At 37.7% G+C, this 144,179-nt stretch overlaps 5 protein-coding genes across 8 annotated transcripts; 3 read left to right on the top strand and 2 right to left on the bottom strand.

The window, feature by feature from the left end:
- Window positions 1-8,631: 8,631 nt before the first annotated feature.
- Window positions 8,632-33,546, top strand: neurl4 (neuralized E3 ubiquitin protein ligase 4). The gene is made up of 29 exons (XM_079398407.1): window positions 8,632-8,845; window positions 14,821-15,337; window positions 16,502-16,567; window positions 16,677-17,086; window positions 17,474-17,585; window positions 17,724-17,812; window positions 17,935-18,007; window positions 18,093-18,366; window positions 18,471-18,652; window positions 18,810-18,895; window positions 23,683-23,845; window positions 23,943-24,153; window positions 24,265-24,341; window positions 25,909-25,987; window positions 26,072-26,241; window positions 26,355-26,483; window positions 26,629-26,774; window positions 27,428-27,646; window positions 28,317-28,415; window positions 28,490-28,642; window positions 28,735-28,899; window positions 28,975-29,133; window positions 29,349-29,528; window positions 29,620-29,713; window positions 29,798-29,905; window positions 30,072-30,216; window positions 30,325-30,437; window positions 31,289-31,448; window positions 31,555-33,546. The coding sequence occupies exons 1-29, from the start codon at window positions 8,681-8,683 to the stop codon at window positions 31,757-31,759; spliced, it is 4,749 nt and encodes a 1,582-aa protein (XP_079254533.1). The 5' UTR covers window positions 8,632-8,680; the 3' UTR covers window positions 31,760-33,546.
- A 565-nt stretch (window positions 33,547-34,111) lies between these two features.
- Window positions 34,112-55,292, bottom strand: LOC306857977 (vigilin-like). 2 transcript variants are annotated; one of them, XM_079398296.1, is made up of 28 exons: window positions 55,210-55,292; window positions 54,190-54,269; window positions 53,027-53,125; window positions 51,338-51,486; window positions 51,008-51,223; window positions 50,720-50,926; window positions 50,418-50,633; window positions 47,931-48,137; window positions 47,736-47,843; window positions 46,787-46,891; window positions 46,498-46,576; window positions 45,974-46,113; window positions 45,759-45,863; window positions 45,537-45,650; window positions 45,171-45,257; window positions 44,719-44,850; window positions 44,397-44,615; window positions 44,048-44,269; window positions 43,746-43,964; window positions 42,622-42,760; window positions 42,400-42,515; window positions 42,199-42,303; window positions 41,287-41,421; window positions 38,714-38,857; window positions 38,379-38,558; window positions 36,679-36,795; window positions 36,437-36,586; window positions 34,112-36,336 (listed from the first exon to the last, which is right to left on the bottom strand). In XM_079398296.1, the coding sequence occupies exons 3-28, from the start codon at window positions 53,100-53,102 to the stop codon at window positions 36,244-36,246; spliced, it is 3,780 nt and encodes a 1,259-aa protein (XP_079254422.1). In that variant the 5' UTR covers window positions 53,103-53,125; window positions 54,190-54,269; window positions 55,210-55,292; the 3' UTR covers window positions 34,112-36,243. The 2 variants fall into 2 exon arrangements, with proteins under 2 accessions (XP_079254422.1, XP_079254423.1); XM_079398297.1 differs by having other exon boundaries at window positions 54,190-55,287.
- A 971-nt stretch (window positions 55,293-56,263) lies between these two features.
- On the top strand, window positions 56,264-73,230 carry arhgef15b (Rho guanine nucleotide exchange factor 15b). 2 transcript variants are annotated; one of them, XM_079398534.1, is made up of 16 exons: window positions 56,264-56,634; window positions 58,637-59,125; window positions 61,979-62,728; window positions 63,790-63,841; window positions 63,962-64,029; window positions 65,531-65,784; window positions 66,850-67,010; window positions 67,346-67,498; window positions 67,601-67,730; window positions 68,762-68,836; window positions 69,250-69,342; window positions 69,649-69,803; window positions 70,025-70,189; window positions 70,524-70,609; window positions 70,752-70,853; window positions 70,960-73,230. In XM_079398534.1, the coding sequence occupies exons 2-16, from the start codon at window positions 58,723-58,725 to the stop codon at window positions 71,121-71,123; spliced, it is 2,811 nt and encodes a 936-aa protein (XP_079254660.1). In that variant the 5' UTR covers window positions 56,264-56,634; window positions 58,637-58,722; the 3' UTR covers window positions 71,124-73,230. The 2 variants fall into 2 exon arrangements, with proteins under 2 accessions (XP_079254660.1, XP_079254659.1); XM_079398533.1 differs by having other exon boundaries at window positions 63,787-63,841.
- A 1,892-nt stretch (window positions 73,231-75,122) lies between these two features.
- On the top strand, window positions 75,123-108,425 carry LOC306857510 (vesicle-fusing ATPase-like). 2 transcript variants are annotated; one of them, XM_079397487.1, is made up of 22 exons: window positions 75,123-75,221; window positions 77,587-77,672; window positions 77,771-77,880; window positions 78,399-78,438; window positions 87,009-87,175; window positions 87,259-87,366; window positions 87,447-87,522; window positions 89,388-89,543; window positions 92,185-92,384; window positions 94,137-94,302; window positions 94,409-94,483; window positions 94,565-94,752; window positions 95,280-95,375; window positions 95,694-95,850; window positions 97,155-97,288; window positions 97,425-97,491; window positions 97,712-97,791; window positions 102,426-102,560; window positions 103,817-103,930; window positions 106,037-106,092; window positions 106,185-106,250; window positions 107,786-108,425. In XM_079397487.1, the coding sequence occupies exons 5-21, from the start codon at window positions 87,119-87,121 to the stop codon at window positions 106,225-106,227; spliced, it is 1,908 nt and encodes a 635-aa protein (XP_079253613.1). In that variant the 5' UTR covers window positions 75,123-75,221; window positions 77,587-77,672; window positions 77,771-77,880; window positions 78,399-78,438; window positions 87,009-87,118; the 3' UTR covers window positions 106,228-106,250; window positions 107,786-108,425. The 2 variants fall into 2 exon arrangements, with proteins under 2 accessions (XP_079253613.1, XP_079253612.1); XM_079397486.1 differs by having other exon boundaries at window positions 75,126-75,221; window positions 77,771-77,870.
- A 3,057-nt stretch (window positions 108,426-111,482) lies between these two features.
- LOC306858009 (proto-oncogene Wnt-3) lies at window positions 111,483-141,276 on the bottom strand (the record flags this gene model as incomplete). Its single annotated transcript, XM_079398346.1, has 4 exons — window positions 111,483-113,774; window positions 115,672-115,937; window positions 122,668-122,909; window positions 141,197-141,276. The coding sequence occupies 4 exons, from the start codon at window positions 141,274-141,276 to the stop codon at window positions 113,295-113,297; spliced, it is 1,068 nt and encodes a 355-aa protein (XP_079254472.1). The 3' UTR covers window positions 111,483-113,294.
- Window positions 141,277-144,179: the final 2,903 nt, after the last annotated feature.

Here is a 144,179-nt window from a genome sequence, read left to right as displayed (position 1 = left end):
AGCTCTGTAAGTGGTCGGACGATGATGGAGTAGTTCTTTATAAACCTACGGTAGTAGCCGCAGAATCCCAGGAATGACTGCAGAGAAGGAAGGTCGGTTGGCTGCTTCCACTGCGTCACTGCTCCAACTTTGTCTGGGTCTGTGGCGATACCCCGCTCAGAGACGATGTGCCCGACATAGGTGACTTGCGAGCGACAGAACTGGCACTTGTCTAGTGACAACTTGAGTCCAGCTTCTTCAAGACGAGCGATGACTTTGAGGAGTCTTTGCTCATGCTCCCCCAGAGTCTTGCTGAAAACAATGAGGTCATCAAGATAGACAATGACTTCAAGCATGTGCATGTCGCCGACTGCCTTTTCCATGAGTCGTTGAAATGTTGCAGGGGCCCCTGTGATCCCCTGCGGCATCCGCTCAAATTGGAAAAATCCCAGAGGACAGATAAAAGCGGTTTTCTCTTTGTCCTCCTCAGCCATTGGGATTTGATAGTAGCCACTGCGCAGATCCAACACTGAAAACCACTTACTGCCAGACAAGCAATCGAGAGCGTCGTCGATACGTGGTACAGTGTACTGATCTGGGATAGTTCTCCGGTTCAGGGTGCGGTAGTCGACACACATACGAAGTTGACCATTCTTTTTACGTGCAAGGACAATCGGGGAAGCATATGGACTTCTTGATTCTTTTATGATCCCAGTCGCCAACAAACCTTGCAGGTGACGCCGAAGATCATCCAAATCAGCGGGGGCAATACGTCGAGATCTCTCCCTAAAAGGAGTGTTATCGTTCAAACGGATGTGATGTTCTACCCATTTAGCCAAACCGACATCCCACTCTTCTATAGAGAACACATGGGAGTGTTTGGCAAGCTTTTGACTCAGCCTCTCTTTCCACTCTTTGCTGATGGGGGACTCACTGAAGTCAAACAGAGAAGGATCCATAGCTGGAACAGATTCGGTTTTTTTAGGGTTTGGTGCCTCTGTCACAATGTCAGCGACGTGAAGGTGGGCAATCACGGTGCCCATTGGAATGGCAGTTTGCTTTAGAGACTCATTACGCAGGAGCACCAGGAAGTTGTTTGGATCTAGCATCTTGGAGAACAACACTGTTGGCTGGACAAACACACTTGGAGGAAGAGCAGGTGAGTGGGCTCGTTCAATGATGAGTATGCTGTCTCCGATGTCTTGTTTCTCTTTAACTTTGCAGCTAGCAACGTATTCAGTGCCAGGAGGGATGCTGAGAGGACCAGGCCCAGACCACCTAACTTCAGCCACTGGCAAGTCTTTGTTGCCTTCTATGAACATCCCTGCAGGAACGGGTAAGTGCTTTTTCTCTTGAACTTGGATCTTGACTGAGTTGACGTTCTCCAGATCTTCTTTCTTTTTTATGGACTTGAAGGGCTGAACCCCCCTGACGTTTGTGCCGATCAGGACCGGTATACTCTCGGAGCAACGTGGATCAGGGCACACCAAGGCCAGGACAGTAACAGGCTTGACTTTGTTGGACTTAGATTTTGGTGGCAGCTCCAACTCAACCTGGAGGTAACCTTTGTACGGGTAACTGCTCTCTGACTCACTTAGGCCCCATATGGCTAGACCGGTCACAGAGTTTAACGGGAGGTGTGACAGGTGTTTGGCATACCAGCTGTCGAAGATGATGGTAACTTGGGATCCACTGTCCATCAGCGCGGTGCAGGGGTTGCCATTGATCCTGACCTGAGCAGTGGAGGGCGGTCCCACGAGTCCCTCGGGCAAACGGTTGGACTGTACATTGACCGAGCTTCTCTTGACACTTGCATTTGTGGTCTTGGTTCTTGTGTCGTTATCAGATGTGCGGTTCTGCTTGGATTTTCTTTGAGCTTGCAGCAGTTTCTGAATAACTTTGGGATAGTTCTCTGGAGAGGCACACTTGTTGGCAAAATGCCCGTCTTCACCACAGCGATAGCAGAAAAAATCACTTGGGTCTCTGGCTGTAGAAGGTCTTGGCTGCCAGGGTCTTGACTGGGTCTCTTGGGGGCAAGGCTCGGTAGCAGGACTATACTTCGGCTTGACTGACATGACAGAGATTTGCTTTCGAAGCTTGACCACTTCTTTCTTTAAAGCTTGAACGTTCCTGTCTTCTGAGTTCTCTGCCGCCGGAGTGACTGAAAGCAGTGTGCTCGTCGAAAGATGACTTGACATGGCGTCGGGGGCAGAGAGTTCACTTACTTGTGCTCGGAGTTGGTGTATTTCGGCTTTTATATCTTTTAACTCTGTGTCAGAAGTTACAGTAGCACTTTTGGCGAAGACAGCTTTGGGTGGATGGAGTCTGCGACGTGAAGCTTCATGCTCCTCCTCCAGGCGTATCTCATTCAGCAGCTCGAGAAAAGTGGGAGGTCTGTCTCTGCGATCTCTCAATCCGAGATTTAGTATCATAATGTCAGACCGGATGGCCCCTTTAATGAGTTGGTCAAGACGTGCTTTGTCTGCCGCCGATGACTGGAGTCCACCCTTTTGGACAACTTTATTTAGGACTCTCTCAAGGCGTCTCAGGAACTCAGAGAGTTTCTCGTTGGGATGTTGACACAACATTCTGAAGGCAAAGTAAAGCTCTTCACCGCTCTCGGGCTTGCCAAAGGTGGTCTCGAGAATGTCAATGTAGTCCATAGAGGTTGCAGATGGGTTGTTGAAACGGACAGCTTGAAGAATTTCGAGTGCAGGACCCTTTACACTTTCCATTATTCTCATTTTCTTTTCTCTTTCAGGGCGATCATATTCTTCAATCATAAGTCTGGCCTGTTCAACCCAGTTTTCCAACTGTTCTTCTCCTGGGGGTGTGGGCATGACCCCTGAAAAAGTGCGCAGTCTTCTGTAAAGATTGTTGTCACTGTTTGTGGGCTTGCTTGTCATTTGCAGGACATCACCAACTGCTCGAATGATAGCCTCAGCAGTAGACGCTTGCAGTGGGGAAAAAAAACTGGATTCTGGCAGCGGCACATTTTGACCATCACCGGCTGCCTGGGCTTGGGGTTCTTCCTCCTGCTCAGAAGGTCCAAATATTCTCCAGGTCATAGCCAACCCCTCAGGAACAACATCAAGAGGAATGGCGCGTGTATTCACGTTCTCCCTGCACTCACATAGCACGGTTAAACTTTGAGACTGTGGGTCATACATTCTTCCTCTCACCTTGACTCTCCCGAGTGCTTTGACAGTCTGCAGCGTTTCTTCAATTAACCCAACTTCCGTTTCCGGAGGTACATCTTTAACCAGCAAGGCTTTCACCGGGTCTATGCCTTCTCCAATACACCAGTTCTTTAACTGAGCCATCCCCAGGGTTGTGCGCTTACAGTGATCACTTGTCAGAACTAAATTTGGTAAGTTTTAGTTGTATGTTAACACAGATAAAACTTAATTTGCGTTTTCTTGACTTAGGATGCTTAGTAGAACTCTACTTTTGCAGTTTTAAAGTTTTCACAATAGGTAATCGTTAATATGGTTTTACATGTAGGTTAACAGCTAGCCAGCTTTTGGTTCTAAACTAGGCCTACTTTTTTTTTTAAAAAGTATTTAAATCTCTGGGTCAAACTAAAGTTAGAGCTGATGTAAAACTACTTTTGAACTAAATTAGATCCCAGCGGTGCCTCCATTTTATTTATGTAGCACCCGTACAACCACTCTGTGAGTTACTTACATAAGAGTGGGGGGTGCTTGGGTTCGGTGTAGGTCAGGTGGATACCACGAAGGTGCACCTAATAAGTGTCTGAGTTGTAAAAACCTTTTGACAATAAAATATAAAAAAATAAGGAGACCCAGAGATGGTTTTTAGTTTAGAAAAACAATAGGGTAACGCCCTTGTTTAATTGAATAAGAGAATTTGGCAAATAGAATATAAAAGCTTTCCCCAAAACTCAACACTAACGAATATACAAAAATAAATAACCAAAAGATTCCCCAAACACTTAAATAATAGCCCCTTTAAATGTAGCTAGAAACCCCAATAGTTTCAATCACACTTGTTACAACAGAATAAGTGGTCCCAAAAAATCCCCTCCCTTAGCTCTTTCCTAACAATCGAAAATACACAGTAAACTTTACAATAAACAACAACAAAAAAAACCCCGCGCAAAGTGTCCTGAAACGAGTCTTAGCAAATGCAGTGGTGGGCCCACTCACACACACACATTCATATACGTTCCAGTTTACTCACGGTAACGTTTTGAACAAAGAAAAAACACGTTGCAGGCCTGTTTTGGTCTTGCAAAACATTGAGTGCGCTGAACGGACACTTGCAATAAATTGAGAGCGTGGAAAGACTTTGGTCCAGATGATCAGGTGCGGTGCGATTAACCGACAATTCCGCCCAGCATACGCCCACCGTGGCTCGCTATCTCAGGTACCTCAGATCACCGTCTCCGCTCCTTCTCTCCCGCTCAGTTTCTCATTCAGTCTCTCCGCTCACAAAAATCCTGAGTCTGCGGTCCTCTTTTCTGAGCCTCTCGCTCAGTTTCATCAGCTTTACTCGCACTTTCTAGCATCTTTTTCTTTTTTCTCAAACGTGTCAGTGTTCCGTGCTCCACACGGACCCAGCGGGAAGCGGAAAAAAAACATCCCGCACTTTCTCCCGCGTCTCTCTTCCAGGTCACGTGTATCAACCCGTGCCACCTGCAGCCAAACACTATTGACTATACAGCGTGAATACCCGATTGACCAATAAGAATAATAACATAAAAACAGGAAGAATAAAGTAATAAAAGGATAACTGCATAACCTCTGGCAATATTATTCAGCTAAATAATATAAACTTTAAACTTTAGTTCTAATTACGGTCATGAAATAAAGTCACCAAATATTGATCTCCTTTTAATTATGTAAAATAAATTGATACTTCCTTATTTAGAAATCAAGTGTCCTCTATTATTTATTTAAAGTAAAAAACATTCACTTTTTTCTCTTTTATAAATAGACATGAGATGCTGTTTTGAGAGTAAGAGAGATTAATCATAACCCACCCTATTCCCATTACTCTATAATACCCAAGTTTACCACTGGGCTACATAAAGATGTGTTGTTCCACTCATCATCAATTGTTAACATTTGAATGATAGGATTGACAGTTCTCCACATGCAGTAGTCTGCACACACATACGCTAAATAGAGATTGCTTGCTTTGATGGATTATAATAAGTAACATGGCATTGATATTCAGGCCTTGTTCATCAATAAAACTTCATATGAAGTGTGTCCAGGTCCTCCACATATTTAAAGATGAATAAACAGACATGCCTTGCTTTATTAGGTATTTTTATATTTATAATTTTACAGAAATAGTTAAATTTAAAATTTTACAAAAATATATATGTTCTATAAGAGATAAGTTCCAACTATTATAAATGAACAGCTGAATGATCAGATAAACGGTTCTTGAAATGCAGTACACATACATACATAAGCTACATAGAGAGATTCCTTGCCTTGTTAGATTATTCACAGAAACATGGCATGGACTTTCAAGCCTTGTTGAGCAAGAAAATTTGATATGAATGAGTCCAGCTCCTCTGGATACTCAAACAATCAGAATATTGTATTGTACAGATGTGCTATATACAAATTATGCAAGGGAATGTGGATAGATGTATGATATATTAAATCAAAAACATATGTATAATAAATATAAGTATGGATAGTTTGGTATTGCACATGTTTTATTGCACAGTGGGGAGAACATTTAACTGTTTGTGAGGTAGATATGGCCTGAGGGAAGAAACTGTTCCTGTGTCTGGCCGTTCTGGTGCTCAGAGCTCTGTAGCGTCGACCAGACGGTAACAGTTCAAAGAGGGAGTGTGCTGGATGTGAGGGGTCCAGAGTGATTTTACCAGCCCTTTTGCTCACTCTGGATAAGTACAGTTCTTGGAGAGTGGGGAGGGTTGTACCAATGATTCGCTCAGCATTCCGGACTACCCTCTGTAGTCTTCTGAGGTCAGATTTGGTAGCTGAGCTGAAACAGACAGTTATTGAAGTGCAGAGGACGGATTCAATGACGGCGGAGTAGAACTGTTTCAGCAGCTCCTGTGGCAGATTGAACTTCCTCAGCTGGCGAAGGAAGTACAACCTCTGCTGGGCCTTTTTCACAATAGAGTCAATGTGATTGTCCCACTTCAGGTCCTGAGAGATGAATAAAAAGACATCTCTTGCTTCATCCGATTCGACCCCAGGTAGTCTTTGATGGCATTTTGTTGATTTTACTGTCCATCTGGAGTAAAGCAGGCCCTTTCACCTCCCCACAGAATAACTCACGGTGACTCTGTATCCAGCACAACACTGGGACAATGTCTCTTACAAACTTCCACTTTATGTCCTCTTGGCACTCCTGTTAAAAATACAGAATATGGGTGTGTTGGTCAACTAAATATTTGTCATTCTAAATAGTATTTACCTCATCATTTTGCATACAAGAATATTTATGATTTTAAACCACAAAAATCAATCACTACAGTATCTAGAGAAATGCTCCCACCATTCCTCCATACCTTTCTTTACTGTTGAAACAGCAGCAGGCACCCCTCATCCCAGCAGAACTGCTCTGCATCAGGCTTGGACCAAAAATGCGTAGAATGCTGTAAAACATGACAAACAAACATTGACAATCATTATGTGATCTTTCCATTAATATAGAATAATACAAAGATAATTTGTCACAAACACAGAGTTATCCAGCAATTCATAATGAAGTACAAGGGTACTGTGATCAGTGTATATCATTAAAAATATCATATGAATGTGAGTGACTGTTTTGTGTATGAGTCGGTGAGATAAGTGTTATAAAAAAAAATTGCACATTAAGTCAACATTCATTATATGTTGTAAGAATCAGTGCACTAATAAATATAAAGTGCGCTGATTTTTATGACATAAAATGAACTCTAACTGAATGTGGAATTTTTTAATAACCCTTTTTTTTATATAATAGCTACATAACACTCTTACCTACTCATATACACACTCTATCCCTCTCACATATGTATTTACCTCTCTCCACACACATGATATTTTTAATGACACTGATCACAGAACTCTTGCACAGTATCTTGGTTGAGGAACCACATCATTTCACTTGCTGGATAACACACACACACACACACACACACACACACACGTTGGTTTTTGTGGTTTATGGGGACTCTTCATAGGCGTAATGGTTTTTATACTGAACAAACTGTGTGTGCTATTGCCCTACACCAACCCGACACCTAAACTTAGCCCTCACAGGAGACTTTGTGCATTTTTAGAGTTTCAAAAAAACACCATTTAGTATGTTTTTTAAGCCTTTTGAATTACGGGGACATAGGCAGTGTCCTCATAAACCACCTTCATATTGTAATACCTCTGTCATACCCATGTCATTAAACAAATTTGTGTCCTCATAAACCACATAAACATGCACACACACGCATACATATAAATATGTTATTGATATTTAAGTAATAAAAGCCAAAGCTGATAAAGTAAACCAGAATATTCCACTGCGTTCCTGGATACACAATTTGCATAGCTGTAATTCATAGGCGGGGATTATGCTAATTGTGAATGAGCATGCACGAGCACGACTGATTGGAATTCATTAACATTTTAATGTTTAACTATCAAATCGGAAGTTTACGAAGCGTTTGTGAATCCGGAGGAGAGTTATCGGGAAGGTCCGTTTTTCGCGCAGATTACTCAGAATTTACTCCTATATTTACGCAAGTTTCATGCATGAGGCAATGACTGTATTATTTTGAGATCCATCTTTTCACATTGAGGACAACTGAGGGACTCATATGCAACTATCCCAGAAGGGTTAAACGTTCACTGATGCTCCAGAAGAGCCGGGGGGTGAAAACTTTTGATATTTGAAGATCAGGGTAAATTTAACTTATTTAGTCTTCTGGGAGACATGTAACTATCTTCTGTAGCCTCTGAAGGGCAGTGCTAAATGAAAAATATATAATATTTAGTCAAAATAAGAAAAATGTACACATCTCCATTCTGTTCAAAAGTTTTCACCTTTGTAAACTTTTGACCTCAACTGTATATATATCAATAAATCATCCCCTGGAACAATTTTATTTATTGATTTATTTTAAAAAAGACATTTTAAACGTAATTCATGCTAAATAAATAAATAAACACACCCCTAGAACACAAAAAGTTCTAGGGATGTCTAGGGGTGTGTCATAAACACCCACCACATGAGCATATTTTATTATTGTTATGCAGGTTTATCTGTAATCCACTGCCATCTAGAGGACAGTATACACTTCCCCACAAATTTAAAATTGGGTTATTTTTTTAATATCAATAATAGACTCATCAGTTTTCTGTTTAAATTTCCTCGGTTTTAAGCAATTCCCAAGTACAGGTCTTGATAGAGTTGTTAAGTCATTATATAATTTAATTCTTCGTGTGAGAGGGTTGTTTAATTCATCTCTAACTTCATTTGTGAGGCGTTTGAGTATTTATTTGTCTGTATACTCACATATTACCTACCTCCAGCACATTTATCCAGTTTTATCGCGTTTGCTGTATTCTATTTACACACTCAAGTCAATGCACTGATATTTATTTATGCCCAGAGCAGAGCCAATGGCGAGTTGCCCACAAGCGACTCTCCACTGTCGCAAAACGACGCTCGGTGTCGTGCACCGCACCTCGCCGCCCGTGCGAAGATGGCGGCTGAGCTGCATCCGCGCAGCGGAAAACTGATCGGTTTGTCGAACTCCAACCGTACCGCTCAACGGAATCAGCCGGTACAGGAATTCAACCACGGCCTGGTCCTCAGTCGGGAGCCGCTGCGGGACCGCGATGTCTTCACTGTCCGCATCGACAAGAAGGTAAACAAGCATGTCCCACCAGAGAGGGAGAGAGAAATCGAGAAAAGGGTGGGAGTGTGTGTCAGATCGGCTGCAGTGGTTCACTGTCAGAGCTTATTCATAGGTCATGCGTGGTGTTTAGGTGTGTGGATGGTTTTTGCAGTCATCTGTCAGGGTTTGTCAGTGCTGCTGTTGATGTTTGGATGCTGGTCTGCTTAGCTATTCCATCACTATCAGATTAATCTCATCTGACCACAACAGTCTGCATATACACAGAATATTTTTTGTGAAATCCTACAATATTGGAAGTCCATATAAACATGTATACACATCGTGTGTTGTGTCCTTAGCTGCTGGTTTTGATTCATTCCAGTGAATCGATTCTTTTGAATTCACTGATGAGTTCAGTGACCCTTTCTGCAGGTGATATCAAGTGACTGTGTCGTGAGTCATTTAATCATTCAGTCAGGCGATTCGTTCAAAAACAAGATGACCAAAGCAAGCATAGCATGGTCCGAGAGAATAACTGGGAAGGTTGTTTCCAGTGACCAGAGTGAGGCCTGCTCATTTGAGACTGTGGGAGAAGGGAGCCACGCAAAAAAAATTTCTCAGTTTTCATGAATTGTAGTAGTGGTCCTGAAATTATTATGTTTGCAAATCTATGAATAGAGGGATTGCATAAGCATCAAACACATCTTCCCTACAAATTATAATAAAATTAATATTTTCATTTTTCTTCTTTTTGACAATTCACAAAATCAAAGACATCAGCTCCCTAGATACATAGTATTTATTATTTACATAATAATAATGCCTTTTTCAGCTTGTGCGTGATCAACTGGTATCTCAATTGTCTTAACAGCACGTGTTTGTCAAAAAAACGGCTTCAAAATTCACATTTGAGGTGTCCGTAATGTTGTGGAATGAGAAGTTGTTGCCTGTATCCAGATGCTCATTGTCATAAGATACTGCCTGTTAGCCTCACATCAACCTTGAAGCCATTAAAGAGTTTAAATCAAACTGTAATATCTTACAAGTCACACATAATGATGAAAAGTGTATTCTTTGACATTCTCAGATTCTAGTCATTCAGTTTCTTTTCACGCATTTGAAGGCTGATTCATGTCAGAATGAGACAGTCAGCTGATTCATGTAAACAGGTTTGACCTTTCTTACCTACGAAATTGTACTTTTATCTTTTATATTTAAAGGGGTCATCGGATGCTCATTTTACACAAGTTGATATGATTCTTTAGGGTCTTAATGAAAAGTCTATAACATACTTTGGTTAAAATTTCGCAATGGTAGCGTAAAAAACACCTTCTTTACCCAGCTCTGTCTTCAGCACGCTGATCTAGTCCATGTTGCTTTAAATGCTAATGAGCTCTGCTGACTCCGCCCCTCTCTTCCGTGGAGTGACCAGCAGACCATAGATATGTGTAGGTTCCCTATTCAGCCACTCCAGATACGTTGATGCGTCAGCCATCTCGCATTCACCATAATAATCAATGAATATTCAAAGATATACAAGTGTATAACTTGCTGTTGTAGACGCACACAGTCAATGCACTCAAAGATTCGCAGACTGTTCCAAAAATGGCGGATGGCTTGCGTATCACGGCCCATAGAAACAGTCGATATGAGGCATCTAGGTATATATACATCTATGGAGCATACTAAACTTCAGCTGTGAAACTGGCTAACTAGCACATTATTAGGAAAGGCGATTTGCAAAGATTCATAAAAACCCTTATACTCACTTCTTCTGTAGATTAAAGCTGGATCACGAATGATTGTGGGTTGATTTTTATCATTATAGGATGGATGTGTACACACATTTCCAACACACATTTATGTTCAAACAACTTGTAAAGTGAATTTTGCATCCGATGACCCCTTTAATGCATTTCAGTAGATAGCTGAGCAGCATTTAGTTCATATCGGTAGTCTGTACTGTTGTCTATGGATTTTTAATCAAGAGTGACCTTGCGGTCAACTCGCGTACCATATGGCTTTACAGCAGGGCATCTCTCACACTGCCACTTCCATTTGCTTTTTTCAGTGTATAAGTTGTGACTGTTAATAGTGAATATAATAATGCCATGGGTGTTTTAATGATTATTCAAGGGCATAAGAAGGCAACCAATTAGCTATCACTTCATCTGAGGTAAGATGAACCACTGGTAATGGTTTTGACCACCAAAATCAGGATAATGTTGTTATATATTAAAACCCTGTGTTTTTTCAAAGTGTGTCAGTGTATGATAATTGAATTTATCGTGTCACTGTGAACAAACAAGAGTGCATTTCAAAAAAAGAAGTTCTAGCTAATATTAATAATGCAACACAATGGGTCTCATTCACTAAATGTCTTTAGACTCAAATTTGTGCGTGAAAATGAGCGTACAAGCAAATCATGATTCACAGAAAAAATATAGGAACAACCGAAACCACACTTAAGCAAAAAGCACATTGGAAATCCCATTCTTTAGTAGGTAATTAGTTTGTGACTTTAAAAGAGTTTGTTCTGTATAGTATGAATTTAATACAGATATTGTCATGTGACAGTTGCATTGCTTCACTGCTGTTCACAGATCCTCTCCCATGGCTTCATGGGATAGTACAGTGTCCATGGAATGCGCACTTCAGAAGCTCACCCAAACTAGTCGGTTATCTTAGAAATATTTGCCTACTGCTTTATAAATACTGTAAATTTGGACATACTACTCTTTTCATGTACTGTTTTTCACTTTCTTCTATGTTGTCTGGAAGTATGCAATTTTGGATGCTGCCATATTCAGGGGGTTTTAGAATCATGTTAGGATGAAATTTTATACATGGGTATTTCATCTTTAATAATATATTTAATCATTTACAGTGAAAAGTAAGGAAAGCTTGCATTGTCGTTTGAGCTGTGAAAATGAAAGGTCTGTAAGCTGTTAGAACTGCTTTTGAGGATGGCACGCTTGGCATTGCTTAAGGATCTTGCTGCGCATGCTGTTAGGCAAGAGCGTTTTTAGAGAGTGTCATATGTTTGCTGACTCTGAGAGTGAATAAAGGGAACATCATTGCTCATGTAGAATACTCCAAAAATGTATTCAAATTAAAACAAGGTTAAGAACAAAGTCATGTGTTGTAATTTTAGTGAGACGTGCATACAAATGCAAAATAATCCATGCAATTACTTGTAATTGTGACACACTAATCTAACGTTTATTCAAATCATGATACTGACATAGTACATTTATAAGTTTTTGATTTGATTCTGTATATTTTTATTATGTTTTTGACATCATCTTGCATCCAGTCAGCTACACAAAATGTTTTCAGGAGAGAATATGTTTTAGTCAGATTTGGTCAAATAAAATGCAGCCTAAACAATTTTATGATAGTCTGCGCCTAATGTTTAAAATAAATGACTTTCAGTTTTTGAAGCTTGAGAAAGGAAGCGCAAAGCAAAACAATATTATTCCTATTGTTCCTTGATATTATTCCAGTTTCCTGTATTTTTTTCCGTCTTACTGTTTCCTCACTTCTAGACAGAGGGGGAAAGACAATGGATAGATTACTGGTCACTTATGTAACCAGATTAGAGAAATAACTTTATCACATTCAGTGCCACCTGCCCCTCTCCTCAGCCTGCCTTAACCCAGATACACAGAGTCCTGCTGCACTGACAGCCTATATACCATCCACATAAAGACATTTGAGGAATGCAGTGATAATGCAAAAGCTAGAGACAGCAGTTCAGTGTGTGAGAGAGAGATCTGTTTAACTGAATATTCTGGGTTTAGCTCAGTTAATGGCACGATGTTAATTACCAATGAAAATAATTTCAATTCGGCCCTCGAGGAATGGTCGTATGAATGGCTTACATTTACATTTACATTTAGTCATTTGGCAGACGCTTTTATCCAAAGCGACTTACAATTGGGGAATACAAAAAGCGATTCATCTTGAAGAGGCAGTCAGACAGAGGAAGTGTTCGTAACACCAAGTCTCAGTCATTGTTCAAATAAGTACAAGCTAGCAGGTGGAGAGAAAGATAGAGGGAAAGTTTTTTTTTTTTTTTTTTTTTTTTTTTTTGAGTTTAGGATGAAGTCAAGTACTGCCGAAAGAGATGAGTTTTCAGTTGTTGCTTGAAGGTTGCCAGGGATCCGGCGTTCCGGATAGGGGTGGGAAGATTATTCCACCAGCCAGGAATGGTGAACGAGAATGTTCTGGAGAGTGATTTTGAGCCTCTCTGTGATGGTACCACAAGGCGTCGCTCACTAGCAGATCTCAGACTTCTGGAGGGGATGTAGTTTGTAATAGTGAGTGGAAGTAGGAGGGTGCAGAGCCTGTGGTAGATCTGTACGCAAGCATCAGTGACTTGAACTTGATGCGAGCTGCCACTGGTAGCCAGTGCAAGGAGATGAAGAGAGGTGTAACATGCGCTCTTTTGGGCTTGTTGAAGATCAGTCGTGCCGCTGCATTCTGAATCATTTGTAGAGGTTTGATTGCGTTTGATGGCAGACCAGCCAGAAGAGCATTGCAGTAGTCCAGTCTAGAAACAACAAGGGCCTGGACAAGAAGTTGCGCAGCATGCTCTGTCAGAAAGGGCCTGATCTTTCTGATGTTGTGTAGTGCAAACCTGCAGGAACGAGCAGTCTTTGCAATGTGCTCTTTGAAGGTCAGCTGGTCATCAAAGATTACACCAAGATTTCTGACCGAAGTTGATGGGGTAATCATTGATGAGCCGAACTGAATCGTGAAGTCATGCCGTAGAGTCGGAGTGGCAGGGAAGACCAGGCTTGCACTTGCAATGGAAGTCTGTTGGACAGAACTTGAGTAAACATTAAAATATTGTTTTGAATGTATAGCAAGTAGCTAAAGGACTCTCCTGGGTTGACTCTGAAATGCTCATATGTGCGAGAGTATACCAGAAAGGGAAGTACCTAATCTACAAATTACTGTTTACATGGGAGCTAACTCCACATGCAGGAAGTTCATTGGTGGATGGATAACAAAGTTTGTCCAACTTGAACAGTCCCACAACTAAAAGGTTGTTTTAGACAGCTTACCTCCTGTAATACAATTTTGAAGAGAATTAATATGATTAATATATAACTGATATCATTGTAATTAATATTAATTTATAATTTTCATGTGTTCTCTGTAGACTTCAATTTTGGATTACTGTACATGTGATTTTTCTTTTTTACCCCCCCCCCCCCCCCTTAAAATCTTTATCTGTATTAACGCCCCCCCCCCCCCCTTTAAAATCTCTTTAAATGCTCACCAAGGCTGCATTAATTTGATTAAAGATGCAGTAATAGCATTATTTTTTCAAATGCAATTTATTCCAGTGATGGCAAAGCTGAATTTTCAGTTTTAATCATTCAGAAATCATTCAGAAATCATTCTAATAATCTTTTGTAACATTATACATGTATTGGCTGTCACTTGATAAATGAATCCTTGCTAAATATAAATAAATATTACAAAAAAATGACCAAATCCAAACATTGAGTATGTATGTATATATATATATGTATGTATATATATATATATATATATATATATATATATATATATATATATATATATACATTAAAGGTCATAGGCATAATACTTAAATAAGTTTAAAATTATTTGTATTAGACACAGAAAGTTATTGAGAAAGACCATAATATGTTGCAGGCCTGGCTCACCATGTACCATGGTTCTGAGACTTCTGAGATTATCATGGGGGGGTGGTGATGGCGCAGTGGATAAGACACATGCCTTTGGTGTGAGAGACCCGGGTTCGAATCCACTGTGAGACACCAATGTGTCCCTGAGCAAGACACTTAACCCCCTAGTTGCTCCAGAGGCGTGCGACCTCTGACATATATAGCAATTGTAAGTCGCTTTGGATAAAAGCGTCAGCTAAATGAGTAAATGTAAATGTAAATCTATAAAGAGTCATAAAGGGATTCACTAACTGACTAACGTGTCTATTCCCGTTGGTCCAGGTGAACTCGTGGAGTGGTTCTATAGAGATCGGAGTGACTGCGCTGGACCCAGCCGGCCTGGAATTTCCCAGCAGTGCCACAGGGCTGAAGGGGGGCTCGTGGATTGTGTCCGGCTGCTCTGTGCTAAAGGACGGCCGCTCAGTCCTGGAGGAGTACGGTCGCGACCTGGACCAGCTAGGGGAAGGGGACCGTGTGGGGATCCAGCGGAATGGGAAAGGAGAGCTGCATCTGTGGGTGAACGGGCAGGACTGTGGCACGGCGGCAAGTGGACTTCCTTCCCGTTTATGGGCCGTAGTAGACCTCTATGGGAAGTGTACCCAAGTGACTGTGGTAAGCTGTGAACCCCCACCTGAAATGGATGGGGAAGAGGATGAAGAGGTGGAGGATGAGATTGTGTCGACGCAAGCGGTGTCCATAATAGCAGATGCTTGCCGTAGCCACGATGATAGGGCTGAAGCTATCGTGCTGTCTGCTGCTGATGCTACAACAGCCATGATGAATGGATCAGCAGAGGAAGGTAAAACTAGACCACATAGTACAGAGTGATGCAAAGGATTTCAAGTAGTTGGGTCAATAACATGCTGCTCGTTTCTATTATTTATTTAACAAAACTTTAAAAGAAGACCTTATTAAGTAGTTTGGTATAATTGTCCATTATTATTTCTTATATATGTTAATAAACTGCTTATTGATATTTGAAAAACTTTTCTCCCCAAAAATTTAAGTCATGTGGTCTTTGAAACAAGCAGAAATATGCATTCTGATTCCCGAAAAGATTAATAATTTATTATTATTATTATTATAAATGATAAATTATTATTATTATAAATTATTTATTTTTATTATGAATTGATAAATTATTATAATTATATTGTTATTATAAATTATTATTATTATATATTATTTATTATTATCAATTGTGACCATGGTCCACAAAACCAGTCATAAGGGCCAATTTGTTTGAAATTGAGATTTGAAAGATGAATAAATAATCTTTCCATTGATGTATGGTTTGTTAGGATCAGACATTATTTGGCTGATATACAACTATTTGAAAATCTGGAATCTGAAAGTGGCAAAAAAAAATCTAAATATTGAGAAAATCGCCTTAAAGTTGTCCAAATGAAATTCTTAGCAATGCATACTAATCAAATTAAGTTTTGATATTTACGGTGGGAAATTTACAAAATCCTAATGATTTTTGGCATAATAGAAAGTTAACTATTGCTACAAATATAACCACGCTACTTATGACTGGTTTTGTGGTCCAGGGTTACAATTAATAATTCATGACCCTTTTTTTTAAAAATATATTTAAAAAAATATATATTTAAACTTTTTTTTTTTTTTTTTAAGAATAATTAAAAACTTTTTGAAAATAATTAAGATTACATTTCCATTTAAGTGAACATTTGCATGTTTTCAAAGTGTAAAGAAAATGTTATTACAGTTTACTTCATAACTATACCACATGATATTTTTATCATTCATTCGATTGAAAATTTCTCAAAAATGCTTAGAAAACCATGAATACAAACAGTACATTTCTAAGAATTTTGTTGGGTTTTACTTTTTAACTAGATTTTATAAAGATTTTTTCTTTTCTTTATCCTGGACACTCTTAATAAATATTTGGCCCAATTGTAATGAACGAATGTTTATGGTTTTGTTTTCTCTTCAGTGCCTGAGGTGTCAAAGGCGCACAGTCGACCCGACAAATTTCCAAACAACTTTGAGCCTGATAGTGGTACGTCACTTTTAAAACCAACCTCGGTTATTTATCATTGTAAATCTGGAATGTCATTGTTGTTTTCTTTATCTTTTGCTGTTTTTCTTCTTTTTTTTTTCCCTCGCAGTTTTGACTGAGCACCAGTTATTTGATGTGTTCAACAATGCCATTGTCTCTCTGTATCGTTCGGAGGATGAGGGTGGAGAGGACTTGGGGGTGGGAGGAGGAGGTTCTGACTCCTCGAGGGGCGGCACAGGAAGTAGCGGTGGAGGCCGAGGAACAGGAAGTGACAGTGGCATTGGTGTCGGAGGGACAGGTGGAGGCAGTAGCAGCAATAGCAGCCCAGCGGGGAGTTCTGGTGGGGTGGCCACTAGCAGCATGACAACCAATGATGCTCTGCTGTTCCATGAGAAGTGTGGCACACTGATCAAACTAAGCAACAACAATAAGACCGCAGAAAGGAGGAGACCGCTGGATGAGTTCAATAACGGAGTCGTCATGACCAATCGACCACTCAGACACAACGAAATGTTTGAGGTATATAGTTTAAGAAATTAATACTCTTATTTAGCAGGGATAGATTAAATTGATCAAAAGAGATCTCACAAAATATTTGTTTGAAATAAATGCTGTTCTTTGCAACTTTATATTCATCGAAGAATTCTGAGGAAAAAAAAAAAGTATCACGTTGATGCCACCGTTGCACTTGGGGCGTCCTGAGATCGAGTTCTGGCTTGCAGACCTTTCCCGATCCCATCCCCCCTCTCTCTCTCCCACTTGGCTTCCTGTTTAAATACTGTCCTATCACAATAAAGGCAAAAACGACAAAAATAAATGTAAAAAAAGTACCACATTTTCCACAAAAAAACAGCTTTTTCATGTACTTTACACCTCTGATTATATTGCTGCACTTGTCTGTTTCAGATTCGCATTGACAAACTGGTGGATAAATGGTCTGGTTCCATTGAGATTGGAGTGACAACCCACAACCCAAATAATCTTGATTACCCTGCAACAATGACCAATTTACGTTCAGGTACCGTCTTTATTATTCTGTTGTATCATAAATAATAAATCCTCATTTCTCACAGAATCATTACAATATACATAACAGGCACATACTTATTTGATATAACTAAATCATAGTGTTCATTACATTCTTCTTGTTCTTAAGGCACGATCATGATGAGTGGCTGTGGGATTTTAACCAATGGGAAGGGGACTCGTCGGGAATACTGTGAATTCAGCCTGGATGAACTCCAGGTAAATTGGCAGCATCTGTGAGATTTATGATTATCTCATGTAGTCTAATACTCAAGGTGATTCCCTTTGTTTATTTATACACAACATGCTCATAAAACTCTTTATGCTTTTGTTATTTATAGGAGGGAGATCACATAGGGCTGATGAGGAAAGCCAGTGGAGCTCTGCACTTCTACATTAATGGCATTGACCAGGGTGAGAGTAATTTCTGATCTCAGTGATAAGAAATTCACACACTATTCAGATTATTGTATAATACTTTTCCGAAATGATGTCATAGGGGTTGCAGCCAATCAGACCCCTGGCGTAGTGTATGGAGTGGTGGATCTCTATGGCATGGCAGTAAAGGTCACCATTGTCCACAACCATAACCACAGTGAACGTTTACGCCGCAACAATGCCATCATGAGGGCACTGTCACCTGACGTGGGCCGGCCTCGGCCTGCTCTCTCATTGACCCCTGAGCCTGATGTCCCAGACCGCTTGCTCTTCCATCCAAACTGTGGGCAGAAGGCTGCAATCATCAGCGATGGCCGCACTGCTTTACGGCCTCAGTGAGTTCATTTAATCCAAAATTAACTAACTGATCTCTTCCAACTGCATTAATAGGGCTACTGCATCATGGGGCAGTTCAATGAAATCTTATTCTCTGGCACAGTGCGACGGATGACTTCAACCATGGCGTTGTGCTTAGCAATCGTCCGCTGCACTCCAATGAGGTTTTCCAGGTGCGCATCGATAAAATGGTGGACAAATGGGCAGGCTCTATAGAGATTGGTGTTACGACTCATAATCCCACCTATCTTCAGCTACCATCAACCATGACCAACCTGCGCTCAGGTAAAATTCTGCCACACAGTTACACCCAAAGGTCACAACTGAACGCTTAGCTGAATGATTAAAGTGTCCATGAGTCTTGGCCATGTTACCTGTGGCATTAATGTAAAATGCCTGAGTGTTGGTAGATGGCTAATCTAATGCACCGATATCTCCTCAGGAACCTGGATGATGACAGGAAATGGTGTCATGCACAATGGAACTACAATTCTTGATGAATACGGGCACAACTTGGACCGTCTAAAAGTGAGTTTTGCAGCCTGGCTTAAACATTTTATGTCAATTTTCAAGTGCCATTCCAAATTGGTATTGTAAACAGAAAAGGAGAATTTTGGAAAAACCTTCCCACAGCTTTTATATAACATATTTATAGTGACTACTAGTGATTAGGGCTGCCACTAACGACTATTTTTATTTCAATTAATCTATAGACTGATTTATCGATTAATCGTTTAATTTAAACTATTAATTTCCCACAAAAAAATCAGCAATTTTACGTAAGAATATTTTATTAAACTATATTTTATTAAACCAAATGAAATCCAAATTTCAATGAAATCCTTTTTTTAAAGCAAAAGTAAAGTGCAACAGAGTGCAAGAAGCAAGTGTTCATCTCATAGTCCAAATCACTGAAATCAACGTTCAGTATTATAGTGTAAGAATGACAACATATCCACGTGTTCTAGTCTACTAATAATCAAAGTATAATCAAAAAACACTTTTTAAAGTACTATTTACCAGAAATATCATTTACCAGAATTTATTTAGGAGAAAAATGTAAATTTGCAGTATTTCTGAATTTTTTTTTTATTATTAAATCAATTAATTGGAGATGCTTTTGATTATTAAAATTTAATGGAACCATTAAAATGGAATCCAGAAAATAATAGAAAACAGAATTTGGTACAGATAAAACTGTAAAACTCAAATTAATACAATTTAATTTAACCATTAAAACAGAGTATAGAAAAATGAAAATGGGAAAAAAACTGAATTTGGAAATAAAACGGATTTCATAGGGCTCTATAATTATAATAATTTTTTTTTTGTGGTAATAAAAATAGATGTAAGTGAATAATAGCCTTTAAAATTACTTCAATTATATATATAATAGCAATGAGGCAATAATGATTAGTTCAAATAAAGTACCAAAAGCATACGGTTGTATTGAACAAAACTGTTAAAATACATAATGTATTATAAACAATAGAGCTAATGTAGATTACGCATTACAACAAAGGCCTGCAGGGGGCGCCAACAGCCTGGGGATTGTTTTTACACATTACTGCGCGATCTAATCCTTGTTTATATTGACCAAGCACCATTTAATTCAAATGTCCACTTAATCTTTGATATTTGGCCATTTTTTTAGGACAGAAATGCTACAGCCACTGTAATTAAATAAATATGTGGACATCAAAATGTGTAAGAGTGAGGGTTTGAGCTTTTATTTTGAAACTGCAATGTATTCTCCTGTGTTTGTGTAGATTTCTAAATGATTTACCTTGCAAATCTGATGAAATGGCGCACATTGCGTTCCCAGATGAACGTTATAATAAACCCAAACTCACAACAACATGCAGAGATGGAGTTTGAGACGCTCCACACATGTAAATGATAACAGTTTCTGTGGAACTACTGTGAATGTCACTGTGTGACGCACGTGCTTAACCTACACGCAAAGAAATAATTAAAGCGCATATACTATATTAGAACTGCATTGCATATAATTATTGAATTAAATCGTAGCGCTTGTGAATTCACAATTATGCTTAATTATGATTTTTAAAGGGGTTTAATATATATAATCTTTATTACAGGCTCTAGGCCCAATAGTAGGACATACAACACACAAAAAAAAAAAAATACATTTAGATAAACCTATAAAATACACACATTTTTCACAAAAGTCTTAAAAGGCACTCATACCAATGCTTCCATAGATGTGATTGATATCGGACCGAGCTACACTTGGGACTTGTGAGCCTTACTATAATACCGTTTTGTGACTCATCAAGTCGACACATAAACTTAAACATTAGATTCCTCAAAAGGGCCTGTAAACAGCTTAGCCTCAAGTCACAAAAAAGCTTACTTGCACTGCTGCTCCTGGGCTTCTTCAACAATATCCTCAGACAATCATTATATGCTACCTGCAGTTTACGCATGGTCTCCTTTTTGTAGTTGACCCATAATGGTGCTGCATACATAGGGGTGCAATAAGCACGAAACAAATGCACTTTCACATCATCAGAACAGTAGTGAAATTTCCTAACTAACATGTTCGCTTGGATATACAACATTCGTCTTTGCCTATACATGTCAGCATCATCTTCCATCTTGTCAGTAATAATATGCCCAAGATATTTTGTACAGTTAGATACACAGATACAATGTCCTGACAGGTAAAACATAGGGAAGTGCACCTTCTGATCTTCCTTAGTCCTACATACCAACACAAAACTCTTCTTTGCATTGTACTGTACATCAAACGCAACCCCATACTTGGAGCATATATCCAACAACTGCTGGAACCCAACAGTGCTGGGGGACATAATAGCTAAATCGTCTGCGTACATCAGGTGGTTCAACAGAGTATTCCCTATTACACATCCCGTCTTACATTTCCCCAACTGCTTTGAAAGGTTATCCATGTATAAGTTAAACAGGGTTGGAGACAGAAGCCCCCCCTGCCGTACTCCATTACTTACACTGAAGGATGCCGATAGGCAATTTCCCCATTTAACCTGCATGCTTTGTTTGGCATACCAGTAAACCAGTATACGTATGATGCATCCCGGCACACCCCTAAGCATGAGTTTAGTAAAAAGCTTATGATGATTAACTCTGTCAAATGCCTTGGACGCATCAATAAACCCAATAAACATTGTAGAGCCCTGCCTTCTATAGGATTCAACAGCTTCTTTCAAGGCATAAATACATAGATCAGTACTATGCTGAGACTTAAAGCCAAATTGATTTTCTGTGGTACAAATGAGCCCACTCAATCTATCTAGTAGCATCTTTTCTAACACCTTTGAAAGAATGCTAGCTAGAGCAACTATAGAGTCTATAGTTGTCAAGACTCCCTATTTTCCCTGCCTTGTCCTTAATGACGGGCACTAATGTAACGGTCAACATGGTGTCTGGCAGTATACCATGAGTCAACAGCCCTGTAAAACAAATGGATAAAAGGGCTGCCACTCTGGGGCTGGCTAACTTGAGATGCTCCGCAGTGATGTTATCTTTGCCACTGGCTTTGTTATCAGCTAGTTGCTCTATAGCATTATAGACCTCATTGGGAGTAAAGTAAATTACATCCTCATTTAACTCACCCACACAATAGGGCTCACTTTTAATACAATTAAACAAAGTTGCATAATGCGTAAATATATCATATTTACTCCTGGTAATTGAGTAAATATATCATGCAGCCTCGGAAAACAGTCTAATAATGTGTTTTATGGATTCTCGCCCGTGAAATGCGCCACTTGCGGTATTTTGCCACATAGTCGAGCAAAATGAAGTCGACGATTTTTAAAAATCGAATAGTCGACTAAAATCGACGAATCGCGACAGCCCTACTTGTGATGCACTGAAATTTTGGCAACTGAAGACATTTGGCCGAAACAAAAGAAAGTTACATTTTTGGTTTTGGGCACAATAGCTTTGAAGCGGTAAAATCATTGACCGAAACAGTTGTGTCTTAGTCAAAGTGCATTTTATTTACACAACATGGATAAGCAACAGCCAGTAAACATGCCAGCAGTGTGAATGCACAGTAATCAAAAAAGAATCCCAGATTAGCAAAATGTACAATTTTTACATCTGAAATATTGAGAGGCAGTTCATTGACAAAGAACTTTACTATTTATCACTTTGAACACAGCACCCTAAACAGCATACATAAGTCAGTTACCCAGTTACTCAAATTTAATTACAGTTTTCAAATAAATGAAAATTTCACTTTTGGTGTTTCAAGAAGAATCAATTCTTCACTAGTGACCACATCTGTCAAGCCCCAAAAAAGAAAAAAAAAAAGAAACTGTAGCCATGTTTGTTAAACTAAACCAAATAGTGTCTTTAAGGGATAGTACACCCAAAATGTAAAATTGTATCATTAATTACTCACACTCATGTTGTTCCAAACCCGTGACTTTCACTCATCTTCGGAACACAAATGTTTTTGATGAAATCCGAGAGCTTTCTGATCCTCCATAGACAGCAATGCAACTACCACATTCAAGGCCCAGAAAGGTTGCAAAGACATCACGAGGAACATCGAAATAGTCCATATGACATCAGTGGTTGAACCTTAATTTTCTGAAGCAATGAGAATACTTTTTGTGCGCAAAGAAAACAAAAATAAGGACTTTTATTCAACTATTTCATCTCTTCCGTGTCAGATTTGATGTGCGTTCAAGACAGTAGCACGAAGCATGCGTGTACATTCCTCCTCTTGTAAACAAGGCGCAGTGCATGTGTGCTCTACATCAGGACATAGTGGGTTGTGGTACTCTCGTGAACACGCATCGAAGACTGACACGGAAGAGAAGAATTGAGTAAAGTCATTATTTTTGTTTCTTTTGCACACAAAAAGTATTCTCGTAGCTTCATAAAATTACGATTTAACCACTGATGACCCATGGACTATTTTAACGATGTCCTTACTACCTTTCTGGGCCTTGAACGTGTCAGTTACGTTGCTGTCTATGTAGGGACAGAAAGCTCTCGGATTTCTTAAAAAAATATCTTAATTTGTTTTCCGAAGATGAACGAAGGTCTTACGGGTTTGGAATGACATGAGAGTGAGTAATTAATGACAGAATTTTCATTTTTGGGTGAACTATCCCTTTAGATTTTAAGCTCTTCTGAGTGATTATTTTTAAATATCTTTTTGACACTTGACAGAACTGTCACCAGGGTGAATTGAGACTTTTATGCCTGTTCTATCAATTATAAGAGCTGATTTTTAGGAACTTATCCTGGTTTAGCTGGTTTTATATTCATGTGCCTCGTGTGAATGTCTACAGGCTGGAGATACAGTGGGAGTTGTCCGAAAGGAGGATGGGAGTTTACATTTCTTTGTGAACGGAGTGCCTCAAGGCCCTGCAGCCTGGAATGTTCCGCCCAGCGTGTATGCAGTGGTGGACCTGTATGGACAGGCTGCCCAGGCCACCATCATGGATGATATGGGTGAGAGCAGTAAGGAGAGAGTAGAAATGGGTGGATGGATGGTACACACCCTGAAGTACTCAGGAGACTTTTAAAAATCTCTTTCTCTCTCTTATAGCTGATCTCCCTCCCTTGCCTGATGACAGCTCTGAGGGCCCTACTGCCATGTCTCCTGGTAGCCCATGTTCAGTTACGGGAGCTACAGCTGCCAATGACTTGCGCTTTCATCAGCTGCATGGCACAAACGCGGGCATCACCAACGGTGGCCGGACGGCACTCAGGCAGAACTGCCGCAGCGAGTTTAATGATGCCATTGTTATTTCAAACAGGTTATTTTTGTTTTAGCATGAACTCTTAAGTGCTTAGATCATGCTGGTTGATCTTAATGGATCAGTCATCGATTAAATGAATATTTTATGCTTGTGTGTCTGACCGAATAGGTGCCTTCGGGATGGAGAGCTCTTTGAAATTGTAATTCAGAAAATGGTGGATCGCTGGTCCGGCTCAATAGAAGCAGGTCAGCTTACATAAAACATTGATTCACTAAAGAAATACCACTGATTTATTAAAACATACCTCTGATTAACTAAAGAAATGCCAGTGATTGATCAGAGAAATAACACTAATTTACTAAAGAAATACCAGATTTACTTAAGAAACACTACAGAGTCACTAATGAAATACCACTAATTCACTAAAGAAGTGGCCCTTATTCACTTAAGAAATACCACAGAGCCACTAAAGAAATACCGCTAATTCACTAAAGAAATTGCCTTGATTCACTTAAAGGGGTCCTATTATGCGTTTTCACTTTTTGAATTTTAGTCAGTGTGTATGTTTGGGCATAAAAAGATCTACAAGTCCACTCCAAAGGGAGAGATTTCATTTAAAAAAAAAATCCCTTTTCAAGAACTACAACGAACGGCTCGTTTGGACTACAAAGTTGTTTTCCTGTATTTGTGACATCACAAAGTGGCCCATTAGAATATCATTAAAATAAATCCCATCTACGGAAATTTGAATGGTTGGGGAGTGAGGAGAACGCTTGGTTGAGCACTGCACGTTTCAGAATCGAACCCTGGTGTGGGTGTTTTTATATCACTGCATTTCTGAAGGAAACCGACTGTCTTCAGAAAATGTTGGATGTAATGTCTTGCATGTAATGTCTGATAAAGCAGTGTTTGTGAGAGGAGTGCTGTTTTGTGTACAGCATTACCGGGGAAACCTCTCCCGCTGTGGCTCCTGCTGGCAGAGTATTAATTTGCATATATATGCTCCACAAATAGTGTAACTCTGTGGGACTATGGTATAAATTAAACTGTATAACAGTTTTACTGCAATTCATGTTATAATGTTAGAATTAAAGAACAATAAACATAATACATATTACCATTGCACTTATCTGTACATAGTAAATGCAGTTATGTTTAAGCTGTTGTTGACATCCCATCTAAAACGTGATTTGGCCAAAAAAAATCATCAACAATAACGTTACCACTTTAATATGTCTTGCAATATCCGTGCGTGCAAAGGTTCTCCTCAATATTGATATAGTTTTTAGCGAGGGGCGGGGCAGTACTGAAACGCCGTTCGCTAATCACAACGCACTGGGACAGCTAACCAATCACAACACATTTCGTTTTTTGGAAGGCGGCCCTTCATCAAACCCGGAACAAATCGAGCCGTTTGTGCAAGGCTGGGGAGAAAGGTGTTGTAATAATGTAAATTATGTGAAAAATAATGTGATTTTCGAGCCAACCAAAAACACCCCTAAAACAAAATCAAGACTTTGTAAAAGAGCATAATAGGACCCCTTTAAGAAATACTACTGATTTACCAAAAAAAATGCATGTCTTTGATTTACTAAAAATTGTTGGTTCATAAGAGTCATGTTTCGAAGAATTTCACTATAGCTGTTGGTGCTGTAGTGCAGGAAACATGGTTTTATAGTAACATGATAAATATACTGGCTCCAGAAATATTAAAGGAACCAAATATTATTTCCAATAATCACTTGGTTCTGTGTATGTGTTTTTTTAATGGAACCTGAATAAGAACCAGTTGTTGGTTTGTGTTTTTCACAGGAGTAACCGTAATCAGACCAGAAGAACTGGAGTTCCCTAATACAATGACTGACATTGACTATGACACCTGGATGTTGAGGTGAGCTGTTGGTTAATGGATCAAAACACCTTTCTTTGTCAGAGCTGATACCTTATATCTCTCTTTGCTCTTTCTCTTCTGTAGTGGCACAGCGATCATGCAGGATGGGAATACAATGAGGAATAACTACGGCTGTGACTTGGACTCTCTGACCACAGGCTCCAGGATTGGGATGATGCGTACAGCTACTGGAGACCTGCATTACTTCATCAACGGCCTTGACCAGGGTGTAGCTTGTACCGGGCTGCCACCAGGTAATTTTCAAGAAAACTATTTCACCTTATGCAACACTGATATTTCAGAACTTAATAATGTCTAACGTCGTCCTCCTTTCTTTCTTTCTTTCTTTTCTTCTGTCTTTTTTTAGATGTATATGCTGTGATCGATCTTTATGGTCAGTGTGTGCAAGTGTCCATTACAAGTTCATCGGGGCCGCTGGATAACAGTCTATGTACCAGTAACATCACAGAGAAGAGCTTCCCCATACACTCTCCAGGTATTATCATTTTTTTCATTATTTTTGCATTTGAGGCAGTATTCATTTATTTAGATTGATGATGGTTTTAACATTCATGTCAACAACACCAGTTGTAAACAGGATCATATGTTTTGGTCTACTTTTGTGTCTTTGCACCCTCTAGTGGCAGGGGTTGCCCATCGCCTGCACAACAAACATGGTAAGAATGTGGTGTTATTAGGAGATGGTTGTCAAGCGCTGAGGGTCGATGGATATGCACATGGAATTGTGTTTAGCGCGAAGGAGCTCAAGACAGATGAGGTGTTTGAGGTGAGATGTGGGACATGTTTTAATTTACAACTGAAAAAAAAGGAAGTCCCATTCGTTTAGTGATATCTTAACTAACATTAACGAACAATGGGAATACGTTTGTTACAGTATTTTGTTAACATTAGTTCATAAAAATACAACAGTTCATTGTTAGTAAATAATATGAACAGATACGACTTTTGATTTGAATAATGTATTAGTAAAGGTTGAAATTAACATTAACTTAGATTAAGAAATACGTGAGAAGTATTTTTCATTGTTGGTTCACATTAAAGTAGTTAACTAATGGGATAGTTCACATAAAAATGAAAATTCTGTCATTTACTTGCCCTCAATTTGTTCCAAACCTGTATGAGTTCTTCTCTTGAACACAAAAGAAGATATTTTGAAGAATGTTTGTCGGTAACCAAACAACCGTTGAGTTCCATAGTTTCCATTTTTTTTATACTATGGAAGTCCATGGCTACTGTTTCCAACATTCTTTAAAACGTCATCTTGTTTTTAACAGAGGAAAGGAACTTATTAAAGGGTGAGTAAATGATGAGCACATTCCACCCCATTTTTTTGGGGTGAAAAAATGGAGCCTTGTTGTAAAGTGTTACCAGAAATTTTAGTGTCTTATTCACATATGGTCTTGTCGTTGTTCCTTTTAGGTGAAAATTAACAAGGTTGATGACAGATGGTCCGGTTCCTTTCATGTGGGTTTGACCACCCTGCAGCCCCCTGACCTACCATCCTGCCCTCTCAGCGGCCTCTCTCCTTCGCTTACCCAGCTCAGGTCAAAGGTCACCTGGGTCCTCGCCGGCTCCGAGGTCAGACGGAACGGAGTTCTACAGAGACAGAACTACGGCTGCTCTCTGGATCGGCTCACGGTAAAAGATTACAGGCGCATTCATACCAATGACAAGAACTGTAACAGTAAAGTTTTAATATTTGTTCTAATTCTATGCGACGAGAGAAGTCCACATCACATCTATAACAATGACAGAGAAACGATAACCCTGGAATACAGTTCAGAATTAAAAAATAAAAAATTTCAACAAATGAACAATAAATCAGAATCCAGCTGATTTTAAAGAGCTTAAGCATTCAAAAATACAGTAAAACGGTAATACTGTAAAATATTATTACAATATAAAATAAACATTTCTATTTTAATACATATTAAAATGTAATTTACTCCTTTGATGGCAAAGTAAGAAACACAGATTTGGAACGACATGAGGGTGGGTAAATGATGACAACATTTAAATTTTTGGGTGAACTATTCTTTTAGGGTCCCACTATACTTCATTTGAAATCAAACTGTTGTGACATTCAAACATTTTTTACAAAGTTTGCTCCAACTGGTAAACGCTTTCCAACTGGAACATGACATTGACATAGAAATCTTGTCCAGTTCATTTCCTCTGTTCAGTCGGTTGAGCCAGACACAAATACAAACATGAACACACTGAAGAAGAGTGGTATATAGACAACTTCTTATTACCCCTAAGCGAAGAACAAGTATATCACGGCCTCAACACCTCTATTCTACTATAGGTGGGAAATCGCGTTGGGGTGAAGAGATGCAGTGATGATACCATGCACATCCTCATTGATGGAGAAGACATGGGACCAGCAGCCACTGCAGTGGCGAAGGTACAAGTATGCTGCTATACTTGTTAATGTCTAATTTTTCAGTTGTACAGTCTGCTCATCCACTTTTGTTTCAGAACGTATATGCTGTTTTGGACCTGTACGGAAAGGTGACAGCCGTGTCCATCGTCAGCTCTACGGTAGTTGAGGATTCGGAAAGTGTGAAAGCTCCCTCGCTCTCGCCTGACAGCTGCAGCGAGGGAGAGGAGGACAGCACTCCTGTCAGAGAGGTGTGTCATCTCAGAGCATCATGTTTTGAAGCTTGATTGGCTGTATTTTAAAGTCAAGCTTTATTGGTGTTTGTTTGTTTTTCAACTCTCAGTGTGAGAATGAGCCTGCCCTGGTGCCCACCATCATGACTTTTTTGGAGAATCATGGAAAAAATATCCAGCTGTCCAATCAGAACCTGACTGCCGCCCGGGTGTCCAGCTACAACCAGGGTCTTTTGGTCACAGCTCAAGCTTTGCCGCGCCAGCAGCTCTTCCAGGTGTGTGTTTGTGTGTGAGTGTATTTGGAAGTGAGAGACACAGTCTGTGTGATGCTAATAGTTGTTCATCCTCAGTTTCAGATAGACCGTCTGAATCCATCATGGACGTCCTCCCTGTCGCTGGGTGTGATTGGTCATTCACCAGACCGCCTCAACTTTCCTTCCACAGCTTGCTGCCTTAAACGCTCAGTCTGGCTACTGCAACGAGACTCTGTTTTTCACAACTCGTTGAAGGTGGTGTCACTTCCTTTGTTTGGTTCTTTCATCCTTCTTTCCCTTATCCTCACATCCTAGTTTTCTTTTCTCATTTCAATTCATTGCTTTCATATTTGTTTTACATTCGTTTTGAACTTTTCTTTCCATCTTTCCTGATTTTTAAAATCCTATTTCCTTCTCATTTTTACAGTATTAATAATAGTTCCTGACTTCATTCTCTCTCATTTCCTCAGATTTGTGAGAACTATGGTCCTAACCTGGACACCTGTCCTGAAGGGACCATTTTGGGGCTGTTGGTGGACAGCAGTGGTTGCCTCCATCTGTTTGTTAATGGCATGGATCAGGGCGTAGCAGCCCAGGACATCCCAAGCCCTTGTTACCCCCTTCTTGACCTATATGGCCAGTGTGAACAGGTCAGTGCTTATGACTGTATAATCAGGCTTCAACAAACCTTTGTTTGGATGCACAGGAAATTATTGTCTCTTGTTGGTGTTGTATTCTTAGGTCACTATAGTGACAAATCATGTGTCTGTGGTTGGCGGGGAGAGAGGAGACATGCGTTGTCAAGGGGACATGGAGAAGGCTGATATGGTGGATGGTGCGTGAGATTTTGACCTCATGTCTTACATTGGCTGTAGTGTGACTCTGCTTTAAACGCGTGCTGTCTGTCTGTTTGTGGCAGGTATAAAGGAGAGTGTCTGCTGGACGCCTCCTCCAGAGGTCAACCCTAATAAGACATGCGAGTACCAGGCGCTATGTTCCAGATTCAAAGAACTGCTCACACTGCCTGGTACAACTGCGTTACAACTCACACACATAATAATAATCCTTTGTGGCCACAGATTCAATCTGGACTTATTAGTAGTAGTTCTTTTAAGCACTTTTCTGATTGTTTATGGCGGTATATTGACTGAACATTTTGCTTTCTTCATCTCCCACTTTGTCCTCTTTTTCAGATGGTTATTTTAATGAGGATGCTAAGTACAACCTGTGTTACTGTGAGTCCTGTCACAAACTAAGGGGTGATGAGGCCTATTACAAGCGAGGGGAGCCTCCCAGAGACTACGCTCTGCCATTCGGCTGGTGCCGCTTTGCACTCCAGTCAGTTATTATTAATTTAACTCCGTAATCAAGCTTTGAAAAAGTGCTAATTATTTAGTATTAGCAGTATTAATTACTTAAAAAGAGCTCTTGTCTGTATTTTAACAGGATGAAGACCCACTGTGAAGTCTCCAATGCCTTCAAGAAGTGGCATATTGCGTACCATGGCACTAGTGTTGGCTCACTTAGACGCATACTGGACCACAACCAACTCTTGTCAGGTTGGTAACCCCTAAAAAAAAATGTTTTATTTAAAATAATTCTTAATTTAGTCATTTGGAAATATAATATGATAGTACACTACCGTTCAAAGATTTTTTATTTAATTTTTTATTGACTAAATGAATTCAGCAAAGATGTATGAAGTTGAATTAAATTGAATTGAACATGATGGTAAACACATTATTTAAAATAGAATTGGTTTTGTAACAAATGCTGAAACCTGATTAAAAAAATCTATTGTTTCACAAAAATATTACGTTTCTGCCGTGATAATATTTCTTGAGCACCAAATCAGTAAATTAGAATGATTTCTGAAGGATTGTGTGACACTGAAAATTGGAGTAGTGGCTGCTGAATATTCAGTTTTGCCATTACAGAAATATATGATATTTTAAACTGTATTATCATAGAAAACTGTTATTTTAAATTGTAATAATATTTCACAATATTGCTGTTTGTACAGTATTTCTGATTAAATAAATGCAGCCTGGGTGAGCATAAGACACTTTCAAAAACAGTGTAATATTTTTATAATATAATTTTTATAATAAGCTAAAATTTCATTTGATTATTAAATATTAAAATGTTACAGATTTATTTATTTTTAATATTGTTATATATTTATGTATTGTATTATATTACTTGAGAAAACTGTATAGAAAAAAATATGGTACAGCAGGTTTAGTTCAGGTTGTGAGCCCATGTTCTTTTTCATTTAAAAGATTTGAATGATTTTTTTCTTTACTTAAGGCTAAAAAGACAAACAGCAAATGATCTGATAATGAAATGCACGGATGTGTGAATTAGAATAGATCTGCTCACCTGAGCTTATCTGTTTTCCCATGAGCAGAATCGTCCTCCATTTTCTCCTTGTCCCCGGTGAAGACAGAGGGACACGGCAGCTACGGGGAGCCCGAGGAGAACAGCGCCCCAGAGCGAGAGATTCCCTGTGTGCAGCTTTCTCCAACCATGCGCTACTCGGGCCTGGAGGTCTTTGCCCCCAAAGTGCAGTAAGTCAACAGCAGTGCTTCTAGAGAAAAAGACCATAGATAATGTATAACATGATTGCCTAGAAATTTAATTTGAAAACGATGACCGTTATGCTTTTCTGCACAGATTCAGAGACCCACGTTCCCTCCGCTGTCACCAGGCCCAGGTGGGCTTCCAGGTGTGCGTGCGGCCAGGTTCCTACAAAGTGGGCCCGACTTCACTGGGAATCAGCGAGCCTCTTGATCCTCGATTCAGCAATACAGAAATCGAATGGATCACCAAGGAAAAGGGAGGCACGCTTCTGTATGGCCTGCTCATACGGGTAGAGTAAAAACAGACTCGAGCGAGGATATCGGCATCATCTTCCTCGCTATTAACCAAATTTCAGCGCAGCCCCCCTCAGACGTTGAAGATTAAGCATTGTTTCGCTGCCCAAACTCATTCATCTCTGCATGTTTCAGACATACTTTTGTGTTTGTTCTGTTTTGAAGGAGGGTGATGATAATCCCCAGAGACAAAGACACTGCCTGCACTTTATGTTTCGGACACTGGTGGGCGATTTTTAGTCTTTCTCATTAAATTTACTAACTTGGCAGGCTCTCCATTTTTTTCGGTTTCTTCATACATCTAAAGCTATGTATCACCCCGTCAGTTTTTGCTTTGAGAGCCTGTTGTTCTTACAGAAATAAAACTGGACTGAAGCAACACAAAACCACCAATTCATAGCACAACCCTGGATTTATACTCATGTTTTTCTTAATGCGTGCAACGGACAAATCAACCTGGAAATAACCAAGACCTGTTTCAACGACAATGTCAACAAGATAAAGGATGCTGCAAAATCACCTTATCAGGAAGAAACTGTTATTTCATCGCTTTCCTTGTTTACTTATTTTCCAGATTCTGCTCTATATTTGGTTCTTATAGCAGTGTATTTATTCACAAATTACAGCAAACAGTGTTTAGTCAAATGAATTAAAATGGCTACATAAAGACAGGAAGGCAAGAAACGTATGTTTTGTTTTGTTTTGTGAATACACACATAACTGTAACAATCTATGGAGTGGAACTCACATTTCTTCATACCACTAAAATCACTTCATGTGACCCAAAGTGTGACAAACATACATAGTTTAACTGGATGGATACATACAAACAGAATTTTGCCCCCAAAGCACTCTAAAATATCTTAAAGAAGAGAGTTTAAGTAGCTATATGTGTATTTGTGTCCCTTTTTTTGGCCAAATGTGCATCCTAGTAGTTATTTAAGGTCAGTCACCTGTGGAAGTTCTTGTCTTATGTTTAAAAAGCTTCACTGCTTTAGATGTTGTTTACACAAGGCTTATGTTTGAGTTTATCTTCTGTTCTGAAGTAATGTGTGCTGTTGAGCCCATTTGTTTACTCTCAAACTTTTAGTGTAAGTGTTTCTGAAATTAATGCTGGCAGGTACAAAAACTGAATGGTCTGTTTATGTTCTGCGTTCAACATCCTATTCAACAAGAACGACTGTTTATTCGGCTATCAGGTAGATGTACCTAGACTTATGAGGAATTGTGGGAATTAAAGTCGTCTACTGGAATACCTGACCCCAGAATTGGTGTTTACACTGGGAATGTGATTTGTTTTTAATAGATTGTTTACTCCATGCTAGGTATATTGCCATTTTTTTTAGTATACTCTTATGACTAAGATTGCACAAATGTAAGCCCTTGCTGGAAAAACAATGACAAAAAATAAATAATAATCAACTCTCTTTTGATTGTATCTAGACTTACAGTACCCTCTGTGAAGGCATATCTCTATCCATTTGTTTTGTTTTTTTCCTTTTTTTATTTTGTTGCCAATATGACATACTTGAGTGTACATTTTGCGTTAGCAATCCCGCTTTATTGCCAAGGGCGATGTCTGAATGAATGCTTGCTATGTAAATCGGAAAATGTGAAAACACAGGGTTCATGTCGGCCCATTGCTGCTTTTCAGTTGTTTGTATTGTTTATGTTTGTGTTATTTTTATGTCTTTACATTGTGTTGTACAGCCTGTTACATAACACTAACATTACCTTCCTGGTTTGTAAGAAAATAAAAATTCAAAAAAGAGACAGTTATGCACAACATGGAAAAAGTGTCCGTGTCTTCCATTAATTCAATCATGAAACTCTTTTGTTTTAGAAGTGTAATGCTCACCATGGCTGCATTTAATTGATCAAAGATACAGTAGAAATAGTAATATTGTAAAATATGATTGCAATGTAAAATAAGTTTTTTAAATGTAATTTAATTTAGTGCTAAAAACGTTGAAATTTCATCAGCAATTACTCGTCTTCAGTGTCTCATACTCTTTCACAAATCATTTTAACATGCTGATTTAGTGCTCAAGAAACATTTCTTATCAGTGCTGCTTCTTGTTGTGCTTCTTAATGTTTTGTGGAAACTATTACTTTTTTTCCAGGATTCTTAAATTAATATAAAGTTCAAAAGAGCTAAGAATTGGTTGCAACGTTGTAAATGTCTTTACTGCCATTTTTGCTCAAATTAATGGGCTCTCCCTCTGCATGTTTGAACTGAAATATCTATATTTAGTCTTTCTTTAGTCATAAACATATTCTTGATCTTAAGTGTACATCTTGACATTTCAGTTAAACTTGAGAAATAATGAAGAGCAAAAATAAACTTCCTTTTATTTGAATGGGGTTTTTATTTGGAGTAGGAAAATTCTGTCACTGACATGTTATTGCAATGTTGCATATCAATGTCATCAAATCTTGGTAAAAATATCCTATGGCATTAACTTCTTAAGGCCGATAGTGTTTCTCTCTTCGGTTGCTTGTAGATGGTTCTTCACTCAGCCATGTACACTATCATACCTTCACACACACCACATACAACAGTGACTCACAAGACTCAACTAGCAGGACAGAGAATGACCCTCACAGTCAAAACACAGCAAAATTTAAAAGTGAAGTGTGTAGTTTCTGCAAGTAGGACCCGCTACAGTCCACAAGATCCAGGGAGCTTGGTTGGATCCACATCTAGGGTGTGGAGACTGGTAGGTTTAGGGGTGGAGATGGGTAGGTAAGGTGGGAGGAGTTTGATCTGGATCCAACCACGCCCCCTGGATCTTGTGGGCTGCAGCGAGACGCTCCTCAGTTTCTGCGCCACTAGTAGCGTCACCATATGGAATTGCAAAAAATAATAGGTTAGGTTTCATGCAAAACTTCCCTTCTATTATTAGGCATCCAAACAAACTCATGCCATTGGTTAAGCCAATGGTACTGTAACAGGCTGGTTGTGATGCTCAAACAAACAGAGCAATGTTTGGAAATGTATTGATAGCACCACAGAGCCACATATGAACAGCTGTTTACCGCTTTCTCTGTATATTAAGAAATTATTTTATTTTAACATTAAAAAATGACACCCATCACCTTTAAGTAAACATATGCAAATTGAGAACCAGCAATCTGCATGAGTGTGAGTTTGTCATTCGTGTTAAAGCAACTGTAAGTTTTTTTTTTACCTAGAAAAACCATTGTGCTGCTACTCTGACTTCTAATAAGGCGAATGTCTTCTGTTTCTGTCTCACGCCTGCCCCACACTTGTTTTCTGATGTAAGTCTAAAGTTTATTATGTATTGAGTATGAAATTTCGCGAAAAGACCGGACTGCTTTACAGCATCATTGCATAGCAATCCACTGTAATTACAACAGTGATATATTTACAGTGAGTTCCACTTACTTAACTGTAGGGGGCTCCAAAGTCTCAAAAATACACAAAACTACATACAGTTGCTTTAATTATAGTCTTTTACTTTGAAATCTTGTTAATAAACAACTTTTCAAGAGACTTTTAATCTGAAATCTTGAGTTTGTCATGTATGCTCTGGTTGAAAAATGGTAATCTTATGAAATTAAATCACAAAAGAGTTAAAGACAAAGGCGAAGTGAAAAATGCTTCAAATATAAACAGCAAATTGAACATTTTGAGATTCAAAGTATATCACACAACACACATTTCTTTTGAAAATGAGCTACGTCTAACACACAGGCACGCACAAAATAATACCCAGAAGCAAAAGAAACCAAACAAACTGCAAAATAATACCTAATGCTTTTTATGCTTCAAAACCATCCACACCCATCAGTTTGAATATTCAGTCACTGAAGAAAATCAATACATAACAGACAAATATATATATATATATATATACACTAATAAATACAGAAACATATTTGAAAAAAGTTCAGTATTGACCAGCCTTCATCTCTCTTACAGTATAGAGTGAAAACTCAGCAAACCGAGTGCATTTAGATGGATCACACACACACACACACACACACACACATACACACACACACACACACACACACCCAGAGAGAGAGAGCAATAAAAATAACATTAAAAACCATCAAGGACTTAAAAAAAAGAACTCATACACAGTGAACTAGGGGTTCTCTTGCAATAAATAGTTCAAGAAATAAAAACATCTGCCTCGTTCTTCAATGCCTAGCCATTTGTCACCCAACTCAAGAAAACAACAGGATAATGACGGTAACTGCTACTTGAGGTTCCGTTTCTGTGATTTCAGACTGGCACAACAGGAACTGACGTGTGACCACCTGCGTGCAGTTGAGGAGTGCTGAAGAACATTTATCCACCAATGATAATGAACTATTCAGGCAAAGGAAGGAGAGGACAGAAGTAACTCCTCCAAGGGCATTAAACGCACCAGGAGAAAGACAAGAGCAAAAATATGGAATGTTCTTGTTCTCAAGTGCAAGAGATGTGAGATCTGGAGTCAGAACAAATCTGTTTCATTCAGCACTTTTTGGGTCCCCATGCAGATGTCTGTTTCGGTGCTATTCCAGATCCGAACGTGGGGAACTCTTCGGCACTGCTCATGTCTGGTGCCTGAATGTTGCAAAAAGAAGCAAAAGGAAATCATTACTATGACAATGATAGTGACAGCAGGAAATCAAGCGTTTACCATGGCAAACATATTCTTTTAAACCTTGTTGCCTTGTGCATTCCAAGGGGCGTCCCGCACAACAAAGCCTTTAGCTAGAGCTTTGTTGTCCTCGTCATTTCCTCCTGTCCCCATCGTCTTTGAAGGAGGCTTCATATAAGCTGCCATAGTCTCTGTGTCTGTGACACTCAACATCTACGAGGGAAGATGAGTGAGTGAGGATCCAAAAGAAAGGAAAACACAAGTGATGGAATATTTCTGTTTAGAAAGAAGCATTCCTGACTCACATATTCTTCTTCCAGGTTAAGTAGATGGTGAATGGCGTTGTCAACATTCTCCGGCAGTCCAGTTACAGTAACCTTGCTCGGGTCTTCAGAACCTGGCTGAGGAAACCGTATGTCAACCTGAAATAAAGAAGAAAATAAAGGATCCCATGAACCAAATATGAGATATAGCTATTATTTGGCTGAATTATAAATTTTCAATATTATGTATGTTTTATTATTAAATACTTATATTACTAAATGTTTTAATAACTAAATGTTTTTTCTTAAGTATTATTATTATTATTATTAAGTTAATTAATACTAACAACAATAGTCATAATAATAGTTGCTATTATTATTATAAATATGACTAATTATTATAAACGTTGTTGTTAAGTTGGCTTGAGAAAGCCAACCTTCTGCTCTGCTATTTAAACTTCTTCTTATTATTCTTATGAGACTAAAATTTCTGCACGCATCTCCTCCTAGAGCTTTCAAGCTAGAACCACCCAACTCAGCCCAGCTCTTCAGACTGTTCTGACTCGAGTTGCTATATCTCTTCAGACTGATCAGACTTATAGTTCAAAAAACTCCCATAGACTTACATTGACGGAATGTTCAGATGAGCCAAGACTATTCAAACTCCAACTGTCAAAATTCAAATCTAACACACTGAAGCCCATTAGACTCCATTAAGCTTCCCTTCTATGTACTATGTACTTGTTCTATGTACTTGAGTTGATTTCTAATCCATTCAAACTCATCTATCTAATATTTATAATCTATCTATCTATAACCCTAGCAACTACCCCAAGTACCCTAGCAAACGCATAGCAACACCCTAGCAACCACCCCGGGTACCCTAGCAACCACATAGCAACACCCTAGCAACCACCCCGGGGTACCTTAGCAACCGCATAGCAACACTTTAGCAATCACCCTGGGTACCCTAGCAACACCCTAGCAACCACCCCAAGTACCCTAGCAACTTCCAAGTACCTTAGCAACTACTCAGTGTACCCTAGCAATCGCCTTAGCAACCACCCCAGTTAGCCTAGCAACTGTCATAGCAACCACCCGTTAGTCTAGCAACCGTCATAGCAACCATACTAAGTAGCCTAGCAACCACTCTGAGGTCCTTAGAATCAATCTATCTATCTATCTATCTATCTATCTATCTATCTATCTATCTATCTATCTATCTATCTTTAAGCTTTTAAAACTACTTTAAACTTCAATGTTTTTATTATGATTCTGATGGTAAATATAGGTGATGGCAATAATATTTTAATGATAATAATAATAATAATAATAACAATAATAATTAATATTATAATGATGTTATTGATCATCATTTTTATTATTAATATTATTATTATGTTTATGATGTTAAATATTGGTGATGTAATTAATTTTTTATAATAATAATAATAATAATAACAGTTAACAATAATTATCATAATGATTGTTATTGATCATATTCATTATTAATTACTATTATGATGTTAAATATTGGTGATGGTGATTATTTTTGAATAATAATAACAATTAATAATTATCATAATGATTGTTATTGATCATTATTTGTATTATTATTGTTAAATATTGTACTCCAAAATTTAATAATAATAAATGTAATAATTATAATAAATCATCATCATCATGTTAAATATTATGACTAATTTAGATGTTCTACTGGCAAATATGCAAAGTGTTCTTACTTTGAACTCCTCCATGAGTTTCCGAATGGCTTTGCCACGTGCTCCGATGATGCGTGCGTGGACCCGCCGGTCCAGCCGGATGTCCTCACTCACCATATCCTGCAGCGCTGCCACCAGCTGCTCTATAGCCGCTCTGGCCTCGTTAGCATTCCTCTCATAACCCGAGATCACGATTACATCCTACAGGGAGACAGAGTCACGTGAAGAAAGACTGACAGGTAAACACACAGAAACAGGATGACATGTATGAAAGGTATGAATGCAATGAGCTGCTTTAAACCAGTCTGGGTTAAAGAATGAGGAAATGCTCTTTCGAAAACAATCTGCTTTCATACCTGCTGCTCATCACCCTTGTCAGGGAACTGCACGTTGACATCGTAGTCTTTGCGTATTTGAGAGATGACTGCTCCTTTGCGGCCTATAATTTTGGGGTGATATTTGGGGTCTACTGAGAGCATCACCTTATAGCTCCGTAAAGCCTACAAACAGACAAGAAAAAGAATATATCCTATTTCAAGAAGTAAATCTCAGGTTGTATATGTATGTACAAAGTAGGGATGCACGATATTATCAGACTGATATTGGAATCAGCCGATAATGGCTTTAAATGTAAATATCGGCATCGGCCCGATATGAAATATTATGCCGATATGTCTTCCCGATAAGTGGAATACATTAACTCACATGTGTTCAGGGTGTGCTAGTGATTAGATCACGTCAGCATTGTGGCTCATTCTTGAAGCAAAGTTTTGTCTGAATGAGGATTAGATTCACTGTTTTGGATTGCTGCATTTAATCAGTGAAAGCACGTACAGAATGATGCGTTCAGTGTAACAGTAATAGCACGTGTAGCGGCAGCAGTCTCCCCCGGGTCCTAAAGCCCATTCGGAAGGAGTTTTAATCTGTAGGGGGCGCTGTTGGACAACTTCTAATTAAATTAAAAGTAAAATAGCCTACAAAAATAATTGATTAAATAAAGCAGTATTTTATGTCATAAAATAATGTGTATGTTTTGATTTAAAGGTCTGAAGCTAGCTTACATGGGAAAAAAATAAATAAATAAAAATCGCAAACATGACACTTGTAAATTAAATAATTTTATATATACGGAGTTATTCATTAATGTGTAATACGATTATTTTTAAATAAATCATAAGCTCTAAAAGATTTTCAGAACTTTTACAACTCTTTTGCTTTAGACCATCAACAAATATTAAATCTTAAAACAAAATGTTTGGGTTAACACTGCATCTTTCTGGGGAAAACAAATGCAGCGATTGATATATAGTTTATAGTTATTTTCAAAGCTTCAATGTACTATCAAAAAAACCTTCATTATTGTTTATTTAATTCTAACAAATAAGTTCTTATTAAAAACTAACCAAAATTAAAAATATTATGCTTATCATTTCTGCACAGGAGAGACTTGGTGTTGTTTCCAAACAAAAGGAAATATGTGACCCGTGCTGGCAAAATGAGTCGGAATGCGCAGACTAATTTTGAGCTATACAGTCAAAAGAAGTGAAAAATGTCAGTTTTGGTCGAATTTGAGGTTTTCACAAAAATTATTTCATTAAGCCCTCTTCTAGCGATCCCAATGCTCCAAATAGTAATTAAACATCTAAAATGATCTTTATCTGTACGTCGCTCCAGGGTGCATTTGTCGTTTTCCTTGGATTCCCAGGAGTTTTTCCCATCTCTCCCATTGACTCTCAGAAGGCCTTGACTGGTCCCATGTCTTTTCCCAATGCCGTCCAGGTGAGCGTTGATGTCCACGCGGTCCATCCCAGCATTCATACCTCTGTTTAGATGTGGTACCAGCGTGGGAGTCTCGTTCTTTGTTGGACGAGGGTGCATTCTTGGCATTGTCTTGGCGTTTGGCGCCCTCTAGAGCCAGCCCTTGACTTTGAGTGTTGAAGTCAAGAACTGCTGGGGTTTTGGCGCTCTTTTCTGAGGCCATCTTTTGTTTGCCGTAGGCTTTCTCCACCAACTCTTGCAACTGCTGAGCATTCATGGTTCGTGGACATGCAAGAATGCCAAGATGGTGCCTTACGCCGGGGTGAAGGTTCCTTAGCAAGAGAGTTTTGAAGTTTAGTTCGTCCTCCACGTCAGGTTCGTTGCGAGTTCTTAAGTATGCTCGTCTGAGTAGGCTGTAGTAGGTTCGTGACGTCCTTGTCTTGTCTCCAGGGCAGCCACTAGGCCTTGTTTGGACTCAGGGTCGGAGAACTCTTTAATGAGGGCTTCTCAGAGCAGTTGGTAATCAGTCTTTGCGTGAGCAGGAGTACCTTTTTCTCTGCTCGCTTCTGGACGACTGCTGCTGCTTCTCACCACAAGTTGTAGGTCTATTGTTGCAAAGTGCAGCATTCCAGCTTTGTGAATATTCATATCGAATTCTCAATGACATGAGTCCAAACCAGTGAAATTATGAAAATGATGAAAACAAAACGATCGCTCTGACACTTGCAAAGCGTGTGCCTTTCCGCAAGCACGCAATCTCCCTTATAAAGTACATTATTGCAAAATATGTCTTAGCGAGATTCACACATTCAGAATTTGTTATGTCTTTCATGAACGTTTAGTTAATGGTTGGGGGAAAATCTGATGTGTAACATTATATTTGATCCATGCATTACAGTAGGTCTTAATATAGATCTCTCAATGTTAATCATACATTAAAAGAAAAGACGGGAAAAAAAAGCTCAGTCATTTTTTGTCAGATTCCAATAAGTCATATGTCATTTTGAAGGTATTTTAATGGAAAACTACTTTTTGAAAACTTCTGCATTCCGACTCAATTTGCCAGCACAGGTCACATATATCGGTATCGGCCAAAAATCCAATATCGTGCATCCCTAGTACAAAGGATGTTCTTTAATGTCAGCAGAGTGGTTCTGAGCAGAGGTTGTACCCGATCTTCCTGCTCCGCCTGCAGCTCCTTGACCCTCTCCAGCAGTCCCTGTTTGGCCCGCTCCACACTGGACACCTGTCCTGTGATCTTTATGATATCTGACTTTTGCTCAGGCTGAGGAACCCAAATGTTGACCTATACAGCACAGTACAACCAGACACATTAACATTCACACATCAGTTGCACTTTCTTCCATTAAACACAAAGGCAGATGCAATTTGTTTTAAACAGACTGTGGTCAACTGCTGCTGAATGGAAAATAGCAGCTTGGACATTACTCTAAACATATTATTTTTTGTTCTACAGAAGAAAATAAAATGAGGGTGATGTAATTCATGACAGAATTTTAATTTTTGGCTGTACTGTCCCATTAACTGGATTTTGTTCAGTTCAATTCATTCAAGTTGGATTGTTTATGCCTACACGTTCAAAACGTTTGGGTCAGTAAGATTTTTTTTTTTTAAAGAAATTACTACTTTTATTCAGCAAGGATGCATTAAATTGATCAAACGTGAAAGTAGAAACATTTATAATATTACAAAAGATTTCTATTGAAATAAATGCTGTCTATTTGCCAAAGAATCTTGAAAAATGGTATCATGGTTTACACAAGAATATTAAGCAGCACAACTGTTTTCAACTTTGTTAATAATATTAAATGTTTCTTGAGAACCTATCAGCATATTAGAATGATTTCTGAAGGATCTTGTGACACTAAAGACTGAAGTAAAATAGAATTTCTATTAAAATAGAAAACAGTTGTAATAGTATTTGATAATATTACTGCCTTTACTGTATTTTTGATCAAATAAATGCAACCTTGGTGAGCACTTCTTTTCAAAAACAAACTTCTTTCTTCTTAACCCTTAAATTTTGAATGGTAGTGCAAAGTGCAATTCAACATGTCTCTACCTCATAGTCCTCCATCATTTTCCTTATTCCAGCTCCTTTCTGTCCTATGATGTAACGATGAAGGTCATAGGAAACCTCAACATCAATAGTCACAGGAACTAAGGTCTAGAATGAAAAAAGGAAGGAAAAATAGGATAAAGAGAAGGAAAACCAATCCACCACAGGACTAAAGAGACAGCTAGAATTTCCAGAATTCCTTACAAGTAAAGCTGCACAAGCCAGCTCGCACTTTTCAGCTCGACCCGTCACAGTGATGATATCGCACTTCCGAGGGATGAGGTCCGTATCCCCGTTCTCTTGAGATGCAGCTTCCTGAGCTGCCAGCCACAAATACATACAAGAAATAATATAGCTTGTAAATATTCTAGTCTAATCATTTAATAGAATGAAAAAATAACTAATTTGAGAGTGTAAGGAAGAGACCTGCAGACTCATCTCTGTCTGGAAATTTGATCTGAACTTCATTTTCCCGTGTAATTTGTTGTATTTTGCAGCCTTTGGGTCCCATGATGGCTCTGTGGTACCGCTGAGGAATTAACACCTCCACATTCACCTGTGACTCCTGATGACACATTAACAGATAATGACAATCAATCAATCAATCTGTCTGTCTGTCTAGTATATATAGTATACAGTACACACATACATACATACATACAGTGGTGGCTAAAATTGTTAGAACAGATCTGAAAATATAATAGATTTTTTACCTCCAAAAACATGATTTAATTTCATAATGTTCATGAAACATGCTCTGAGCAAAACAAAATTTCCTCAATGGGGTTGAGGTCCGGACTTTGAGGGGGCCAGTCCATCATTTTCAATGTTCCAGCAGATTTCTTCTGTCGCAGGTAGCTACGGCAATAGTTCGTTTCATGGGTATTGTAATGGCCAATTCAACAAAGACAACTGAAACTTCTTAAATATGCTATATAAGTGTTCTAACAATTTTGGCCACAATTGTGTGTGTGTGGGTGTGTATACACACACACACGTATGTATGTAATTGTTAAGGATAATAATAATAAAATATGTGAACATGTTATTAGTGTTTCTTCTCTGAGATTCCTTTTATAAGCAGACAACATACACTACCATTCAAAAGTTTAGGATCAGTAAGATTTTTTTTTTTTGTTAAAGAAGTCTCTTATTCTCACTAAGGCTGTATTTATTTGATGAAAAAAAAGCAAAATTCTGAAATATTGTTATAATTTAAAATAACTCTTTTCTATTTCAATATATTTAAAAAATGTAATATATTCCTGTGATGGTAAAGCTGAATTTTCACTAGCCATTACTCAAGTCTTCAGTGTCACATGATCCTTTAAAAATCATTCTAATATGCTTTCTAATATTTTGTGGAAACCAAATTGTTCAGGAATCTTTGATGAATAAAAAGTACAAAAGAACAGAAGTTTTTTTTAAATATATTTTTTGTTGATCAATTCTTTTAAAAACTGCTGAACAGCAGTGTATATACAGTTCTTGATAGAAAAGTCACTGCATTTACATGCAATATGTATACAAGAATTAAATATGAAACTCACAAGATCTCGAACGATCTCCTGAATGCGTTTCTTAGCAGCGTCAACACACTCTCTGGGTCCTTTGAGAGTGATATTGTCACTGTGTGTGCCCGTGCGAGGGAAGCTAACAGCTACACCGCCATATTCCTCCGCCAACTCTCTCAACACCTGCCCTCTCCGACAGACAAAGTGACGGTGATGCCGGGGGTCCATGACCATACTGTCCTCTATCACGTCATCCTGAAAAGAAAGGACAGATGAACTGCAGGAAGTGCATTCAAAGAAACACTAACTCAAATATTTTACTTTCTCTTTTGTCATACCAGATTTTTAATGAGGGTCTCCAGCTCTTTCTGCGCAAGCCATACAGCCTCCTCTTTACCCATGATGGTAATGTGCTCCTGTTCTGGTTCATCTGGTGATGGGAAGATGATTCGTGCTCCGGTTCGATCCCGAACACGTCGGATATTAGCTCCTCCTCTGCCTATCAGGAACTTGTGGTACTCTGACTTGGCTTGAAGCTCCACTGAGAAGTTGTTGACTTGCTTGTGGGACGAAAAACAAATGGTTCAAAATTTCAAATTAGTAATGCGATTATGAAAATTCTAACAGTGTTTTCTGCACTGCTGTCTTTTTTGTTTTTCTGCTTTAAATCTTCATCTCATTACTCACCTTCTCCTCCGCCAACTGCAGCAGTTGTCTCCTGGCTCTCTCCACCTCCTCTGCAGGACCTCGGATAGTGACCTTGTCCAACCCTGAGCCCTCCGCAGGGAAGTGGATGTGAACACCCCCACACTCTTCCATCACAGAGCGCACCAGACTGCCCTTGGATCCAATCAGAGAGTTGTGCAGTTTGGCTGGGATGGAAACCTCAGCCTCCTTCAGGTTGGCCTGGGAGAATTGAAAGATCAAGCGAGAATGTGTGAGAGAAGAAAAACTAAGAGGACTGGGTATTACACCTATAATACATTTTCTAGCTTCCCATTTCTCTCACCAGCTCTTTCTGAATGGCGAGAATCCGATCTCGTGCAGCTTCACAGCTGCTCTTCTTGCCAGTTATTACAATCATCTCAGAGTTGCTGTTTTCCGTTGGGAGATCAATCTTGGTGTTGGTCTCCTCACGTATCTATATCGATTTACACAGCAACAATTTCTCTCATTAAAAAGACAATAACATTAACACAATATTTAAATAGCAGTTAATCCCCCAAAAAATGGAAATGCGTTTTCCATTGGCGTCATACACCAATGCTCTCAGTGCTTTCATGGTCATTTTTCTCACTATGAACCAATGCTGTTATTGTTAAGTAAAACCAGTATTTGAAGTAAAGGTAAAATAATAAAGGGACAAAAAAGAGACAAACTGATTTTGGGAACCAAACGTTTTTGTTGCAGTATTAACAATTTTTACAAATCTAAATAAAGTGGCAGACTTTGTGCCCTCACCTTTTTTATGTTGGCACCTCCTTTGCCAATGATGTTTTTGTGGAACTGCTTGTGGATGGGTACAGAAACTGAGAAGCTGCCCTCAACCTAATAACATGAACATAGTACATTAGAACAATCTAATATAAAAAACTCTAAACCTCAATGTCATTCAAAGAGTTAACAACTTCTCAGATGTTTTACTTTAAAACAGAAAAAGTGCCTTAACTACAACAGCATTGCAAAAAATTGTCATCTGTAGACTGAGTATGATCATTTCATAGCTGATCGAGCACATAATAGCTGCTCTTTCTTTGACCTTGTATTAGTCACAAAACAAATGTTATTTGAGAGCAGGAAGGAAGCTAGAGGAAATTACTCTTGTACCAGCTCAGCGATGAGTTTCTGCAGAAACTTTGCACATTTCTCCACTTCGTTTTTAGGCCCTCTGAGCTGTACTATGTCACTTTTCTGTTGCTGGTCTGGAAATATGATAATGACCTGCGAAAATGAAATTATCTGTGTGAAATCATCTATCATGTAATGCTATAAAAAATGTGCAGCAGAATATAGATGTTGCAGCATTTTACAAAATGAAGCTGTGAGCACCTCAGGGAACTTGTCCCGTACTTCTTTGATCTTCTCTCCTTTCTGCCCAATGATAGCACGGTGAAACTTCTGCTCTATTATCAGGTCTTTCGTGCGTTCATTTTCCTAAAGATGCCAGAAAATGACAAATCTTAAACCATGCAGGCAAATGTGCCAGATCGGTTCCTAATCTCATATGGACAGTGGTCTTGTGATTTCCATATATTACGTCTCACCATGCGCTGGGCCATGTCCATCAGCTCCTTGCGAGCAAGCTGTACTCCCTGAGGATCGCCCTCGATACGAACTAGCCCACAGCGCTCCGAGTCCTGAGGAATCCTCACTGATACCTTATACTGCTCCTTTATCCGATTTACTGGGAAAAGCACCAATAACTCATTTATCTGCACTTTCATTCATCTACACTGTTCATTGATCAAATCAACTTTACTGTAGCAAATATATTATGGATAACTCAAAGAGTCACTGAATCAGATTCAGTGTGCAACGCAGTCATTCATTTTTCTCAGGTTCTGTGGTAATGACAACACATGAAATATTATATTTAAATAGAGAGGGAGATGTACATTTGCAACTGTTGCATACTGACATTGTGCGCTGCTTGTAATCAAATAATGTGTCAACCCACAATTATTTGACTATTCAAACATCACTTTTCTATCTGTGCTATGAGCTCTGTATCTATCTAGGCATCCCACACAGTTTCAGATTCAACACAACAGGAAGGGTTTAAACTTACTGTTGGCCCCATTTTTGCCAATGAGATGTCTGTGGAAACGCTGGTCAATGTTAATCTCTGTATAGTCCATTCTTGCCATCTGGAGGGAGGAAAATAAAATACTTGAGGACTATACCTAAACTGTTTATATTCCACAAACGTAGAAACCTGAAGAACAAACCATAATTGAAATCTTACAGTTATAAGATATGAAGTAACCTTTTGTAGCAACCATATTTCCCATAGTTTTATTCCGTTTTATCTTCATTTTAAAAACAACAGCAAAAAGAAATTTGAGGGTTCCTCTTACTAGGTCTTTGATGACCTCCTGTATCTGAGCCTGAGCTTGTTCTACCTCCTCCGTTGGTCCCTCCAGACTGATACGTTCCTCTCCATCAGTAAACTCTATATGCACCTGATGATGACAAACAGCCGGTTAAATGCCAGAAATGTGGTTAACACACGTTATTTCACATTTATTCTATGAAAAAAACATAACAATATTACCCCACTCATGATTTTTTAAGCTTTTATGTATCTTGAAAAAGGTGGTTGCTAACAAGTGGCTTAATCGGATTATAGAGGTTGACTGTGACATCAAAAAACATCACACTACTCACTAGTCTGCTTTTACAGTCTCGTTGTGTTTATACTTTCACTCTTGAAAACTAATCTAACTCCAACTTTCAAACTTGAAGATTTTAAATAAAGTTTGAAAAGTTTCACAGAAGCTTGGTGTTGGTGGTGATGACGTTTAAAGCCTGTACATTAGCTTTATACTTCTGGTGACTGTATTTAGGCTTTAAAGGGATAGTTCACCCAAAAATTTTAATTCTGTCATTAATTATTCACCCTCATGTCATTCCAAACCCATAAGACCTTTGTTCATCTTCAGAACACATATTAAGATATTTTTGATGAAATCCGAGAGCTGCATTGACCGTAACGCAATACCACGTTCAAAGCCCAGAAAGGTAGTAAGGAAATCGATAACATAGTCCATGTGACATCAGTGGTTCAACCTTAATTTTATGAAGCTACGAGAATATGTTTTGTGTGCAAAGAAAACAAAAATAATGACTTTATTCTTTTATGGGTCACTTTTCTGGACCTTGATCGTGTAAGGACCCTTGCAGTCTATGGAGGGTCAGAGAGCTCTCAGATTTCATTAAAAATATCTTAATTTGTGTTCTGAAGATGAACAGTTCTTACGGGTTTGGAGCAACATGAGAGTGACTTCTCATTTAAATTTTCTATACCTTAGGCAGTTGCTGAGTAATACGACTGATGTTTTGTCCTTTTTTGCCAATGATGAAACGATGGAGCCAAGCCGGAGCAATCACCTCCACCACTATCACACTTTTAGCCTGCAAAACACACAAGTGGCATGTGAAAAGCTGCCTTTTGCATGCATCCTGTTGAAAATAAGGCCAAAAAATGCCAAAACAACTGACCTTGGCGTACACCTGCGTAAGAGCCGGACCCAGTTTATCAGGTTCTCCTCTGAGGATGATGGTTTCAGATGCGGAGTCCAGAGGGGGCATCTCCACAGACACACCCGTGTTCTCCAGGATCTCCTGCAGGGTGTTGCCCTTGGGGCCTACTATGTACTTATGTTGTGACTTTTTCACCTCCACGGAGATAGTGGTCGTTTTCTGTTTCTGCTTGTGAATATTAAAAAGTAGGTCAGGACATTTCACCAGGCTTTAAATGTGAAATTTCACATTTCTCTGTGTGTGTACACAAAGTTTCTTATGCTCACTAAGGCCGCATTTATTTGATCAAAAATACAGTAAAAACAGTAATACTGTGAAATATTATTATAATTTTTAAATAACAGCTTCCTGTTTGCATATATATTAAAATGTAATTTATTCCTGTAATGGCAAAGCTGAATTTTCAGCAGCCATTACTCCAGTCTTTAATCTCAAATGATCCTTCAGAAATCATTCTTTTTCAATTTTCTCATTTGGTATTCAAAAAACATTCCTTAATTTTATAAATGTTAAAAAGTTGTGCTGCTTAAAGGTGACATATCATGAAAATCTGACATTTTCAGTGCTATATACGGGTCCCCAGTGCATCTACCAACCCAGAAAATGTGAAAAAGAACCACCAAGTTCTTCTTTAACTAAGCTTTTCTCTGCAAGCTTGTGAAAAAACGAGCTGCTCAGATTTTGTGATGTATCTGATTATAATATTACCGCCCTTTAATCTGCAAGTTTCCACCCACGGCTCCGCCATTGTGTTTTCGCAAGTGACAACGGTGTACCAGTTCTAACGCCATGGCAAAAGTTCGAGCAAAGCATGCTAACTGTTCTGTCGGCTGTACTGACAAGCACAGAACACTATTTAGAGTCCCAGCCTCGGAGGAGACAAGAGAGCAGTGGATTTATTTACTGTATATTTCGCTGCCGCCACACAGATCTAATATAAACATGTAATTTCTTTCCCAGCTGTTTACCTTCACAGACATCTTGTGTATGTTTTTAACATAAAATTGTGTATATTTGACAGTTTAATCACAATAAGACATAAAAGAGAACCTAGTTAAGTACTCGCATGCTGTGTGACAGCCGCTTTCTGTGAACGTGCTTCGGATGTGTGCGCTCAGAAAACCAAAGTGTAAACTAATATGGTTTAAAACGCATGATTTCATCGTGATAGACATGATAATAAAAACCAAACAGATGTTTTTTAGCAGAGTATCCGAGGAATGAGCTGTAAAGCCACAGCCCTATTCTGGAAAAGGGGGCAGGGAGCAGAAGCTCATTTGCATTTAAAGAGACATTCAAGAAAACAGCTTGTACTCAAATTAGCCATTTTCAAAATTATATAATAAATGATCTGTGGGTATTTTGAGCTGAAACTTCACAGACAAATTCTGGGCACACCTGAGACTTATATTACATCTTGTAAAAAGGGGCATAACAGGTCTTTTTGTTATATTATAAATAGTGGTCGACCAATATATCGCATTTTTCAAATATCGGCATCGGCCGATAAATTTTCTGTTTGGCCGCTGCGTTCGAGGCGGGACTTTTATTTTGACGGCGCCGATATCACCATAGATATGTATGGTCCTCACAATCTCCCTCTTGTTCGCCTTAATCGTTAACAACAGTTCTGTCTAATACGGATAGAAGACGTCTGTCTAATAATCAGATAGAACTGTTAAACATAGGGATTAAAATGTATACAAAAAAGTATTATAACGATGGCTTTTATATTATTAGTAATAGAAAGGCAAAAATGATAATACTTTCTCGTTTGCCGTCAGCATTCAGCAAATACGCATTTATATCATTTAAACAAATCTTTGAATGGATAATGAACATTTAATTTCACAAACCTTGCAAACTTAGTCGAACCCAGCCGTGAGATCTTGTGAAGTGTGCATGTGTATCCTGCATGACCGCGTGTTCTCTGAGTGACTTTCAATGCGAATTGAATGCTTTAAACATTAAATTTGTGATTTCAAATTATGCTGCGCTTTCTGCATTTGCCCACTGTCATATTCATGTCATTTTCACTGTGTGATCTATGTAAAATCAGTGTTGCCTTTGCTTTATTTGAAAAAATATGATTCCCAGTGCACACAAACTTCCCAGAATACTGAGTGCTCTGTTGGTTACAGTTTTTACTTTCTTTAAACATATTTTTATTAAATATTTATTTATTTGTGAAAGTTGTCATCTAAAGTATAAGTAGCCTATGTTTATTTTACAAATTTATTTTTTAATCCATTTTAATTCAAATAAATACAAATATATCGGCTGCCAAAAAACCCAATATCGGTCGATCACTAATTATAAAATGTCTTTATTGTCACTTCTGATCAATTTAATGCACCCTTGGTGAATAAAGGTATTAATTTATTTCTAAAAAAAAAAAAAAAACAATAACGAAAAATTATGAATGACAGTGTAATTATAAATCACCTTCTCTTCATAGATGGCCCGGATGCGGGCAATCGCCATGGCAACTGCCTCCTTCTCGCCGGTAATAACAATCTCATCTTTGGGTATGCTGAGTGGTGGGATACTAATACGAGCTCCAGTCTCTTGACTAAGCTCTTGAACGAGTCGATTATATGCACCAGCGATGAATGGATGAAAAGCCTTCTCAAAAGACAAACGTTCCACGGCACGCTTATCCTAAAGCAAACAGTGAGGTCATAATAAGGCTGAATTACAAATGAAAGACAAAACCTCATCTCATCTCATCGATCTTCGATGGTTACCTGCTCAGCAGAGATGAGCTGGATTTCATGGCGAGATTTCTCAATGCCCTCCTTGGTGCCGGTGATACGGATGTTGGCGTTGGGATCATCAGAGCGGGGGATGGCAATCTTGGTGGCTGTTTTGAGCTCCAGCTCCTGCAACTTCTCCCCATTCTTTCCGATCACAAATCGATGATGCTCTTTCGGAATAAGCACAGTTGCTGACGCCTGAGAAGTTTAGAATTAAAATATAACTTTTAACACACAGTAAAATGAATGGAATAAGAAATGCAAGACTCAAACAAGCACCTGAGTCTGCAGCCGGGCCACAATCTCCTTCCTCGCTTTCATAACGGAATCCAGTTTTCCAGTCACCATGATGGAGAGGCCTTGGTCCTTGGCAAGAGAGAGTTCGATATGTGCCCCGGTCTTCTGCATGATATCCAGGCACACTTTCGCCTCCTCACCTTCACCAAACTGACTATTGTCTTTATACCGCCGCTCCTCCAAAGGAACATGGAACACCTAAAGGTGCAAAGAGAAGTTGAAAAAGTGTGGCAGACGCTCAATAACACTGAAAAGATACAGTGCAGCTTAATCACACTGTATACACCTTCTATGGATGATTATATATATTACCTGAGTGATGACAGAGGCTTTGATGGGTCGGATTTTGCTCCAGGCACCTGCCTGCTCACCTGTCTTCTCACCTGGAGTGCCCTTGTCTGGTAAGGGTGGAAAGGCCTCCAGATAGGTGGGTATATATGCTTCCTCTTCTGGCACACTACCTAATCACAGACAATAAGAAAAGGAATTGTAAAATGTACACAACAAATTTTCTTTGCATTATTTTGATAATAACACTATGATGCTTTATAAAGACAATCAACCAGTGTCATCCAGAACAAAGAAATACCAACTGTATAAACAATTATTAAAAACACTGACACATTTTTTAGTTGTTCAGTTTACTTCACCAACAGGAGTACATTAATTATATTAATTTAAAATGGATAATTATGAATGGGAATAATAATATAATTATTATTATATTATAGAGACCAATTCTCACTGTTAACTAGTTGCAGATAGTGGCTGTGTATTAGTGCTTATAAAGCACACATTCTGCATTAACAATATTCTGCATCCCTAATCCTCCCCAATACCTAAACTTAACAACTACCGTACTAACTATTAATAAGCAGCAAATTAGGAGTTTACTGAGGAAAAAAATAGTTAATGGTTTGTTAATAGTGAGAATTGGACCTTAGTGTATATTATAATTATAATATTATAATTCCCAATATTTATTTTTCAAAGAGACACTATTTACCATAATTTTGCATGAAAACATATGCTACAGCATATGACACACACACACACGTTTGTTTTTGTGAAAATTGGGGACATCCCATAGGCATAATGGTTTTTATACTGTACAAACTGTATGTGCTATTGGCCTACACCAACCCTACACCTAAACTTAGCCCTCACAGGAGACATTTCTACTTTCCCCCCAAAAAACTCACTCTGTGTGATTTATAAGCGTTTTGAAAAGTGGGGACATGGGGCAATGTCCTCACAAGTCACCTTCACCTTGTAATACCTATGTCATACCTGTGTCATCATACAAATTTATGTCCTCATGCGTCACAAAAATGTGCACACACACACACACACACACAGATTCTAACAGCTCTGCTGTCACTGTCAAAGATCATTGAGACACACTGACAACTAGTAAAAAGTACGAGTGTTCAGCATCAGTGTTCAAAAACAAAGAGATGTGTCTTAAGGCCTGCTGACACCAAGAACGATAGCTATAAAGATAATGATAAAGATAAAGATAAAGAAAAGTCCACACCACAGCTATAACGATAAAGGCACTGAGAAACAATATCGTTGGAATCACTTTCAGAACAATTTTTTTCCAGCTGATGAACGATAAAAACATTTGACATCCAAAAAGAAACAATCCTGCCATAATGAGCTAGAGAATTTAAACCAGGAGCACGAGCGTTCATTTAGAATAAACAGACAATATCGTCTGCTGGTGTGGATGCTAATATAGTTATCATTCTCAGTGTAAACGGGCCTCAATACTAGTTTTAAAGCTGTTCCAGTAACAAATCATTAGTATACATAATCTTTGCTGCTACTACAAATGTATTTGCATATGCATTTTTTAGTTGTTTTTTAATTCACTGTTACATCCGTTATCAATTCCTGCCATTAGACATGCAATGAACTGTGGTACAAAAAAAATTACTAAACGTATGAATCATGTAGAAGAATAGTTTCACCCCAATTTTGCCACAGTCGTTATACCTGTGATCTCAACTTCCTTCAAGCCACTGCGGTGCTCTGCAAAACTCTCCGGAGTCAACACTGCCACAGAGCTCATGTTTCAAGACCTGATCCGCTATCCTGCAGAGACCAGGAGGAAGAGGAGGGGCACGTGGAGGGAAAATAGCAAAAACAACAACAATATAATAGCAGAGAATATCTAGCCCAAACACACGACCATCGATAAAACTAACTAAAAGAGCATAGCAGTAAGGGACTACTTTCATTTGAGTAATAAAGTGCATGCTGAGCTTTATTCTCAGCGGTTTCAGCAGCACAGCAGGGCCCGACACACACTGGCATCTCCATGAGCCCAACAGCATCTTTCTCCACCTGAGCTCTCCAATTAAAGACACTGCAGCTGTGAAGTCTGACGAAAAGCCTTGTGTGAGCTCGACTAATGTAACAATTATTGATCGTTGTTTAAAACGATAACTGTTCAAAACATTTTCAATCTTTTAGATGCCACGGACCCCCAAATATGATTCTCCTTGTATGAGGAAACCCAATCCTAATGTTTAAAGGCATTCTTGTATAAAAACCCATTTTATAGTGTGAAAAATTTTATATTAGAAGTATGTCTAAAATATTGTTTAAAATAATCAATTAGATAAGTTACATTATTGCACATGATTAACTTCTTATAGTACTCTACTGTTAGATTTAATATTTAATTATTTTAATCGAATGTTTTTTATTTGATTCATTTAATCACTTGTTCACGTATTTTAATCCATTTTTTTATTTATTTGTTTTAAACTATTTTTTTTTTATTTTAAACTTGTTATTACTAATTATTTTTCATTTTTGACATTATTTTACCCTAAACTTTTCCATGGACCCCCTAACGCTCCTTTGCAGCCCCCTGGGGGTCTCTGAACCCCAGATTAAAAACATCTGGTCTAAACAAGTGGAATTGTTAAGAAGAAAGATGTGACAATGAAAATGTTATATGTTTATATATTTTGCACTGAAAGTCACATTTTCTCGAAACAGTTTGCAGAAAACACTGCGGCTGTAGCTTATACACTGCACACGTGCATTAAAAACAAGTTATATTAAATTCTGTAAGTGCATGCAACATGTTCATTTTTCAAATACGCTTTAATATCACAATCATGCCAAAGCCACACATTTTTACCCACCTGCAAAGGGTCAAAAACCAGAAAGTCCGTCCAGGTGGATGCTACTGAGAGCTCTTCAGTGTCAGTCTATTTGTTCAGCCCTGTGTGGGTGAGGTTAACAAAGAGAGATTGTAACCAGCCTTGTGATTACATGCACAGCATCTCATGGCAAGGCCCTCTGAGGTTGACAGAGGAGGGGGGCCGAGTCACAGTGGTCTGTCCTGTGGGAGGTAATAGCTAGATGTGGTGCTTCACTCTCAGGTGACTAGGTATCTAATTGGCATGTGGGTGTTTGTGCTTACTGTAGTGATGGCAAAACACACACACACACACATTGTATTTACACATGGGATTGACACATTTTACACATATTCATCTAACACTCATTGAGAGAGTAAATTACCCATGTAGTAGAATAATACATGTAATATAACAAATTTGGGCTAACAGGCTTGTCGTTATTTTCTAATATTATGAGGATCTAATTGGAAAAAATGCCTTGTATACACAGCTTTTAGGTATTGAGGGACCTATGCAAGCCACTTGCAAATATATATTTTTTCATAACCTGTATGTTCAGTATCAAAACAAATAACAATATAAGCAATAATCGCGCTCTCCAGTCTATTTGCATACTATATAAAATGCATATATCTTACACTATCAGGATCCATATCATCTAGAGCAGCAGATCTGTGTAAACAAATACTGAAGCAGGCTAACAACACTGCATGAAATATAACAGCGTAAATGCCAGTTAAAACAGCTGTTAAAGCCTTGAATATCAAAGTGAGGGACAAATGCATTTTGTATCGTGGTGATCGTCTTAGTATTAAATATTCTAGCCTGCAGAATATTCAGGATATCTGAGTTTAGCTGGCCAGCTAATCTGCTACATGTAACAGCTCGTTAGCTACAGAGCTAGTGTCTATCTCTGCTTTAAATGCGGTAATCTGATTGCAGAAAACGCGCATATGTTCATTCAGTCAACAAAACGGTACGATAAGTAGCACGTCTACGGAAACAAAAGCAACTGATCACCTTATCAGAGGGAAAAGCCTAGTCGCTGGTCTGCTGACAGTAAACACTGCTGCTGAGAATCGACTCTCCAACTGAATCGAATCTTTGATTCATAAATTATATTCATGAATCAGACACATTCTTTTATGTTTTATGTATGTTTATTTATTTGTTAATGTTTTTTATGTAGTAATCAATGTTAAATTCGAGGAAACTGATAATTATTTTATTTAAAAACTATTCTTGAATTGTAAAATACTGGTAGATGTACATATAAGCTACTATTGGCTTATATTGGATATTGTACAATTTACTTTAGATGCATTTGTCTCTTTCCTTTACTTTTAAAGTGCATTCCAAGTAATATTATTTAGTTTCCATCACTGCATTTTTGGCTTTTGCAATGCTATTTTTTTTTTTTTTTTGGTTTATCACAATGGACTGAGTAAACAAAAAATAATCAGACTAAAAGTAAATCTTGTATCCTTAGTAAAATAAAATTTGTGATTCGCTTGTGGAGGAGAACAATATAAACGTGGATAATTTGGTGCATATTTCATTTCGGATTTTTCAGGGAGTCAAAAAACCCAAAAAGCATTCGGGGTTTGCAGTGGTCCTCCTCTGAGACTCTCCACCTGCTTTTCAAAATAAAAGACTGTTCAAGATCTGTTTTGTCTTCTACACACCATTTAACATTGTTATTAAAACTTAAGATATAAACTAATCAAAAAGACAAAATACAATTTTATGAAAATTTTAAGGCACTAAAGACATTGTCTTTTTATGAACTATATTTTTCAGTAATTATGTTCTCACAGTATAGCTAATATTCCCTGTTTATTATTTTGTATGTTTGTGAAACCGTTTTGCTCATAGTAGATAAAAGGCCATTTCGTGAGTAGGCCTATATAGATAATTTCAGGTTTTACTGTGCTTGATTCCCATAAACCTGATCCATTCCAAACACACACACACACACACACACACACACACACTGAGAGTCTCCGCTGGGTGGCAGCCAAAGCAGGGTGTGCTGTGCAGGCAAGAATGGGATGGGCTGCAGCGAGCCCTACTTGGGGAGGAGGGGTGTGCACTAATCACACTGTCCCTGTCCGGCTGTTCTTCTTACATACACGCTCACGAGCTGGAAAACAAAGAGCTGGAGATGCACGTGGATTTACCGGAGAGGACAACAAAAGAGGGATAGAGGAAAGTAACGTCTGATCAGATCGTGCTGGGATGTGGCGATCTGTTGCTGTCATTTTAAAGACATGTATTAACATGGATGTCTGTATAACTGCTCGCACACTGATGTGTTCATGTGCACTGTGAGAGTTACCCCACGCCACTCTTATGTTTTTATTTTTATGAGGAAGTTTGCTCTGGACACGTTTCAGGAATTGGCTTTTCTTTATGGATTATATATAGGAGACTGATACACATTTGGTAAGTAGTCTGGTGTAATATTACAGATATGAATTTTAGCAGCCTCAGCTTTGAATGTAGTACAAGTATTGAATGTAGTAGGTCTTGTGAACAACATAGAGAAATATTGACTTTAAGATTTAATGTCGATTTTTCATTGGCACATAGTTTCTGAAACATTGTCATGAATGATTATGAAAAAAAATAAGTGTCAGGTCTGACAATACAAAGGAATTTGTAACTCTCAAATACCACGCACACACACACACACATTTTTGTCTGTCTAAAAGGGGCCACTCTGTAGACTTGTATTGTTTTTATATACATTTAGTTATAAATATTATATCCTAACCCTAACAGATAATTTTCTGCATTTTTACATTAAAAATACTTTTTATTTACTTACATTTTTATTTATATTGTTGTTAACAGTATTGTATTGGTACTATATATCGGTTGTTATACATCACAACATCCCAGTGATTCTAAGGAATTCGAAAGCAAAGCCAAGGTTCTCAACAGGAAAAGACGATTCCAATCCCAAGATGTTTATAAGTTGGAGGGGAAGTGTCTTGTACACATTTTTGGAAAAAAAACTGCCCAGCAGGGGATACTTGGATGTCCTGTTGCTTGAGGGGATGTTTATACCTTAGTGAACTTTGAAATATCAGAAGGACGTAAGAATTTCGCCCTTTTAAATAGTAACCTTTTCAACCATCCTGTTTCACCCCATGGGAAAGTATTATTTTCTGGCTTTGTTTAATGTTGAGCTTTGTGTGTTCAAGATATCAAATTAGTGTACAGCAGCACAGTGGAGAACTTGATAGACCTGCTGAGTCTGTCTGAGGGGTGCGAGTCAAGTGAAGTCATTGATGCCAAAGTTCACCCTGTTGACACACCCTTCCCATATTTCCAGAATGGATTTATTCCAAACCAAGATTACACACCAGTTCCATTCAAGGCATTGGAAACAATAAGCAATAAAATGCTATGTACCACTAATCGTATTATTTTAATCTCATCATGCATTCCTAAAACATGCATAGGCTTTTGGAATCTGAAAGGTCAAAGTACTATAAACGTGACATACAAGCACATTCCTAGCTAAGTTTCATACTGTTTCCAGCATGCCGTTTCACTAACCAGTCTGATTGCAGGTTTAGCTCATATTTTATATAAATTTATATAATATTTAATATAGACTTTTGCTTGTAAGAGCAAAGTCTAATGCAGCTAAACCTGTACGGTGTGAGGTAACTCCAGTACAAAGATCACTGCTTTTTATTTTATTTAATGAGTTACCAGATACTAATCATCGTGACAAATATTTATGTAGTTTTGAGGACTTTGACTCCTATAGATGACTGAGGTTTCAATTACAGTACTCTTCATGAGGGATATGAAACTGAAAGAATGGAAACTAGGGCTGGACAATGTATTGGTACTATATATTGGTTATTGGCTGATATTGGAGTTTTTCTTTTTTTACATTTATTGTATCTGTCAATAATAGATATTTAAGTGTGCATGATTTAATTAATACACTGTTAAATGTAAAGTTTAACAAATCTAAAAATTAATATATATAGCATATTTTAGATCTGAATATAATATCCGTGCTTATATTTCATCTTTTCAATTTTGATCATGTTTAATCAAAATGCAAGAATTCTCCAATAATTTAATCTGCTGTACCCCTGTCCCTTCAAGTTTACATTCATGTGCCTCCACTTTTTTGTGCAATGCCTACATTTCAAAAGCAATCAACAATAAATACAACAACCAAGTCACCAGACTACACCTTTTCACATTTGATTAATTTGTTACACTCTGATGTTCGTCACAACATGCAATTCTTTTTCATTGTGACATTAAAATCGCCCATTTAGCTGTATCAGACAGAATTGTAAAATATCTAATGAATACACTGCAATGTCGGGTGATCTGGGATTGATCAAATGATGGAAAGAGTCTGTAAAGATGCATCAGCCATGTTTAATGTCCTTACTATTTGTTACTACAGGTTGAAGATTGAAGGCCTTTGGTGACTCTGCTGCCTGGCCTCATATTGGCCAGGTTGCTTTGGTTAAAACATCAAAACCAATCAAGATGTCTTCTCAAGAGTCTCAGAACCTGTCTCAGAAATCTGAGGTTAAACAAAGACCCCCGGTTCCCATCAAGCCATCCAATAATACCTCAGACACCTCATCTGTGGAAGGTGCAGCCTCACAGAACTCTGGGAATGTCAAAAAGATAGTCAACAAATTCAGCCAGCCAGAGGCTAAGATTCCAAGTGGAGATACAGCAAAGAGCACCAGCACAGAAAGGAGACAACAAAGACCTCCTGCAGTAAAGCCCAGATGCAAACCGAAAAGTTCTTCCCCCACCAGCGATGGCATGGCACCTCCTCTGCCTCCAAAGGCCAGACAAAATCACAGTGGACAGAAAGACGAGGTGGACAGCCAAGAGACACAAGAAGGAGCTTTGAGTGCTGTTGATGGAAGCCGATCAGGTATGGTGTATTTACTTCCTTTTCAGGATTTGTTTGGCCTAGTACTTCCATGGAAAATCTCCCGGATGTTTTTTCCAGGATTTTTTTTTTCTTCACAAAAATAAAGGTGCTTAAAAGGTTCTTCACAGCGATGCCATAGAAGAACTATTTTTCGTTCTACAAAGAGCCATTCTTCAGATTTTAAAGGTTTCTTATAGAATCATTTAGACAAAAAGGTTCTTCTAAGGCATCCTGAAGCACCTTTATTTTTAAGAGTGAATTCAGTCACAAAATTTTAGATGGATGTAAAATGTAAAGCACCTAAAAATGAAATTAGCTGAAATTTACTTACCTTTAGGCCATCCAAGATGTAAAATGTTTGGGTGAACTATTCCTTTAAACATACAAGCAGCACAAAATTCAAGCATCCTATAAAAGTGTTTACATCATTGTAACCTTCTGTGTGTTTATTTGCTTTGAGTAATGCACTCTGACATGTAAAAAGTAGACAAAGAAAGAAATGACGACAAGGATAAATATAAAGAACAAGTACCATTTACAGCATTAAATTAAGGGACACTGCTAATAAAGTCATATTTTAATTAGCTTTAATCTGATCTTCATCTGATTGGGTGTTTTTGGAGTAAACTGCTGCTCTCTGTTAGTGTTGCTAGTAATCTTGGAGAGATGGAATGTAAATTATTAGTTTGGTTTTAACAATATAATTTCGAAAGTAACTATGAATGTGAACTTTGTTTGTGACACACTTCTGGAATGCAAGCTGTTTGTGTTCCTAAAACTCATGTCAGTTTCATTTTTTCATTTCGAATTAAATTGATCAACTTTCTTGTACTTTTAGTTTATTTGTTTATTTATAATTCAATGAAGTATAATTTAGACGTAACACATCGGAGGTCATTTTGTTGTTGGTCAGTCTGTAGGATTATAGAGTCTGTGTCGCCTGCTGAACACATGAACAGATGGGTGTGGGGGGATAAAATAACCCCTCCTGGAACTAATTATATTAAAAGTACACTACCGTTTGGGGGCTTTAAAAAAAAAAAAGTGTCTTATGCTCATCAAGACTGCACTTATTTGATCAAAAATAGAATACAAGCAGTACTGATGAATAAAAAGCTTGGAAGAAAAGCCATTATTAAATATAAATCTAAAATATACTTTATACTTGGACATATATTTTCTATATTATATGCAGTACTTAGTCAAATGCATGGAATATTACATTTTGTTAGTAATTCAATTGTAGATGTCTACCTAAATCCTTTTATCCAGATTGTGTCAATAACCATTACCATAAAGGCTGTTCCAAAGTTTAAGAGCCATAACAGGAAAAAGCTTGACCTTTTTATTTTTTTTCTTACTTAACATTCCTGTTGGACATTATCTGAGAATATATTGTTCATAAAACTCTTTTACAGTGACAATTATGTGAACTGAGCTAGTTTGACTGTCTAGGAGCCTTGGAAGTAACATGCGAGTGGCCTTTATGTGATTATTGGGGTAATAAACCAGTGTCCCACCCTTAAGTTCATGCATTCAACTAGTCCAGAATCCAAGAGAGTTTTGAGCAGGTCAGTCCCCGGTGTAGTGAAATGGCAGAAGGGCTAAAACGAGCATTTGGCAAGATCAAGCAAAATGTTTTTGAGGCGATTGAAGACCTGCGGGTTAAGGAGGGGGAGGAGGGATCGACACAGCGCAAAGGTTCCATACAGAAGTTGGCGGCACTGATAACGGCAGGCTCCAAAGGTGACGTGGACCAGTCAAAACAGAAGCAGAGAAAAGATGGTAATCCAAGATCTTATACACTGGAAATCAGAAAGGATGTGAAGCCTTTTGAGAGCCATATAACGTTTAGAGTATTGCAAAGACATTCAGTCATGGTTGTAGATCAGTCTTTGCTGCAGCTTCAAGGTCCAAAGATGTATAAGAGCGTCCATAAAAAAAAAAAACTACTTTTAAAATCTAGTGTCAATTTTTAGAAATGTAGTCTTTGTATTCCTATTCGTTTCATATGGTTTTGAAAACATTTCTGCTATTTTCCAAAAACTTTAAATGAAAATATCTTGTTTTGTGGTGTAAGCATCAAATAAAAAGTAATAATTTACTGCTGAGCACGTTTTATCTAGTTTTAAACATGTTTTAAACATTTTAATCTTTATTTAAAAAAAGAAAAAAAATTAAATGTATTTTTCAAGATGATTTTTTTTTTCCAAAGCATGAATTTTTAAAACAAGACATCACAGGTGTTTTTTTTTTAAGGTTTTTAGGAATAAAATAATATATAATTCAGGTGAATGTTACATGAACAAACACCTCTGTAAAAACCTTCAGAATTTAGGGGGGAAAAAGGAGGAAAAAAACCTGAAAGAAACTTCCTGTCTCAAAAAAAAACTCATTTCGAGACCTTTGAACCTTTTAAAATATGTGTTGTAATTGATGTTTGCAGACATATAACTAAATAAAGTTTAATAGAATAAACACATAAATGTGTCTTTTGGATGTTTTCTTTCAACTAGTCTGAAAGAAGGCATGTTATGGAAGCAAAATATCCCAAAATCGCAAAATAGATCAGTGCATGAAAAAACATTTAGGAATTAATGACCCGTAGTGTCTTGCCTTAATTAATAAAATCCATAGCATTTTATAACCCAAACTAACCTTCAGGGTTTTTTTAAGGATACATTTTCTTTTCTCTATTATGATAGCAGGACAGTAATATCATCCCGACATTTTTGACTTTATATCCCCAAAAATATTTCTGAATGATTTTTAATACAAAACAAAAATAGCATCACATTATTTACCCATCTTAAGTTCATTTAAACCCTGACCATAATCCATGTCCTCTTCTAGCTCCTGATGGAAAAGAAGGCGGCAAACTGCAAGCGGAGCGGGATTCCAGTCCTCTTCCAGAGCCTCAGTGTGAGAAGAACTGCGGCTGTATATGCCACCTGCAGAGGCCTGGCATGAAGCTGGTATGGGTGCCAATAAGCGAGCAGGATGATGACGAGGGTGAGGAGGATGAGATTGAGTACAGTGATACGGAGGATCAGAATGAAAGAGGAGAGGGAGAGAACGAAGACAAATCCAATAAGGAGCCGGAGTCTTGGAGTCAATCATTAGCTGAAGACAAGAACAAAAAGGAGGAACCACAAATTAAAAAAGACAAGTTTCAGGAGACTCGTAACCTAATAGAGCAACAGCTGAGGAGGAAATCGGACCCTGGACCTCCAATGTTGATCGCCTCTGCTGTCTCATTTCCCCAGACTCCTTTAAACGTCCCCAAAGACCAGCCTTTGGAGGAGCCAGAGGAGTCCATCTACGATGTTAGCCTGGAGGTGGTCCCTCCACCCAGACCTCAAAAGGGGTCGGACCCTGTAAGCAAGGAAACCCCTCCGGCCATTCCTCCCAGAATGCCTGTAGATAACAGAGGTCCTCGCATTATTCTGCCTCAGCCTCTGGCACGTCCTTCCTCCCCTCTGCTTCCCCCTAAAAAGGGCAGCCCACCTGCCAGTCCCCGACCGCAAAGATCTGCACCACCTCCGCCAGCCAAGACCTATGAGAACGGAAGACGCCTCAGCAATTATTCTCTCAAGTCTATAGGTAAATAAAGGCTTTTTAAAGTGCCCCTATTATGGATATACCTTTCATGCAGTGTGTAACACAGCTCTAAGTGAATCAAAACATCCTGCAAAGTTTTAAATCTGAAAGTGCACCATGTATAAAGTTATTGTCTCTCAAAAGAAAAAGTCGACTCTGAATCATTGAAACTAGTCATTTTTAAAACGAATCCCAAGCCGTTTCATGTTGAAGTCAACGGGAAACATTAGCATATTGCCCGCCCACTTGTTGCGCGCAGACCTGAGAAGAACTTGATTTTCGCGTTGGTCTGAATGAAAATGCAAATTAATTCTTTGCCACTAGGTGCCGCTTTTGGAGCGGTAAAAGCTCACAAACACTGCTTTAAATTAAATCGACCAATCACTACAGATTAGCTTCACGCAAAGGAGGGGTTTGGAAAAATGAATCGTTAAATCGTTTGGGAATCGTTGAGCAAATAATTTTTTTTATAAGAGTTTTAAAGTAAAACAATAAGGTTTTGTTAGTTAACATTGTTAATGCCACGAGTTTTTACAGTATTTGTAATGTTTGTTAATGTTCATTATTAGTCCATGTTAGCTCAGGTCTATTAAATTATATTAACAGATGCAGCTTTTGATTTTAATAATGTATTATTAAAATTATAAATTAACGTCAACTTAATCAAATTAATCAAAAGCTTAATAAATGCTTTAGAAGTGTTTTTCATTGGTTTGTGGTAACTACTATAGTTTATTGTTATTTACCTTTTATTTCCATTGCCAAAAATGATTTTTAATGATTTTAGTTTTAGTTAACAATAACAACACTGTTCCAAACATGTATGACTTGCTTTCTTCAGAACAAATTCTTTTATGTAATCCAGTCCATCCTGATCATACTTTATCTTTTTTTTGTTGAGTGTACTGTTTTACTCAGAAATGCATTATATTACAGAAGTAAAATGTGTTTTCGGCATTTCTTTCAATTAAGTGTCTAAAACTGACATTTGTTGATCATCTCTGTGTGTGTGTGTTTGTTTTATTGTACTTAATTGTTGGTTTCTCCTTTCTTGACATCAGCAGATGAGAATGACAGTGCAGGGGCTGATGGGGAAAAATGTGCATCCACTGAGAAGTATATTTGTTTATGTTTTTACATTTCTTTAAACTCAAACAGTTTCTGCTCTCTTAAGCTTATTGTAAGTCACTCAGCTATCGCATTTGTCTTAACTGTGTAACTCAACCTCTGTCACAGCTCTAGACCACCACGAGCTATTCCACGTCACCAAAAATCTGTTGACTTGGAAGCTGGGATGCCTGAGGGTAACATTTTTTCTGATTGAATTAATTACTGGTTTTAAATGGAAAATTATACAGTCATGGCCAAAAATATCGGCACCCTTGGAAAATATGATCAAAGAAGGCTGTGAAAATTGTTAATCCTTTTGATCTAACCTTTCATTGGATAATAAGAATTTAAAATGGGGGGAAATATCATTATGAAATAAATGTTTTTCTCAAATACACATTGGCCACAATTAACGGCACCCTTTTATTTAATACTTTTTGAAACCTCCATTTGCCAGTTTAACAGCTCTAAATCTTCTCCTATAATGCCTGATGAGGTTGGAGAACACCTGACAAGAGATCAGAGACCATTCCTTCATCCAGAATCTCTCCAGATCCTTTAGATTCCCAGCTCCATGTTGGTGCTTCTTCTCTTCAGTTCACCTCACTCATTTTCTACAGGGTTCAGGTCAGAGGACTGGAATGGCCATAGCAGAAGCTTGGTTTTGTGCTCAGTGACCCATTTTTGGGTTGTTTTTGAGGTTTGTGTTTGGATTATTGTACTGTTGGAAGATCCACACATGGCCCATTATAAGATTTCTAACATAGTCAGTCACTTATTGATTTTTTTTATCTGTTGGTATTTAATAGAATCCATGATGCCGTGTGTCTAAACAAGATGTCCAGGACCTCCAGCAGAAATATAGGCCCACAACATCAAAAATACAGCAATATATTTCATTGTGCACATTAATTTTTTAAAGGTTTTCTGACCCCTAGACTCAACTATTTTCTGCAATTCTCCAGCTGTGCATTAGGACGATATAGACACGTCCTCTTCCAGGCAGTTTCGTAACATTTTATGTTGATTGGAAATTCTTAATAATTGACCTGAAGGTGGAAATGGGAATTTTCACTGCTCTAGCTCTTTTCTTAAAGCCACTTCACTAATTTGTGAAGCTCAATTATCTTTTGCTGCACATCAGAAATATATTCTTTGGTTTTTCTCATTGTGATGGATGATTAAGGGAATTTGGGCTTTGTTTTCCCTCCTATTTATATTTCTGTGAAACAGGAAGCCATGGCTGGATAATTTCATGTTCATAATCACCCTGAAGTGCTCAAAATTGTGAATATGAATGGTAATATACTTCAGAGATATTTTACTCATAATAATTTCTAGGGGTGTTAATAACTGTGTTCAACGTGTATTTGAGAAAAACATTTATTTCATAATGATATTCCCTCCATTTTAAATTCTTATTATCCAATGAAAGGTTAGATTTTTGTGAATTTTTTTTATAAAAGATCAAAAGGTTTAACAAAGCAGATTAATTTTCACAGCCGCCTTTGATCATATTTACAAAGGGTGCCGGTATTTTTGACCATGAATGTAAGACAGAAATGATGAAAGTTTAGAAAGAAAAACACTGGACAGAAATTGTGATGAATGATATATTTCATACATTAGTAAAAATTCTCATTAAATTGATTTTTAGGGGATTGAGTTTAATGCCATATGTTCTGACCCTTGCAGAGCTGTATCAGTTTTACACAGAAACATATATACACAAAGAGATCAGGAGGACAGTATGTCGCAACATCAGTAAAACCAGCTTGGACTTCCAGATGGACTCACGCATTACATCCAGCCCAGAGAAAGGAGTAACACGTCCCAGATCCAGTAGTGTTCCAAATCTCAAGCAGAGCAATTTATGGCGGGACCAGTCAGCAGTACGAGACAGCGGGGTCCTGCAGACCTTAAGTCCAGAGGAGTGCAAGTACCAAGAGGTGAGCAGTAATCCTCACTGAACATTGTACAGAATGCAGAGGAGAGCATGTACTTCATAGCCAGTGCTGAGAGTTGAGGCTTTATGTTTTCGGGGATATGGAAAAAATAATTTGAGAGGAAAAGAGAAGAGAGAGAGGATGGAAATCTGTAGGAGAAGACAGGATGGAAAGGGGTGGATGGGAAAGGAAGTACAAAGAGTGTTAGCCTCACAAATATATATACTACCATTCGCAATAAGATATGTTCCTAATGCTCACAGAGGCTGCAGTCATTTTATCAAAAGTATAGTAAAAACTGTAATATTGTGAAATATTAATACAATTTAAAATCACAGATTTATAAAAAATTTAATTCTAAAATATAATTTATTATAGCCATTACTTCAGTCTTCAGGGTCACATGATTCATTGGAAATTATTCTATTATGCTGATTTGGAGTTTCAAAAAAAATGTTTTAATGTTGAAATGAAAACAGAATGAATTTTAATTGAAAACAGCTGTTCTGCATTTATTTGAAATAAACGATTTGTAGCATTATAGATCTTTAGTGTCACTTTTGATCAAGTGAATGCATCTTCATATATATATATATATATATATATATATATATATATATATATATATAAAAAATTTGAACAATAGTATATTTATTTCTCTTATAGAAAGTGAATGCAATATGTTGTTTTTTTGTTTGTTTTTTTGTTTAATGAAATTATTTTACTAGATTTTAAAAGAAATTGTCGTGACCATAATTCAAGAAAATCCCATTCTGATTGTTTTATTTTTGTAAGTTTAAAGAAAATAATATTATATAAAACTTAAATTCTAAATAAAAAAATAATAATAATAGTATAATTTTTTATATAATATAAAAAATTAAATAAAAGTTTTAATTAAAACAAAACAATATGCAAAAAATAAAGATCGATTTTGGGGTTACGTGTGATGTGAAATGAAGCATTATTAAAATTTTGTGTAATACATTACAGATAATAACAGTGAATGTGGAAAAAAAAAGGAAAACATTTTTATATAATATTTCTGTTTCCTTTCTTTGTGTGCAGAGCATGTTTGAGGTGATTACATCAGAAATGTCATATCTGCGCTCTCTGCGTGTGCTAATAGAGAATTTTATGGAGTCAAGTGATTTGAATGACACTCTTATTAACATGGACAAAAAAACCCTCTTCTCAAACATTCTGCGCATCCAAGAGGTCAGCGACAGGTGAGTGCCTGTGTGTGTGTAAAATGAAGACATAAACAGTTTAGATTTGCTGAAGCAGCACTGCCTGAACCCCACAAATTAGTTTTGTTTATATACATGAACCCCATAGACTACATTTGCGGCATTGTTATTGTACAGTAACAAATGATTTTCCAGGTGTAACCCTTCAGAATTTGCTGAGACAGCAGCGTTTGATGTTTTATTAATAGAAAACTATTAAACATGAAATCTCAGGACAAATACATCACCAACTAATAGTCTAATGCTTCGAGAATGCAGTGCAGTCTGTAAAACAAGTCACAGCAGTCATATCCACTGTCTATTTATGTTCACAGGTTTCTAAAGGACCTGGAGGAGCGTCTAGATGAGAGCGTTATCATTGCTGACATCTGTGACATCATCCACTATCATGCCCAACATCATTTCCCTGCATATATCGACTATGTTCGAAACCAGATTTATCAGGAAAAGACCTATAGTAATCTAATGTGAGAAACACTCATAAGCAAGAACTCAAACTGTTTCTTCTAATATTTTTTATCATCAATTTATTTAGTATTTTCTCATATTCTGCCTAATATCTGTCACAGGCAATCTAACACTCAGTTTGCGACCATAATCACCCGACTCCAGGAGTCGCCCGTTTGTCAGCGACTGCCCTTTATGTCCTTCCTGTTGCTGCCCTTTCAGCGAATCACACGCATTAAAATGCTCATCGAGGTGAGTGAATAATTCACATCATCCACTTTAGAATTTTTTTAAAGTAAAGACATTTGTTACAAATGTTACAAAAGATTTCTATTTTTAATAAATGCTGTTCTTTTGAACTTTCTATTCATGCAAGAATCCTGAAATAATGTATCACGCTTTCCACAAAAATATTAAGCAGCACAACTATTTTCAACACTGATGAAATCATTTTTCTTGAGCTCCAAATGAGCATATTAGAAGGATTTCTTAAGGAACTTGTGACAATGAAAAATCAGCTTTACCATCACAGGAATAAATTACATGAAAATATGTGACCCTGGACTACAAAACCAATCATAAGGGTACATTTTTTTTAAAATTGAGATTTATACATCATCTGAAAGCTGAATAATTAAGCTTTCCATTCATGTATTGTTTGTTAGGATATGACTGAGATACAACTATTTGAAAAGCTGGAATCTGAGCATGCAAAAAAAAATAAAATCTAAATATTGAGACAGTTGCCTTTAAAATTGACCAAATGAAGTTCTCAACAATGCATATTACTTATCAAAAATGATATATTTACCGTAGGAAATTTACAAAATATCTTCATGGAACATGATCTTTACTTAATATCCTAATGATTTTTGGCATTAAAGAAAAATCTATAATTTTGACCCATATAATGTATTGTTGGCTGTTGCTACAAATATATCCGTGCTACTTATGACTGGTTTTGTGCTCCAGGGTCAGATATATTAAAACAGAAAAAGTTATTTTAAATTGGAATAATGTTGAACAATCTTACTTTTTGATTAAATAAATGCAGCCTTAATGAGCATAAGAAACTTCTTTCAAAAACATAAAATAAAAAATCTTAATGACCCCAAAATTGTAAACGGTAGTATTTATTGGAACCAATTTCAGTTGATTTTTTTTGTTTTTGTTTCCACAATTATACTTGGTTTGCAAGTCATCACATTAGAATCAAGCACAGTTGTCTTAAAGTGATCCAGGTAATAAAATAACCCAGATTTTATTTTTATTTTTTTCATCAGAACATCCTAAAGAGAACGGCTGTCGGGACGGAGAAGGAGCAAACAGCATCTAAAGCTCTGGACTCTGTGTCCAAGGTAAACATCTCAAGGTCACAGTAAATGCACTGTTTTTTCCTCTCATTATAAAGCCACTCCTCACGCACAGTTCCTTGTTCAAACTAGACCTCATTGTTCCCAGAATAGCCTGTTAGAGAGGAAGATGTAAGGAAAAGAGAGCGAGAATAATTGGAAAGAGGGTGGAAAACAAGGTTAAATGCAGGTCGGGTGGATTTTAAAGCATTAGGCTAATAAAGGACATTTATTTGTTTTTCATTTTCATGAAAGAACCAAAATAGGTCATGTTTAATATGTTTGTCATGCATTCAGATTCAGTTGTCTGCTTGGAAAGAATGTCCTGGTGTGTGTACGTATTGTTTACGGCTATTGGTGTTGTCAGATGTGGTCTTAAATAACTTATCTTTAATAACTTGTCACCCATGTCCTCACAGATCATTGAAGAATGTAATAATCAGGTTGGAAAAATGAAGCAGGTGGAGGAACTGATTCAGATTAATGGTATCCTGGAGTTCGACAAACTAAAGGTGAGCAAATTGATTGTAGTTTTGTCTTTGTAAAGCAATTATTATTATATAGATGGTTACAGTGGGATTTCAAATTCTGAGACCACCAGTGAAAATTCCTGTTTTTTTTGTTTTTTTTAAATAATCACATGATCACTTGCACAAATATTTACTTTTTATTAGCGTCCAAAAAATAGTGTAGAATCTTAATTTTTACTTTTTTTGATTCTACCAAAACGTTTTATTTTTTAAAATGCTTTTATACTATTATATTTTTATATATTTTATAATTATGTAAAATATTTTATATTTATATATTTTATTAAGGCGGTGCCAATTATCTCTCAAACACGTTACTTGGAGAAACGAGGAGAACTGCAGGAAGTGAACAGAGGAGGGACATTCTTGAACCTCCGCCCCAAATTCACCCCCGTCTACCTCTTTCTCTTCAATGACCTACTTGTCATTGCCAGTAAGAAAAGGTAGAAAACTGAAAAACCTGTTTGTGTTATGGCTTTACTCTGTTTTATGAGGGTTGCAAAACACTACGTGATATTTACATGCCATTTATATGCATTCACTTTTTAATGTTCCTTTCTAAAAAGTAACACCCCTGTTTGTAACATTTACTGTTTAGTTAATCCTATAGTTTCTGAATCAGACTTCATTCATTTATTTCTTCTTCTGTTTGCCTGTGCTGTAGTTCTGAGCGGTATGTAGTCCTCGATCACGCCCATCGCTCCCTGGTCCAGGTGCAGCCTTCTGGGGAGGTCACAGCTGTGCTCAACCTGGAGCACTGCTTCTCTCTGACACTGCTGGAGAATCACCAGGGACGCCAGATGGAGAGAGTTTTCAAAGCTCCTACACAGTGCGTGGAGTTATAAATACATTTATTTTACTCATCCGTGATACATGTTCATTGCTCCATTATGTTTCTAATTCCATATGCTGTTTTTTTTTCCTGTTGGCAATTCAAATATACAAGTTTTGTTAATGTACACTACCGTTTAAACATTTGGGGTCAGTAAGATTTTTGTAATATTTATGAACATCTTTTAAGGCTGCATTTATATCATCAAAAATACCGTAGAACAGTAAAATGGAATAAAAAAAAAAACCTGTTTTTTGTAGTCAGTTTGACTATAAGGATATATGCGCTTTTACGACTGTATAGGTCACTTTTCTTCTGTCTCTCCGATCAGATCTGACCTGCACAGGTGGTTGGCAGCATTCCCGAATCCTGATGACCCCAATAATGATCAAGAAGAAGTCATATATGAAGACTGGGGTGAGTGTGGGTGCTTATTTCTCTAAGCTGCTCAGGTTTATGACTCATGTGTGACATGTTAGTGCTTGCCTTTGATTTTGAGCACATAAACTTTTCACTACAGATAGCTTTCTCTGTAATCATATGTGTGTTTGTGTGACAGATTGCCCTCAGGTGCAGTGTGTGGAGCAGTATGTGGCAAACCAAGCAGATGAATTAAATCTGGAGCGCACAGAGATCATCAATGTTTTGCGCAAAACCAACGGTGTGTCGTGCTATACCTTTCCTTTATTGGAAGCACATCTGACATGCTGAAATGTGTTCTAACATTGTTTTTGTTCATCTATCTGATGGCTTCTTTACTTCTTTAGGATGGTATGAAGGAATCCGTCTATCTGATGGACAGAAAGGCTGGTTTCCCGAAGCAAATGTACTAGAAATCACCAACGAGCACGTCCGACGACGCAACCTCCGAGAGCGATACCGTGTTATCCAGGCTGCCGACATTGTCGCCAAGACTCGAAGTATACCATAGACTAAATAAACTGCATCCTGGGAGATGGAGAAATCGTAAAATGGGAATAGGCTTTCAAACTGTAGACGTTTGTTACAGACTCAATATGGACAGGAAGTGTTTTGATGTGTCTCAAACATCCTTTTCAGGATCGGAAATATAATTCTGTTGGAATTTTAAACAAAGAACATGGAAAAGTCAGTGTTTTATGGCTTGGTTTTGTACAACACAAAAGCCACTTTGGGACTTGTTCAAGTAAATCTCATTTAAGTGTGTCCATTTTATTCAAATGTTCAGTTGTTTTGGATCTTAATATAGAATGTACATTGTTTCAGAAGCGTGTGTGTGTGTGTGTGTATGTACAGGTATGTGTGAGTCTGTGCGTGTTTGTAATTTTTAACACTTCTTTCAAGAACGTCAAACTACTGAAATTCCAGTTGAGCAAAGCGGACACAAAATATCACATGCACTGATCAAGATGTGTGACAACCTGCATGACTAGTCTTATGTTTTTAATGGAAGCACTGAATGTGCACAAATCAGCTTGTTTACTATTAACACAATTTTTTATACAGTTGGACTGATGAATCGATTTTGAAATGTCAGGCTTCTGAAAAGTATGTTCATTTCTATGCACTCAATACTTGGCTGGGCCTCCTTTTGCATGAATTACTGCATCAATGCGGCGTGGCATGGAGACAGTCAGCCTGTGGCACTGCTCAGGTGTAATGGAAGCCCAGGTTGATTTGATAGCGGCCTTCAGGTCATCTGCATTGTTGGGTCTGGTGTCTCTCATCTTCCTCTTGACAATACCCTATAGATTCTCTATGGGGTTCAGGTCAGGCGAGTTTGCTGGCCAATCAAGCACAGTAACACCATGATCACTGAACCAGCTTTTGGTACCTTTGGCAGTGTGGGCAGGTGCCAAGTCCTGCTGGAAAATGAAATCAGCATCTCCATAAAGCTTGTCAGCAGAAGGAAGGATGAAGTGCTCTAAAATTTCCTGGTGGATAGCTGCGTTGACTGTGGACTTCAGAAAACACAGTGGACCAACACCAGCAGATGACATGGCAGCCCAAATCATCACTGACTGTGGCAACTTCACACTGGACTTCAAGCAACATGGAATCTGTGCCTCTCCACTCTTCCTCCAGACTCTGGGACCTTGATTTCCAAATGAAATGCAAAATTTGCTTTCATCTGAAAAGAGGACTTTGGACCACTGAGCAACAGTCCAGTTCTTTTTCTCCACAGCCCAGGTAAGACGCTTCTGATGTTGTCTCTGGTTCAGAAGTGGCTTGGTAGCCCTTTTCCTGTGCGTGGTGACTCTTGATGCACTGACTCCAGCTTCAATCCACTCCTTGTGAAGCTCTCCCAAGTGTTTGAATCAGCTTTGCTTGACAGTATTCTCAAGCTTGCAGCCATCCCTGTTGCTTGTGCACATTTTCCTACCTAAACTCTTCCTTCCAGTCAACTGCATTTAATATGCTTTGATACAGCACTCTGTAAACAGCCACACCTTTCAGTAATGACCCTCTGTGACTTACCCTCTTTGAGGAGGGTGTCAGTGATCGTCTTCTGGATCATTTCCAAGTCAGCAGTCTTCTCCATTATTGTGGTTTCAAAGAACAAGAGATACCCGGAATGTATACTGTAGGGATGGTCATTAATTGAAACTCAAATGTAAATATTCTAATATTTTGAGATACTGATTTTTGACTTTCATGAGCTGTAAGCTCTAATCATCAAAATTAAAACAAAACAATGTTTGAAATGTTTTACTTTACATGCAATAAATCTAAAATGTATGAAAGTTTCACTTTTTGAAATAAGTTACAAGAAAAACTTTTTTCATGATATTCTAATTTTTTGAGATGCACCTGTATACTGCTCTTTTCCATTTAGACTGACATGAAAGGAAGTAAATTATGACAGATTTTCATCTGTGGGTTAAAAACCTAGTGTCACATTTGAGTGTCATGATCTGCTCCAGATATTAAACACTGTTGTCATTCATGCTTATAATTTGCTGACTTCTCAGAAATGGCATATTCCAGTGTGTACACTATCCCTGAATGTGGAATGCTCCATTAAAGCCACACCTCGTTTTGTGAGACTGTTTTGTGAGAAAACTGCGTTTTTGATGTAAAAACATAATATAGGGAGTAATTTTTCTCTCTTTTTTTAATTCTCTTTTTAATTAGGACATGTCCTGTGAACAGTTTAACCTTGGAAAACAACAGGAGTTCTTCATTTAACAATAAAAGCCTGTAAAGCCTGACATATGAAATAGTAGTCAGAAGAATCAAATGGATTAGTTTAGTGAAGTTTGGACAAAGTATGAAAGAATATCTTTTTTTATTTTTTTATGTATGATACATTAAGGTGTTATGGCCCATATAGCATGGTATAGTGAGAATATGGCGCTCACACTCGAAGAGGAAAACGACTGTGGGATTTATATGGCCAAAACATCATATTTGGCTAGCTTGTAATGTAAATTATACTATAAGCCATTTGGCTTACTTTTACTTATTAAAACAGTGTGTGTGTACAATCAATCAGAAGCAATGTAGAAGATTATGTACAGGTTTTTCAGAACAATTTTGATCATTTAGAAAGTCATGGTTAAGATCCATATGCCTCTGGCGCCATCTAACGGGCAATGTGCAGTTTGGAGTGCATTAATTAGTTTGATGCGTCAAACCAGGGACGGATTATGACGCAGAGGTGCCCTGGGCACGGACTGATTATAGGCCCCCCTCAATTGAAATTGCGGTCATTTTTCTTAAATGCAAATAGCTATAGATTATATTTACACTATGTTAAAATAGCAGGATTTTCTGCTATTTATACCTACTTGTTGCAAAATAGTGGCAATTATCTGCATTTCAGTATTGTATTACATTATAAAACAGTATGCAATAATAACATATTGAGTGTAAATTATAATTTTCATTCAGATTATTAAATGGATGCTTATTGATATAATAAAGCCCTCCCGAGACCTACCCTAACCCTACCCGATAGTTAATTTTCAACTTTTTGGTTATTTCTTTAATTTTTATTAAAAATAAATGCCTTTACGATGTGATATGAGATTTGAAAAGGGAGAAAAAAAGTTCGGCAAAAGGCGGGTTTGAACTCTGGTTGATCGCGTCATAAATACAACAGCACGCGCTTTATCATCTGTGGCACTGAAGCTGTTGGTTTATAGCATCTTTTTATAATCTTGACAGTCCCAATCACACGTTGGTGGGCGGAATTATTGTAAATAGTCTCTGCCAAAAGGTGGGGTATTTGCACTAGACACTTTACATTATCATTGACTTAGAATTAAAAGCACTCTCAAAAACTCCCATTAATCACTGAAGTTGCTTACATTGTGAAATTAATATCTTGCTTACATCGTACGCACTTCTGCACTTTGTTATTTCTGATGAGATAAATCGGCAGAGAGCACTGAACAAAACAGCTGTTTCAGCGATGACTCATCTGCCTCTTACTCATAAACTCAACAGAATCATGTGTTATTAGTTATAATGCCCGTGCTGTAGAAAAACACGGCTGTCTCTGGCTCTGTGAAAGTTGAGCGAGCGCAGATTTTAATTTAGCACTGATTATGTGCCTCACTGAATGATCTAATCACACCGGTGTGATTGTTTATTAAATATAAAAATATTCTTCGGCTATTTTTTTTTGTCCAGTTAATCCGTCCCTGCGTCAAACAGTGTTATTCTGTATAAACCCAGTTATATGCTCAGTTTATTTTGTACAAAGACCTATGAGAGAGCAAACATGAGAAGGCAGGAATTTATACATATGAGCTAAAACATACACATAATAAAAATTGTTGTTATTATAATCATTAAATTAATTACACATTTTATATAATTTTTGATATACATTTTAATGCTCGTTATAAAAAAGTTAATATATAAATTTATAAAAAATATTACAATATATTATACCAAAAAGCTCGTGCTTTTATTTTGGTGGATTTTCTCTTCCTGTTTGGCAGCTGCGGAGAGCAGCGTGGTCGCTAGGGGCAGCGTCTAGTCGTGTTGCTCTTGCGGAATTCATCTTGATCACCTGATAAACGCAGAAATGGCTGGCCGGGTGAGTACTTCTTTCTGATTAAAGTTGTTTTGGTGTCTCACAGACATAACTCGTAATTTCGACAGTCTACTCGGCGCTTACAGAAGCTCAGGTCCATTCATACGCGCTGTGTTTGCACACGCAGTACCGGAAGACGAGTTCCACATCACATCTGATGACTTTTCAGGAAAACACTACTTTGCAGTGTTGCGAATACATAAAGTCACGAGGATATTTACAATTTTTTTATGTGGAAGCAACAGCTGTGTTTTCTTTAAAGGCGTTTGAAGAGTGACTTTGGCAAATGCATGTTAATATTACTTTGGTTGCTGTAATTACAGATAATTGAATCAAAAGTGAATGAGAGTTGATATTATGATAGATGAATGCTGTTTTTGACAGGCAGCAAGGTTATTGATTTATGAATATTCAACTACCTAATTGAAAATAAAAGTACAGTATAAGGCTTACAATATAATGTTATTTTTCAGTCGTGTAAAGACTCGGACATACAGAGGTCTAAAATTTTTTTATTGTTTTTTTATTTTTTTTATATTAGTTTTTTATTATTAACTATTATAATCCTTTTCATTCATTGAAATAAAGCTGGAGAAAAATATTAGATGAAAAACTAAACTAGAATTGAAAAGGTTGATGTGACAACTAAATAAAATAAAACAATTTAAGTACTAAAAGTACTAAAAACTGAAAATGAAGAAAAAAATGCATAAGTTAAACTTAAAAAGCTAAGTTAAACAGAAATATTTAAAAATAACAAAACTGCTAAAAATACAAGAGCATATAACCAAATGACTAAAATTTTAAATTAATTAATTATATATATATATATATATATATATATATATATATATATATATATATATATATATATATATTTATACTACGGGGCCGTTGAATGCTTGAATCTGATTGGCTGACGAACGTTCTGAGGTGTGCAATTATTTTCAGGGAAACGCACGGCGAACGTAGTTCCAGGCAGCTTTCTTGACCGCATTACAGTTCCATATCACTTCGCATCGTTGTCAGCGCTGCCCTGACGATTTTATCAGTTAGCCTAGTGTAGCAACTTAAAGGCTACACATGACATTTCTCACTAGCGAGGTAATAACAGCGCTGCATCTTAAAGCAGACTTACAGTTTAGAGACGGTGCTTCAGAACACTGTTGAGGGACACACAGAGGTAGCCTAATTCATACAAGCTCTCTCTCTCTCTCTCTCTCTCTCTCTCTCTCTCTCTCTCTCTCTCTCTCTGTTTCTCTTTCTCTGTGTCTCTGTCTCTCTCGCTCTCTTTCTAATAACTTCATTATTAACTGCATTAGTCTGCTATCAACGGCTCAAGCCTCCATTGCCAGCTTTAAAATGACGTTTTGGAACTAGCAAAAGAGTCGTTGGATGAGATGCGGAAGAAATAATCCTACTCACAATAGCGATTTAAGTAGAAAAACCGGACGAATCCCTTGAAATATATAATCTGATCGATGTCTTGAGGTGTGGCAACCGTAGTATAAGCGGAATAATTGACTCCGGACCGTTGAATTATTAGAAAAATAATGCACACCCGAGGTGTAACGGCCACTCCGCTTCGCGTCGTGGCCGCATCACCACCTCGGGTGTGCATTATTTTTCTAATAATTCAACGGCCCGTCGTCAATTATTCCTTACATATATACATATATATATATAAAACTTCTACTGCCAACAACAACAATAAACAGCTTTTCAATGTGGTCTCCAAGCTTTGGACCCCACTGTATGTGTTGCTTGTGTGTCAGGTGTCTGTTTCTGTTGTATCACAGAAATAGGATAAGTGGGTGTTCTGATATACAGGCTGTATATTTAAGGAGATTACGTGAGATTGAGAAGGTCTGAGATTCTTCTCATGTTATGGTTAATACCACACCAGGGTTTAATGAAGCCCTACAGTAATCCTGTAAGATCACACAGCATTACTGTATGTTCTCAGTATTTTGCACAGCGAGCGTCATCTTAAACATGGAGATTTGTAAGTATTTGAATAGGTGAATATCAGGTTACAGAAAAAGTAATGGGGGAGTGACTCCTTTTTTTGTCATGAGGAATATTAGGATTTTAACAGCTGGTAAGTGTTGACATATACGCTGGATTTTGTTCTTTTAAGTGAAAAGGATAATAGACACTGATTTTGTTACTAATTTATTGGTCTGAAACACAGTTTATGAATAGTGGTTATGCTTACCATAATCCTTAAAGACCCCTGATCTAGACAAAGGTGGCTTCTGGAAAATAATAATTGGAAATGATTAAGTGTGTTGACTAGTGTATATACAGGCTGAAATTTGAGCATCACTTCTGTGCTTTTCTTGCTGTTTTCTTCTTTCCTGTTCAGCTAATGCAAGCAGCGAGATGCCCGACAGATGAACTGTCTCTCACAAACTGTGTGGTTGCAAGTGAGAAGGACTTCAAATCTGGGCAGTAAGTATTTGATATGTAATGAATCAGAAACGAGAGATGTGATTGTATTGAAACACAAATTGTAAACGCATATGTCAAATATTTTTTTTTATTCATAGACATTTGACCATTAAAACCACACCCACTCAGAAGTTTGTGTTCACGGTGAAAACCCACTCAAGCGTGGTGCCAGGAACCATTGCCTTCAGTCTACCTCAGGTACACTTTTGTGTCAACATTAAGGCAATTCAAACGTCCCATGACACACAGTATTCTCTGAATATGTCTTTATGTAACCATCTTTATGCCATCTGCCTGGCGAACTGAAATAGTATGCAGATGTACAAGATATACTGTTGTTGTCAGCATGCTTATTTCTTAATGCCTTGCATTGTTTTTGCCTGCTTCTCCTTCATCTGTTAACATCACAGCAGCAAGACTTCTCAGGTACTACAGTAACTTTCCCACAGTGGTCTTATTTTATGGCATGATGTGATATTTTATCAACAAGAGACCAATAACTGAAACACATCTTGGGAAACCTTTAAGTACACATTTTGTTATTAGTGTGCTTTACAGTAAGACCATCTATCAAGAGAAAGTTGTACAAATATATTGTATGGCTTTTAGCAGTAGGATCTTACAAATAATATCTTTATAATAATTGTGTGGCCTCTAATATGCTAAAGCACATGTAGGCTAAATGCAAGATAATAGAAATTAATTGATATGCTCTCTGTGTCATAGAGGAAATGGGCTGGACTGTCTCTAAACCAGGATGTGGAAGGTATGTGTACCGTTTTACATTATTAACCTTGTGACCAAAAAAAAAACAAACAAAAACCCAGCACCAAATATGATTGGCTGCAAACTAATAGTGCAAAAACTCAGTGAGTTTTTGTTACCTGCATTTGGTGTGGTATTATTTAATTAAATGTAATGTGATAATAATTTGGTTGAGGTGGATAGATGGAAGGACAATAGATGGAGCTAGTAGAAAATTAATTTGAGATGTTTTAAGCTGGGGACACACTACACAACTAGAGGAAACATTCTAAGACTGACCTCAACAGACCGTTACCATCGACCGGAGCAGATTCTAGTCTTTGACAGTCCGAGAGGAGCACAAACCTAATGACTGAGTCAGTCTGCTACACAACACACTTAACGACTGCAGGTTTGCTTTAGTAGACGCATTTGTCTTGCCAGTTCCCTTAATTATAACATCTCTAGTGCTATTTTTAAATGTTTAGTCAAGCAACAATATGTTAATTATTTAATGTATGTCTAAAATCAGGGATTAAAAATGAATTGGTTCTAAGTAAAAACAGTAGGCTACTTTTCCAGAGGTTAGAATGAAATAAAACATTAGGTTATAGGCTAATAAATTCATGGCAATGTAATTTCCTCATCCATTTGACACAAAACTATTATATTTAATTAATATATAATAATTTTATATTGCAATATGGATTTTTAATGATTTTTTTAATGAAAACTTTGTTTTGAAGAATAGAAGAAATAGGCTAGCCTATTCGTTGTTCCTATATTGGTTATGAAGAAAATTTGTTAGCCTAGCATATTTGTTAAGTTGATTTAAAAATCTTCATAACAAAGTTCAAAGTTAAGAAAAAAACTTTTATTGGACTGCAGATCGAAATAAAAGAATTCTCGATATTATTTCAAATGAGAGAAATCACTGACATCATTTAGCCTACTTTCATCAACTGCAAAAAAAAAAAAGGAAACCATTTAATTTGCAGTGTTAACATGAATTAAAAGAAAGACAAGAAATAAATCACAACAAGAACAACCAAATTTTTTTCTTCTAATCAAGAAACAAAATTTACAAAATGAATGCTGAATGATGTTTGACAGTGAACACATCTCCACTGCATAACCACATGCAATCGCGGGTGTCAGTCGCAAATATTAAACATGTTTAAAAACATCTTTGTGAAAACAACTGGCAACGACTGGTTCTTGAATTCTGAGATAATAATCTTTAGACACCACACACACTATGTGATTTTTCTGCCGACTGAGCCCAACTGGAACAGACCCGGTCCGACTGGACACGATCATCTGCCAGTAATAAATTCCATTCATAATCGGCCTCACAATCGTGTAGTGTGTTCTCGGCTTTAGCCAATTAGTCAAGAATTTAATTTCTGAAAATTTGTTTTCTGTTGAAACCATTGTCAGTTAATTTTGCTTATAAATTAATAATTAAATCTATACGCAAATGTAGGTAATTTCTCAAAAAATGCACATACGCTATTGTTTAAACGTTTGGGTTTGGAAAGGTTTTTTTTTTTTTTTTTTTTTTAAGTCTCTTGTGCTCACCACAGCTGCATTTATCAATTTATCAAAAATATATTAAAATAGGAATATTGTAAAAATACAAATAAATAAATAATTTATGACTTCTAAATGTTTATTTATTTGATATATACAGGTCCTTTTCAAAAAATTAGCATATTGTGATAAAGTTCATTATTTTCTGTAATGTACTGATAAACATTAGACTTTCATATATTTTAGATTCATTACAACACAACTGAAGTAGTTCAAGCCTTTTATTGTTTTAATATTGATGATTTTGGCATACAGCTCATGAAAACCCAAAATTCCTATCTCAAAAAATTTGCATATTTCATCCGACCAATAAAAGAAAAGTGTTTTTAATACAAAAAAAGTCAACCTTCAAATAATTATGTTCAGTTATGCACTCAATACTTGGTCGGGAATCCTTTTGCAGAAATGACTGCTTCAATGCGGCGTGGCATGGAGGCAATCAGCCTGTGGCACTGCTGAGGTGTTATGGAGGCCCAGGATGCTTCGATAGCGGCCTTAAGCTCATCCAGAGTGTTGGGTCTTGCGTCTCTCAACTTTCTCTTCACAATATCCCACAGATTCTCTATGGGGTTCAGGTCAGGAGAGTTGGCAGGCCAATTGAGCACAGTAATACCATGGTCAGTAAACCATTTACCAGTGGTTTTGGCACTGTGAGCAGGTGCCAGGTCGTGCTGAAAAATGAAATCTTCATCTCCATAAAGCTTTTCAGCAGATGGAAGCATGAAGTGCTCCAAAATCTCCTGATAGCTAGCTGCATTGACCCTGCCCTTGATAAAACACAGTGGACCAACACCAGCATCACTGACTGTGGGTACTTGACACTGGACTTCAGGCATTTTGGCATTTCCCTCTCCCCAGTCTTCCTCCAGACTCTGGCACCTTGATTTCCGAATGACATGCAAAATTTGCTTTCATCCGAAAAAAGTACTTTGGACCACTGAGCAACAGTCCAGTGCTGCTTCTCTGTAGCCCAGGTCAGGCGCTTCTGCCGCTGTTTCTGGTTCAAAAGTGGCTTGACCTGGGGAATGCGGCACCTGTAGCCCATTTCCTGCACACGCCTGTACACGGTGGCTCTGGATGTTTCTACTCCAGACTCAGTCCACTGCTTCCGCAGGTCCCCCAAGGTCTGGAATCGGTCCTTCTCCACAATCTTCCTCAGGGTCCGGTCACCTCTTCTCGTTGTGCTGCGTTTTCTGCCACACTTTTTCCTTCCCACAGACTTCCCACTGAGGTGCCTTGATACAGCACTCTGGGAACAGCCTATTCGTTCAGAAATTTCTTTCTGTGTCTTACCCTCTTGCTTGAGGGTGTCAATGATGGCCTTCTGGACAGCAGTCAGGTCGGCAGTCTTACCCATGATTGCGGTTTTGAGTAATGAACCAGGCTGGGAGTTTTTAAAAGCCTCAGGAATCTTTTGCAGGTGTTTAGAGTTAATTAGTTGATTCAGATGATTGTTAATAGCTCGTTTAGAGAACCTTTTCATGATATGCTAATTTTTTGAGATAGGAATTTTGGGTTTTCATGAGCTGTATGCCAAAATCATCAATATTAAAACAATAAAAGGCTTGAACTACTTCAGTTGTGTTGTAATGAATCTAAAATATATGAAAGTCTAATGTTTATCAGTACATTACAGAAAATAATGAACTTTATCACAATATGCTAATTTTTTGAAAAGGACCTGTGTGTATCATTAATATATATAAATATATATGCGCCTTTTTTATATATATATGTATATGTGTGTGTGTGTGTGTAGGGTACAATGGGGCTAAAGGTGCACCGGGGTAAAGGCGCCTTTGATATTATTTTCATCTAAACCACTAGATGGCACAAAAACGTGGCGTAGCACTTTGCAAAACATTCACTTTTCAACATGCACGTGTTTATTTGTCTGATCTTTGACGTGATCGCACGCAGCAGTGCAAAGTTGATTATGTGCTTACTTGATCTAATATTTTATGTTTTTTTAAAATATTGTAGATTTAAGTAGCAAATGAGAATTGCTAAAATGAATACATATATTTTGAGATAAAGGTCTTCTTCGTGATTTTCAGGGTCCCACTTTATATTAGGTGGCCTTAAAGGGCATATTGCAGGTTAGAGACTCCAGTGAGTCGATGTATAGAAAAATACTGTAGATTTTCTAGATTTTCTTTAAAATATACTTTAAAATACGCTATTAAGGCTTCTGGAGTCGTTTTTGTGAGAGAATTTTACTTCCGCATCTGAAACGCACCAAAACCGGAAGTGACGCATCAAAAGGGAGAGCGGTCCATTTAAACCACAGGAAAACAATGGATCGCAATGACAGTTCGGACGCTGAGGAAATTTTAAATGTGTATTTACACTCGTATGACGGACCACAGATAAAATGATGAGCCTGCTATGCAGCCAAGAGAGCAGGACAGGCCAGGATTAGACAGAACAACGGTCAGAGAAGACAAATTGAGTTGATGTGAGGAGAACAGGGCTGGTGTTTGGTGAGAGATCAGTGTTAGCTTACAGATATACACACGTTAGCTAATGTAATCAGGCAATAGCAATGCTAGTATTGATACTACCAGTAATAGAAACTAATAAGCGTTGATCAGGTGTGTCACACTCGTTAATATCCGACACTAACGTTACGTGATAGTGGTTTCTTATCACCGCAGGAGAAAGAGAGAGATAAACACATTTTTGATTCATAGGTGCTTGTGTGGGAAATAGACCTCTCCAGACCAGCAGACACATGTTTTAGGGCAGAAATCATTTATTACTCTAAGCTAAATACTTGTATACATGTATAAATACTAGGGCCGGGACTTTATCGCGTTAATTTAGATTAATTAATTACACAAAAATAACGCGTTAATTTTTTTTAACGCATTTTAATCGCACTTATTTTTGCACCACGGAACGTTTCTCACTGGATGAGTTTCGGCGGACTGATTATACTGGAGCACCAACTAGCGTTCAGAATTCCAAGAACGCAAAGAACGGACTTGCGTTCTCGTGGAGAGACCGGTCTTGCCAAGCTTCCTTGGAAGAACGAACTCGGAAGGACGCGAGAACACAGAACGCACACTTATGAGAACTGAGATGTACTGCATTCCTGCTTAACTGACCGCATAGTCTCAGCATAAGAAACGGCCAATGAACAATAAATATTACAAAATGTCATAACTTATTAAAACATTTCATACTATTATAGATATTACTTTCATATAATTGTATTGTTTTATTTTACAGCGTTATATGTTTTACTGTTAAGATTCATTTTAATATGCCAATAAAAATGCAGACTTTCTCCGGGTCTTATAACTTTATTAAAATTAACCAAAACAAAACGATAAATGTTTACTTTCAACTTGAAGAGCCGTTAAGTATTTGTGAGAGCGACTTTAAAGCTTACAGGCTTCCGTACACCGGCCACCCACAGCGTTTTCTGGGATTTCTAACTGCTCGATTCTCTCAAGTCTGCACTCGATGCATCCTCAGTTTCAAGAACATATCCGGGCACTTTCATGCATCCTCTGTACTTGCGTTGTCATTCTATATATATCTATGCTTGCGTTCTTGAGAATTGGAACTGAACTTCGACGGTTAATGATGACGTAGAACGAGAACACAAGGACGCAAGATCGCTGAAGAACGCATACCTCATTTCATAAATGAGCTTAGAATTATTGCTTCTTCTCTACATACACTTGAAAGTAATAAAGCTATTACATTAGCTAATTTTTTCAACCAATTTAGTGACTCATAATATATTGTAACCCCTTCTGTATTTTCTTTTTATTTATTTGTTTTATTTATTTATTTAATTTATTTCTAAATCATATTTAATTATTGATGTTAATGATGTACAATGTATATAACTTAGTTGTGTCTGCCTTGTATCTGAAATTGTGATTTTTTTCTATGTCTTAAGTTTGTTCAGTTAAAGCCTATTTTGCTTGTACATTTTTTGATTTTCATAATAAAAAAATAAAAATAAAAAAAAAAACCCAGAGAAAAATTCAGCAAGAATCCAAAAAAAAAAAAAAAAACAAAATCGCTGAAGAACGCATATTGAGAAACAGCCAAAAACAAACCGCAGTGAACATGGACGGGATGGGAAATGTAAAAATCCATATAAAAAAACTTACTTCTCACGGTTCTCAGGTCAAATATTTATATGCGATTAAAATGCGATTAATTTCGATTAATTAATTACAAAGCCTCTAATTAATTAGATTAATTTTTTTAATCGAGTCCCGGCCCTAATAAATACATTAAAGATTTTAATATTAAAACAGTCTGAATAATTTTGATTCTCAATTACAAGTTAACTCTATTTAGGTCATGACTACCTAGAAGTAACATTTTTTGATGCCATTGGTATAACACGATCAATAATGACAGCATACAGACAAGTTGTCCGCTGGAACTATGGTGCATGTGTTGTGTCAGCCATTAGAAGATAGTTTACAGAGGAAGGAGGACTTTATAAAGGTTTTGAATGGCCCCATTTTGTTGACAATCAATCATTTATGGTTAATTCAATTCAGTTTTATTTATACAGCACTAAATCATAAATATTATTTCATAGCACTGTTAATACCCAACTCAAATCACAACATTTCAACTGTTTATATATATATATATATGTATATATGTGGATGTACCAAACATATACTACCAAAAGAAATACCATCTGACCCATTTAAAAACATTTAACAATCTTTCAGTCTGGGTATCACACTAATGTGTTGTTAAAGTGTTAAATTGTGAAGGCAGTGCTAGATATACACCAACAGCCTCATCATGTTGATCCTCTGACTGGAGGGATCTGGAAAGAGGAGCAGGTGTAGTGGACATGACAGTGCTGTGTTCTCCTGGAGCCTGTGGTGACCTGCAGTATTCCTCTCTCAGACGCATATGCTGGGAGAAGCAAACACAAGTTTAGATCACATTCACTGCTGACCATGCTTTTCCACTTGGCCTCTATCACATCTGTTAAGTTACACACCACCGCGATGTTTGACGCAGATGCATTAGTGAAGTCCAGTCTCTTCAGCTGCACTAACGCACCGATGCCCGGTGATACCATCATATTTCTTGTTAGGAAACCAGTGGACTCCATGTCCTGACAGGCTGGAGTTTGTGCAACCTCCACAAACACAATTTACCATGACAATGATAAATTGAAATAAAAATAACTACTGAAAACACACTGACTCGCGCGCGCTCAAAGCAGAGTGCGGCACACGACTCCCTTATGTGACGTAATATGACGCGATGTTGAAAAAAAAACGTTTTTTGAGAACTGTCAAGGAAAGCCTCACTTTTTTATCTAAATTTGTGCCCTCGCGTCTTGTAAAACATTTTCAAATCCTGCATTAATGGTTCATGTGGTATTTTCATACAAGGTTATATATTCATTTGAAAAAATTTTTTAACCTGCAATATGCACTTTAACTACTATGTATTTACACTGAAATTAATAATTTGATACAATGAACTTATTGTGTACATACATGATTTTACATTGTACTTAGGTATTTTTAAATATATATTACATCTGTAATCAATTTCTGTAATTACATTTATAATTACACTGTTGACCGTCCCTTACACCTTAACCCACCCTTAAACCTACCCATACCACCAAACCTGTCCCTAAACTTAAACATATCCCACCTCAATAGCAGCAGAAGTGTTTTGAAATACAATATGAACACAGTTAGTATGAACACATTGAAATAAAAACAGTTAACACAGTATGAACACATTGTACTTATTTTTTGATGCAAGTACATAGTAGTTAAGGCCACCTAATATAAAGTGTGACCATTTTCAGTTTTGCTCAAGATAATTAAAGCAACAGTTTTTAAATAATGAAAGAATATGTAAAAGTATGTATTTGGGGTAAAAAGCACAGTAATTAACATGATAATTAATAGATCGCTGACATTTCCATTTGTTCACATGACATGGTTAGATTCAGATGGTAAATATCATATATTATGTTGTTATAAATATCATATATAGTATGTATGTGTCCATATTAGAGATAATCACCGTGTTTAGAATGAAACCATCATATTTAAAAACATGATATTAATCATATCATATAATAAAATATAATTTGTTGTTACTACTGTAAATATATTTTCAATTATTATTGGATCTCCTTCAATACTTTTGGAATCTTTACTTATTAAAATTATTTTATTTATGTATTTTAAATATATTTTTTATATTAACATATCTTAATGACATTAGGCCTATATTTATTGAACTAAATTTTTTTATTTTTAATTTTTTTCAAATGAAGCAGAAAACAGTACAAACTTTGCTAAAGTGATTGTTTTGAATAAGTATTAACTTAGACATTATTAAACAAAACATTATTTTAGCTGAAGTATTTGTATCAATCTTTTACCCCATGCTGGTGGGCCTTGCCACCTCATACAGTTATAAGATTTTTAAACAAAATAAACAACTTGAATGATTTATTTTCACACAAAATCTGTTGCTCCATTAATGTTCAATACAACGTATATATTTTTTAGGCAATTATACATTTTAGGCACAGTGAATAGTACATTTTTTTTAAGGTGGGCCTTCAGCTGCGTTGTACCCTATATATTAATGATTAGTAAGTAGTATAGTTATTTATTTTCAGCAGCCATTAGTGTGACATGATCTTTCAGAAATCATTCTGATTTGCTGATTTGATTTTCAAGAAGCATTCCTCCTTATTAATATTAATAAAATAAAATAAACATTTTGCTGATGCCAAATTTTTGAACAGTAGTGCAAGTACACATTTCTTTGGAGTAGTATTGTTACAAGTTCTTTGCACAAGTTTTGTCCTATTAAATTGTTTTGGAAAGACATATTTCACACAAAGTCTTGTTTTCATTCACATTATATTAAATATGTCTTCTACCCTGACTAACATCTATAGTATATTTCAACAGTGAGCGTTTTCTTATTGTAAGCTTCTCTCTGTTGTCTTGTTTGCAGTGAGTGTCTACAACTTTGACCCGTCGAGACAGTACGTGGGAACCATAACGCTAGAGATCGACTTCCTCCAGAAGAAGAGCGTTGACAGCAACCCATACGACTCTGATAAAATGGCGATTGAGTTTATCCAGTTTTTTTCCACACAGGCCTTTAGCATTGGCCAGCAGGTGAGCTATCAAAGCGCTAATGAAATGAGTGTTATACTCACACTTAATGAAGTATTGTTAAGCCTGTATTGTCTTCCTGACAGTTTGTCTTCAGCTACTGTGATAAGCTTTTTTCACTACTCATAAAAGATATCGAGGCCATGGATCCCAGCATCCTTAGAGGAGAGCAAAGCTCCAGCAAAAAACAGAAGGTAGCTTTTTATTGCTTACTATCAAATCTACCTTTGCATGTGTTTTTGTGGCTTTAATATGGTTTGTCTCCATTTTTCAGATTGAGATTGGCCTGTTGCATGGCAACAGTCAGGTGATTTTTGAGAAATCGGAGAACTCATCTCTTAATTTGATTGGTAAGTGTTTAACTTGTGTTTAACACACCACCATAGTAGCCCTGACATACAACATGTGTACGAGTCTTCAGAATATTTTCTAATATGTGACCCTGGACTACAGAACCAGTCATAACGGTCAGTTTTATGAAATTGAGATTTATACATAAATAAGCTTTCCGTTGATGTATGGTTTGTTAGGATAGGACAATATTGGCTGAGATACAGCTATTTGAAAATCTAGAATCCGAAGGTTCAAAAAAATCTAAATATTGAGAAAAGCTGTCCAAATGAAGTTCTTAGCATTGCATGTTACTAATCAAAAATTCAGTTTTGATATATTTACAGTTGGAAATTTACAAAATATCTTCATGGAACATGATCTTTACTTAATATCCTAATGATTTTTGGCATAAAAGAAAAATCAATCATTTTGACCCATACAACGTATTGTTGGATATTGCTACAAATATACTACTTATGACTGGTTTTGTGCTCCAGGGTCACATATGGTACCTACAGTATTTAGTTCAGTGTTTAGACTAGTTAATCAAACATTGTCAGCTGCTGCTGATAAATAGTCTTTATCATTAGTCGCTGCTAACTTGATAAAGAGATAGTTGGGGTGAAACATCAGATGCTTTTACAGTTACACTTACAGGCCATGTTAGCACTTTATTAAATTATTACTGGAATGTCTTTTCATTTTCAAATATCCCATTTATACTTGTTTAAAATGATTAGAATTACAAAATGAGTTTAGTCAGTTTGCATTTTAACTGCACACACATTCATTTCCATGAAAGAAAGAAAAAAACTTTTCATTACCTTACATTAACATTCACTACCACATCTGTTTTAGTCTTTGCTCCTCAGCATAGGTTTTCTTTCCCATTGATATATCTTTTTTTTTTTGTCCTATATTTTGTGCACAAGTTATTTTCCCATTTAAAGAATTGAGCTGTTTTGCTTGCAGGATACACGTTTCTAATTTAGTTTTTATTAAAAAGATAAATTAATTACTTTGTGTAATCAATTGAAGTAAAAAAGAAGTAAATAATTTTAAGTAATTCTTTTCTGTGTCAACCATCATATGTCTGCCCTCATTTTAAGTAGCTCCTATTAGTAGTTAGCAATGTCAGAAAAACAGAATGGCTTCTGAATTTACAGGGATAGTTCACCCAAAAATTAACATTCTGTAATCTTTTAGACGATATTTTGAAGAATGTTGGCAACCAAACAGATGATGGTAGCCATTGACTTCTGTAGTATTCTGTACTATGGAGATCAGTGGCTACAGTCAACTGTTTGGTGACCAACTCATACAGGTTTGGAACAACTTGAGGGTAAACTTGATTAAATTATTTTATTATTTTCAACACTATATTGTCAAAAGTTTTTCTGTCTGACTGAAATCAATTTGAAAGCATCCTGTATTGGTAATTCATTCATAAACCCATACTAGATTTTAAAATGTGTTATTAAAATTTGACAGTACACATGTCACACAGCACACAGTATTCATGGTGTTAAACTAGATTGAGTGATGGGAAATGAAAAATAAATTTTGTGAACAAAAGTTAAAGCATGTGTGTAACAGATTAATCCATAAACTTTTATTTATTCTGTGTTGTCCAGTGTCTCAATCTGTGGCTTCGCCTCAATTCAATTCATATGCTTCAAATAGCGCATCAACCAAACTGCACCACTAGATGGCAGTCAGAACACGTGGTTTTACTTAAGCTACCTCACTTAATTGTCACCTCTACTCAAAATTTTACACATCACTTAATATTTGACATGTGGTATAACCTTGGAAAATTAAATATAAATGTGTAATTCCTTAAGTGTTCCTCAGCGGGCTGTTTTTGGTCATTTTTCTCTAGGAAAAGCAAAGACCAGAGGTTCTCGGCAGTCCATAATCAACCCAGACTGGAACTTTGAGCGCATGGGCATCGGAGGCCTGGACAAGGAGTTCTCAGACATCTTCCGTCGAGCCTTCGCCTCACGAGTCTTTCCTCCAGACATAGTGGAGCAGATGGGTGAGTCTTATCTCTCCCTGTGGCACTTTGAAGTGAAAACTGTAGGCTACTTCTACTTACTTAATAAGCAACTAGGTTCTTTTCTTAGCTTGCTTGAGGTACCAAGTGGTGTAGGACTGCCTCTATTGCTCCCTCAAAAAATAAAAAGTGCATGACGCCGTTGTTTCTCTCATATATCTCCTCTTTTTGTCTTCTCCAACCACATTCCTCTCAATTTAAGCGGCCAGTGAGGCAGAGGCACCGCATGTTGTGGGCGACATGAAACACGCAGTTTGAGAGACACAGGACAAAGCCAAAATATATAAGAGTTTGGACAGACAGTTTTCAGACCCTCCCAGCACCTCATCCTAACCATAAATGAGAGAATAGCTCAGTTAGAAAAAAACATCCTTATGTTGTCTTCTCCTTTGCCTCTGGCTTACGGTCAAAATGTGTGTTTATGATTTATATTCAGCCTTTAAACAGATAAACAATTGTTAAAGATGCTATCCAGCAGACACATTCCCATCAGATTGACTCCTGCAGTTAAAGTATTATAATCATTTTCAGTTGAAACTGCTGTCTACGTTCAGTTCTCAGCTTTTAGACACTGAGTGTCTTTTGCCAATAATTGTGAACAAGTGTGTGTGCAAAAGAAGTTCTCACGCTGAATTTCGTACAGATTCTCAACAGGTGCTCTTTCCTAAATGAGGAATTCATATCAATGGTGAAAAATTAGCATAATACACGGCCAAACCATCTCTATATAAAGACTTTCCACTCAACATTACCTGCACTGATGCATTTGTGGCATACGCACATCAAGACCTTCAATTAAAAAAATTTTTTTTGGGATCTAGAGTAGAGATTTGATTGTGTTTTGGATACCTACTGTTGCACTATAAGTTTTTGTTATTTTGAAACAAGAATGATTTATGTCTTGTGTTGCTTGTTTGTTAAATTTCTAATAATTCTAACTAAATATTTCATCTTAACACAATCCATCTTTTCTAAGGCCACCAGGAGTGTATGGTATTTGCATACATGTGGTTTCAGTTGGTTTATCCATAACTGTTAACACTTAGTTTGTGGTTTATCATTTTATACCATTCTGAACTTGCCAAGCTTTGCACAAGAATGTTTAAATGTTCTAAGTCAAGCATCATTATTAAGATTTAGGAGTTTGAATAAACCCAGAATACCCTAGTTATCATTCACCAACAGCATAGCAACCACCTCGAACACCCTGTCAGCACCTACCCTTATCCTGCTATGGATTTTTCTTGTATGTTTCATAGTTTTTCTATAAAGCATTTTCTCCTGCAAGGTTCATCTAAACACTCTGTGATGAACAGTTATGAAGGGTGCATTCCTGTAAGCTTCCAGATGACTTGATCATGCACACACATACACATTTACACAGACAGCCTTCAGAGTGCAGTGTGTGTGTGCGCGAGAGATGACCTTTGTGGTGTGATGGCTTCAGGAGTCGGCCTCTGGCTCAGGCAGCTGGCTGCTCTAATGAGATGGCGGGTCTTGATAGCGCAAAGGTGAGCACCTAATTGGGGTTGGTTTTGGAGCCCAGGTGCTGAAGGAAGAAGGTGCGGATGTGTGTCTGAGTATGTTATTGTCTGACAGCACTTGGGTGGGAGTTTACACCAATACACCCAGTTTCTCCCAAAACTCCCACCAGCTAAAGGTCATTTCAGTCTGCCCAGCCACAGCCTCGTTTTTCTCCTCTTTGAAAAGTCTGGAAGCCTACCCTCCCTCAACCTGAGTCTGTCATCAGGTGTAAATGGCCATACTGATTCTCATCTCAGGCCTGCTGGTTATCTCCAGCCTTCCCGCTCTCTCCAAATGGCAGCCAGCAGATGTTGTTAACCAAAAACAGGGTTCTTGTCTGAGAAATGCCATTGCTCATCAAAAAGAGCACTGTGCTACTTTGAAAACAGATGTATTAGACACTTCGCCATACGTTTTGTGTGTGCTTTATATATGGGATTGGCTTTTTATTTTTTTTACTCAGCAAGGATGTATTAAATTGATAAAAAGTGATATTAAATGCATTTATAGTGTTACCAATGATTTCTATATCAAATAAATGCTGTTCTTTTGAACAGTTTAAAAATATTAAACAGTACTTTCAGCACTGAAAATAATGATGATTGTTTCTTGCGCACTAAATCAACATATTAGACTGATTTCTGAAGGATCGTGTGACACTGAAGACTGGAGTAATGGCTTTTAAAAATACAGCTTTGCCATCATAGGAATATATTACATTTTAAAATTAATTAAAATAGAAAAGAGTTCATTTAAATTGTAATGATATTTTACAGTTTTACTGTATTTTTGATCAAATAAATGCAGATTTGGTGAGCATAAGAGATAAAAAACTCGAACAACAATGTATTTATTTAGCAAAAAAAAAAGAAGATGATTAGGTTGTGTGCATTTACATGTATTCAAAGTGTAAGGAATTGCGTTGTCTTTTTACTTGGTTATACAACATGACATGAGGTTGGCGTGTTTTAAACTTGTTTCTTAAAAGACTTTTCCTTTTATTTACTGTGAACACTCTTTTATACAGTTTGTCGTTGATGCTTATACCATTTTGTAATGTCTTATGTTTCACATCCTCCGGTTTTGACTCTTTCCACAGGCTGTAAACACGTGAAGGGGATCTTGCTGTTTGGGCCGCCCGGCTGTGGTAAAACCCTGATGGCGCGCCAGATTGGTAAGATGCTGAATGCCAGAGAGCCGAAGGTGGTCAACGGGCCAGAGATTCTGAACAAATATGTGGGCGAGTCAGAGGCCAACATCAGAAAGCTGTTTGCTGATGCCGAGGAAGAACAGAAGAGGGTAAGAAACCAGGAAAGAAGATGCAGGGAAAAGAGATTTCATGCAAATTATTAAACATTACACACTTGGGAAAAACTTCCATTCTTTCATGCACTTCACAAATCACTGTTATCTTAGAAAGGCCATATGGACGTTTTGCACAACTTTACATTCATCTGGCTCTGTGACAGAACCCACTGATATTTGACACTTTAAAGAAAGGCTGCTCTGTCAACAGTCAAAAAAAATCATGGCGAGCAAACTTAGGTTTGTACGAAGGATGCTGTTCCCAGTTTTGGGCCCTCCAGCAGCTCTACAAATAACTCCAAATTGCTGAAATATACTTACTGAATTACTGTAAATGGCGTAGTGTTTGCTTAGAAACATTATCATAGTTTGTTTTTTTTTCCAAGGGTGATGTGTCGAGAAGTGTTGGCAGTGAACTGCTGGTTCTGGCCGTGCTTGAGTGTGATGTTGTGTTGGTAGACAGTGTGACTACATGACGTTGAAGAGCTCACTCGTCACCTCTTAATGAGAGTGTTCGGCTATCTCTAACCCCTCACCCTGACTCACGGGAGGCCACGCACACTCATACTGGCCTCCTATCTGTGCTAAATGTTACGACCTAGCCTCTGACAGCCTCCCAGATGAAGAAGATAACTCTTAATTGTGGGCCATTGTCACAGAGTTTATACAGTCACAGTCCATTCACCAACCTGGCATTTAAGCAGGGAGCCCAAGAGAACTATACACACAAGTTTTTAAGAACACATCAAAACAAAATTTGAGTTTTAAGGCTTGTCATTTAACCTGACTTTTTATTTTCCTTTGAGACTATCTATTCTGCTACTAAATTGCATTCTGTTCTGTTCTGTGCTGTTCTGTGGTTTTACTGTTACCTAAAACAAACTAAAACTATTAAAATAGTTGTTATTAATTTAAATAAAGCTGAATATTCTATTCTATTCTGCTACCTAAAACAAACTAAAACTAAAAATTAAAAAATTATTTTAATTTATTTAAATAAAGCTGTAATAAAATTAAAAATAATTATTATAATTAATATAAATATTTGATGAAAAACTTTTAAACAAAGTAAAATGTTGAAATGCTCACGAGGTATTGGCAACTAACTAAAATTTGTTTACGCAAGTTTACATTTAAAAACTAAAATAGCTATAATTACCAATTAAAGTAATTTTAATAGTAATTTAGTTATAGTACTAAGTTACTAAGATAAATAGAAATATATATATATATATATATATATATATATATATATATATATATATATATATAAAATGACAAACACATGAAAAAATGACTAAAACTTAAACTAAATTGAAAACTGAAAATTTTCAAATATAAACTAATCCAATTCGATACATATTATAATAGTACGTTACTTATTACTTTCATTTCATTTATTTATATAAGTGCTTTTAATAAATACCTGTTAAATACTTTTAATGTAAAAAAACTTTTCTTTTAATTCAACATTTTAAAGTCACAACCTTTAACAATAATATTATTGGCACTGATAGCCATATAGCGCAGTTGCGCTTTGGGCATCCTGAGTTCTGGCTCGCGGCCCTTACCAGATCCCAGCCCCCTCCTCTCTCCCACTTCGCTTCATGACTATATCATAATAAAGGCAAAAACACCAAAAATGTATATTCTATAGTAATATTACAAGTGAACCTTCATATGACAGTTTTAAAATGATGACTGCCCTGTTATAAATATTTTGTCTTTTTTTTTTGGCTTTTGAAGTTGGGGGCCAACAGTGGATTGCACATCATCATATTTGATGAAATTGATGCCATCTGTAAACAACGTGGCAGCATGGCGGGCAGCACTGGGGTTCACGACACTGTAGTCAACCAGCTACTGTCTAAAATCGATGGTGTAGAGCAGCTCAACAACATCCTGGTCATTGGTGAGAACTTCCTGTGATATCAGCCAGCATGACAAGAATGACAATGCTTCATGTTTTGTTCATTGATTTTGGCTTTGTTTCATTATTAAATCATACTGTATTTAAGGAATGACCAACAGGCCTGACCTGATCGATGAAGCCCTCTTGAGGCCGGGCAGACTGGAGGTCAAAATGGAGATCGGTGAGAACTGAATGACTCTTTTCAATAGGTCACATATTCAAGGTTTCTGAAACCACTAGTTGTCTAATCATCCTTCTCCAGGCTTGCCTGACGAGAAGGGCCGTCTTCAGATCCTGAATATCCACACTGCAAAAATGAGGCAGTCAAACATGCTGACCAAAGATGTTGACATAAAGGAGCTTGCTGTTGAGACCAAGAACTATAGCGGAGCAGAGCTGGAAGGGCTTGTGCGAGCTGCCCAGTCGACTGCCATGAACCGTCACATCAAGGTCTGATCTCATCATCTCATCCACAATGCACCACCACAATCATAACTAATTATGGTTGATTTAAACAAAATCAGTTCTGAACTCTGGTTGGAACTTATCTCAAGTTACAAAATTGGTTTATTATACAAATAAAATGCAGTTTACATCAGATTACAGCAATGTTGTGTTACACATTTGAATACCATCTAAATGCTGTGGTTTTTATGTGAATATAAGAAAAGATTGTTTCAATGCTTGAGGTAGTAAATTGTAAACAAATTAAATCTTGCTTTATATGAAGACAAGTTTTTAGAAGCCTATGTATATCTTTTTATAGCTAGACAAAGTGTGTGTGTGTGTGCGCGTGTGTGTACGTGTGTGTTAGCAGCTCACACATGCCCATATTTGATGGTGTTGACACATAATGCTCCCATATTTGATGGAGCTTACACAGGTGTAATAGGTCTGTCTTTCTCTTGCTTCTAGACCTTTAATTTTGATTAAGTGGATGAGTTTGAGGATCAATCTGTGTGTTTTTGCTCCTGTAGGCTAGTACTCAGGTGGAGGTGGACACAGAAAAGGCTCAGATGCTGCAAGTCAGCAGGAATGACTTCTTGGCCTCTCTGAATAATGACATCAAGCCTGTAAGTCCACTCTCCATTATTGTATATTCAGTTTGCATAATATGTTGAATCCAAATCCCCTGATTAGATCTCATGCAGCCAAACTTCACTGTCGGCATTAAGTCCCACTTAGTCTTAAGGTTGTTATTATTTGCATCCAACATGTAAATTAATGTTTGGTGAATTATTTTGCGCATTTTACACTGTGAATGGGCCACCTGAGACTGAATTTTAAAGGAAAAATGTCAAATTATTATGCATTATTGAATCATTTTAGTAATGAAGTAAGTAATTTATTGCTTTAATATTTAATGCAGTTCTCTCTGTTTTCCTGTAAAGGCTTTTGGCACTAATCAGGAGGATTACTTAAGTTACATCATGAACGGTATTGTGAAATGGAGCAATGCTGTGTCTGACGTACTGGAAGATGGAGAACTTTTGGTGCAACAGACCAAGAACAGTGAACGCACACCACTAGTAACTGTGCTTTTAGAAGGCAAGTCTTACACACAAACTTTACAGTGTTACATTTCCTATTTAGGGAGTAAAAAAACAAAATTTGTTCTCTCTCTTAAATTAAGCATAGAAAAGCTTGATTCAATTTAATGAATTGGTTTAGACGGCAAACCAGTTCAAAAAATGATTCACTGATTGAATCCTAGTTCAGATGCTGGTGTAGCATTTTTTTTAGCAATACACAATATTATTGTAAGATTTATTACAGTCATTTTATGAAATAAATGCAATTTAAATAATTCAATTCAAATATTTAATCAAGAATAATATCATATTTTTTTGTAATTCAAAACATTGTCTGCCTATCAGTCACTTTGCTTGTGAGTTTGCTGAAAACTGGTATGCTGAGATGTCTTTGGAGGGTTTTTTGGGAGGAAGTAGTATTTTTCTGATTAAAAAAAAATGTGATTTGCAATTAATTAATTAATTTATCTCACTTTTTTTTTAGCACCAGCTTCGCTGTGAATATATGCAGCGTTGCACAATTTAGCCACAAAATGTGTGATTTATATTTCAATATAATTATAAAAGTATAATTATTGAATTAAATCATTTATAAATCTTCTTATCATTTATGATTAAATAAAAAATAAAAGAAAGTAATACTATTGTAATAATGCTATTTCACTGTGAAATAAATAATGAATATTTAAGACAAATTATATAACTAGAACTGTAAAATAACAATTTTATTATTTCTGTCTTATTTTTTTAATTTTCATATGTTAAACGCTTCTTGTTACAAATCTGGTAAATGAGTGGCCCTCATTGTGTTCCTAAATGCGCGTTTTAAAGGACCATAACCCAGAATATATGCAGTTTGGAGCAATATTTACTGTGAACAAAGCTGCTCTGAGACACTGAAAACACTGGACCATGAGCTTAACATGTAAATGAACACAGTGCTGTACTTCACTCTGAAATGCTCTGTACATGTTTTTATTTGATTATATAACAGCATTTGAGATTTGATGAATCCACAAATACATATTGTGATTTCATTATTTTCTTTTTTTGGCAAATTGTTTAGACCTAAGAGAGGGTATAAGGATGGCATCTAAGAGCTAATAGCTAACTGTACAAAAGGATAGCTGACTATAAATTTATGAGTAACTTGTAGATCGTCAAGTTACAGTTGCGCACATACACTGCACACATGTACACACACACACTGAGGGAACAGCATTCTTCCCTGCTCTTGTGCTCTGGTTCATACAAGCAAACATGCACCATAATGCTGCAATCTGATATGACTGAGAGTGTGAATGCTCTCCGCTCCCTCAGGGCCTCCTCACAGTGGCAAGACCGCACTGGCGGCCAAGATCGCAGAGGACTCCCAGTTCCCCTTCATCAAGATCTGCTCTCCAGACAAAATGATTGGCTTTGCAGAGACCGCCAAATGTCAGGCCATCAAGAAGGTAGCAACCTCGTCGCTGTAGGTTAAGACATTATGATATCTGTGCGTGTTGAAAGCAGTTGTCATGAGGGATGTTACAGATGTGATATGTCAGCTGCTGGCCTTTAATAGTGGGCTTATGGTTTTCATCTCTTTAGATATTCGAGGATGCCTACAAGTCGCAACTGAGCTGTGTGCTGGTGGACGATATAGAAAGACTTTTGGGTGAGTATGTCAAAACGAGGACGATGCACTTCCTGTCAAATCTGATAATACTTTCAAAAACATCACTGTGCTCTTTATGTGTGCCCTTTTATTTATTATTTATATGGATGTAGAAGAGGTGTATGTACTCTTGTCTAGTTTTTGTTCTTGTTTTATTTGAAGTGATGGCAATATACAATGGAATGCTTGGTCTCATCTCTGATGTTTCTCCACTCCACAGATTTTGTTCCCATAGGGCCACGGTTCTCTAACCTGGTGTTGCAGGCTCTGCTGGTGTTATTGAAGAAACCACCTCCTCGGGTGAGAAAGTTGCACAATTACATCAGCTTGTAGTACTGCCATCCACAGACAGGGAGCAGCACCTCCTTTTCACTAGAAAACACCATCAGAAAAGAGTCACTCTAACGCCTATGGAGTTATTTTAGTCTGCTATTATTTTTTTATTATTATTATTTAGTATTTTAACCTTAATATTAGGGGTTTTTAAAACCTCTAACGCCAAGTATAATCCTAAATCAGTGGTTCTCAGACTGTAGTCTGTGAAGGATTCCTAGTGGTCCTAAATTAATACAATTATTGACAAAAGTTACCAACATCGAATGTTGATTTGGTAGTCAACTCATAAAATTCAGTTAACTCAATGGGCACATACAATTAATATGTGGTAAAATCTTTCTGTTTTCTCATTTTGCATATTATATGACAGTTATGTATTTGACTAAGCACTTTAGTAAATAAGCAGTAAACTCTTTGGCTAAAAGCAGCAGGATAGTTAATTTCTTATCAAATAACTACACAACAAAACAAAACAGCAGTCAAAAAATGATATTAATTTAATTAATATTAAATAAGCCAGTTTTTACATATCTATTGTTCAAACATTTAGGGTTAGTAATATAATATAAATCATCTATAAAAAGATGAAAAGTAATATATATATGTATATATATATATATATATATATATATACATATATATATATATATATACACTCATATATATATACATATATATACATACATATACACAGTTTCTCACAGAAGTGAGTACACCTCTCACATTTTTGTGAATATTTTATTATATCTTTTCATGTGACAACACTGAAGAAATGACACTTTGCTACAATGTAAAGTAGGGAGTGTACAAGTGAAAATGTCCAAATTGGGCCCAAAGTGTCAATATTTTGTGTGGCCACCATTATTTTCCAGCACTGCCTTAACCCTCTTGGGCATGGAGTTCACCAGAGCTTCACAGGTTGCCACTGGAGTCCTCTTCCACTCCTCCATGACGACATCACGGATCTGGTGGATGTTAGAGACCTTGCGCTCCTCCACCTTCCATTTGAGGATGCCCCACAGATGCTCAATAGGGTTTAGGCCTGGAGACATGCTTGGCAAGTCCATCACCTTTACCCTCAGCTTCTATAGCAAGTCAGTGATCATCTTGGAGGTGTGTTTGGGGTCGTTATCATGTTGGAATACTGCCCTGCGGCCCAGTCTCTGCTTCAGTATGTCACAGTACATGTTGGCATTCATGGTTCCCTCAATGAACTGTAGCTCCCCAGTGCCGGCAGCACTCATGTAGCCCCAGACCATAACACTCCCACCACCATGCTTGACTGTAGGCAAGACACACTTGTCTTTGTACTCCTCACCTGGTTGACCTACTCGCCACACACGCTTGACACTATCTGAACCAACTAAGTTTATCTTGGTCTCATCAGACCACAGGACATGGTTCCAGTAATACATGTCCTTGGTCTGCTTGTCTTCAGCAAACTGTTTATGGGCTTTCTTGTACATCATCTTTAGAAGAGGCTTCCTTCTGGGACGACAGCCATGTAGACCAATTTGATGCAGTGTGCGGCGTATGGTCTGAGCACTGACAGGCTGACCCCCCCACCCCTTCAATCTCTGCAGCAATGCTGGCAGCACTCATACGTCTATTTCCCAAACACAACCTCTGGATATGACGCTGAGCACATGCACTCAACTTCTTTGGTCAACCATGGCAAGACCTGTTCTGAGTGGAACCTGTCCTGTTAAACCGCTATATGGTCTTGGTCACCGTGCTGCAGCTCAGTTTCAGGGTCTTGGCAATCTTCTTATAGCCTACGCCATCTTTATGTAGAGCAACAATTATTTTTTTCAGATCCTCAGAGAGTTCTTTGCCACGAGGTGCCATGTTGAACTTCCAGTGACCAGTATGAGAGAGTGAGAGCGATAACACCAAATTTAACACACCTGCTCCCCATTCACACCTGAGACCTTGTAACACTAACAAGTCACATGACACTGGGTAGAGAAAATGGCTAATTGGGCCCAATTTGGACATTTTCACTTAGGGGTGTACTCACTTTTGTGGCCAGCGGTTTAGACATTAATGGCTGTGTGTGGAGTTATTTTGAGGGGACAGCAAATGTACACTGTTATACAACCTGTACACTCCCTACTTTACATTGTAGCAAAGTGTAATTTCTTCAGTGTTGTCACATGAAAAGATATAATAAAATATGTTGGACCGATATCCCCCACACCATTACACCACCACCACCAGCCTGACCCGTTGAGACAAGGCAGGATGGATCCATGCTTTCATGTTCTTTACGCCAAATTCTGACCCTACCATCTGAATGTTGCAGCAGAAATCGAGACTCATCAGACCAGGCAACGTTTTTCCAATCTTCTATTGTCCAATTTTGATGAGCCTGTGTGAATTGTAGCCTCCGTTTCCTGTTCTTAGCTGACAGGACCGGCACCCGGTGTGGTCTTCTGCTGCTGTAGCCCATCTGCTTCAGGGTTGGACGTGTTGTGCGTTCAGAGATGGTATTCTGCATGCCTTGGTTGTAACGAGTGGTTATTTGAGTTACTGTTGCCTTTCTATCATCTCTAACCTGCCTGCCCATTCTCTTCTGACCTCTGTCATCAACAAGGCATTTTCATCCACACAACTGCCGATCACTGGATATCTTCTCTTTTTCGGACCATTCTCTGTAAACCCTGGAGATGGTTGTGTGTGAAAATCCCAGTAGATCAGCAGTTTTTGAAATACTCAGACCAGCCCTTCTGGCACCAACAACCATTCCATGTTCAAAGTCACTTAAATCCCCATTCTGATGCTCAGATTGAACTTCAGCAAGTCGTCTTCACCACATGTAGACATGTAACCTGACGGTCGTGGGTTCGAGTCTCAGGTCCGGGAGGGATTGTAGGTGGGGGGAGTGAATAACCAACACTCTCTCCACCCTCAATACCACGACTGAGGTGAGACCCTTGAGCAAGGCACCAACTGCTCCCCGGGCGCCGCGGCATTGGCTGCCCACTGCTCCGGGTGTATGTTCACTACTGTGTGTTCACTTGGATGGGTTAAATGCAGAGCACAAATTCCGAGTATGGGTCACCATACTTGGCCACACACCACTTCCCTTTCCTTTCCCCTCGAGTTGCTGGAATTTGTGTTAGCAAACAACTGAACAGGTGTGCCTAATAAAGTGGCGTATATAAAGAGTATATATAATGAATGTTTTTTTGCAAAAACAGATAACTCAATTTTTTTATTTTTTAAAAAATCATGTTTTTTTTATTGTGTTAGTTAGCTGTATTTTTTTGTTATTTTTTTAACCTAATCAAAATAACCCGACTGCAGTTTGATTGAGATTAATTGAAATGCACAATGAAAAAACATGATTTTTGAAAATTGTTAAAAACGTTATGTTTTTGCAAATGAACTCTTCATATATTCTAATAAAGTAATATTTTTATTTACCAAGAAGACATTAAACTGATCAAGTGACATTGAAGACATTTTATAATGTTTTGATTCATCAGAGAATCCTGAAAAAAGGTATAATGGTTTCCACACAAATATGAAACCGCACAACCATTTTCAACTGTGATAATAATAAGAAATGATCCTTAAATCAGCATATTAGAATGATTTCTGAAGGATCATGTGACACTGAATACTGGCGTAATGATGCTGAAAAGTCTCATTTGAAAATATATTCAAATAGAAAACTGTTATTTTAACTTGTAATAATATTTAACGATGTTACTGTATTTACTGTGTTTTTTAAATGCAGCCTTGGTGAGCATGTTTCCTTCAAGTTGTGAGTCTGTGGTTACCCCAAATGTTTGAGAACCTTTGGTTAAACTTTGGTATGTAACTTGTACCACACATTTGTATTATGAACACAAAGGTTACCTCAAATTTTATTGAGAAAAATCATCCTGTCACTTTCCTAAGCAGTCACACATACAATTTAAACAATCTAGGGCTGCGAAACGATTAATAGTATGTAAACAAACTTTTATTTTGAATACGATTAATCGTTTTGCAGCCCTAGAACATTCTTTTGACTTTAACTACTAATCAAGAATCTTCATTGATATTTTGGCTGCATTTAAAAACTTTTTTTTTTTTGCTGCAGTAGTGTATAGTGTTTTTTTCATAGTGTACAGATCCCCCAACAAGCTACTGCTGTGTCTGCCTTCCTGGTGGCAGTGAGTGTGTATGTAGGCAGGAATAGGTGTTGTGCTGTGTTTGTAAGGTGTTTTGAATAGCTGAGGGTCTGTTCCTCCAGATCAGGACTGTATAGAGCAGCACTCAGCAGGGAGTCGGGTCTTGGGTGAGTTGATAGAAAGGGTTTGTGAGAGAGCTGAGATCTGGCAGGCCCGCTGCCTGTGTGGCACCTCATCTGCATGCACTAGCATATACTGGGCGCCACAGGGGGGCGACCCATAATCCCCTCTGCTCGCTGGAGCCTCTGGGAATGGCCCAACTCTTTACTTCACGTAGATATGCTCCATAGCATGGCTGTAGTAGCACATCTTGAAAGTTCTTCAATGAGAAATTTTGACCTTCAATGTTAAAAAGTTTTACCATAAATTGGAAAAAAAAATAATTTTACACATTTGGTTGTATTTACACTGCAGGGTCGTAAGTTGCTGATTCTTGGCACAACTAGCCGGAAGGATGTTCTGCAGGAGATGGGCATGTTGGACTCTTTCAGCACTTCAGTTCACATCCCTAACATCTCTAGAGGAGAACATCTCATGGAGGCCCTGGAGGTGAGGCTCTTAGAAACGCAAAGAGTTCAAGAGATAAAAGATGTGCAGTTGCCCCAAAAGGTTTTAGACACTTAACCTTATAAAGCCTAGTGTATCACATTTGATACATACATTTTTTAAGGCCTCTACATTATCAACATAATCAAAACTTTCTGAAAAACTTATTGTACATAATCATAACATGCCTTCTGTCATCTGAGTGCTAGTTAATATTAATTCAGCAAGTAAAAGGCCATTTAGTATAATTGTAAAAATGTTTACCTTTAGGTCATGGTACATGAGCCATTTGTTGTGGAATCTTTACAGATTTTTATAATTTTACAGATTTTTATACTGATTTTTATCACTATTATGTAAGTAAATATAAGGATAACTTTTTTTATTTTGGAATTAACATTTCAAGATGAACATTTGCTGAATGATGCAATTTAGGTTTACTGGATTATCCTTTCTTTTTTTTTTTTTTTGTACATCTGTCATCATTGTATTGTATTGCATGCATGATGCATTATATGTTCCGCCCATAAAATAAAAAATACAGAGCTTTGATCATAAAATTAAGCATTTAAATGGCTTATATTTTGCTTAGAGATGATATCAGGAGATGTAGAGTGACACCTATATTCATTTATATGTATATTATGATAGTAGTGTATACTTTTATAAAAATCGTATGATTTACAGTACAGGCTCAGAATTTCCTCTTACTTTTTGCCCATATAAATCTCAGCAATTTCCCCAAATTACATATTTTTACTTAGTTTGAGCCTCTGAAGAGAATTAGTTGAGGTGTTTTTTCCTCTTCAAGTTTAAGCTCCATATACTCACTATATTAATATATGGGCCATAAAATCCTAATTTATCAAATATGATGCAAAACATATTTCATATAAAGATTCTTTTTCATTCAAAATTCTTTTTCATGTAGAAATACATTTTTCTAAATGTTATTTTCAGGCTGTTATCACACTTTACAGAGTTAAACCACACTATAACAATCATGAAAAAATAACTTTGTTGCAGGTAACGGACATTAAATCTATAGCATTATCATATGAAACTAAGAAACATTGTAAAACGTTCATGCTTTTTAACATGTGACTTAGGTGTCTATATATGCTTTGGGGCGACTATAATAGGGTTGAAGGTCATAAAAACAAGGTTTTTCAAGAAAAAATGGAGCAATCTGTAGTTTTTGTTACATAGTTTTTGATTATTAGGTCACAACTGACTTTGTTTTCTTTTGTGTGGTTCAGCTTCTCGGGGGCTTCCAGGAAGAAGAGCGGGCAACTATTGCAAAACAGGTGAAAGGACAAACGGTGTGGCTCGGCATTAAGAAGCTGCAGATGCTCATTGAGATGTCACTGCAGGTGAGATGCTGAAAGACCTTTTCACCCTGCGGGTTGTCTAGACGACTCTCTGAGTCACAGCTTTTCCTGCGAAATCATCTGCGGTTTGAGTCCATGTCAAATTCAATTACTTTATGGCATCATAATGAAAACAAGCCCCTCCAGATGCGCCTTCGTGCTCGACACAAACAAATAAACAGAACTCCATATTCCTCATCTGCATGTAATTTGGTGTATATGGCCCGCTTCTGGAGTTGATTGAAGCCTTTCACTTTCCCAGCCAAAACAGACTGTTCTCAAATACCCATCAATAATGTTAGCTGCTTAATGCCTTAATGCTGTTAAAATTATATATTATTAAATATTAAAAATAGTGTTGTCAAATGATCAATCGTGATTAATCGCTTCCAAAATAAAAGTTTGTGTTTACATAGTGTGTGTGTGTATATTTATTATATATATATAAATACATACCCATGCATGTATTTAAGAAAAAGGTTACGTTTATATATTAAAAATATTTACTCATAAATTATATGAATATATACATTTTTCAAAATATATACTGGGTGTGTGTGAATTTATATATACATAATAAATATACACAGTACACAGATATATTATGTAAATAACTTTTATTTTGGATGCGATTAATGGTTTGACAGCACTAATGTTTTTATTAAAAAATCGAAAGCAAAAATGTTTCTATTTCAAATAATTACTGTTCTTTTGAACTTTTTATTCATTAAAAAATCTTGGAAAAAAAAAAAAAAGTCAGTTTTCGACATTGATAATGATAAGAAATGTTTCTTGAGCACCAAATCAGCATATTAGAATGATTTCTGAATGATCATGTGACACTGAAGACTGAAGAAATTGCTGCTGAAAATTCAGCTTGCCATCACAGGAATTACTTGGATTTTTAAATATATTAAAACAGAAAACAGCTTTATAATTTTAGTTTATATAAAAAATGTAATGATGTGATCCATCTCAGACAAGGTTGGTTAGAACCCTTTATTGAAGGCATTTTTGAAATCCCTGTGGAGAAAATAATAGGAAAAATACTTCTAGACCAAGGCCACTGAAAAACTGGCCTGTCACTGTTGTGCTTTATTAAGCCAATGGTGAGTCTTTTGAAAACCTGTATTTTAGAAAATATTCTTTTTTTTAAGCCATTATAGTTGTAGATTATTTCTGGTCTCATTTAATGAGATTTTTAGTCATGTTTGTTAGTGTTGTCTTGTTTTTGTGGCGGCGTAATTGAAGTTGCAGTGGTGTTTGTGCTGGATGCTGTGTAATTGGTGTGGTATGCAGTAATGTGGCAGCGCTGAGTGCTTCCCCTCAGAGAGGAATGAGACAGAGTCTGCCGAGACATGCTGCACACAGCCGCACTGCGTTTTCCTTCCATTCCCTCTGTTCTTTCAGTAATTTCCACTTCTCCAACAGCCCCAGGCAATTGAAAAGCTAAGTTATTGCATACATCTTCATTAATTTTCCTCCTTGGTGCCGTCTCCCTCCTCAGAGCTCTACTCTGTCCTTAAATCACATTCTAGTCTATAATGGAAAGTTAACAGCACAATTTAGTTCATGACCAGGATTAAACCTGTGCAGCTCCTTAATTAATCTTTCCTTAGACAATTCATTAAAGTATAAGGAATTGAATCGTACAATAAAAAATAATCTGGAAGGATTTATTTTTACATTTAATTAAACTTTTTATTTTACTCCATGTAAATTTCACTCAGAACATCACCAAATAACATTAGTATGCAAGGGGATCAGGACTGGGTTGTCTATCACTCTTCCTGTCTTGGGTGACACAGGTACGCCAGCCTGCTGGATTTATCACTAGTCTTGTCACTTCCCCTTCCCGACAGCCATTTACTGCCGCCCCTTCGCAACTCCTCACAGACAAACTCAGGGCCCCTCCAAACCCTTCAGGCTTTACATAGCTGACAAGGTTTTTGTCTTTTCAACATCTCAGAACTTTCCAGAAAAGGGGGCTTGCAAGGAATTTACAGCCGTGTAACTAACAAAGATTTTTTTTTTTTTTTTTTTCTGATTTCACTTTTATTCTACATTTTCACCTCTCCTGTGGGTATTTTTCTATTTTTCTTTTTTCAGATGCCTTTGGAATACAGAGTTAACAAGTTCTTGTCACTATTGAGAGAAGAAGGAGCGTAAGTCCATTTTTTGGTTGGCTTCAAATGGATTTGTCCTCTTTTATCATATTGATTGTTATCATTAATATGTTGTTTATATTGTTCTCCAGGTTTGGCTCTGAAAAATATATAGCCTTGGATGCAGAGGGGTAGCCTGACAAACCAAGGCCATTTTGGTAGGACTGACATGTAGTCACCAAGCTCCACTTTATACACATTTGACTGTTAATATTTCAATATTATAATGGACAGATTAGATATTATCAAATACTGATTTAAATACATTTTAAATTTAAAGACAACATCACAAACATCAATCGCTGCATTTAACTTAACACCTGTTTTTAACTGTAATATTACAAGAAAATATTCGGCATTCAGCTGAACTTTTGGATTTGATTGGTTTGTCAAAAAAATGTATGATTGAATTTCTCCTTTCTACACAAAATATTTCAGAGGTGGAGGGCATTTTTTTATTTTTAACTGCGATTTAAAAATTTGGGGTATCTTTTAAAAAAGAAATGAATAATTTTATTCTGCAAGGATGCATTAGATTTGATCAATAGTGACGGCAAAACATTTATAATGTTACAAAATTTGAACATTTCAAACAAATACTATTTTTATTTATCTTTCTATTAATCAGTGAATCCTGAAAAAAAAGAATTGCAATTATCGCAAAAAAAAAAAAAAAAAGTTTGCTTATAAAAAGACCTTCGTTCATCTTCGGAACACAAATGAAGATATTTTTGATGCATTCCGAGAGCTCTCTGACCCTCCCATTGACAGCAAGGGTCTTTACACGATCAAGGCTCGGAAACGTAGCAAGGAGATCGTTAAAATAACCCATGTGACATCAGTGGTTCAACTGTAATTTTATGAAGCTACGAGAATATTTTTTGTGCGCAAAAAAAAAAAAATAACGACTTTTTTCAACAATTTGTCTCCTCCGCATCACCCTACAGTGCCATTTTGGAGAGTATCACATACGTAAACAACGTATGCAGCATATGTACGCAGATACGTTGTTTATGTTCAGATCAAAGCATAAACAATGTAAACAACGTATTTGTGTACGGTGCTGCTGACACACAACAGCATACATTGTTCACGTATGTGATTCTCTCCAAAATGGCGCTAGGGTGATGTGGAGGAGACGAATTGTTGAATAAAGTTGTTATTTTTGTTTTCTTTGCACACAAAAAGTATTCTCGTAGCTATGTAAAATTATGGTTGAACCACTGATGTCACGGATTATTTTAACAATCTTCTTTCAACGTTTCTGAGCATTGATCATGTATGGATCCTTGCTGTCTATGAGAGGATCAGAGAGCTCTCGGAATGCATCAAAAATATCTTAATTTTTGTTTCGAAGATGAACAAAGGTCTTACGGGTTTGGAACAACATGAGGGTGAGTAATTTAATGACAGAATTCTCCTTTTTGGGTGAACTATACCTTTAAGAGACTTCTTTCAAATACCAGAGGCTCAAAAAATCTTACCAACCCCAAACTTCTGAATGATAATGCATGTTTTATTTATTTATTTGCTTTAAATAATGTACATTGTTAAATCATTCAAAATGGCACCAGGGATTTTTATTATGAAAATAAGATTTTTTATTAAACTTTGTTTTAGTTTTCATCCATTCACATTACATGTGCACTTTTTCATAAGGTTTCCTGTTTTTGTTTTCTGCTGTGTATTTCAGAAGCTGTTAAAGGAGTCAGGAAAACACTGAGTGCACTTGAGAGACTGAGAGAGAGAGAGAGCAGACGTACTTACAGCATATTTCTCTATCCCTCACTTTCCTTAAGTATAGTGTACAGCATGTCTCCATGGCAAATGCAGACACGCTAGCTACTTGATTCCTCACTACAAGTGCACAGGGTGTTTTTTTATAGTCTAATGGGTAACATAGTGGCCTTAAGCATTGTGTACAAGATGGAAACCTGCGACCTACCTCCCCTCTGCCAAAGTGCCAGGATAGTTCACATTGGCCTTGAATTCTCCTTTTCTTACTCTTTGTTATGTTTCTTACATGCATACTTTCTCTCTCAATACATTATGACCCCTTTATGACTTTTACTGTTGAACTGTGAAAGTCATAGTGATTGAACCACATTTAAATATAGAATTTGAGGTTTGTATACATTTTGTATCTTTGCATCTTGGACTGCATGTCACACACTAGTACTTGTAGTAGCTGCCTTTATTGTCAAACATTTGGACTATAAATTATATTTTCATGGCATGACCCGTAAAGGAATTAATTACTGCAATCATTTTTCCTATTAAATATAATGTCTTCAATGATTTCCTGATTAAAATGTGGTTTTAAGATGGCAATGAATGACTGCTGTTATTGTTGATTTGTAAGAATTTGCTTTTTTTTTCATTTGAGACTAAGGTTGTGTTCATAATTAGCAGTTCTGGTTTAAAATGAACTGTCTACTCTGGTGCAGTTGCTCTGTTAGTGCGTTTTATTTGATTAAGTGTGAGCTTTGGCATCTGAACATTGGTGTGCACACAAAAGCGGCTCAAGAACCCATGAAAAGGTGGATCTTGGTCCACTCTCAAACAAACTCTGGTTCGGTTTGACTGATATATAAACCCGGTATGGACCAAAGACAGAATGCTCAAAAAAGACAGAATGCTCAAGCATACTTGCTAGTTCTTCTTGTCATAAGAGCTGTGTTGTCCATTACCACAACTTAAATAAATGCATGGTTACAATTTAAAAATGTTTTTTATTGATTTAATTAAACCTTTTAAGTTGCAACTTTTTTGTTCAGTTCACCTGACATAATGATGTTCATTACATTCACTAAATATTGTGTGTAATTTAAGCTCAAATTTCTGTGTTAATTGAATTTCTCAAAAAAAAAATCTTAAATTTTTCTTGTTAACTGTCGGAATTCGGTAGTAGATTTCTCGTTCCCAGCATGCTTTGCATAGGATTGGATAAGGAGAGTAAATGTTGAAATTAAGTAATAATATAATAATTACTATAATATTAATTGATTTCAGAGCTACAACTCAAATTGGCTGAAAATATTACTTTGATTTTTTTAAATATTATTATTATTATTTATCAGTATTATTATTATTATCAACGTCTTATTTTTTTGTTGAGTACAATTCAGTACAGGTGTCCCAGCCATCTCCGTGCAACGAAGGAATTTCTGGTGCAGTTTTGAGTCCTTTACACATTTTATAAGCTCTTCTTGAATTATCAGCTGGTAAAAATGTTTGATAAGTTTGCACAATATGTACCATGAAAGAGTTCTGATCAGATTTTGACCATGTATTATTTAGTATCATTAGGCACAGTGTTAAAAATGGCAGTGTGAACAAAATGTGTAATTTACGTATTTGGTCCAGATCAAAAGAACCGAACTACAACACACTTAAAAACTTGAGTTCTGTGGAGAAAAAAAAAAGAAAAGAATCATTGCAGGCCCGGTTCTACGGAGGTGTTAAGCAGATTTTGCAAATGCTCCAATGCATCTTTGTGTTTGCGGTCAGGAAAGCTTTAACGGTTTTTATTTCCAACACAGTGTTGAGCAATGTAGCCAATCACAGACATAGCTGTTGATTTCTTTAAAGGGTTCATCGGAAAATTCACTACATGTTTTTTTAATATAAATGTATGTTGGCAGTGTGTGTACACATCTACCCTATAATGATAAAAATCCACCCAGTGGTTTTTATATAATCCCTAAAAATAATATCCCCTTTTTCAAATCAGGATGTTCTCCGCTTCTTGTCTGTGTGACGTCACACAGGTGAAGGCAACACCCATGATTGTTGATAGACAGTAGCGTTTTACCTTAGACCTGCCCTGAGTGAGCTGTGAACAGTCCTACAGCCATTGTTTCGACTGCAGTGTTATGCCGAAATCTGCACCCCTGCCAAATTATGCATCCCCTTGTTGAAATTGCTACCTGATTGCCTAATCGCAACCCTACCTCTAATCCTAACCTCCTCCCCCACACCTACTCCTAAACCTACCAAAACTAGGGGATGTATAATCTGGCAGGGTGCAGAATTCGGCACGACACCGGAGTAGGGACGTAGACAAGAATGGCTCCTAAGCGATTGAGGTGTTTTGTTGTTCGATGTAATAATGAACATAGCAGTTTCAAACTGTCTAAAATGAATTACACATGTCATGCAGACATTCATATGAAGAGTTTATCAGCAAATTAGTCATTCAGAGAACAAATTTTATTTTTGAACATGAGAAATTTACCGAGGTCCGGACCTCAGTGACCTCATAGTTCAACTACTCCTGACATCTGAGCCGCTGAAGACTCAGAGGATTATGTTTGTTTGTGAAGGGAATGTGTCCCCGATCTTCCTAAATGCATCTGTGTTCGCGCGAATCACTTACAACAGAAGTGAGTATAAGGGTTTTTTCATGAATCTTTGCAATCGCCTTTCCTAATAATGTGCTAGTTAGCCAGTTTCACGGCTAAAGTAACAGTCTCTCAGAGCAAGGCTCGTCACCTCACAGAAGAGAGGGGCGGGGTCAGCAGAGCTCATTAGCGTTTAAAGCAACATGCAACAAAAGGGGTTGATATCTGCAGAGATGATTTTGACAAGGTAAAAAGGGTGTTTTACACCACCATTGAGAAATTTTAACCAAAGTATGTTATAGACTTTTCATTAAGACCCTAAAGAATCATATCAACTTGTGGAAAATGGGCATCTGATGACCCCTTTAACGTAATGGCCAATCAGATGCGTTTACAGTAAGTTAGTCAGAATCCACTGGTGTAGACACCAAGGTGTAGACATGATGTAAATAATAGATTCTTGTGCGAGGTAGTAGAGAGATTAATTGTTTATACCATAAATTTGTGACATTTTGAATAAACTGAAATGAGCTTTTAGTGATTGCTTGCTTTTTTGCCTAGCAGTATATAATCAGAATTTGAATAAAATTTAGTTTTTCATGCTGCTATGATGACCAACAGCCACACACATGCTGTAAATTTTCGGGAGTGACATCCGCATAAATGTAGGATTCACTCTACAAATTGCAATGACTGACATAGGCTAGTGATTACAATAACAATGGACGGGGAAAACGTATTGACGTGCGGTTAAGGCTAGAGCATCCTCAGTGATTTGATACCTTCACATTGTCAGTGTTCAACAGGTGCGACTCTCAAACTGACCTGTGCATACAGGAGCCGATTGAGTAATGTCTACATGAACAGGTAAAAGAAGTCAGCTTTATTTCAGTCAATATCTGTAATGTTTACTGTGTCATGCTTTACTCTGTCATTAAGTGGAGCTACTGTAGTGGAGACAACAGAGGTCTGTCTGCAAACCTGCATGATGATGTCAGCGCTGGAATGACAGAGTAGATGCAGACATGAGGATCAGATGATTGTGATCAGGTAAATTGAACCCTTTATTTAGCTGCGTGCCAATGTCACACAGTATTTTTTATTTTTATGCTATGCTTTATTTGAATAATCTGCTGTTGAAAGTGTCGTTATCCGCATTATATATTAATATATAAATGAGGCTAAACATAGCATATATATCAGCAGAGCAAGAGTCAGTCTTATATTTAAAAGCAAAATCATGAGACTGTTTTGTTCTTCAAATATATAATCTTAGTTCAGTCATACAGATATATACATTGTGTAATAAATAATATTTATAAAAACATAACATTTTCAGATTATAAAATAAAAAGGGAATTATGAACTTTTAAAGGCTTTGTACAAAACTTTGGATATAGCGGAAGGAGAAATGGGAAAGGGAGCTGTGACTGGTGAGAGGGCTCCTCAGGGATCGGTGTGAATGTGAAACTAGCGTCGCGTAGTTAAACTTAATTAATGGGAAGCATATGGGACTGTCAGAACATGTCCTATGGAAACCTCTGCTAGTCTGTTGCAGCTTTGTGAAGCTGGTCTTTCTTCCATTTATCACACACTCGAACCCACAGCAGTCCTCCACTTGCAACAAACTCTCATGAAAATTCGCAAATTGGTGGCTACTTCATATAAATTTATAAAATCTGTGTACTTTATTATATGATCTGCTTACGCCCACTGACGGTTAGATTTAGGGATGGACTCTCATACTTTCCTTTTTCTAAAATCGTGCGTTTTCCTACATATCAAATTGTACGAATTCATACGAAAGCGCCACCTAGTTACGTTTTTTTCATGAAATTGTGTTGCCACTTCCCTCCTTTTATTTACCTTCCTATTTCTTTCCTTAACTATCCTCCTCCTGCGCACTTGTTCTCCTTCCTCTACGCAAACTTCTCGACAGGGAAGTGTTGAAACGGAGCCTTCACAGTCATATACTAGGAGCTTTATCAAAAAGAATGTTAAAAAATAATCACCGTAATCTCTAGAATTAGTATACTCATTAGTAGTTTTGTAAGTGCAAATTTTACTGGTCGGGTGCACGTGAGCCCAGTGTGTGTCGTTGCATTCTGATGTCATGCATATCACCAGCTGTCCTGCACTCATCCAAGAGAATCACCGATGGCTTTGCATATACATGTTCTGCAAAACTCCTTTTTTAAAATCGGAAGGTACCCATAATGCCTTTTCCTGTTTGCACCGCCCCTACGCTAATATATCAATTGCATCCCTCCAAACTGCTATATAAACAAATAACAGAGTTTTTATGTAGCAAACACCAATATGTTCCATGATTTGAACATATACGATTATAGGGAATGTGGTCGGAGTGTACAATATGATTAGGAAATCATAAGGAAAAACATGGGCATTGCATTGGATTCAGTAGTATAGCAGGGCTTATTTCAAGACCCAGCGTTCAGTAGTTAACCAAGAGTTTCCTGTCGTGCTTTCCCCCCTCCTCTTGTTCTTTGATGCGCGCCTAGTGTCATTGGTTGTATTTGAACATATCCTCTTTCGGCCCTTGGGCAGCAGGGCGAGATGATCAGAGAGATGGTGTTACAGATAAAGAAGAATGAATGATAACAAGGCATTTTGTTCTTTTGCAGATGTAATGCGTGCCACAAAAAAGAGTGAGAGGAATGGCAGTAGTAACCATGTTGCTCACCATGGGCATCTTTTGGGGCATGTGATCAAAAAGGGCACATTAGTTAAGGGTTCTACCACAGAAGTGCCAGCTATCTTGTTGTGTGTTCTCAGTCTCTCCCTTTCCTTCTCTCTCTTTCCATCCTTTAATGTCCACTAGTCCCTTTCTTCCTGCGCTTATTTACACGTGTGCACATCGTAGACCCTCACACACTCCTGGCAGCTGACGTAGCAGCACCAGTGGAAGATGCAGTGGCATTTCTCCTTGCGCTTTTCTGTCCGTGTGTTATGGCCACGGCCACAGCATAACAAGTCGCAGCCCTCGATGCCGTGCGACGACACGTTGCAGATGCGGTCCCGGGTGCCAAACGAGCCTGTCTCTGGGTTCGGCTCACAGAAGTTGGGCGATCCCTCATAGTACACCAAGTCTCGTTCTGTGGGATGCTTGAAGAAGGCGTATTTGGCCCGTAGTGTTTCCACCCAGCCTCTGGACTCCCGGTGTTTCTCCACCACCATCTCGGAGGCACTGTCATACTTGTCTTTCAGGTAATCCCCCAATAGCCTGAAGTCAGGCTGAGCCCACCAGCAGGTCTTTACTTCACAGCTGCCTGACAGTCCATGGCACTTACAGCGCAGGTGCATGTTTTCCAGGATGGTCTGGAAAAGAGAAAACATTGGAAATTGGTATTAGTTTGCTGTTATCTACCATGGACCATTTAAAAATGTATTAATTTTTTATAAATTTTTTTAATTATTTGAATGATTAAGTAGACTCAATTTATTCCTTTACATTTTGTTAACTGCCGTTTTGGTTAAAAGTAACTGGGACATTTGACAGATTTGTGGTGTTTCAGACCAGAGCACGTTAGCGTAGTGGAGTTAAAAGTTTGAATCGGAGCATTGTTGTGTTCTCTTCCTCAAGGATCGAAAAGGGTTTATCTTTACCTGTAACCAAATTTAGTCTGAAGCGTTGCTTGTTTAAAAAATGATTTACATTTACATCAGTCATTTAGATGACGTTTTTACCCAAAGCGACCTACAAATGAGGAAAATAGAAGCAAACAAACCCAACAAAATAGCAATATGCAAGTGCCGTGACAAGTCTTGGTTAGTCTATAATTATATTATAGCATAAAAACAGTATTACAGTTGTGCTGAATATCGTTGTAAATATCATCGCTCCGATTACCTGCTTTATAGTCAAATTCTGGCTTACAGAAATCTTTAACATATGTGATATTGCTTAAATATTGCCTGTGTTGTCACCCTCCCCTTTCTAAAGGAGATTTTGAAATCAGGATCTACATATGACTCCAACAACCTGGACTGGAACTTCTTCTGCATGCTCTCAGGCTCAGGCCACGGGTGTTGTTCAGGTGCTGAGTGTACAGACAGGCCCTTGCATTTCTCGGCTAATTCTCTTCTGAAGTCCCGCTTAAAGGAGTGCGCCACCGGCACTATATGTCTTTGTTTTGGTTTGTTTGCCTTAATTCACTCGCTATATTTAGCTGCAGAATTCCCCAGCTGCGGCGGAAGGCAGGTGTTTGCAGGTCCCTGGGGGTTTAGTTCGGGCCGCTGACATCATGTCCCGAACTCTTTGGGCCCTGGGCAGGTCCCTCAGGCTGCGTCGATAACAATGGAGCATGCGAGGGTCCTGACAGGGCCGACTGTCTCAGTGCCTGCTCCTGTGGTCCCTCGCTGATCAAAGCGGCGTTCTGTTGCAGTGTGGTCTCGCCTATTGCCCCTTAAGCACCTTTAGCGCAAAAGACTCCAATTCTGAGTCATGACAGCAGCCGTGACGGGCTAAACCCTGAACCCCAGTGTTATTCTTCCCTCCCTGCCTTCTGCAAACCACCAACGAATGTCACGGATTCAGTACAGATGCAAGTTATGAGAGGCATGAAAGGATAAGAGAGGTAATTACCCAGTAATTTCTCATGAAAATACCAGTTTTAAAGTTGAAAGTCTCTCGGAAAAGGGATGAGGAGATATCTGACAGATCTGTGGTGCATTAACACCTTTGTGAACTGTAGGGTAAGACCCACCCAGGAGCGGCACAAGTACAGCTTTGTTCATTGTTTGGTTATCATGAACCTGCTGGCTTAAAGGTGAAGTGTGTAATTTCTGTGGTGCTACTGGAATCGCAATCTGTTTCAATTGCCCGAATGGGACAAAAACAACATTTGCTCAGCCAATCGTGTGAGTTTGGGGGCGGAACTACCTGTTTGTCCGAGCAATGATAAAAGCAGCAATTATTTTGCATTTCTGTTCAGTGTGGTGCACAAAGTACACACTTCACCTCTCAGCTTTGTAACCCGAAGGTCGTGGGCTCGAGTCTCGGGTCTGGCAGGGATTGTAGGTGGGGGAGTGAATAACCCCTTTTTTTAGTATTTGTTGATTGATAAAATGTTCAAAAGAACAGAAATATTTTGTAACATTGTAAACGTTAAGTTAATGCATCCTTGCTAAATAAAAGTATTAAAAAAGATTTCCACAAACTTTTGAACGTAAGTTTTGAACATTCATTTTGAAATCAAGATCGTGAGTCTCTTACCATCCGTCCTGCCTCATTGTTATGTCTGTTCATGGCACTCCGAGCATCTGGTCGGTTCTCACGAGCGTCTGCAAACTCTCGAGACACCAAAACCCCAAACTCTGCATCTTCACTGCAGCCACCCCACTTCCATCCCTCTCCCGGCGGGCCTTTATGATGGGAGTCACAGCCGCACATTGTGGAGGTCCCCTCCGCACATGAACGGGTCACTGCAAACGCCACTCCAGCTGAGGCAATCGCGTGAACAAATGCAGACTCTCTTGTGGCTAGAGAAAAGAAAGAGAGTTTTTTTTTTGATGACATTTGGGTAAAAATTTTAAGTTATGGCTGTTCAAAATTTGTATTTGCTCTGACAGACACATGTCCTGGTCCAAAACATAAAGAGTTGCTTAGTTATGTTGCCCTTTAAAGGGATAATTCACGTTTCTTCTGTGGAACATAGAGATGATATTTTGAGAAAAATGCTATTTATTTTTTTGAGTGTGTGTTGAAGTTTTGTTTTTTTTTTTCCCAGAAGAAAGTACACACTAAGAAAAGTCAGTAAAAATAGGGCCCAATGTATTGTTAACACAAAGGAACTTTCCGTGTTGATTTTTTACAAAACACTTTTGACAAGTGTTTTGTATTTTAAGTGACACCTTGAATTGGGTTGCTTTTTAAAGTTGAAAGAAATGTCTGTCAACTTAACAGATAATGTCCTGCCAGAGATTTACCATTATGTTTTCTTTTTTTCTACTGACACTCTTTTTTTCTTACAATGTAAGTCATGCACGTTTGGAATAACATGGGGGTGAGTAAATGATGACAGAATTTCATTTTTTGAGTGAAAAACAGCATTGCGTGTATTATTATTATTATTATTATTATTATTATTATTGTAGAAGGTAGTCCCAGAATGCACTGTGATGACCTCCAAGAATGAAAAATTCTAAATTGCGGATGAGGTGGGAAAAATATTCATTATGAATAATGTCATATTTCATTTACTACCAAAAAGTATCGGTACCACTTTAGTATGGGGACCAATGCTCACTAATAACTAGTTGCTTATTAGCATGCCTATTATTAACATATTGGATGTTTATTAGTAGCCTACTTATAATTCACATATTCTGCATGACCATATTCTACATCCCTAATCCTAACCAATACCCAAACTTAACAACTACCTTACTAACTACAGCAAATTAGGGGGGAAGTCGTGGCCTAATGGTTAGAGAGTCGGACTCGTAATCGAAAGGTTGCGGGTTCGAGTCCCCGGCCGGCAGGGATTGTAGGTGGGGGGAGTGAATGTACAGCGCTCTCTCCACCCTTAATACCACGACTGAGGTGCCCTTGAGCAAGGCACCGAACCCCCAATTGCTCCCCGGGCGCTGCAGCATGGCTGCCCACTGCTCCGGGTGTGTGTTCACGGTGTGTGTGTGTGTGTGTGTGTGTGTGCATTTGTTCACTACTCACTGCTGTGTGTGTGCACTTGGATGGGTTAAACGCAGAGCACCAATTTCGAGTATGGGTCACCATACTTGACAATACGTCACGACTTAAAAAAAAAAAAAAAATTAGGAGTTTATTGAGGCAAAAGTCATAGTTAATGGTTTGATAATAGTGAGAATTGGACGTTAAAATATAGTGTGACCAAAGTTTAAATAAAAGTTATTTTTAACTAAAAATAGATTATTTTAGTGCACTATATATTTATGCTTGTTGCAGTAGAGCTCTGTTGGCAACATGCTATTTGAAAACTCTTCAAAAAGTTGAGTCTCCACTGCTCTACTCAAGGCACATGGAGTTGCTGCATATCTAGTGCTGCATCACGACAGTTAGGATGCTGACTAGTTAGGAAGTCTGTGTATTTAGACAGTGAGACGGTTCACTCTGTTTTGGAGCTGAGTCTATCCTGAGGCTCTTGTAAAAGGTTTGAAGGAGATCCCTGCCTGTTTAACTGTGGCCCTCCCAAAAGTCTCTCATCTATCTGTGCTGTGTCTTCAGGGCATGGATCGTTTTCTGTGATGAGCTCTGGAATATACTGACGAGGTGTATTGAGTGCTGCGCTGTAAACGTCTCTGACAAGCATCAGGACGATTGTTGATCATGACACTTGTGGCTAATGCAGCTCGAGGTTTCACTGACGCTGTGTCATCTCAAAGGTGTGCTGGTTTCTCTCTGGATAATGTTTCAGAAGCCCCCTGATTCTCCCACCCGTCCGAGCCCCACGGCCACGTGTGTGAAAGCCAGCAATAAGTCTGCGTGTTTGGTTTCTGAAGGCATGTGCTGAGAGATGGAGTTACGCCCCCTTTGAATGCAACAGCTTATTATGTAACCAGACACCATCGTTTCACAATCGCAGCACACTTACTGTGGCTCACCAGTTCGCTTGGTCCCCACAGGAAAAACTGCAACCCAGCCAACCCATACGACTTCATCTCCCCAAACATTTAAGTGCTTCTAATGACAGTGATTCTCAGACCAACTTTGTCAGGGATCAGTAAGGCCTATAATGGTGTAAGATTATCTAAAGGAGCGCCCACACACATGGAATATGCTGGTGTATTGTGGGTAATGTGAATTTGTGACCAAAACACAGCGCTTGTTCACAATGTTGTGTTTAAATGATGGATGTCATAGTAACATGTTATCATTCTAGTACAATCATTTTTTAATTCTGTCCAGCACTCCCTAGTAAAAAAGATAAATATACTAAAATGTATTTTAAATAAATTTATTTCATGCTAATTATAGTACAAAATCATTTATATATTAATGTGCTTAATAAATATACCCTGCAATAGTTTTTTTAACTACTAAACGGGTATACTTAAAGTCTGTAAAATTAGTTTGTGCTAAAGTGTAACTATTGCAAGTGTACTTCAGGTACACTTTAAATATCTTGAATTTAAAGACTGATATTACTCAAAGATCATACAATCCTTATCGATAGTGACACTGAAACACATTTTAGGCTAAATATGTGCATTGTGTACAAGTAGTACTCCAAAAATAGTAGCCAAAGTCTCAAGCAATATGTCAGTATTTTTTTATTTTTTTTTGAGGCTGTCCAGCATTCTTTTTATAAATGCCCTCTTGAGCAAAATCTTGGATGTATTTTGATGTTTCAGCTGTTTTTGATCATGCAGTAAAAGTCACTGGGTCCAAAATAACTTTGTGTGGACGAAAAACAGAAAAAAAGAAATATACTTTTATATTTCACAGAAGAAAGACAGACAGACAAGTTTGGAAAGACGTGAAGGTGAGGACTGAAATGATGACAGAATGTTAATTTTTTTAGTCAAGTATCCCTTTAAATGCCATAATACACTGCAACAAGCTCAGTGGGAAAAACAAAATCTATAATGGTGGATAAGGCAAGAAAAATGTATCATTCAATACAAGAATATATTAGTAAAAGTGTAATTGTTTAATTTAATGTGCCTAATTTTGTGTGCTGTGTATTTTAATATTTGTTGGTGTATTTTGTCCTTAGCTTAGCAACACGCTTGTAGCAAACTATTGAAATGAGTGTCAAGCTGTAGCACTCCAGAAGTTTCCATTTTAGTCACTTGTTATGTTCCATGACATGTCAGGATGCTTTCTTAGAAGGAAGTTGCCTATTTAGACAGTAGTGAGGCAGCTTACTGGGCTTTTGAATTCTGAACACAACTGTCAAAACCAGCAATCAAAATTTTGATTTTTTTTTTTTAGTAAATGTTTACTAGATTTGATGTCATCTACCCTGAGTTTGAATATGCCTACTTCCCTACTATATAGTAGGGAAAAAAGAGAAAAGTTCCTAGAGAATCTACCACATTCTCAAGTACAATGTGTACACTACAGTAGTTCATACTACATACACTTATACTATATACACTCTTAAAAATAAAGGTGCTTCACAATGCCAATGAAGAACCTTTTTGTCTAAATGGTTCCATAAAGAACCTATAACATCTGAAGAACCTTTCTGTATCACAAAAGGTGCTTTGAGGCGAAAGAAGGTTTTTCAGATTATAAAAATGTATGAAAGAGATTTGACTGAATGTTTTTTTGTGGAACCAAAAATGGTTCTATGGCATCGGTGGGAAGAACCTTTTAAGCACCTTTATATTTAATAGTGTAGAAAATACTTTTTTAAACACTTGCAAAGTTCATCCTTATCCTCAGTATGAGATTTCAGACTGAACTACAGTATATGCTAGTGTAGCCCTGAAAAACTAACAAAATTAGCGTTTACAGATGTCTACATTTAAAATTTACGGTCTTTCTCTTCCAGGAAAATAGTGATGACTAATTCTGAACTACACGGATTCTTGTCCAATCGGATGCCCTCTAGATTAGAATGACAATGCCTCTCCTTCCATCTAAAACTGATTAGCAAATAGCAAATTATGGTTCTGTGATGTAAATGAAGCCGTATGCTATTGAGGTCAATACATTTGAATGTGTCCCACCAAAACCTCCGGTTTTAACAGGAAACGCATAAACACTGGTGCGAAAACTGTTTGACAAGCATTTTGCAGGGTCTTTAAGACATTATGAACGTTTGTTGCCGTCTAGCTGTTTCTCATGAATTTGCAGACTCATCTCGCCCCTGGTATTCTTGTTTTATTCTTGCAGGAAGTTCATGTCCGCACTCATAGACAAACAGTCCTTTTTAATAAAGGTTGTGTTTGGGCGCGCACCTCTCTGGGTTTGCGGCCAGAAGGAGGCCCAGTTGGTTCTGGCAGGCCCAGCTGGGTTCACCACAACAGAGAACTGTGAGCTCTGGGCCCCAGGAGCCCTGGCCAAGGGCCAAGAAGAGTGCAGCTCCCGCTACCTGCTGGGTCCATGAATCCGCCTTTGTCTCTGTGTTGTCACACTGTATTACCCACACAAAAGGGCCCAGCACCCCGCACCCCATAGCCCAGTTCAGCGCTGCCCAGAGCAGGGGCTGGCATTTCCAAAAGGAGCAACCCCCCCACCTCCTGTGACACATACACAAAACACACATACATCTCATACCAGCCACTATGCCAAAATATTCCAAAGCCTTTTTTAAAAAATCCAGTCAGGACGCATCGGGCCAATCCGAATGCAAGCAGAGAAACTTCTTCCTTATCTTCACCTCGTACTGTCTCCATCGTCTCCTCATCCCCCTCTTGAGTTCCCCCTGCCTTCCACCTCTCTTCCTTCGTGATGGGGAAGGAGATTCCCTTTCAGCCTGCTTTCATGACACAGTCAAAAGGGCGTGTGAATGGGGCGTCCGTGGGAGCCGGGTGGTAAGAGGCACACAGGGATGGCTCATACTGGCCTTCATGCACAGTAGGGGTCGAAGTGAACCCTCTAGCCCTTTTCTATTGCTTGTAATCACATTTGGCCTCCCTTCTCTTTTTCTTTCTCTCTGTCTCTCCCTCACTCACTGCCTGTTCCTGCCCAGGTCCTGCTTTAGCATCTTAACTTTCCAGCATGTATAGGTACGCCCCAGTTTGTGTACTATTTATACCTGAAAAAAATGAAACATGGAATGTTGGACACCTATTGCACTCAACTTTCATGGCTTTCCTTATGTAGCGGAGGGACTATAAGACTCCAATGCTGTATGACAAAATAACCTTCTAAAACTCATACACTAGATTGTAGAGTGCATTGAAAAAGTGCATTTGAGACACAGCTTATGTGAATTTTGTGAGGGAGCGACCCATTAGGGTCCTTTCTGTCTTGACTGAGAACCAATGCGACATGCGACTTTATTTAATAAGTGATTTGTTAAGTTGTCCTTGTGTGCTTCACCTTAACCATTCACATCTTATCAGAAAATGTATGGAGAACCCAACACGCGTAACAAAAATCTAATATTTATAGCAAGAGGTGCATGGAAATTGAAAATGTTACACATGGACTGTTTTCTTAAAGACATGAAATGGCTTGAGTTGAACTTGGTTCCGTTGAGTTGAATTGCTTTTGGTGACATTTTCTGTTGGAAAAGGAAGTTTGGGTGGGACATATCAAATTGGAATTGTTATTTTTTTATACAGTTGTTGTTTTTTCTTTTTAGAATTTTTTAAAAAAAGTTTATTGAATTTTTAATCAGCATAAATATTAATGTTCGCTATTGTATTTTGACTGAAGAGGCAAATCAGTTTGGCTGATGAAAATAACACTTAATTTAATAAAAGCTTTATATCTGGTACTAAACATAAAAAAAAAAATGCATAAACATTTAATAATTTAAGTATGTAAGATAAAAGATTTAGTTTAAGAGAAATACAAACAGTGAAAACTTTCCTTGTGAAAACCTTAGCTCAAATATCATGACTTTTAGGTAATATTAATATAAACTAAACTACTGAATATTTATTTTAATATATAAATCCACTATAATTTAAATTGACATGTTTTGGAGACTATTTTAGTATGCTGACCTACCTGTAGCTTGTTATAAAAACAGCAAGTTACACATTCTGACTGCATGATTCCATGTGATTGTGTTTAATTGTGCTGTTGGACAGTAAATTGTAGTATTACATTTATGTTCTGGATATTGCCGATTCATCTCATGTGTAGGATCTGTTTGAGTAATTAATTATTCCACTGAAGTGGTTCAGTATAAAGCATTCAGCTATTTTAGCTAGAGTGGAGTAATCCCCAATACTATGATTACATTTGAAACATTGTTCTAAAAACATTATAAAGTCATTCATATCTTGGAGTGATACTTTCCTCATCATATTTTTGTCAACAATATTTTTAAATTAAAGTATATTTAAATTTAAATTAAAGTTCTAATATCACCATGCTGTCTTAAGTCAAATCATTGTCAATAATTTCACTTATAAAATAAACACTAAACAAAGCACTGATTTGCCTCAAGCCTGATGCAACTTTTTTTTTTTTTAAATACACTAGCATATGTTTGACCTCAAAGCAAAAACACAGACTAAAAGCTTTCAGTATGTAGAACTTCATTATTTTCTGCAGTTTAAATACTTTACATTTGCTAGACTGGTATGTGTTGTTAACCCATACCTTTATCAAGAACAGGTCCAAATATTGCTAGATTGTCCTTGATAGTGGTGCAATTCCACCTGCGGCCTCGGAACTGATGCTGACACTCCTGGATTCCCAGTTTGACTCCCTCTGCTACACTGGGCATGATCTCGATGTAATTGCGGCAGAAGCGCAGCTGTTTTGGCACCAGACCAGGTATGGAGCCACACAGGATGGGTTGGGAGCCTAGGGATGAGTACTGCTGCCCAAGGGCCAGGGACCTGGAACACAAGTGTGAAGATTAAAGCCAATCGTGGGCACACCTGAGATCTATGTCTTCTGATGGAGAATGGCTGTTCAGAGCGATTACGTAAACTAGTCTTTTATTAAATGTGTATTTTTGACATGATTATTATGGTTTGGTTGCATGTTTACTTTAGTATCAGATGTTAGCATTGAAAGTTGTGATCTAGTTGGTTATTATAGTTGTTATATACTTCTCGTATATGACCACTTATATCCACTGCAAGATTACGTGTGTTCGTAATCTTTTTTAAGATTATTTATGTCTCTGCTGCTCCGGTTTTTTAATCCAAATCTTTGTGTGTGTGTGTCATTATACATTTGGCTGTTTGCAAGTGTATGCATGTGTGTGGTTGTGTGCAGTAGCTGAGCTGACAGCAGATTCCTCAGAGATTTACTTCTTTTCCAAACAGTGAGTAGCTCAACAGTTTCATGAACACTTCATGGAAACAGGCCCAATCTATTAGTTATTCCAGAAATGATACTTTCACACTGGTAATTAATTGCATTGCCTTCTTTCTCTGTCCAAAATAAGAATAATGAGATCACACAGTTTTAATGACGTCCTTGTTTTGACATGCATACTTAAATACTGTAGGTGTAACCCTTACTCTCCTTTAGCTCTTATCGCTATTTATTGCATTTTTTTAATGTATGTGTGTGTGTATTATTGTCTCTTCGATAACATATGCAGAACACACACGCTCTGTCTGGAGCCAGTCAAATGTGTTATAAATCCTGTGAATGTTTGGAAAAGATTCAGTTGTACAGCAGAGGAATCTATTAGCAGTTCTGTCCTCATTTTCTCACAGACGACGCTATAAAACATATCTGCATGAATCTCTGAACCCAGTGACATCTAATCTGTAAATGTCGTAATCTGTAAAAATCATTTAGAAAATCATAAAGACATTCTATATATAATGCGGAAAACTGCTATATTGCCTCACAACCATTTAAAACTTTCAGTTTGGATAATAAACTATATTATTTTGCAGATGAATTGTTTATTCTGAGTAAATCAAAATGACCCTTTTACAAAACAATACGTTTTAGGTTAAAGTCACAATGAAACAGAAGTAGTGACAAATCTTTTCTTCCATATTATGAAGTACATTGGAGTATAACAGTTTACGGAAAAAGAATTTGATTGAATTTGACTTGATTCTGTCCATCCGTTGGTGATTGGATGGATCTGAATGTGAGTTTGCAGTCTATTGTATGAAATGGGCAGAATTTAGTAGTTTCTATTACCTCATTGGTCGAAAACTTCTCGACTTTGCTCACACAGTGTATAACAAATATTATAATTTTTTTGATAATTTCTTTAAATTCTTTAAACCTTTTCCCATTTTGTTACACTTGTGTTGGTCCAGTCAAAACGACCCACCTTCAAAATATACTTATGAATTTCTTGTTATTCTATATCATTACCAAATATTGGATTTAGTCTTTTTTATTTATAAACTTGTTCTCTTTCAATTATCACAGGTTTTATCAGTTTTTTTTAGTGAACATTGCCAAAATTATCCAAAAATAATACTTTATTTTCACTCAAGTTGACAAAAACATTGATTTGGTGATAATACAGCATAATGAGAAATTTACACGCAATTTTTAAAAGACCAGGAACATCAAATTATGTAAAGGATTTTCAACACAGCACAAGGGTTTAGCAGATGAAATTATTGGAAGAAGTCATAAGTTTCACCAGTAGATCGGGAAATATATAAATAAATGCAAAAAAAGAAGAAAAAATGAAACGCATTCATGGAAGAATTGTTTAGAATTGTTTTAGAAAATAGATGGTGAATTTTCATTTCATTCTCAATAAAAGCATCCCTACACTGCTGAATATATATTTTTGTATTTTCTTTCCAGAACCTGTGAATTGAATTGAGTGAATGTCCAGCGCTCTCTCCACCCTCAATACCACGACTGAGGTGCCCTTGAGCAAGGCACTGAACCCCCAACTGCTCCCCGGGCGCCGCAGCATAAATGGCTGCCCACTGCTCCGGGTGTGTGTTCACGGTGTGTGTGTGTTCACTGCTGTGTGTGTGCACTTTGGATGGGTTAAATGCAGAGCACGAATTCCGAGTATGGGTCACCATACTTGGCTGTATGTCACTTCACTTCACTGAAGCAGCTGCCCTGAGTGTGCAAAGACAGTATTCCATGCTTTTCTGATGAGATATGCTGCCTGACAGCGCTGGCATAGATGCTGCCTTGTGAGCCAGAGGTTTACCTGGTTCCTCCTTCGGGCCAGTGGAGGATCACACCTATTAGAGATCAGCCTCTCACGATGACCTCAGGCCCCCCGCGGGGTGCAACCCTATCACAGCGCCAATCTCTCTGACAGATGAGTGTACTACTGCACCCCTCACACACAAAAGCCCTTGCATTGAAGTCAGAGGAGAAAAATCCCCCTCAGAGGCTTCTCGGCTTCTCTTTTGCTCTCCTCCCTCGCTCCAGTCGCACACTCTCTCTGTTTGATGTTGTGTGAAACCATGAACACAGAGCTGGGAGATGTTAACGTGCTGCCAGGTATCAGAAGAGGTGTGAGAGGTGAGTCTTTGTATCAGAGGAGCCGAGAGTCTTATGTCGAGATTACTTGTGCGTCTCGCTGTCTTTGATGCATCATTTGGGTGCGTCACTGCACCATCAACTTTGTCAGGGAGTTGACATCATAACGCTGATGTTTGGGTCTGTGGGTGAAAGTGGCTGTGTTCAAACAGCTGCACGGGTAAACATTACATGTCTCTCTTATATAATATGTAATTCTATACTACATTCTGTGAAGGTAAATTGTCAAATGTATCACTTAAAGCAGAGGTTCTCAGCCTTTGTCTCGAAGGCCCCTCAATGTACACACAACATTTGAAGGCCCCACAGAATCAAAAATTATTCAAGATTCTCAATTTGCTTGTTTTTCAATAAAAACAATAGCTATTGAAAGGGAAAAAAGCCTCATTTATAAAACATTTAGAATCAGATTTGATCCTGAATTCAATGGATTTCATCCCATGTCAAAAGTGAGGAACAAATTGGGATTTATAACAGCAAACCTGACACGAAAATGTTGATATGCATTTGCCAACTGAAGAGCATTTGTACAAACTAATTGTGCTCATATAACAGAAATTTAAATTCTTTATTAAAATGCAAGAATTAAGACAATCACAATCTGAATTAATATTGTAGTATGCACAAATGAGCAACTGCTTTGTGATAATTATCTCACTGAAAGTATTTCAATAATAATATATGATTTCATGAAAAATAATATATTCATATGCTGTACTTATTACACATAAAGGGGTATATTTGTGGGCATTCTATAGATGGAGTTTGTTCCTATTGCACTTTAAGATGTTTTTTTTTTATTTTATTTTATTGAAGAGTTCATTCATTTTTAATATAATCAGATCATTTTATGTCATCCTAGGAATTTTGCCAGTGCCCCCCATTGGGCCACTGACCCCTGGTTATGAACCACTAAAAATAAAATTCTGTTATTGTTTGCTCACCCTAATGTCATTCCAGACAATTATGATTTTGGTTCATCTATGGGACACAAAAGAATATATCTTGAAGAACTGTTTTTGTCCACACAATGAATGTCAACAAGACCCCATTGACTTTCATTATATAGAAAAAAACATTGTTTGAGTCCCACATGGGAACGTTTTTGAATGAGGGTGAATAAATAATGGCAGATTTTTATTTTTTTGGGGTGCACTTTCACTTGTGAAACTGTTGCCTGTTTTTCTTTGCCTGTATTTATTACCGTAATTACATCCAAGAAGCCATGGTTACAGTATGACATTTTTATAGTGTGTCATTCATTTACTCCACCATGTATTATACCTATAAGTTTGGATTATTATTTTCGAAGTGTCTGACAGAAACCCGGCCCCTTACATAGGAACTTACTGGAAGTGGAGCCTGTTTTTCTGCTATGTTTGCTGAGTGAGTAAGTGGCATAATTACACATCTGCTTGCAGCATAACTGTCCATTAATCTCTCACCCATGTGGATGATTAGTGTGTTGGTGTGTGTGCATGTTGTGCTGAATTGTGGATCAGCCTTTCTCTGCACTCGACAGTGTCTATGTATGAAGTAAAGCCTCCTAATTAGATATAGATGTGTTGATGAATTTAATTACTAAACCGCATGCTTTGATACACACCCGAGCGTGCTTTGATCGCATGCTTCACGTCCTCAGTGATCTGTGGTTTGTTTGGTGATCTGCACCATTGACTCTGAAGTGGATGAGAAGAGGAACGCTTCAGTGTGGGGGGATCGCAAACACATTAATACGCACCAAAACCGTTTCGAGGAAAGAAGGGTGCGGCGACACGACCGAGTGGGGTATACAAACATTGGGTTGATTTGAGTTGCTAATTTGTCTGCTGGAATCTGCTACCGTGAGGAGACACAGTGAAGCTTTAGGGTCTAGCAGGTTCTTGTCTGAGCAGGTTTAGGGCCACCTCTAGCCTTCAGGTGTAATTGTTCACTTTCCGTGTTGCTGGGTGGGTGGTGACTGCAGTGCAAGATGAAAATAATGACGCAAGCATTAATGAGCCATTGCAAACCACAGCTACAAGGATTATGAAGTGAGGGAATTCCTCTCTACACAAAACGGAGAAATGTTATTTTGCCATTGGCTAAAGATTAAAGGGATACCCGCCCAAACTTTAAGTCCCTTGAAAATCTCTTTTCAGTATAATGAAAGTGAATGAGGACTGGGGTTGTCAAGCTGACCAAAAAAAGCTGATTTTTTTTTTTAATTTAGGCTTTTATTCACATATTAAGCTATTCTAAGAAAAGTCTGTACTGAATTCCTATATTACGCATTGCATTGTACTTTAGAAAGGAAAAAAACCTTACTGATAATATCCAGGCAGAAAATCCCCAGTATGTTTTTCTTACAGTGCATTTAACAGTAAACATACATAGTCACACAAACTCAATTGTATATGTGTGACACGTGAGAACAAACCCAATTATTTCTCAAGCAAATACGACTGAGCTTACATATGCCATATTTGATGTGCTATATGTATGTGCGTTGGTCAGTGTTTAAATAAAATCTGTTAATCATGAATGGTTCCCCTAGTAAAAAAGTAATACATTTAAAATACACTTAAGTATAGTTCAAATCTATTAACATATTTACAGACATATCGCTCAAGACTTGCTGATATAAAAATTATAATTAAACTTTATTTGGAGTACTACTTGTGTAGAATGCACATTTTTTAATATGTCTCGAGTGATAAGGGTAGTATGATTTTTGAATAATACTGTATCGGTCTTTAAATGCAAGATATTTAAAGTGTACCTGAAGTTTACTTGCAATAGTTAAAAAAAACATTTATTATATTTATTTTTCACAAAAAGCACAATAAGTTTCATATACACTTTTTGCTGTATTCAAAGCCTTTAGAAGCCCTACAAGAGTTTTGTGAAAAATAAATTTTAAATTTAAATCATTATTCACTGAATATCTTTCATCCTAGATTTTGTTATTGGCTATTCATACCCAATTTCGTTAACCATTAGGCCATGACTTTCGGGAAGTCGTGGCCTTTTGGGAAGTTGTGGCCTAATGGTTAGATAGTCGAACTCGTAACCCAAAGGTCGCGGGTTCAAGTCTCAGGTCTGGCAGGAATCGTAGGTGGGGGGAGTGAATGTACTGCGCTCCACCCTCAATACCACGACTGAGGTGCCCTTGAGCAAGGCACCAAACCCCCAACTGCTCCCCGGGCGCCGCAGCATAAATGGCTGCCCTCTGCTCCGGGTCTGTGTTCACCGTGTGTGTTCACTGCAGTGTGTGTGCACTTTGGATGGGCTAAATTCTGAGTATGGGTAACCATACTTGGCCACATGTCGCGTCACTTTCACTTTTCACTTTCAATTCATAAATTAACCTTTCTTTTGGATTGAATGTTTTTAATTATTGTCGATCCAGTTTACAAAGCTGGTCTAAATGAATCGTTCATGAATCCGACTGATTTAATTCTTGAGAACTCACTGACAAAGTAATGTGGTGACAGACTCGCATAAAAGTCTTTTGAAGATTTATGTAGCACATGAATCATACACTTTATTAGGTACACCTTGCTAGTACCCGGTTGGACCCCCTTTTGCCTTCAGAACTGCCTTAATTCTTCGTGGCATAGATTCAACAAGGTGTTGGAAACATTCCTCAGAGATTTTGGTCCATATTGACATGATAGCATCACGCAGTTGCTGCAGATTTGTCGGCTGCACATCCATGATGTGAATCTCCCGTTCCACCACATCCCAAAGGTGCTCTATTGGATTGAGATCTGGTGACTGTGGAGGCCATTTGAGTAAAGTGAACTCATTGTCATGTTCAAGAAACCAGTCTGAGATGATTTGAGCTTTGTGACATGGTGCATTATCCTGCTGGAAGTTGCCATCAGAAGATGGGTACACTGTAGACATGGTCAGCAACAATACTCAGGTAGGCTGTGGCGTTTAAACAATGCTCAATTGATACTAAGGGGCCCAAAGTGTGCCAAGAAAATTTCCCCCACACCATTACACCTCCACCACCAGCCTGAACTTTGTAAACCTTAGAGATGGTTGTGCGTGAAAATCCGAGTAGATCAGCAGTTTTTCAAATACTCAGACCAGCCCAACTGGCACCAACAACCATTCCACGTTCAAAGTCACTTAAATCCCCTTTCTTCCCCATTCTGATGCTCGGTTAGAAATTCAGCAAGTCGTCTTCACCACATCTAGATGCCTAAATGCATTGAGTTGCTGCCATGTGATTGGCTGATTAGCAATTTGTGTTACCAAGCAATTGAACAGGTGTACCTAATAAAGTGGCCGGTGAGTGTATAAGCAAGTTTTAAAATTATTTTATTTGTGCTGTTGTGTTCCCATTGTGTTCACATGAAATTAATTTTTTTCCAGAATTTCTCATTTTCTGTTTCACAGAAGAAAGACATACAGTAAAGACTCCTGTATGTTTGAAATGACATGGGTGAGTAAATGATGACATTATTTTAATTTTTGCATGAACTGCCCCTTTAAGCTACCTTTTTTTTTTCTCACTCTCCAAATAAAACAACCCTAGACAAAACATATTTGAATGTCATTCTCCAACTGTTTCAGTTCTCATCATGCGTTCTCCAGCTTCTCCAAAAAAAGTGGGAGATGAGGCACCTGTCTGACCACACTGCTGAGTGTTCTGTTTTTGTCCAGAGGCAGAAGAAATAAGAAACTCTTTGAACTTGTGAGTTTGTGACATCCGACCCCTGGAGCTCTTGAGGTTGATGCCTTGTTAAAGCTGTGTTTGAGTTCATTACAAGGCCAAAGCTTTGGCCTGCTACCCCAGGCCCCAGACAGGTCAGGGAACATTCACCACACATTCCTGGCCAGCTTCTGCTTTATTTGAGAGCTGCTTGGAGATACACCGAGGTGTGTTTTAAACCAGTGATCTTAACATTTAGGCCATTCATTCAAATATAAAGCTTTATCAAGTACTCTCATGTCTCATCACACCTTAGTGCACTCCCATAACGCATCTATGCCTGTATGAGCAGCATGCGCTGTATCACTACTTTGACTTCTCAACAAAGACATTAAGGCCATGGCTTATTCAAATCCCAAATGTTGGTCAAGATTGACAGAATGCTTAAACATCTCTGTATTGTTTGGTATGGATCTCTGCCCTTCCCTCATCTCATACTCGACATTTTAAGACAGGAAGTAGGAGATGAGAAATTTTTGGAAAATAACACCTTTTTGTGTCAAATGTATGGAAAGCATGTGTGCCTTAGGCTACATGAACGAAGAGAGAGAAAAAGGATTAGAGAGAGAATCACCTTGTCATAATTAATTCCTCTATTGAATGATGGAACATTTGTGTAATTTAAAAAACGCCTCTAATTTAAATGTCAGTGAAAAGGTCTACAGTTGATTCATTTACAATTTCCCACTGGGCAATACAGTGGGCAATACAGTATATTCTCCATTTCAGAGTCTTGTGGTACATTACATTATTTATGGAAAGTATCACTTGAATTTTCAGAATCATATTTGGAATTTTATCAAATATTTCAAGTTGTATCCATTTCAGTTGTTTAATTATATGCTGCTTTAATTTTGGTCAGATGCCTTATTATGACTTGAGCTCATTTTCCACTAACTTAAAAAAGCCTTAAAAAGGAAAGAGAGAAAGGGTTGGCAGCCTGAGGATGGGGCTTTTCCTCAGTCATTCTATCATAACAGGAACACAAGCTCCGTCAACAGGTCAGGTTTTTTTTTTTACTTTCTTTTTTTTCTTTTCTTTTTTTTTATTAACAACTGTTTATTGAACCTCACTCTGTGGAACAGCAGTACAAAACCAAACAGCAGCCGTACAAATCCAGAACACCCCCCCGGTAGACCCCCAAAAGATAAAAATAAAATAAATAAATAAAATAAATAATAATAATATAAAATATATGAATTAATATCAATAGATAAACAATAACAACAAAAAGACACATTAAAAGCTGAATGCCATGAATTAACAGTTTTCACGTTAGATCCATGTATACGAGAAGTAGAGAGTTCCATCGAGATAATATCCAACAAATACACAGTCCAGGTTCGTCTGTTCACTGTGTGAGGAGGATTCCAACGGTTGACCAGCAATTTTTTTGCTGCTGTGAGAGCAGCTACCAAAGATCTTTGTTGGACGGACAAGGTGAAGTCCCAAAAGTCATTCATGAAAAAATGGCACGGAGTCAAACATATCTCAGTACCCAACAAATATGATAGGTCCTGTTAGAGTCCAAAAAGGTGAGAGAGAGGGGCACTCCCCAAAAAAATGCAAAAACGTGCCTAAAACTCCTTGGGAACAGAGATTACACTTAGGAGATGACGACAGATTCATATAAAAACGTTTCATTGGAGTCAAGTAAACCCTATGCAGCAATTTCCATTGAATCATTTGATGATTAGGGTTTTTAGAAGACAATTTAAACATACCTCATACCTGATCTGAAAATAAAACATGCACATCCTTATTAAGATCCTTAGCCCAAACAGTAGTAATAGATAAAGGTTTGTATGAATGCTCAAGAAGAAAGAGATAGATGACTGAAGCAGAGCAGGGAGATTCCTCAGAAGGAAGGATTAGTTTGAGCAAAGGGTGAACAGGCAGTTGAGAGTTTCAAGGCACCCAATACGCCCGTAGGGCCGATCTAATATGCAAATACATAAAAAAAGGAAGTGCCTGTATTCTGGAAGGATTTTAAACTACTATCATCATAGATATCTCCCAGAGTGTTTACTTTACTATGAGTCCATTGCGGACAATGAAATGGAGTACTGCCTGACAAAAGGTTATTATTGTGGAAAATAGGCGAATGCCTATGCCATTTTGTAGCTAGTTGTGAACGTCTTTCAACATCCCTCCATGTGGAGAGGAGATGGGTTACAATGGGTCCACACCGAGATTTACACTGCCTAAGCGGAACTCCCGAAAAAATAAGATGCATCAATTTATACGGATAAACAATAGATTCCTCAATTGCTCTCCAAGACAGAAGCGTCAGGATCAAAACCAAACTGCTAAAGGGCAGAGGGAAAAGGCTTGAGCATACAGTCTAAAATTAGGGAAAGAAAGACCTCCATGTAATCTACATCGTTGTAAGGTAGTCAGTTTAATACGAGGACGTTTCCCATCCCATATATACCGTGAAACACATGCATCTAGTTCATTCCAGTAGCCAACCGGTGGAGCGAGAGGAATCATGGAAGAAAAGAAATTGATACGTGGGAGAACATTCATTTTAATCACCGATATTCGGGCCTGAAAAGAAGTAGGAAGACGAGACCAATTTTTCAAATCTGAGGATACTTTGGCTAGAATACCATTATAGTTTTTTGAGACGATTTCCTGCAGGGAAGGAAAAACATCTATCCCCAAGTACTTAAAGTTTTGAACCAATGGAATAGATATAGAAAGGGACATGAAATCAATTTTAGAATTGAGGGGAAGTAAACATGACTATTTTAAACCCTGAGAGAGATCCAAAATGGCCAAATAAATTCAGCACATGAGGAATAGAATGTGACGGCGTCTCCAAAAACAATAAGATATGATCAGCAAACAAAGAAATATGATGATGAGTATTCCGTATATTTATGGGAGAAATAGTTTCAGATTGTCGGACCGCTTGAGCTAAGGGTTCCAAGGATAGGGCAAATAACAGAGGAGACAGAGGGCAACCCTGACGAGTACCTCGATGTATAAATAATGGGTTAGAGTGAACAGCACCTGTGAGAACCGTGGCTGCTGGATTGGCATACAGAACTTTTATCATATTTATGAAACTCGATCCTAGACCCAGATGCTGTAGAACCGCCCATAAATAGTTCCATTCTAGCTGATTGAGAGCTTTCATCACATCTAGAGATAATACTGCGCAAGGAGAGGACAAACTATTCTTTGAATTAATAATATGATATAACCTGCATAAGTTATCCGAAGCTGAGCGAGATTTAATGAATCCTGTTTGGTCATGATGAACTAGCCTATTCATGAATTTCTCTAGACGACGAGATAGTACTTTAGCATATAATTTAACATCAGTCCCTATCAAAGAAAGTAACTAGAACAGGAAGTCGGATCATTATCTTTTTTTAACAAGAGAGAAATATCAGCTATATTAATGGATGGGTGAAATGAGCCTTGAGTAACTGAAAAATGTATCATATCTAACATGAGGGGGCCTAAATCCGACCAAAAAGTAGTATACAATTCGATTGGAATGCCATCAATGCCTGGGGATTTCCCCTTGTTTTTAGATCGAATTGCTGACTCCAGCCCCTGAAGAGTGATTGGTTCAGCCAGGTATTCCGAATCCGAATCTGACAGCCTAGGTAAATCAAGGTTGGACAGAAAAGATGCAAAAGAGTCAGATACCACTTCATAAAACTTATTACACCTGCGTATATCCTCCTCTTTCAAATGGGATTCTTGAACTAACACTATATCAATATTTCTTCTTCACAAAAAATCCAGAAAACCTGTACATTTGTGAGGGCCATTTAGCCCATTAATATTACAACTCAGAATATTAAGGTCAGTCTCAGCTCCTTCCTAATTGGTGCAAATGCACTTCTTCTTTTTGCGGTAACCAGAGAAAAATCTGGAAAGAAAGACAGCGTTGCTCCGTCTGAGGTTTTCACCGGGGTATGAAGTCTGGCGGCCCGCAGAATGAGCTCCCTGTCCGTGCACCGCAGCAGTTTAAAGATGAAAACCCGTGGTTTAGCGTGATCTGAGGAGAGCCTTGTGTACACGCTTGCTCCACTTCAATCTCTTTGCCACCAGAGACGGGAGCCACGTCGGTTGCAATCTTTTCAAAAAGCCCATAGGGTCGTCCTTTTCGGAAGCTTCAGGCAGTCCAACCAGACGCAGATTGCTGCGCCTATTGCGATCCTGTAAGTCCACAACCTTTTGCTCGATCGTGATCTGCGACAACTTTCTTTTATTCTCTCATCTCCCCTGTAAGAAGATCCAGTTTAGAGCATAGCAACTGAACAACTGACATGTGAGAAGCAAACTCATTCCGCATCGGCGTCAACTCTGTTCTTAGAATGTCCTCAAAGTGTGTAACAGTGTTCGCCATCTTGTCCATCATATCGCTCGCGGTTGGTGGTTTGGATTTCTTCTTAATCGGAGAAGCCGATGGAGACATCTCCTGCTGTTTACGACTGCATGCCATCAGGTAAAGCCCCACCAATGAATAAAACTTAAAACAAAATGAAAAAATCAGCAAAAAGAGGCCAAACGTTCGGAACTCTACTCGAGTGCGACTAGGTTTATGAGCACGTCACGTGACTCCCTCCTGCCATACTTTTGACTGGCATTTCAACTGCTCTGGGCTTATCAGTTTAAAATAAAAAAAAATCTCAGAATCCTTAATAAATGTTCAAATTTGTTTTCTTTCTCTCGGTTCCTTTTCTAATGACACCCTTGTATTGTAATCAACAACGTACTGCAGCAAACGTGTCATTGATTAATGCGTCGTGGGTGTCTGTTTTCTGTGAATTTTTCGTGGGAGGTGCCCACCCACTGCACTGTTCTCTGATATAATGATTGAAACAACTGTAGTTCCAAACAATGTTGTTTATTTCAGTGGGAGAAATGGTTTTCAGTACGTTTTGTTGGCAGAATCAAATACACGATGCAAACACTAGCTAGCTAAGAAGCATACTGAGAGGACAACAGGTAGTAGTTGCAAGCATGTGAAGGTCATTCGAGACAGTAGACCAATGGGCAAGCAGTCTCAGTACTGACATTTACAGATAAGTTTAGTTCCTCTTTGGGTAAGACTTCTTAAATATGTTTTTCATTAATGTTATTGAAGCTGAATGTTACTCAGTTTGGCAGAGTTTAATGAATATTATTAACTCTAGCTGTCGTTTCACAGTTCCTGAAATGTGTTTAGGACAAAAACTCTAGATTTTTATGAAAGAGATTATCTTTTAGTATTACATAGCTTTATTAGTTTAGCCTTCATTATTTAGGATTGTGGATAATTTGTTGATAAACAGTTGTAAGAGGAATAATTTGGGAAAAGTGCTTGCATGATTAGTTTTGTGTGTAATCAAATATATCACACTCCAATTCATCCTGAAAATCCATCTTAAGCTGCTGTTATGAAACAAAATAGCTAGTTTCTGTCTGGTCCAAGCTGGTCATCCAGCTAGACTTCCTGAAACCAGTTGCATCAGCTAGAAGCTGGTTAATTACAAGTCTAGTTAATTACAAGTCTAACCAGATACCACATGCCAAAATACAACTGCTTAAAAGCTTGATTTTATGGTAGGGGAATGTGTGCTTTTTTTCGGTAATACTATTTGTGCAAGGCTCCAAATGATGTAAGGACAGTATGATAACTTCTAAACCTCAATCCTGAAACTGCTGGCCTGGTGCTGTAGTACGGAAACTACTGTGACGTTACGGCTCTGTGGCTCTGTCTCCGGGAGCTGCTGCCTGCCACTGCTCAACTAGCAGAGCTGTCAGAGAGCTTTAACTCCACCAGCAGTCCCTGCGTAAGCGACCTGACACTTTTGATTAAAGTTGTGATGTATTACACAACTTCCTAAAGCCCTTCTGAAAGAACTGAGATGGACTTAGAAGTTTGGTTTTCCCAGAGCCATGATGGTTTTTCCAATTCTAATGTTGGAAGCCTGACCAAACATTAGCCAAATGTCAAAATGTGGTAATTACAGTCTAATGTACTTTTATTATTTTTTCAATGTTAAATTTTTTTAATGAATATTTTGTAACTAAAACTTTAAAGATTTACCTTTAATGAGAGAATTACGCTTAGTCAACATATCATTCTTATAAATTGGATCTTTTTAGTGAATCTGTTGATCCAATTTAAAAAACTGGCCTGAATGATTCAGTCTTCAGAAATTCTGCTTTCTGTTCCATGGAAGATGGAAAGTCATTTGGAATGAATAAATGATAACATAATTTTCATTTTTAGTGAACTATCGATTTAAAGAAACCTCTCACAGACGCACACCAGCCTCATCCACTGTCACTATTTAAAGTGTGTGTATTATGTGTGTGTGTGTGTGTGTGTATGTGTGTGATAGGATGAATTCAGAGATAACCTCAGGTGGTCTGGATGATCCAGAGAGCACAGGTGTAGTCTGTACCCATTCATCATCAGACCCTGAATGAGGGTAACTGTGCATTCTTCTTCTTAATCCAGTTTATTTAATAAGGCACCTTTTGTGCTTGTGTGTCAGTCAGAGCAAACACTGGCATACTAAACCTTCCTCTGTGTCCTAACAAGCAAATAATCAGTCTAGACTTAATGTAAAACTGCAACCTAGCCAAAATCTCAGGAAATCAAAAGTTAGTGCTTAGTGCTTAATATGCAGCAGAAGTTTGGACCAATGAGATTTCACAGTGGGCAGAGCCCACAAGTAACTGTGACAAAAACTGTGATTTAAATATAATTTTTTGTTTTCTTGAAATTTTTCTATTTTTGTGTTCACTATAAAGATTATGGTTTCACTTTATTTTACAGTACATGTACTTACAGTGTACACTTTATATTAAGTGGCCTTAACTACTGTGTACTTGCAATCAAAAAATAAATATGATATACTTATTGCGTTCATATTGTATTGCAAAACATTTCTGCTGCTATTGAGGTGGGATACAGGTAAGGTAAAGGACAGGTAAGTTTAAGGGTGGGCTAAAGCGTGAGGGATGGGTCATTGGTGTAATTATAAATGTAATTACAAAATCTAATTACAGATGTAATTACAAGCAGGTATTTTAAAAATAAAGTACAATGTAAAAATATGTATGTATACACAATAAGTTCATTGTAGTAAATGATTAATATAAATGTAAGTACATATTAATTAAGACCACTTAATATAAAGTGTGACTGCAAATTCAAAGTGTCACTTATTTTAAAGTAGCCACCAATTTTTTTTATTTATTTTTTTCCAGTGTACCTAAATCATTCCACACAACTGTTGTGCAACAATACAATTGATTGATTTGCTGATACTGAATCAATACTTTTGAAAACTAATACTCTTCTGACCAGGCTATCTGTTTCACCCTCCTTTTCCTAAGTGGCCCCCATTATCTCTGAACATCCTTGATCTTTTCACACTGAATTGCAGCTGGTGGATTTTCTTGCGGTATCATTAAAGCAGTGACACCGGCTGACATGCAGGGGGGGAGGGGGGGGGGGGGGTTGGTGTGAAGGGTGTATAATGACATTTCTCTCTCGCAGAGATGAGTCAAGTCCCATTGAAGCCAGCAGGGGACCAGAGCAGGTCAAAATGCTTACTGGCCTCCCGATGCTGTCTCCATGCCTATTCTCTCAAAAAAAGAGTTTTCCAAATTTTAATTAATTCAGAATTAGAGTTTTATGTTAAGTGCTTGTGTATGTTTCCGTCTGAAAGGGCTCTTTCCTTTTGAGACCATAAGAATAAAAGCTTATATTTCCTTAATGCGAGCCACATTGTTTTGCGATAACAAAAAGAACAGCTTAAAATCCATATTATGTGTTAAAAAAATTTAATTTAACCATCAGTTTACCTCGTTTCTAGCTTGTTTTTGGCAACTTTGAGTAAACTATAAAAAAACTATTTAAAAAAAAAAACTAATTTAAAAAGGTTGACTGCCAAATTTGATTGAGTACTAAAAGTAATATAAAGTAATTACTTTTAGTAAACTTCTTAACCAGTTAACATCTCTAATATTTAATAGTGTATACGGTCTCGAGCAGTTAATTTCCAGTGTTTTGACGGGTACTTCAGATAATAAGAGCTACTGAAATGTGTTTCCAGGTCAAGCCGAGACTTGATCATCTGAGGTCAGGCCTCTTCTGAGCTGTTGTGTTGTAACTGAGCTGAAGTTTTGATAGATAACAGATGAACGGCGGTGGAAACAGCCAGCTGGATCTGAATTGATGGTGGCTTTGCAGTGCTGTTGTGGGAAGAAGCCACAAATACCTTGTTCCTCTCTGTCTGGTATTCGGAGTGACTGCTGATTGTGTCTCAGCTTGCTCGTCATCTGTAATGCATGTGAAATTGAACAAAGCTAGACAGGCTGATTGCTTTCAAGATCTCTCGCTGCTTAAGACTGAGCTTAATTAGTTCATCTTGAGAGGATAAAGTCAGATATTAGCGGCCTGGTAAGCTGTTGAAACAGATTAGGGAAGAAATCGGCCTGATTATTGCAACTCTGTTCATCGTAGATTTAAAATCCATTCAGATGTGAAGGGATTAAAGGGAGAGGATCTAGCAGGATGAATTACAAATTCTCACTATAGGACATATATACATTTGATTTACTAGTTTAAAAAAAACTGAACACACACACAATTATTACTGTTTATATATGTGACCCTGGAGCACAAAGGGACCATTTTTGGAGATTTATAAATAATCTGAAAGCTGAATAAATAAGCTTTCCATTGATGTATGGTATGGACAATATTTGGCCGAGATACAACTATTTGAAAATCTGGAATCTGAGGGTGCAGAAAAAATGAAAATATTGAGAAAATCGCATTTAAAATGGTCCAAATGAAGTACTTAGCAAGGCATATTACTAATCAAAAATGAAGTTTTAATATATTTAGAGGAGGAAATTAACAAAATATCTTAATGGAACATGATCTTTACTTAATATCCTAATGATTTTTGGCATAAAAGAAAAATCAATAATTTTGACCCATACAATGTATTTTTGGCTATTGCTACTAATATACCCCAGCGACTATGGTTTTGTGGTACCAGGTCATATATATTACTTCTGTTTCTATTATAGCCTTTTTTTTAAGGTTGATTCAGTCACATTAATATACAAATAGTTATATTATTGATTATTATTTATATTATATTATAATTTTTTGACTAAAACTAATTTGATCAAAAGTCACGTATGTAGACACGATTTTGTATGTTTTTGTTACACAGCACCACTAGTTTTGAAAGTTAATGTTTCTTTAAATCCCTCGGTAGAGATATTTCACCTGCTACATTCACATTATTTTCTATTAATCTATTTCTGTTCATTTTTAGGACCGCTTGTTCACTGATGCCATTCAGACTCCTTCAGAAGACAAGAAATGATGACGCATCTACCTATTTACCTGCAGCCATGTACATTTTCGTATCACTTTCTTTCTCACGCTCTCATTTTCTCTCCCCTCTACTTTATCCATTTATCCAAATCAAAGAAGTTAAGCATTGTCAGTGGGTAAATATTACACCGTTCTCAGAGAAAACAGCTGCGGGTCAATGACTCCTTTGCTCTTTGTCATTTTCTTCTGGTGGCACTAAATATCAACATATGAGTAAAGCCACGCAAATAATGCTTCAGCCCTGTGGCCTTTGTGTGTGAAAGTCTATGAGTGCGACTGCATGTTTGGCAACTCTCGCTTCATAAACGAAACCAGAAGATGCTGGTGGTTTGGAACGAGAGTGCAGCGGGGACCACATGCTAACTGGGACTACTAAAGCACATTAGTTCTGACAAGTATTGTATCATGAGCCAGGGGGGCTTTTGTCGTACGCCTACACAAATATTTTTGCAAAAAGACTCATGTTACAAGAGAACCCTGTGAGGTCAGTGGCATTTTGAGGATGGGGTAATTAGTGGATCTATGACATATCAGCACCATTCGGAGGTAAATATGATCTCTGCTGTAGCGAAATCTAATGAACATAAGTGCTATAACAGTACTAGCCTAATGTCAAATCGGAATAGCAGAATTCGAACAAATGGGAAAAATTATATAGATATAAAAAATTTTCAAATAAATAATAAATTATATTATTTTTCAAACTTTAATATATTTTAGTAATATTGCAGGATAAAAGTAGTTAATTATTTAATTTGTTTATATATTTAAATAGCTAAACTCAACCTGTATATAAAATAATTTTAAGTATATGAAAGGTTTTGACTTTAGTTTCAGTCTTTAATGTCTTGATGTTATGTTTTTTTGTATTTCAAATGAATAAACTTAAAAAAAAGTACTGTTATTAAAGCATGTGTGGTATGTTTATGTGGTCCATTTCAATATACTTTGCATAAATTATGCTGCAAAACAAGCTCTTATTTGGTTATTTGGACAATCTCTTTGAACATATTAAAGTAGCAAATCAAAATTTTTAAAATTGCAAATATGATTGTAATACACGACACAGCGACTTTACAGAAAGATAAATGTTCAAAGCAGCTTCAAGTTTATGGTGTATTGATACTCAGGGTTAAACCCCAATGAATTTATTGAGACCCAAGCCAAGGGACATCCACACTAATGCCCCAATTAACACTCCTAACACGGCTGGAGTGCTGAGGCTATTAGCGAAGACAACAATATACCCCATCCAGCAGCCTGCTGGCTGACACCTTAACCTAACCTTATCTCTGACAAACACGCTGCATCTATTTCACAACACTCTGAGCTTCAAAAACAGCCTTGTTCGAACATTCAAAATAAATGGAGCCGGGCGAAATGCGGCAGCGAGGAAAAAGACAGGCTAGCCTTTTCCGTCCCTCCAGTGACTGAGGTTAAGATTCTTTGGACTGAGCCGAGAAGCTTTTTTCCACGCAGTCAACTGAAAGTGTTCTGTATTTACTGCCCTCTTAAAAATGATCACTGACCACTATTCTCCCCCAGTGCTACTGGAGAAAGTGATGCAGAAAGTGGGGATCGTTGCTACTCACCACCAGATGGGATAGCCTCCAAGCACCCGAGAGCTGGACAACCACATGGACATGAGATATCCAACCAGGTACAAATCCATGAGGTATGTCTTGTGTGGATGGAAATTGCTATTGATCAGTACATAGAATTCCTAGAGAGGGGCTGAAAATTAAGTCCCAGCAGGCAAGTCTTAAGGTGGAAAAAGATGGATGCCTGAGAGAATAATTAGCAATTTTGGGGTTTAAATTAAGGCAAAAAAATAATTCTCCAGGGTTTGCTGCTTCTTTGAGTTGGGTGAGGAAAGTGTGTGTGTCCCAGTAGTTAGGAGAGTAAGTGTCTCTTTCACACACTCGCACACACGCTCCTACTCGTCCTCTGATTCCCTCCCTCTCACTGAGGTTCTTCCCTAAGGTACATATCTTTTTCTCTCCCCACTTTTTTTCCCCTTAGGATCATCAGGGCCAATATTAGAGAGAGTGAGAGAGAGGGAAAAAAACCGACAAGCGAGGTTTGGAGATGTCAGCTGGCAAGCCAATCACAGAGCATGGCCTTAGGTTACGCAAAAAAAAAAAAATTATTATTCCTGCCCATCTGTCAATCATGCACCACCCCCTGGTAATGTAGCAAAGAAAGAAAGAGACAGAGGGAGAGAAAGAGAGAGCGAGAGAGAAGGCTGGGAGGGAATAAGAATGAAAGGGTGTCAGCACTGAGTTTCAGAGAGGTAGATTTGTCTTATTAAGATCTATATTGTCTGTATTAACATCAAGGAAACCCAGCTGAGTCGGAGTCGGGCCTGCTGACGGCATCGGGGAACGGCGTCACTATATTTAAGTACACCATGCCCCGAACTAATTGTTCCGGATGCGTGTACGTGCACATGCATTCACACGTTGAGAAGAATTTTGTCTTGGAGAATTTTGATGGCCGCGTCCTCCCCTTGTGACAATGGGAGACAAAGGAAACACAATAAAAAGCCATAAAAGGTGGTGTGGCATGCAGTGTTCTGTGCCCCACTGGCCCAAAGGCAGCACATTTTACATAAACACTATTGTCATTCGGATGGGATGAGGGCAGACGGTTAATGAGAGAGAGACACAACACTAAAAGTTGACAATGCATTCTAATATAGACTCTGCCTAAGACTGGCCTAAAACGCCGGGACAGAGGTGAACTGAGTGGTTTCTGGTAAAAATACTGGAGACCAAAATTGCATTCAAATTAGTCTTATATCAGTAAGCATGTGTGGTTTTCCACTCAAAACAGCCTACAAATGCATTTAAAGAATAAATCATCGTCAGACAACAGAATTTGAAGAACTGAAGAATTACAATGCAAATGTAACAAAGTAGAATTAAATAAATTCAGAGAAATTAATGACTAATTTTTATTTTTTCATGTTTAGATTTAGAGTTTGAAGGTCTATAGGTCTAGACAGATAGATAGATAGATAGATAGATAGATAGATAGATGAAATGTCACCTATAAATGTGGGTTTTATATGTATTTCATCATATTTAATAGATTAACTTTTAGTGGAAGAACACTTCATTTCCTTTATTGAATTTCTTTGAATTGCAATTCAGTGAATTCCTTTTCCTGTCATTCCGATTCCAATTCCAATTCAGTTTCCTGTAGGTTGTGGCCAATTTACTTCATATTCCAGTTCATGAAAAAAAAAAAAAAAAAAAGTTTTCACATAAGTGCCCACCTCTTTTCCAGGAATGTTTAATTTGTGTTATTGTCCAGTATTTTCTTGCTTGGCTGTGGTTGGATAAAACTTTCTCCTCCAATCCAGTGATCAAGGACTGAAGCCTGTGTTTCTGTTTATCTGCTAGTGTATCTGTCTGTCTCACTCACAGCAGGGACATGGTCTGTGCGCAGCCACCGCAGGAGCTGAAGAGAGAAACGGACAGCTCTGACCGCGGTCTACAGGTCATATTTCCAGTCCCCCATTCTTTGCCTTTATTCTGCCACATCAAAAGGGTCAGAGCTGCGCTGCAATTGCACCTCGAGGTCATTCTGACATCTTAAATGTTCATGCATTTCACTGTTTCTAACAGGATGCTACACCCCTGATCTGATTAGATATAAACCTGTTGGTTAGATTGCAGGTTACATGTCTGTTTAGCATGCAATGTGTTCCCGACATCGAGAATAAAGATCTGCTTTCTATCAGCTGCATTGTGCCTAGATCAGCGGTTTGAGTCTGCATTCTTGAAGAGTGACAGACGCGGATCTGCTCGCCAAGATTGGCTGGGAAAACCTGATCGAAGCGTAATTTACGAGTGGAGGCGAGGAATGGTCTGCGGTCGGCATCTCAACAACACTGAAACCACATTTCCCAGGTCAAGGCCGTAAGGCCTCGACACAACAGACCGGCTGGAAATGAGCTTACGATTAGAATCTCAAGGACTCAAACTCCAGTTGCATCACAACGGTGTGAATCCAGGACAAAAGCCAGAGATGCTTGACATAGCTACAGCACAAACAAGACCATTCCCTCCTAGCATAGCTATTGTGCTTCGGAGGAAGTCTTGATTCTCGTATCAATCGCATTTAATGAATTTACTGAAGTGGGCCCTAGAGCATGGAAATGAAGTGCGCTAGCAGATCAATGGGAATAAAGAGACTCGCCTGGAGCTTTGACCTCTGGGTCAGGAGTCTCTCATCCTCCCTCATTAAGTCATGTTTGTGGACACTCCTGCTTTTTATTAGGGCTAGGCTAATACATCACCCTACACACCCACAAAGTAGCTCCTATAATCTGGGAAAGACACCCTTTTGGCTTCCTGTGAGTGGATGGAAGATAATTCACGAACGACACAAGCCATAACATAAGGTGCAGTCATATGTAACGTTGTTCTACAAAATCCCGTGGGTGCAATCTATTAATTTCGCTAAGAATCCATACGATTGGGAATTTCACACATATTTGCCCCACTGACCAACATAAAGATGCGTGATTTGAAAGTGACTTCTCGGTGAGTTCTTCTTCATACATTG

This window comes from Barbus barbus, assembly GCF_936440315.1.
Source record: "Barbus barbus genome assembly, chromosome: 38".
Lineage (NCBI taxonomy): Eukaryota > Metazoa > Chordata > Actinopteri > Cypriniformes > Cyprinidae > Barbus > Barbus barbus.
This window is presented reverse-complemented; position numbering and strand designations above follow the sequence as displayed.

Excerpts from the sequence above, each read along its gene's own strand:
- neurl4 (XM_079398407.1), top strand. The coding sequence starts at position 8,681 with ATGGCGGCTGAGCTGCATCCGCGCAGCGGAAAACTGATCGGTTTGTCG. Across the intron at positions 18,896-23,682 it reads ACAACTTGGACCGTCTAAAA|GCTGGAGATACAGTGGGAGT; the intron begins GTGAGTTTTGCA and ends GAATGTCTACAG. Across the intron at positions 24,342-25,908 it reads GTCCGGCTCAATAGAAGCAG|GAGTAACCGTAATCAGACCA; the intron begins GTCAGCTTACAT and ends TGTTTTTCACAG.
- LOC306857977 (XM_079398296.1), bottom strand. The coding sequence starts at position 53,102 with ATGAGCTCTGTGGCAGTGTTGACTCCGGAGAGTTTTGCAGAGCACCGC. Across the intron at positions 47,844-47,930 it reads TTACGCAGGTGTACGCCAAG|GCTAAAAGTGTGATAGTGGT; the intron begins GTCAGTTGTTTT and ends TGTGTTTTGCAG. Across the intron at positions 45,864-45,973 it reads TGGACATGGCCCAGCGCATG|GAAAATGAACGCACGAAAGA; the intron begins GTGAGACGTAAT and ends TGGCATCTTTAG.
- arhgef15b (XM_079398533.1), top strand. The coding sequence starts at position 58,723 with ATGTCTTCTCAAGAGTCTCAGAACCTGTCTCAGAAATCTGAGGTTAAA. Across the intron at positions 62,729-63,786 it reads TTATTCTCTCAAGTCTATAG|CAGATGAGAATGACAGTGCA; the intron begins GTAAATAAAGGC and ends TCTTGACATCAG. Across the intron at positions 64,030-65,530 it reads GGAAGCTGGGATGCCTGAGG|AGCTGTATCAGTTTTACACA; the intron begins GTAACATTTTTT and ends TGACCCTTGCAG.
- LOC306857510 (XM_079397486.1), top strand. Across the intron at positions 94,753-95,279 it reads CCATGAACCGTCACATCAAG|GCTAGTACTCAGGTGGAGGT; the intron begins GTCTGATCTCAT and ends TTGCTCCTGTAG. Across the intron at positions 97,289-97,424 it reads AATGTCAGGCCATCAAGAAG|ATATTCGAGGATGCCTACAA; the intron begins GTAGCAACCTCG and ends TCATCTCTTTAG.